The sequence below is a fragment of the Scyliorhinus canicula genome, chromosome 20 (assembly GCF_902713615.1).
Source record: "Scyliorhinus canicula chromosome 20, sScyCan1.1, whole genome shotgun sequence".
Classification (NCBI taxonomy): Eukaryota; Metazoa; Chordata; class Chondrichthyes; order Carcharhiniformes; family Scyliorhinidae; genus Scyliorhinus; species Scyliorhinus canicula.
The window spans coordinates 67,553,666-67,697,844 of record NC_052165.1 but is presented as its reverse complement, the minus strand read 5'-3'; the positions used below and the strand labels follow the sequence as shown (position 1 = coordinate 67,697,844).

At 46.6% G+C, this 144,179-nt stretch overlaps 1 protein-coding gene across 1 annotated transcript; it reads right to left on the bottom strand.

Annotated features, from left to right (window-relative positions):
* Positions 1–35,249: 35,249 nt before the first annotated feature.
* On the bottom strand, positions 35,250–139,021 carry LOC119954759 (cadherin-related family member 3-like). Its single transcript, XM_038780302.1, has 19 exons — positions 138,931–139,021; positions 105,277–105,476; positions 99,479–99,644; positions 90,966–91,060; positions 87,884–87,981; positions 87,685–87,789; positions 85,835–85,983; positions 84,555–84,744; positions 77,495–77,660; positions 76,294–76,396; positions 66,142–66,240; positions 64,407–64,645; positions 58,616–58,787; positions 55,487–55,734; positions 53,712–53,887; positions 52,767–52,780; positions 52,634–52,668; positions 50,028–50,076; positions 35,250–36,293 (listed from the first exon to the last, which is right to left on the bottom strand). Exons 1-19 carry the CDS (start codon positions 139,019–139,021, stop codon positions 35,989–35,991), a joined length of 2,700 nt encoding a protein of 899 aa, XP_038636230.1. The 3' UTR covers positions 35,250–35,988.
* Positions 139,022–144,179: the final 5,158 nt, after the last annotated feature.

The window sequence follows — 144,179 nt, the reverse complement described above, 5'->3', positions numbered from 1 at the left end:
CTGAGATGGTTCATTCCCATGAAAGGGAGGGTGAAGGAGGGGTTATGAATGGTGGGCGGAAATGAGGGGTACAAAGGCGGGTTCTGAAATGTGGAGGTCCTCAGCAACTCCATAGCGGGGTCTGCTCGCTTGGCCGGGGGGGGGTTTGTGGGGGTGATGACCTGATGCCGGCAAGGATGGATGGGTGGGGGGGGGGTAGGTTAACCCTCATATCTAGGGATTTGGGGGGGCTCACGCTAACAAGCCCCCAAATAATGACTAAAGACGCGATTTACTGACCGCGTCCCACCGGAATTGGCATGAGACGCAGCCGGTTGATCCTGGAAGAGTCTTCTTCTGGGATTCCCAATGGTCGAAACGCCTCGCGAGATCTAACGCTGCCTGTAACTGCCGCATCACCGCAGTTTAAACATGCTGGAATTCAAAAATATTCAACTGCACCTTGAGCGGCAGTGGACCATGTGGATGCCAGGATTTGATTCCGGTGAGATTGGACCGTGTGGGAGGCGGCTCCTGGATGGAGAATGGCACTGACTTGTGAAACAAGTAACACATTGATGGACAAATCATTTCTACGACAAAGTTCTGGACATGATAACACGTTCTCAGGCTTATCCTCCGTTTCTGCTGAGGAACCTGCGAGGGGTCGTACCCTGTGTTTTTTTTTGTAAAAACCAGCTGCTATAGCTTTGTGTTGGGACTAATATGGAACGGTGACATTTCCTTGTTGTTTAATGGTTCATGTAATATGTGGAATGTTACATAGTTGTTTTTCAAATCTTTGTTACTGTTGACCGTTTAATAAACAAAATATTTTCAATTCTCAAGTGCCTCCTCCTTGCTGCACGTGTCATGTCTCAGAGGATGATTAGTGCATCGCATGTCAGGCAAACTACGATGCCTGCACACTGCCTGAACTCTAGGAGCGTCAGCACTGTAGAGGCAGCTGCCAACAATCAAACACTAAAGAGCTGGGCTTCACCACTATGGATCTCTCACGTCAAAGAGTAAGTGTGTGGATGTGTGGAGGGCTCCCTAATGTTCCCGCCAGAGGTTTGGGGTCTAGGGGCTCCTGATGTGGCTGGGGGTGAGTGTACAGAGTAATGTTTGCCAGCACAACAGGCTCGCTGGATGGCACTCTGAGAGAATCATAGAATTTACAGTGCAGATGGAGGCCATTCGGCCCATCGAGTCTGCACCAGCTCTTGGAAAGAGCACGCTACCCAAGCCCACAACTCCACCCTTTCACATAACACAGTAACCCCACCCAACACTAAGGACAATTTTGGACACTGGGGCCAATTTAGCATGGCCAATCTACCTAACCTGCACATCTTTTGACTGTGGGAGGAAACCGGAGCACCCGGAGGAAACCCATCCAGACACGGGGAGAACGTGCAGACTCTGCACAGTGACCCAGCGGGGAATCGAACCTGAGACCCTGGAGCTGTGAAGCAATTGTGCTAACCACTATGCTACCGTGCTGCTACCGAGAGTATCCTGGAGAGTGATGGTAAGGGCAGGGGAGAGCTTGTGAGATTTGAAATAAATGAAAATCGCTTATTGTCACGAGTAGGCTTCAATGAAGTTACTGTGAAAAGCCCCTAGTCGCCACATTCCAGCGCCTGTTCGGGGAGGCTGCTACGGGAATCGAACCGTGCTGCTGGTCTGCCTTGGTCTGCTTTCAAAGCCAGCGATTTAGCTGGGTACCGGATTTAGGGTACCGGGGAGGAAGCCCTCACGGATTGTTGGTCTCTGCCCTTCTCCAATTCCTTCCAAATTAAAAAATGTTTGCCGGTGTTGCTGGTGGCAGCCGAGGCAGGCTGACGCTGGAGAAAGCAGCAGCAGAGACAACCCAGGCTGGAGGAGACAGCCCTTGTGCAGTGGGCCGCCGCATGCCCTGAAGATCCAGCCACCCATCAGGAGGATTCCAGAGGGGGAGACCAGCGGTGGCCCACGGTGTACAGGCGTCATTGGTCTTTCGATGAGCTGATGAGCATTGGATTGGATTTTGTTTATTGTCATGTATACCAAGGTACAGTGAAAAGTACTTTTCTACGAGCAGCTCAAACACATCATTTAGTGTATGAAACGAAAAGAAAATACATAATAGGGCAACACAGGGAACACAATGTAAATACATAGACACCGGCATCGAGTGAAGCATACATGAGTGTAGTGTTAATCAGCTCAGTCCATAAAAGTGTCATTTAGGAGTCTGGTAACAACGGGGAAGAAGCTGTTTTTGAATCTGTTTGTGTTTGTTCTAAGACTTTTGTATCTCCTGCCCAGTGGAAGAAGTTGGAAGAGTGAGTAAGCCGGGTGGGAGGGGTCTTTGATTGTGCTGCCTGCCTGCTTTCTCCAGGCAGCAGGAGGTGTAGATGGAGTCTATGAATGGAAGGCAGGTTAGTGTGATGGACTGGGCGGTGTTCACGACTCTCTGAGGTTTCTTGTGATCTTGGGCCGAGCAGTTTCCATACCAAGCTGTGATGCACATAGGATGTTTTCTATGGTGCATCTGTAAAAGTTGGTAAGAGTCAGTGTGGACATGCCAAATGTCCTTAGTTTCCTGAGGAAGTATAAGTGTTGTTGTGCTTTCTTGGTGGTAGTGTCGACGTGGGTGGACCAGGACAGATTGTTGGTGTGCAGCATATGCCCCATGAGACTCCGTCTCAGCAGAGAGACAGTGCCCACCTGGCACCTTGTGGAGGAGGAGGAGGAGGAGGACACCCGCTCCCAGTGGCCGTGAGGGGGTCACCGCAGCCCTGAACTTTTATCCAACCAGCTCAGTCCAGGGCTTGAGCAGGGACCATTAACAGGAAGGGATTCCACGCCCTGAATGTTCAGATTATTTGCGACCACCACCTCCGTATCATGCACATGTGTGCCCATTATGTAGGGAGCATGCATGACAGTTACATCCTGGGTCACTTGGAGATCCCTGACGTATTTGGGTCGACATCGCCAAAGCGAAGAGCAGATCTGCGCGCTGCCATGCTTTTGTGTGGACTGAGAGTGGTGACGGAACATTTAAAAGCAGCTTCCTCTTATTAGTGGCGAGACATTGACGCGCGAATCTGTGAATCAGACGACGAGATAGCCAGTAATGGTAAGAATCTCACGGGGACTCATTTTTGGCAATAAGTGCCTTGAATACGGGCCACGATTTCGCCAACGTGGCCATCGAGGAACATCCCACCAAACGCTCCAAAATGACTGTTCAAAAAGTTTCCGTTGAATCATGCTTAGTTATTTCTTTGGATGAACTGCCCCCATAGTGTCCCAACTCTATGGTGGTGAATGGTATATATATCAAACATCTACATATGAAGTGTTTGGTAATGAAATGGTACATTGGACAATGAGTTGTCGATTTAACTGGAGCAAAAAGCAAAAATAACACATTATTTCCCAATAACATCTGGCAGCTCTACTGTATTTTGCTTTTTAGCATTTCAACTACCTTTCTGGTTGAAGTAGATATAAAAATTTGAGTATTTTCCCAATTGTAAAAACGTGTTTGCTCTTCACAGATCACTTCAACATTTTCTTATCAATCATCTTTGCGCATCCAGGACATACTTCCACAGGCAAATTGTCTTGCAAGGTGATTTGCCAAGTATCAAAACAGATGGTACACACAATGTGACAGGTGATGGAAGACACCAGTACATAACTGGTTGTGGTTGCAGCAAAATCAGTATCATAACATCATATCATATTCAGGTTCAATTCCGGCCTTGGGTGACTGTCTGTGCGGAATCTGCACTTTCTTCCCGTGTCTGCGTGGGTTTCCTCCGGGTGCTCCGGTTTCCTCCCACAGTCCAAAGATGTGCGGGTTAGGTGGATTGACCACGCTAAATTGGCTTTAGTGTCCAAAAGGTTAGGTCAGGTTACTGGGTTTTGGGGAGGGGGTGGAGGCATCGGGTGCTTTTCCAAGGGCCGGTGCAGATCGATGGGCCAAATGGCCTCCTACTACACTGTAGGAAGTCTATGATTCTATATGAGGACACGGAAACTGTTGTGCATGTGTTATAGCGTATATACCATCTTTTTTTGATTTCAACATTTCCTCTGTGGTGAATGTGATTATATTGCAAGGTTTGTGGAGCAGACTTTGCCAGGATCAGAATTTCCCCAGCAACGCACAAGTGAGGTGATGGCCCCTTATAAATAGGTCAAAATGTAATATATGAAAACGAATGAATCAAAGGCTCTTTAAATGGCGCAGTGCACTTAGTTTGAGAGTTTAACACCTCAGTCAACAGAATATATAGCGACAGACTTTTTTCCAGGATTTTCAGGAGTAAAACTCCACGGTTTTGACGCCGGCATGGGGGCATAGTCCCAATAATGGAGAATCCAGCCCCCTGTACCCCCGAGCATTGGAAACTCCAAACAGAGAAAACCGACCACTTTCCATCATTAATGACAGAAAGATTAAAATGTACATTATCACACATAAATCTAGGTACCCATGTAATGGAATAAATACTTTCTCTAAATGAGCTGCAAGGGATGGATAGTGGTGCAGTGATTAGCACTGCTGCCTCACGGCGCCAAGGACCCAGGTTTGATCCCGGCCCCACGTCACTGCCCGTGTGGAGTTTGCACATTCTTCCCATGTTTTCGTGGATCTCTCTCCAGAACCCGAAGATGTGCAGTGTAGGTGGATTGGCCATGCTAAATTGCCCCTTAATTGGAAAAAAATAATTGGGTACTTTAAATATAAAAAGAAATGAGATGCAAAATCAAAATGTTGGCATCCTGATCGTGAAGCAATGCCTATTAGAATAATGGGCGTGATTCTCCGCACCCCACGCTGGGGGGGAGAATCGCGGGAGGGCCGTGAGAATCACGTCACGCCGCCCTGGCACCCCCTGCGATTCTCCCGCCCCCCCCCCCCCAAAACGGCGTGTCGCGTTTCTCACGGCGACCGGCGAAATGAAATGAATGAAAATGAAAATCGCTTATTGTCACGAGTAGGCTTCAATGAAGTTACTGTGAAAAGCCCCTAGTCGCCACATTCCGGCGCCTGTCCGGGGAGGCTGGTATGGGAATTGAACCGTGCTGCTGGCCTGCCTCGGTCTGCTTTAAAAGCCAGCGATTTAGCTGAGTGAGCTAAACCAGCAATTCTCCGGCCCGGATGGGCCGAGCGGCCTGCCGAACCCGACCGGTTCACCCCGGCGCCAACCACACCTGGTCGCTGCCGGCGTGAACAGCGCATGACCGGTGAGTGTGGGGCCTGTGGGGGGGCAGAGGGAGGATGTGGGAGTGGTTGTAAAATATTTAACAGGGGATTGCTTTTGTGATATTTCTTTCTCGTTCACCACTCAGCATATTGTGTGCTTGTAGGAAGCTCATTAGCAAATACAAATAGTTTGACATAGCGGAATATTAACTCCTGCCACGGAAACTAAAGTCCACTAAAGTCAACTTTGGTTGGAGGCTTGTGTAGCACTGCCAAGTCAATAAAAAATATATTCTGGACTTAACATAAGCAGATAGTTATACCCAAGAGCTCTGACCTTCTTAAGTACATACTACCTTTGTAAACAGCGGTGTATTTCAAACTGGACTATGTGAGGGAATGTTTTTGAATTATTGAGATATTCACCTCATTTGTTAGTTAGGAAAGGTAGTAACAGTTACTTAAAGGGAAAACTGGGCCGCCATTTGCAGAATACATTTACAAGCACTCGTTTAGTGTTTAAAACAACTAAATACAGACCTATGACCTATGGATAGAACTCTGAACCTGTGGCTCTGCAGAATCTACGTAAGGACCCTGGAGGCCCAGTTTTTGCTTTAACTTTTCCAATTTTTTAAAAGCCTATTTCCTTACTTTATGTGAAAGTGGGTCACCTTTACTGTTAAATAGCTTTGATTCATTATCCCTTTTATAAACTTTTAAATGTCCTCTATTTCAGAGATATAAGCATGTATATTGTGGGCACTTCCAATACATGGACTGGAGGAAGAACGAGACCATAACTATCCTCCCCCACCCCAAAAAAACATAAAAACAAAACATGTTCTTTACATATTCCTCCCCCTTTAGTGGTATTGTCTACAATCTATTCCACAAACCCATGGATCATGAGGGATAATCTGCTGTTTTTTTCCTCCTGTTCCCCTCTTTTTAATAAATGCCTGCATCAACCTTCCTCAACCTCACCTTCCTCAACCTTCCTTTCCTCTTTCCTATGCCTTAGAACATATGACCTCTCAACTCCATGCCCATGTTTCTTTAACGCCATATTTGAATCTCCACAGCATGGCAATGGTTCTAACCTAAGTAATAACCTAAGCTCACTACCATCTTATCAAGGGCAATTAAGGATGGGCAATAAATGCTGGCCCAGCCAGCGAAGCCCACATGCATGAATAAAGGAAATCTCATTGTCCTCTGTTATATCCTCACAACAGCTGCAACATCCTTCTTCGTACTGTGGTGACTAGAACTGTACACTGTTCCTAAGAATGGTCACATCAATAATTTATATCATAGTAGGTTTACCTCACTACTTTGATCTTTTAATACATCCCAGCAATAGATTTGTTTCACTCATTGCCACTGTGGATACAATAGTTTATTGTCAGTTTGGCTGTCTGACCTTTCATTTTCACACTGAATCATAAGGAGAACTAATGTGCGATTGTTTGCCCTCTGATAGTACATGGCCTGATTTCCAAATCCTTCAGTGCTTTCAAACACAAAATATGAGCAGAAGGACAAACCTCTTGCGTGCTGTCACAAATCCAGAGTTTGAAGCCAAGCATTCCAGCTGAGTGTCATTGTGTTATATTTCTGCATCGACACATTAAGCAGAGCCAAATCCACTGGGAGCTGTGAGGAGAGCAGGAGAGGAACTTCTGGAATGTGCTGAGGCAGGATGCTTGAGACTCTAGCAAATCTGCTTGCATGCGTTTTGAGGTTAAACGTAACTGGGAGTCAATGGGTTGAAGAATATAAAAGCAGCTGGGCTATCACCTTGGATCCTATTAGGGATAGAGCCAGACTATTGATTGAAATGTTTTCAGATTGAAGCGTCATTTAAACAAGTAGAAGGCAGTGGCTGCAGTTACTTTAATATTTCAAGCTAAATAGTAACGGCAACAAAAACAATTTTCTTTCTACTTTCATCATTTGATTTGTATCCCATTTTATTGGTTGTAGTTTGATTTAGTATTTATCTATACTGTACAACAATAAGTTCAACATTAAAGTGCCCTTAAACTCCTTTTTATTTTGTTCTGTGCCATTTATCACTGATAGCTTGCATGCATCAGTTCCAAGTTATTTAAAATGACAACATAATATTTTCAAAGCAAAGCCAACATTTTTGTAAATAACTCTAAAATGCTGTTTTTGAAAATTAAGACGCTGAATCTTTTATATTTGATTCTGCTCTCCGTTGCTTTCGATCATTCAAATGGTTCTTCCATTGTGCAGTTTACTATCTGTACTGGTGATTGTGACAAAAAGATTTTTCTTTAAGAAATCATATTCAGGGCGGCACAGTGGCTTTGTGGTTAGCACTTCTGCCTTACGGTGCCAAGGACCCCGGTTCAACGCTGGCCCCGGGTGACTGTCCATGTGGAGTTTGCACATTCTCCCCATGTCTGCGTGGGTCTCACCCCCACAACCCAAAACGGTGTGCAGGGTCGCTGAATTGACCACGCCAAATTGCCCCTTCATTGGATAAAAGAATTGGATACTCTAAATTTATTCGAAAAAAATAAATCACATTCAGTTGTAACCATCCGGTTACTGCGCGTGGAAATCCCTGGAAAATTACTATCTCACAGCAGGCAGTGGAATTTCAACTCAATTAATTAATAAATTCAATTGATCAGATCTGGAATTGAAAGCTGGTCTCAGTAACGGTGCCGTGAAACAATCATCGATTGTCATAAAAACCCATCTGGCTCACTGATGTCTTTTGGGGGAAGGAATCCGCCACACTTATAATGTGGTTGACTTTTAGCCGCCCGCTGAAAGGGTCTAACAAGCCATTCAGTTGTATGAAACCTCAACAGAACAGTAAAAAAGGAATAATACTAACTGAACCACCTGGCATGAATGTTGTTTTTATTCATTCATGGGATGTGGGTGTTGCTGGCTGGGTCAGTATTTATTACCCATTCCTAGTTGCCCTTCAGAAGGTGGTGGTGAGCTTCTTTCTTGAACCGCTGCAGTCGCTGAGGTGTAGGTACACCCACAATGCTGTTAGGGAGGGAGTTCCAGGATGTTTCCCCTGCGACGGTGAAGAAACGGCGATATATTTCCAAGTCAGGGTGGTTAGTGACTTGGAGGGTAGCCTCCAAGTGGTGGGGTTCCCAGGTATCTGCCGCTTTTGTCCTTCTAGATGGTAGTAGTTGTGGGTTTGGAAGGTGCTGTCTAAGGAACCTTAGTGAGTTCCTGCAGTACATTTTGTGGATGACACATGGCTGCCGCTGTTCATCGGTGGTGGAGGGAGTGAATGTTTGTGGAAGGGGGAGCTATCAAGTGGACTGCTTTGTCCTGGATGGTGTTGAGCTTCTTGAGTGTTGTTGGAGCTGCACTCATCTGGGCAAGTGGAGAGCGTTCCATTACACGCCTGACACTGGAAAGGACAATGGCAAACTCAGCCCTGTTAATCCTCCTTACTAACATCTGTGTCAAAATTGGAAGAGCTGTGCCACAGGTGAGTTGAGCAACAGCCTGTCATGTTCACAGTCATAGCATACCACCAATGCTCAGGCATCATCCCTGGGAATGCCCTGTCCTATTGACATGACTGACCCAACACAGTAGCATACAACCAGGAAAGCGTTACCCTGAGAGTCCTCAACATCATTTCCAGATTCCATGATGTCGCATGGCAAAATGTCAAACATGAGCCAGATAACCTCCTGCTAATTTTCACCTGTTATACCCCCCACGAGGACCATGGGGAAACAATCACTGATCTCCCTGTGGGACTCATGAACTACGCGCTCCCTGGTAGGAGGTGGAGGCCAACCATCTGGAGCTCATTATGAGAAAGTCATAAAAGCAGGCCCAACTAGGATTGCACTGGGAGTGAGGTGCTGCATTATGCAGACTATTGTAAATAAATACATCTTCATTAAAGCTTCCTTATGAGTCAGTATATTGGCGACGAGAATTTACGGAAACTCCGGACCAGTCCGTCAATTCCCCTGACCGCCGGAAGTTTGTATTGACTGCAGTTCAAAAAGGAGTGCAGGAGCCAACACCACTTGACATCATCCAGGACAAAGCAGTCTGCTTGCTTGGCACCCCCCCCCCCCATCTACCATCTTGTACTTAATTCCCTCCACCGCCAATGCACAGTGGCAGGAGTGCGTACCATCTACAAGATGCACTGCAGCAACTCACCAAGGCTCCCTAGGCAGCACTTTCCAAAGTTCCGACTACCACCCACCTCGAAGGACAAGGGTAGCAGATACATGGGGAGTCACCACCTGCAAGTTCCCCTTCAAGTCACTCGTCATCCTGACTTGAAACTGCCGTTCCTTCACTGTTGCTGAGTGATGTACCATCAATTGAACGCGAGACGAGTTGCTGAACAAAAGTATGGCTTTAATATACTAGATGTTAAGCCCTGCGGTCGATTACAGTAGAAGGAGGCGGGGTTAACTCAGCCTCTCGACCAATCGGGGAGCCGTCACATGACTGGTCTCAACCAACCGGTCGAGAGGCACATGACCGACCAGGGCCAATGGTAAGCCGGTGTTCTGCACCAATGGCAGGCAGCTATGCTAATCATATCACCACACTGAGTCAAAAGTCTGGAATTCCTAACAGAGCTTTGGGAGTACCTACACCACATGGACTGCAGCGGTTTAAGAAGGGGGCTCACCATTACCGTCTCAAGGACAGTTAGTGATGAGCAATAAATGCTGCATTTGCCAGTGGCATTCACCCCCTCTGCCCCCCCTCTCCACCCCCCCCCCACCCCCACCCTGCATTAACAAACATATTTTTAAGAATGTATCTAATTTTGACAACTTGGAGATTTCTTTAATGTTTTTTTGCTCACTAGCTGTTGGTGTGAATTCCTCATCATTGCTGCAATCACTATCTGTAATTGGCTGGCAACAGTCAATCAACTAGTAATTATTAGCCTCCATAACCGAAAGGAGCATTTACCTTTAAGTACCTAAAATGAACCAAGAATTGGCTGAGCTTGTTTGTTTGAGGTAACTGGACAAATGCCAAGAAATTATGGATGGATTAATTATGTTTGAGAGGAAGTGCCCTATCACTTACATTAATGGGCTCTTGGAGCAACATCTAATTAACATTGGATGATTTCATTGATGTTTTGCCAGTCAATTTAAATTTTTCTTCTTGATGATAATATTTCTTCCATCTAGAGAAGTTTATTTGAATAGTTTACTCATAAGTGGAACTTTGGGCGATATTTAACCAAAATGTTTCTCAGTATGGAGTGAGTGGGAACTAATGTGAGCTTCCCGACACTAGGACCGGCGAGGCCATTTCAACTATAAAATGTTAATTGGTCCATTTAACGAGGCCCCACGGGCTTAACGCCGCAAATAATGTTCCCGCCGGCTGATTCGCCGGGATCCTGCTTGCCAGCCCCCTGCTAACAAGGGAGAGCAGCATTTAAACCGCTTCTGCACAGCCAATCCCACTCAGCTAACAGCCCTGCCACCTAGGAGATCAGCCCACGATTCGGGGATGCCGACCTGGGCAGATTGTTGGATCTGGGGGTCAGACGGGATTACCTGTTCCCCCGAGGATCTCGGAGGGTCAACCACAGGGCAGCCAGTGCCGTATGGGAGGAAGTGGCAGCGACAGTCAGCTCGGGGAGCATCACCAGGGGGCCCAACAGCTAGTGCCATGAGAAGATCAACGACCTCCACCAGGCCGCGAGGGTGGGTTAATACCTCGTCCACTGAGAATGCGCCTGGCAGCACCCCCGCCCAGCACCATTCTGTGCCCCAGCCACCATGTTCAGCAGGGCTGCCCATGCTGCCCCACCCTCATACCTTGGCCCCACATCGCCCATACTCCCCCTCCCGTATATGCCCCATCTTCTTCTGCCTACCCTTCCTCCCCCCACCCCACAACACCGCAATGAATGAAGCATGTGGCCCACGGTGCACCCTCGGTGTCCCCGCAAGCAAAGTTGACCCACAACAGATGGGAGAGGGCCCAGATGGGGTGCGAGGTGCCAGATATCAGAGCCCTCACCCCCTACTAGGAACGGGTGCTGGAGGACGTGGGGGTGGCTGAGGACAGATCTATCACTGACGTAGAGGTTGGCATGCGGCACAGAGGTAAGGATCCACCAGCCCAGATGACCCGTCACATATGACTTGTTAATGCCATGCAGACCACTGACCACGTGCCAATTCTCCCGCAGGATTCTCATCCGACGGTGCCGGTCAGTCTGGCATCGTTCCCCCCCCCCCTGCTTCCCATGAGAACACCTCGGAGGGGAGCCCCCAGGACACCAACACCTTCAGCTGCTTCATCAATGACCTGACTTGGAAATATATCGTCATTTCTTCACTGTTGCTGGAACAAAATCCTGGAACTCCTTCCTAACAGCACTGTGGTTGTGCCTACACCACATTGACTGCAGTGGTTCAAGAAAGCAGCTCACCACCACCTTCTTCTGGGCAACTGAGATGGGCAATGAATTTTGGCCTAGCCAGCGAAGCTCACATCTCGTGACTGAATAAAAAGTATTTTGATCCCAGATTGTGGCTGATAATAAGTACAATACAAATCACTTGTAACAGGACATAGACTAGGAGAATAGGCAGACAAGTAGCAGATGGTTTTTAATACAGAGAAGTGTCAGATGATGTATTTTGGTAGGAGGGAGAGGCAATATAAACCTAATGGCATAGTTCTAAGGTGAATGGGCAGGGACATAGAGTTGGGGTTCATGTGCGTAGATCTTTGAAGATGACAGGACTTATTGACGATGTAATTAGCAAAGTATCTGGGATCGTGGGCATCATAAATAAAGGTATTGAGGCTTTGGTTCATGTACATTTTGTATATTGGGCTCGTTCTGACCAATGATCTTTAGAGAATTTGCCAGACTGGTTCCTGGGATGAAAGATTTTAGCTACAAAGTTGAATCGGAGATGCTGGGGCTGATTTCCTTGCAGCAAAGTAGATCGGGAGGAGACTTGATAGAGGTGAACATGATTGTGCTAGATTTAGATCAGGTAGACCAAGAAATGCTGATCCCATTCGCTGATCCTACCAGGAATAGAGGACACACATTTGGATTTGGAGCAAAATATGCAGTCGGTATGTGAGGAAGAACATTTTGATGCAGCAACTGGCAATTGTCTTCGTGGATGGTGAAAGTGGAGATGGTCAAAAATTCCCAAGAAGTAATTGGATAGGCACTTGAGGGAAATAAACTTAAAAGGCTCTGGAGATAGAACGAGAGAATGGGACAGCACTGCAGTGAGCTGATGCTGATATTTATGCAATCACTGCTCCTTTAGTTACAAGAGCAAGGCAATTTGACGTAAAACTCCCATTGTGCAAACAAATTGCAAGAAGTCCATAGAGATAACACCTTAAACCATGCATGCGATGGGCTGTGGTCCCAAATGCATTGTGATGGGAGGAGCCTTGCAATTGGTGACCAGTATTTGCTGTTTTGTTAGAAGTAAAGCTATGAAATGAAAAAAAGAAAGGTGTTAATGGCATGACATTTCTCTAGCCATTCAATTAATCGGATCAAAATACAAAGAGCAACTGGAACAGGCTCGGAAGTTGGCGAGTGAGCCTATGAATTAGCTGCCCTCTGGGTTATCAATATTACCAGACAGATGGACACTCAGCGAATTACATTTTTGCCATTTTAGCTTACACTGAGGTGTCAGATTTATTTACATTTCTGAAATGCACAGCTCTGCTTTAACTGCAAACAGCAACTCTTTATTAGCTGCTGGCTCCAAGGTTAGAGCAGGAAAGCATGCTCAGTTTGGGATCTGGAACATTTTACTAGTAGAAATGAATGAGTGTCGACACTGAAAAAATGATGCCTTCTATGGATCAACAGTTTTTATATGAGTGGGGCTCCCATTAAGGACCTGCACTTGGGAAATGGTGTATAGTTGTTTCATTATATTGTTATTTTCCTCCTCTCGCACCTTTTTTTATAGAACAGTACAGCACAGAACAGGCCCTTCGGCCCTCGATGTTGTGCCGAGCAATGATCACCCTACTTAAACCCATGTAACCCGTATACCCGTAACCCAACAATCCCCCCCATTAACCTTACACTACGGGCAATTTAGCATGGCCAATCCATCTCTTAAAGTTAAAGCAGGGTGGCACAGTGGCGTAGTGGTTAGCACTGCTGCCTCATGGCACCGAGAACTCGGGTTCGATCCCAGCCCCACATCACCGTCTGTGTGGAGTTTGCACATTCACCCCATGTCTGCGTGAGTCTCACCCCTACAACCCAAAGATGTGCAGAGTAGGTAGATTAGCCACGCTAAATTGCCCCTTAATTGGAAGAAAAAGTGGGGATACACTGTGGCTGCAGCAGGTCCTGTGAGTCATTTGGCAACTAAAGAAGATTGAAAGAAAGGAGAATAGCTGACCACTGAAAGAAAGCAGGATTTGGATCATTTGGATGCTGCACTGGAGGAGGAAAGATGTTCTGTATCTTTGTGGGGAGCGGGGGAGGGATGGGAGTTCAGGAGATCTCCCGGCACATGAGAGGACAGTAGATGTCAAGGCCAGGGTGCAATCCCAAGGACCCAGATACAGTGTCACAAGAAGCGGTGGTATCCTGCTGCCTCATCCCCCGACTCGCATCCGATTTCTTCCTCACCCCCAACTTTCTGACTTACAAGCTGCAGATGGTGTAGCTGTGCACTTCTTAATTTCTGCTCACCCCTCATCACAATCTGGCCCTTGTCTCTTTTTCACTTCAGACTTTGATAGACCAAGCAACTGAAAAAAGGCTAACGGGTGTAAACATCAAAATATTTTGTGCTTTGGGAGGACTGCCAAAAAGCCTACATTCAATGCCAATGAGCATGGAGCAGTCAAGAACAAACTTCGATACAGAGAACTTTGTTTCGTGCTAAGTCCTGCACCCATTACCTCACTGACTTACATTGTCTCCCTGCCCCCAAAGATTGGATTTAAACCCTCACTCTCGTCTTCAAATCCATGACCCTATTGCTGCAACCATCATCAAAGTTACACACTCCCCCATGCTATTTTGCCCTCCACTGTTTCATATTGTCTGCTGAATTCGCTGAATCTTTGGAGAGGGAAAACCTTTAACCGAGTCATTGGTCAAGCCTATTCTCTGAAACAGCCTCCCTAAATCCATCAACCTCAACATTTCTATCGCCACCTTTCAAATCTTCAAATTGATCAGGGTTTTCTTCTCTGAGGCCCAAGAGGAAAGTTTGGGTATCTTGTTACCCAAAACCCCATCGACCTTGCCATCAAATCATAGGAACCTTGCCGCACCTTCCATCCTGGACTTTCCAGCAGCTTGTCCCACATTGCTAGCCGTTCTTCTGTCCAATCTCCAATCCCTTTCACCGCTCACCCGCCATTTCTCCCCTTCCCCCCCTCCGCCCCCACTACCCCTCACTCCCAGCCAGCTGCCAATTTCCACTAGAAAAGGCTAAATGGATGAATGGCAAATTTAAAATGAGAGTCAACATTTAATATGCCATGCTTCTGAAGAAGAACGTCTCCCCTTCCCGCTACCACCCCCATGACCCATTGACCATTAATGTCCAAACTCCACATCAACCCTTTTCCACCACTGCCCTACCCAATGTGTTGAATTGGTGTTTTAGCTTGATTACAGTGGCCCCTTTCTTTGATCTGTGTAGCACTGAGGACTGTGAGTTATACTGTGCGGATGCCCGGAATCAACCTGCCAGACTGTTCAGGGGTCTGCCTGGTTCAACTCCATCATTTTGAGAAACTTTAAGCACTTACACCGAATACCTTTTTACTGCAGATTGATCACTCCAGGACAACTCTGACCTGAACTTGAAAGTAATTTCAAGACCAAGGGTTAGTCAGATCAGTTTTGGGCGTAGTTGGGGATTCAAGGGGTGAGTCTGGGGGTGTCAGTGTGAGTGATAAATGGCAGGGGGGGGGGGGTATCAATATGAGTGACTGGCAGGTCAATCCTGTAGTTACCCAGGTTTTAGACTATTTTTTAATCTGTCTAACATATCCTGGGTAACTATTTAAGTCGGAATTGTCTGTGTGTCCGACAAACTCAGAGTTCCGGGGGGCAGGGAAATTGCTCAACAGATGTTCCAGTTTCGCAGGCAATTCTTTTTCTTTATTCGCTGGCATGGCCATCATTTGTTGCCCATCTCTAGCTGCCCTGAACTGAGTTAGATCTTCTCAGAGGGCAGTTAAGAGTTATTATATGGGCAGCACGGTGGCACAGTGGTTAGCATTGCTGCCTACGGCGCTGATGACCCGGGTTCGAATCCCGGCCCTGGGTCACTGTCCGTGTGGAGTTTGCACATTCTCCCCGTGTCTGCGTGGGTTTCGCCCCCACAACCCAAAGATGTGCAGGTTAGGTGAATTGGCCACGCTAAATTGCCCCTTAATTGGAAAAAATAATTGGGTAATCTAAATTTATAAAAAAAAGAAAAAAAAAAAGTTATTATATTGCTGTGGGTCTGAAATCACATGAAGGCCAGACGGGGTAAGGGCGGCAGATTTGCTTCGCTAAAGAGCAATAGTGAACCAGATGGGATTTTGCCACAATCAATGATCAGTTTTGCGGCCACCATTACTGAGGCCAGCTTTCAATTCCAGATTTATTAATTTAATTTAAATTGAATTAACTCCCGCAGTGGGATTCAAACCCACTGTTCTCCTCTCCAGAGCATCAGCCTGGGCCACTGGTCCAGGGACAGTACCACTGTGCCCCCCCCCCATTTTAGTCTGGTGCATTCCTGGCATTTGGACTTCTGAGGAGTCCCATGGATCATATCTTGGGGGGGGGTGTTACATCTGGTCCCCGGCATTCCAGAGACTAGAAGATCTGGGCCCTAGAGAACAGATTCGCTCCCTGGCACCGCATACTTTCAACCCACATGCGTGATCACAGAATCTTCACAGTGCAGAAGGAGGCTATCCGGCCCATAGTGTCCGCACCAGCTCTCTGACTGAGCATTCTACCAAGTCCCACTCCCCTGCCTTATCCCCCATAACCTTTCACATTCTCTCATTTCAGATAGCAACCCAATTTTTCTTGAATATTCCGGAACAGCAACAGTGCAAGAAACTCTGCGGAAATTTAGGAGCAAACAGTTTAAAAATGAACTTTTAATAAAAATGTTTTTATTGGCATTTTCAGTTTTACAGAGTGAAATGTTTGTCTCCGATCTGTACAATTTATACAGTTTCTCATGTAGATACATCGTTCTTAATATATCTTCTCCTACTCCCCCCCCCCCCCCTCCTGGTCCCCATCTTGGTATCCCCCTCTTCCGCCCAGGGTGTCTTATCGCTGAGTTCTTGTTCTCTCTTTTTTTCTCCCTCCTTCAATTTTTACCCTTCTTCTGTGTTTTTTGTTGCAGACCTTGTGCTTTGGGGGGGGGGGGGGGGATCTTCCTGCCCTCTCCCCCCTCCTTCATGCTTCTCTCTGTGTCTCCTCTGTGATTCCTCCTCATTTCTTCGCCCTCCCCCCTCCTTTTGTACCGCCTAGTGTTGTGTGTTCTTGTCTGCTCTTCCCCGTCTCCCTCTTTCCTGAGTCGCTGTTGGCCTCGAACATGTGTTGGAACAGGCCAACAGATTGCCCCCACGCTTTGTAGAAGCCCTCTTCCGACTCTCGGATGGTGTACTGAACGTGTGTTTTTAAAGTCTTGGGTTATGAAATTGTTCGACACCAGCCGTGTGAAATGAATTCAGTAGCGAATGGACAGCCTGCCCTCTCCCTCAATTTCCATTAATCAGATGTAAAATGGGCTGCCAACTCTCTGAACCCATCTGTGCTGAAGTAAATCAATTCCTCCCTGGATCTGGATGATTATGCAATATAGAGAAGCCAATTTCATAAATTAAATCCATTTACGTAATGCAATCCTCCTCTATATTGAAACAGCAAGAGTGGTGACGAGATGTACGTATCCTGCGCATGTCAATATCAGGGTTGGCAACTGCGATTAAATGTCTTCCTGGCGGTTTCATCGCATAACTTGCCCCCACCCCCTCGCCATTAGTTGGCCAACGCATCCACCCTTGTGATGCACGGCCTTCCTACACAATTGGGAAATAAAAAGACTCATTATCCGATTGGATGATGCTTGACTGTTAGTCGAGCAGCCTTTTATTCACAATTTTAATGTTTTTATATCTGGTGAAGAGTATTTTTTAAAAAGCATTTTCCTGGAGATTCCTGGAGACTCCAGGCCAAACCTGGAGGGTTGGCAACGTTGTCTCTGCTACCGCTTCACTGTGTATTTGTAACAATAATGGTGACAAGCTCTTTCTGCATGTGGCTGATTAAATAATTGATACTCCTGCACCCTCTAGTGGTTCCTATTAGAATGACTGCAAATAGGGCAAATGTGAGATTTAAAATATGTTCCAGAAGTGGGTGGAACTCCTGAGCGGCTTTACACCCCGGGGACGATGGGGAGCTGCAGTATTTATGATGGGTGTTTAATGTACTCTTTCTGTTTTACATACGTTTGTGTGTCGATCAAATTTCTCTTAAATTCAGAACACTTAATATTCAGCTGCATAAAGGAGGCAATGAAGTAAATCCATGGAACAATTTGAAATGTACCGTAGTTTTAAGGCATTTGTACGAACGGTAAAAAAAAAACCCAGCACAAGAGCAAGAACAAACAAGAAGCTCATCTTAAATAAGAATATAAGAACTAGGAGCAGGAGTAGGCCATCTGGCCCCTCGCGCCTGCTCCGCCATTCAATGAGATCATGGCTGATCTTTTGTGGACTCAGCTCCACTTTCCGGCCTGAACACCATAACCCTTAATCCCTAAAACAATATCTATCTTTATCTTAAAAACATTTGATGCCACGTTAGCACAGGCCTCAATCTCGCTGATACCTAAGAAAGACAAAGACCCAACGGAATGTGGGTCATACAGACCCATATCTCTGCTGAATGCAGATGCCAAAATACTGGCCAAAATCCTAGCCAAGAGGCTAGAAGACTGTGTACCTGAGGTGGTCACAGAGGACCAGACGGGCTTTGTCAAAGGTAGACAGCTTACCGCGAACATCAGGCGCCTGCTTAACGTGATAATGACCCCCTCCGGGGAGAGAACACAAGAAGTGATCGTCTCCCTGGACGCAGAAAAGGCCTTCGACAGAGTCGAGTGGAAATACCTCATAGAGGTACTGGAGCGGTTCGGGCTGGGAACAGGGTTCACCGCTTGGGTAAAGCTCCTGTACAACGCTCCCATGGCGAGTGTACAGACCAACAATACCAACTCCCAATACTTCCAGCTGCACAGGGGCACCAGACAAGGATGCCCACTGTCCCCGCTGCTGTTCGCACTAGCAATTGAACCGCTAGCAATCGCGCTCAGGGCAGCAAAAAATTGGAGGGGGATCCGAAGGGGAGGTAGAGAGCACAGAGTCTCACTCTATGCGGATGATCTGCTCCTCTATATCTCGGACCCACAAAGCAGCATGGACGGAATCATCGCGCTCCTGAAAGAGTTTGGAGCCTTCTCGGGCTACAAACTCAACATGAGCAAAAGTGAGATCTTCCCAGTACACCCGCAAGGGGGGGCAGCACTAAAGGGGCTGCCGTTCAATCAAGCCCGACATAAATTCCGCTACCTGGGGATCCAAATAGCCCATGACTGGAAAGGGATCCACAAATGGAACCTCACCAGCCTGACGGAGGAAGTTAAAAAGGACCTGCAAAGATGGAACACACTCCCGCTCTCCCTCGCGGGGAGAGTCCAGACGATCAAAATGAACGTACTGCCCAGGTTCCTCTTCCTGTTTAGATCCATTCCGATCTACATCCCCAAGGCCTTTTTCAAAGCGCTGGACAAACTCATCATGGCGTTCGTATGGGGGGGTAAAAATGCTAGGATCCCAAAGAAGGTCTTACAAAAAACAAAAACCAGGGGAGGGCTAGCCCTCCCGAATCTACAATTCTACCACTGGGCAGCAACAGCCGAGCGAGTAAGGGGATGGATCCAGGAGCCAGAAGCTGAGTGAGTGCGTGCGGAGGAGGCCTCCTGCATGGGAACCTCCCTCCGGGCCCTCGCCACGGCAGCACTCCCATCCCCACCCAAAAAACACTCCAGCAGCCCAGTGGTGACAGCCACCCTCCAATCCTGGAACCAACTGCGGCAGCAACTTGGCCTGACCAAAATGTCGAACAGGGCTCCCATCTGCAACAACCATAGGTTCACACCAGCACTGACTGACGCCACCTTCAAAAGGTGGAGGCAGGACGGGGGGACACTGACAGTCAGGGACCTATACACGGACGACAGGATCGCAACACTGGACGAACTGACAGAGAAATTTCAGCTAGCTGGGGGGAACGAGCTACGGTACCTGCAGCTCAAAAACTTCCTACGAAAGGAGACAAGGACGTACCCACAACCGCCACGACAGACACTACTGGAAGACCTACTGGACGCAAGTATCCTAGAGAAAGGGAACTGTAGTGACATGTATGACCGACTGGTAGATAGGGACGACACCGTACTGGACGCAACAAGAAGGAAATGGGAGGACGACCTGGGGATGGAGATAGGGTGGGGACTCTGGAGCGAAGCACTGCATAGGGTCAACTCCACCTCCACGTGCGCAAGGCTCAGCCTGACGCAACTAAAAGTGGTACATAGAGCCCACTTAACAAGAACCCGTATGAGTAGGTTCTTCCCGGAGGTGAAAGACAGATGTGAACGGTGCCAAAGAGGCCCGGCCAACCACGCCCACATGTTCTGGTCTTGCCCCAGACTCGTGGAGTACTGGACAGCCTTCTTCAAGGTTATGTCCAAAGTGGTGGGAGTGAGGGTGGAGCCATGCCCGATAGTGGCGGTCTTCGGGGTTTCAGAACAGCCAGATCTATTCCTGGGGAGGAGGGCGGACGCCCTTGCCTTTGCCTCCCTGATCGCCCGCCGTAGAATCCTGTTTGGCTGGCGGTCAGCAGCACCGCCCAGAGCTGCGGACTGGCTGTCCGACCTCTCGGAATCTCTCCAAATGGAGAAAATCAAATTTGCCATCCGAGGGTCGGACGACGGCTTCCACAGAACGTGGGAGCCATTCATGCAACTGTTCCGGGACCTATTTGTGGCCAATGTACAAGAGGAAGAATAGTCGGGGGAAGGTAGCGGGAGGGGGGGGGGGCTACAGGTTCGGTACGGGGGTTCGATGGCTAGCTAAGGCCCAAAACCAAACTAAATAAACATGTTGAGGGGGGGGGGGGGGGGGGGGGGCACAGTTACTACTACGAAGATGCTTACCTGTAAATATGTATGTTAATTTTTGCGTGTTTGTTTTTTTTTTCTCTCCTAACAATTTGTAATTGGTTCAATATAAAATATGAAAACTGAATAAAAACATTTATAAAAAAAAAAAACATTTGATGAAGGAGCCTCAACTGCTTCACCCTTTGGGTGAAGAAGTTCCTCCTAAACTCAGTCCTAAATCTACTTCCCCTTATTTTGAGGCTATGCCCCCTAGTTCTGCTTTCACCCGCCAGTGGAAACAACCTGCCCGCATCTATCCGATCTATTCCATTCATCATTTTCTATGTTTCTATAAGATCCCCCCTCATCCTTCTAAATTCCAATGAGTACAGTCTCAGTCTACTCAACCTCTCCTCGTAATCCAACCCCTTCAGCTCTGGTATTAACCTAGTGAATCTCCTCTGCACACCCTCCAGTGCCAGTACTTCCTTTCTCAGGTAAGGAGACCAAAACTGAACACAATACTCCAGGTGTGGCCTCACTAACACCTTATACAATTGCAGAATAACCTCCCTAGTCTTAAACTCCATCCCTCTAGCAATGAAGGACAAAACTCCATTTGCCTTCTTAATCACCTGTTGCACCTGTAAACCAACTTTTGTGACTCATGCACTAGCACACCCAGGTCTCTCTGCACAGCAGCATGTTTTAATATTTTATCATTTAAATAATACTCCCTTTTGCTGTCATTCCTACCAAAATGGATAACCTCACATTTGTCAACATTGTATTCCATCTGCCACCCTAGCCCATTCACTTAACCTATCCAAATCCCTCTGCAGACTTCCGGTATCCTCTGCACTTTTTGCTTTATCACTCATCTTAGCATCGTCTACAAACTTGGACACATTGCCCTTGGTCTCCAACTCCAAATCATCTATGTAAATTGTGAACAATTGTGAGCCCAACACTGATGCCTGAGGGACACCACTAACTACTGATTGCCAACCAGAGAAACACCCATTAATCCCCACTCTTTACTTTCTATGAATTAATCAATCCTCTATCATGCTACTACTTTACCCTTAATGCCATGCATCTTTATCTTATGCAGCAACCTTTTGTGTTGGCACCTTGTCAAAAACTTTCTGGAAATCCAGATATACCCCATCCATTGGTTCCCCGTTATCTACTGCACTGATGATATATTCCAGCATCTTCCCGACTACCGAAGTTAAGCTAACTGACCTATAATTTCCTGCTTTCTGCCTACCTTCTTTTTTAAACAGTGGTGTCACGTTGGCTAATTTCCAATCCACTGGGACCACCCCAGAGTGAATTTTGGTAAATTATAGCGAGTGCATTTGCAATTTCCCTAGCCATCTCTTTTAGTACTCTGGGATGCATTCCATCAGGGACAGGAGATCTGTCTACCTTTAGCCCCATTAGCTTGCCCATCACTACCTCCTTAGTGATAACAATCATCTCAAGGTCCTCACCTGTCATAGCCTCATTTCTATCAGTCGCTGGCATGTTATTTGTGTCTTCCACTGTGAAGACCGACCCAAAAAACCTGTTCAGTTCCTCAGCCATTTCCTCATCTCCCATTATTAAAACTCCCTTCTCATCCTCTAAAGGATCAATATTTACCTTAGCCACTCTTTTTTGTTTTATATATTTGTAGAAACTTTTACTATCTGTTTTTATATTCTGAGCAAGTTTACTCTCATAATCCATCTTGCTCTTCTTCATAGCTTTTTTAGTAGCTTTCTGTTGCCCCCTAAATATTTCCCAGTCCTCTAGTCTCCCACTAATTGTTGCCACTTTGTATGCTTTTTCCTTCAATTTGATACTCTCCCTTATTTCCTCAGATATCCACAGTCGATCTTCCCTCTTTCTACCGTCCTTCCTTTTTGTTGGTATAAACCTTTGCTGAGCACTGTGAAAAATCGCTTGGAAGGTTCTCCACTGTTCCTCAACTGTTTCAGCATAAAGTCTTTGCTCCCAGTACACCTTATCTAGCTCTTTCATTCTATAAACTCCTCCTCAAGGCTGCCTTGACCAACCTGGTTAAACCAATCGACATGTAGATTAAAATCCCCCATGATAACTGCTGTACCATTTCTACATGCATCTGATATTTCTTTGTTTATTGCCTGCCCTACCATAATGTTACTATTTGGTGGCCTATAGACTACTCCTATCAGTGATTTTTTCGCTCCACCCAAATAGATTCAACCTTATCCTCCATAGCACCGATGTCATCCCTTACTATTGTCCGGATGTCATCCTTAAATAACAGAGCTACACCACCTGCTTTACCATCCACTGTCCTGCCAAATAGTTTGATACCCTCGGATATTTAACTCCCAGTCATGACCATCCTTTAACCATGTTTCAGTCATGGCCACTAAATCATAGTAATTCACGCTAATTTGCGCCATCAACTCATTTACCTTATTCCGGTAAAGCATTCAGTAAAGTACACCTATGTTGGCTTTTATACCTCTGCTTTGAATCTTAACACCTTGATCAGTAACCTCTCCTAAGCTACTTTTCCTCTTAACGTTTCTCCTAATTTTCCTTGTCGTTGAACCCATATCTTTGCTTTCCATTTCTGTTTTTACTTTCCGTTTTATTCTTTTTAGTATTACTGGGCCTATTCACTGAGCTCCCCTCAGTCACTGTACCTTGTACTGTCGCCCTTTTTGATTTTTGACTATGGCTTCTCTGCCTTACACTTTCCCCCTTACTGCCTTTTGTTTCTGTCCCTGTTTTACTACCTTCCAACTTCCTGCCACATTAATTTAAACACTCCCCAACCGCTCTAGCAAATAGGACATCAGTTCCAGTCCTGCCCAGGTGTAACCCGTCCAGTTTGTACAGGTCCCACCTGCCCCAGAACCGGTCCCAATGCCCGAGGAATCTGAGACCTTCCCCCTGACGCCATCCCTTCAGCCACTTATTCATCCTATATATCCTGTCATTTCTACTCTGACTAGCACATGGCACCGGTAGTAATCTTGAGATCACTACCTTCGAGGTTTCTTAACTTCTTAATTTCTTAACTTCCTTCCTAGCTCCCTGTATTCTGCTTTTAGTCACTCCTAAATAACTAACCAACACCCCAACTCCCTGTCATTCCCCTCCTCCCGCCCTGTCTTCTCCATTTTAACCCCGCCCCCTCTGCTGATGCCTCAATTCTCCTTGAAGAAATTGATGAACGGCTTACACCTCTGGGCAAACCCATCAACCGACCCTCTTAAGCTGAACGATTTTCTCCAGCTATAGGAACTCTGCCAGGTCGTTCACCACCCCACTCGTCTCCCCACCCCCCTCCCCTCCCCTCCCCTCTCCCCTCTGGTTTTGGTGGCTCCGAGACTTCCACTCCAGCAAAATCCGTCTCCAGGCTACCAGGGAGAGTAAAGGCAAGAACATCGGCCTCTCGCGTCCCCTGGACTCCTGGGTCTTCCGCCGCACCAAATATTGTCACTTCTGGACTCGGGACCTCCTTCACCCCCAACACCTCAGACATTACGTCCTCAAATCCCTGCCAGAACCCTTTCAGTTTCAGACATGCCCAAAACATGTGAACATGGGTCGCAGGCCTCACCTGTCCTTAACCCCTCAAAAAACCTACTCATCCTGGCCATCGTCATGTGCACCCTATGAACTACCTTAAACTGGATATGGCTGAGCCTCGCACACAGCGAGGATGCATTCACCCTCCTCAGACCCTCCTCCCACAACCCAGCCACCATTCCCCCAATGCAGTTCCTCCCATTTCCGTTTGACTTCCCTGATTAGGGCTCCCTCCAAGTCCATTAGCTCCTTGTAGATCTCGGAAAGCTTGCCCTACTTCTTCCCTCAATAACACCTTATCCTGCAGTCCCGAGGGTGGCAAATCAGGAAAGGACGGCACCTGCTTCCTCACAAAGTCCCAGACCTGTACGTTTTGAACCCGTTTCCACTGGGCAACTCATACTCCTCCTCCAAGCCCTCTAAACACACAAAGCTGCCCCCACAGACCGGTCCCAAAACCTCTCAGTCCCTGCCTATCGCTACCCCTGAAACCTCACATCCAACCAACTCCCAGTGCAAACCTGTGACTGCCGCAAGTCTGTGACTTCCCGTACCAGCCTCCCCGAACAGGCGCCGGAATGTGGCGACTAGGGGCTTTTCACAGTAACTTCAATGAAGCCTACTCGTGACAATAAGCGATTTTCATTTTTCATTTCATTCAAGTTGATGCCCACACCAAGGCATCTTCCAACTTTAGATGTTGCCGCGATAGATTCTAGTTTTATTCATAGTGTTATTCATATAGGGGCTTGTTGAATGTATATAGCTAATAAGCAAAATATTGAAGGCGTCTTGACTGTGGGAATCCAGTCATTTTCTCATGTATTGAATTAATCCCCATGTTTAGCTTATATCCGGACAACCGGCCAAACTCCTCCAAAATTCCCCCGATGCCTCCCAGTTGGTACGAGATATAACGAAACAGATTGTCCGCATATAGCGAGACACTATGCCTCCCTTTTACAAACCCCATCTGATCTTCCCTTATCACACAGTCCGAAATTCACGAGGCCAGGATCTTTTCCAGCAGTTGTTGTCCACATTTATTAACGATGTCAGTCGATAGGACACACACTGCTCCAGATCTTTATCCTTTTTTAGTTTTAGGGATATGGACACTTGCGATAATGTAGGGGGGAGCTCCTCCTTTTCCCTTGCATCATTATATGCCCTCACCAGCAGGGGACCCAAGTCACCCCCAAACATCTTATACAATTCTACAGGAAACCCACCCGGCCTGGGGCCTTCCCTGCCTGTATTGCCCCCCATACCCTCCACCATGACCTCCACCAGTCCAATGGGGGCCCGAGCCCCTCCACCAGGTCGTCCTCCACTCTGGGGAACTCAAACCCATCCAGGATATGCCACATTCCCTCCTCCCCCAACCGGGGGCTCCAATTCGTAGAGTCTCCTGTGAACCTCCTCCAACACCCCATTCACCCCCACCAGGTCCAGTGCCACTCTTCCCCTCCCGTCCTTCATACTTCCAATCTCCTTGTCCGCCTCCTGCTTCCTGTGTTGTGTCATAATATCCACTCATGTATATAATGAGATGCAGACAAGCTGTAATTGACACATAGGATGACCAGTAAGCATAAACACAGTACAGCCAATCACCAGACAGGACATTACCACTGTAAAGCCAGAGGGCACTAGGTTTCCCGTTCTCTCAGGACCCAGCTACTGAGACAGTCAGAGTCCACGAGCTAGCCAGTGCAAACACCATGCGGTAGCTAGTAAGTCTGGTCAGGCTACTACAAGGTCACCAGTCAGATCAGTATAGTGTCGACCCACAGCTGAATATGTATAGCAGTTCTATAGTTGAATAAAACAGTGTTGGAATTTTTCCAGTGTTAGACGTCTGTTTCTAACTTCCCTGTATTGAGTGCAGTCCACATCGAACCAACCTGCCTAACACATCAAGTTGTTGGGCCAGCATCCTACTAGCCTTCTTCCCATACTCATACACTGCCCCTCTGGCCCTCCTCAACTGCCCTACTTGCCAGCCCAAACTCCATCTGCCTCGCCTTCAACAATCCCGCCTCCGGGGCCTCAGAGTACCTCCTATCCACCCGCAGAATCCCATCTATCAACCTCGTCAACTCTGCTCGTTCCACCTTTTTCCTATGCGCCTGGATTGATATGAACTCCCCCCTAACCACAGCCCTGAGCACCTTCCATGGCATGGTGGCCGAGATCTCACCCGTATCGTTCAGTTCCACATACCCCTGAATGACGGCCCTTACCCGCCCACACACCTCCTCATCCACTAATAACCCTACATCCAGTCTCCACTGTGTGCGCTGACCACCCCCTCCTCCGTCCACTTGCAAGTCCACCCAGTGCGGCGCATGTTCTGAAACCACGATCGCCGAGTACCCTGATTCGACGACCCTCACCAGCAGCGCCTTGTCCTCCATGAAAAAAATCAGTCCGAGAGTACACCCTGTGGGGAGAACTCCTTCACCCTCGGCCTACCAAACCTCTACGGACCCACCCTGCACCACACCCCACCCCATGCGCTCCATGAGCCCCTTCAGCTCCTTCGCCACCCTCCCCAATCTCGGGTTTGACCGGTCCAAACCTGGTTCAATGGCCATGTTAAAGTCCCCTCCCATGATTAATCAGTTCGAATCCAGGTCTGGGATCTTCTCCAGCGCCCGCCTCATGAACTCCACATCGTCCCAGTTTGGGGCTTAGACATTTACCAAAACCACTGACATTCCCTCCAACCTCCCACTCACCATCACGAACTTCCCTCCCGAATCTGCCACAATATTCCCCACCTCAAAAGCCACCTGTTTGTTATCAGCATCGCCACCCCCGCGTCTTTATATCTAGTCCCGAATGAAAGACTTGCCCTATCCACCCTTTAGATGTACTGTAGTTTCTTTTGAACTATAATCATGAGCTTATTTTATATTGTTACAACCAGGTTAACAGCAGTGAACTATTTGGCTTACTTCTGAGTTGGTTATAAGGAAGTTTGAATTTCAAAGGGAGATGACATTGACAATTTCATATTTATACAAATATTTAACTGTGTACAGCTCGGTGAAAGGAATAAGCCTGCCATGTTCCTTAAATTAGCAAGTAAAGAATGAGTTTAATTGCTTAAACACGCATGCAGAATGATGCAGAAATTATAACAAAAGGGTTAAAATACAAATATACGTAACTAAACACTAATGCAAAACAATGGCACACACACAAAGAATTGGGTACTCCAAATAATAAAAAAATGTTTATTTAAAAAAAATACAGTAATCTGCCCCGGTCTACAAATCCCTGGCCAAACCCGAACTGCTCCATCATATTAAACAAGTACTGTATACCCACTCCACACGGACAAACACCTTCTCTACATCCATAGACACCACGGGCGAGATTCTCCGCACTCCCGACGGTGCGGAGAATAGCGTGGCTCGTAAAATTTTACGGCCACGCTGTTCCGACGCCCTCCCGCTATTCTCCCCCCCCACACGCCCAACTCCTGACACGAATCGCTGCCGCCGTTTTTTTACGGCCGGCAGCGATTCACAGCTGATAGATGGGCCGAGTTCCCAGCCCTTTACGGCTGTTTTTACGAACGGCAAACACACCTGGTCTGGCCGTTCGTAAAAACGGCCGTAAACACTCGCATTTTATAACCATGGCACCGATTGGCACGGCAGTACCACGGCCGTGCCAAGGGTGCCATGGGCCCGCGATCGGTGGGCACCGATCGCGGGCAGCGAGCCCGATGCCCGTGCACTATTTGTCCTTCCGCCGCCCCGCAGTATCCATTCGCGGGGCGGCTGAGGGGCATCCCGGCCCGCGCATGCGCGGGTTTCGCGCAAATACGCGATGACGTCATCCGCGCATGCGCGGGTTGGAGTCTTCCAATCCGCGCATGCGCGGCTGACGTCATATGACGCGTCAGCCGGCGCTAACTCGGGCAAGCGGGCTTAACGAAATTCGTTACGCCCGTGATGCCGGAGCTTACGGCGTCGGGCTGCTAGCCCCGACCAGGGACCAGAATCGGTTCCCGGTCGGGAAGGGGGGGGCTGGCGTCAAACCCGCCCGGATTTGACGCCAGCCTTACGATTTCTCCCCATATGGGAGAATCTCGCCCAATCACTTCAACCACACTCCCCCTGCAGGCATCATGATCACATCCAATAAGCTCCGTACATTCGCCGACAACTGTCTGCCCTTTACACACGTCGTCTAATCTTCACCAAATATCTTTGGCACGCATCGCCAGCATCTTCGGCAAAGGTTTTGCCTCAGCATTCAGTAACCATAAGACCATAAGACATAGGAGTGGAAGTAAGGCCATTCGGCCCATCGAGTCCACTCCACCATTCAATCATGGTTGATTTCAGCTCCATTTACCCGCTCTCTCCCCATAGCCCTTAATTCCTCGAGAAATCAAGAATTTATCAATTTCTGTCTTAAAGACACTCAATGTCCCGGCCTCCACCGCCCTCTGTGGCAATGAATTCCAAAGACCTACCACTCTCTGGCTGAAGAAATTTCTCCTCATCTCTGTTCTAAAGTGACTCCCTTTTATTCTAAGGCTGTGCCCCCGCGTCCTAGTCTCCCCTGCTAATGGAAACAACTTCCCTACGTCCATCCTATCCAAGCCATTCATTATCTTGTACGTTTCTATTAGATCTCCCCTCAACCTCCTAAACTCCAATGAATATAATCCCACGATCCTCAGACGTTCATCGTATGTTAGGCCTACCATTCCTGGGATCATCCGTAACAATATCGGCCTATATATAACCCACACTTCTCAGGGTGGTTATCCTTCTTTAGGATGTGAGATAAATGCCTGCGATAATGTTAGTGGAGGGGGCGAACGAGCTCCCCGATCTCCAGGGCCTTGTTATACCCCCACCATCAGGGGACCAAGCTCCAATCTAAACCGCTTACAGAACACGGCTGGGTATCTGTCTGGGCCTGGGGCCTTCCCGGACTGCATTGACTCCACATTCCCCCCACCCACCTCCCCTGCCCCCGGCCCCCACAAGATATCCACTGCCACTGCTCCTCGCAAATCTGCACCACACCAGCTCCCTCCACGCCAGCCCCCCCTCCCATTCCTCCCCCACCCAAGCCAAAGAAAAAACAGAACTGCAACCAACACCACACCCCCATTTTATCCCCACATCGATGCCATTAATTAGCCTGTCTGCTAGAATGGTGGCCCCCAACCAAGGTCCTCGCATTTCCCTGCCCCACCTCAAGACCCTCGTACCTGAAACGTCATATCCCCACCTCCCCTCCCCCACATGCCCCCCCATGCAAACCTAAACGCCGAACAGACATCTCCCAACATTAGAAAGGTAGAGAACAAAGTAAGATAGGAAAAAGGAGTAAGCAACATCAACCATATTGGCATCAACCCAGCCCAAAATATTTACAAGTCACCAATCGCGCGGTCCTGTAAAAACTTGCTCACCTCTTCTGTTGTGTCCGTATAGAACTCTTGGTTTTGGTAAGTTGCCCAGAGCCGAGTTAGGACAATATCCCAAATTTCACACCTTCCTGTGCACACCCGAGCCGTTGATTGACTAGTTCCGCTCCCAAATCCGTGTAAATTGAGACCACGTTACCTTCCCAGATGAATTCCTTTTGCTTCGCCCATCGCAGTATTTTCTCTTTATCCAGAAACTTGTGTAGACGCACCATCATCGCTCTTGGCTGCTCACCCGCCTTCGGCTTCCTCCTCAGCGCTCTGTGCACTCGGTCCACCTCGAGGGGTCGATCAAAGACCCTCTCTCCCATCAGCTTTTGCAACATTTGTGCCACACATTCTGTGGCCTGCGAATCCTCGATCCCTACCAGCAGCCCTACTATTCGGAGATTCTGCCTCCTCTCCCGATTTTCTAAATCAACCACTATCTCTCGCAGCCATTTTTTAATTCTTTGTTCTTTAGTGACTTTTAAGGGACTCTTGTCAAATAGATGAATAGGATGGGAATAGAGGGATGTGATCCCTGGAAGGATATAGGGTTTTAGTTCAGACGGGCAGCATGGTCAGTGCAGGCTTGGAGGGCCGAAGGGCCTGTTCCTGTGCAGTAATTTTTATTGTTCTTCAGCCTCTTCTGGCTCTCAGCTACCAGGGTAATCTTCTCCTCCAACAGGCCAGCCAGTCCTCGTGGTCAGCCACTGACTCTTCCATCTTTTGCAGCGATGCTCCATGGGCCTCGAACCTCTGTTCAATCCTCTCAACAGCTGCCCAAATGGGGTCAGCCACCTTGGCCAGATCCTCCAAGGTTTCACGCCGCTGCTGCTGGAATTTCAACATCAAAAAGTCGACAAATTGTTCTGTCGACCACCGCACTGGTTGTGCCTCCTCTGAGCCTGCTGCCATCTTAACTCCACTTAGAGAATACTCCTGGACCATTTGGTGCCCCCTTATCAATGCGCTTCTTGTCCAGTAAGGTTTAAACATGCCCCGTTATTGAAGACTTCTTGTCCCTCACTCTTCCACTCCCTTTCCATTTTATATTCACCTGTGTCTGGAGGTATTCAGGTACGATTAATTCCACCTCACATGGGAGCCACTGAGTGCGTGGCCACTTACACCATGGCCGCCACCGGGATGGGTTAATAGTTATGGTAATGAGATGGTGATGTGTATCATGATGTAACAGTGACATCAGCAGCCATGTGCAGGAGACAGAGAAGAGGGAATTGTACAAGAGAGAGATGTACTTGCCTCAAAGCATAGAATGTACTATGGTGTAAATAAAGGAGATTTTGAAGAAACGATAAAGACCCTGGGGGCCGGAGAAGGTGAGTTAGCTCGGAGTTTTACTTTGGTTAAAGGAAACCAGCATATAACATGACAGGTCCCATTCGGGACCAACGAGAGCGCCGGTCCCAGTCTGGGCCGGCTTTTCAAGTGTAAGGTAAATGAGCCCCAGAAGGGCGGGCCTCCGCCTACTAGTGGGGAAGCTGTCCATGTGATAAGCCATGGTGTTCAATCCTTGCTTGAACATTATAAGGGTTTTGTGAAGAATACCAAGTTTTTGGAACATTAGAGACCATAGACAAATCACAACCGAATTCTACCGAACAGGAAGATCGATCAGTGCACCCCCATGGGCCTTGTAGGGTTTAGTAGAGCAACCTACTGGTATTAGACCATAGTCACTCAGAACAAGGAGGGAGCAAACTTCCCAAACCAGAAAAGGCCTCAAGTTACCTGAAGAGAGATCCAAATAGGGATACTGTTGAAGATGGATTTTATTTTCTCAAGTAATAAGGGCAAGTATGCTGTGACATCCTTCGTTTAAAAATCCCCATGGGGTTGCAACTTATTCAAAAAAGCTGCTTCAAATACAATCTGCAATGAAGAACTCAAAGCATTTATAGCTTCTATTGAAGATTATTTATCATACATAAAGCTGAGCTTACCTCCTCCTCCAGCAGTTGTAAAATTGTGTATCGTTTCAAAGGATGAACCTTTCTGTGTGCATTTGCACTCGAGAAAGATGTTTACATAGTTTACATAGAATTTACAGTGCAGAAGGAGGCCATTCGGCCCATCAAGTCTGCACTGGCTCTACACTGCACTACCCAAGGTCAACACCTCCACCTTATCCCCATAACTCAGTAACCCCACCCAACACTAAGGGCAATTTTGGACACTAAGGGCAATTTATCATGGCCAATCCACCTAACCCGCACATCTTTGGACTGTGGGAGGAAACCGGAGCACCCGGAGGAAACCCACGCACAAACGGGGAAGATGTGCAGACTCCGCACAGACAGTGACCCAAACGGAATCGAACCTGGGACCCTGGAGCTGTGAAGCGATCGTGCTATCCACAATGCTACCGTGCTGACATACTGTGGGGTACGTCTTTGTTTGAGGTGAAGCACCTCAGACTCATCAATGCAATTGCTTGAAAATCAAATCTGAGATTATTGAGTTTCTCATAACTTGAATTTGCACCTGTGAAAGATGCTAACTGGCTAGCTTTTTAATTTGTGATTTGTCTATGGTCTCTAATGTTTCAACAACTTGGTGTTCTTCACAAAATCCTTATAATATCCAAGCAAGGATTGAACACCATGACTGATCACATGGACAGCTACTTCTGAGAGCACAATAAATCTGGATATTTAAAAATAAATCGAGCTATAATGCAACTTGTTTAATTTTACAAACAAACAGTGCAGATATACACCAGATACAGAAATCTGTGTGAGGTTAAGCATTAGGAAGCACCAAAAAGGAGATCAGGGTCTATGCACAAACTTTGGTGCACATGCATATTTAATAATAGCTTGGATTTGGTGGCCAGTAGTTAAAGGGATGACATTGATTTCTGACCTCAAAGAATGCCGCCCATAGCGATCTAATGATTTCTATGGTGTGGTTTCACTTTTCTTCACGTTAATTTAATTCCATTGTCAGCTGATGGGGATCTCTGGCACCCAGAAGCAGAGATGGCAACATACGGGTTAAGCAGCCAATCAGATTGAAGAATTCTCACAGACCTCAAAGCTGGAAGTAAAAATCATTGATTCTCCTTCACTCTTCAGTCACTGTTACACAGAGTTAGATAAAGATTGGGACACACACCCGGGTTTAAAATAGAAACTGAACTATCATGAATTTGTAAAGTTTTTAAAATTTTAAGAATGGAATAATTTTTATTTTAATGGCGAAATTTGACACTTTTCTCAGAGCCTAAGAGATTGTTCAGCAATAATCATGAACGTAGTATTCCATTACAAAGTACCTGATATCTCATTCAATGAGTTTCCCCAAAGCTTTTTACAGTGAGACTAATAACATAAAAAGCGGCAACTTACATCCATTCAATTTGCGGGGACTCCAACAATATATCCCGGAGATTGGGATATCACTGACAGCAGGTTCTGGGTCTATCTGTGCACATGTAAATAAACTTGTAATGACCATGAAGGCTGTTATTTCAACTGCAATCTGGGCCTATTTTTTTCCCAATAATGATGAAAATGTGCTTTTCTATTGTTTGATCATTGATATTTAATTTCCCCTTCATTGGTTTGCCATGTCCATTGTCTGTGTAGAGTCAGCCAGGAGCAAGAGCAGACTTCAAATTTCCTTGACCGCTTCCCTATGGGCTGTTTTGGCACAGAGTTTCTGGGAAAGGAAACATTTTTCCTGAATCACACGTCAAAATGTATTATGGCACCACAGCTATGTTTAGCAAAATTTATTTTGCAAGAATAAAAAAGTCTTCATTTCCAAGAAACCTGATTAACTTTAGGGTGCTGTGGTAAAATGGCCAATGGCCTGAATTTTAGGCTCGACATACAATTGCACACTTTAACTTAAGAATTGGACACTTTAAATTAAAACCACAGACAGGCCTGAGGGGAACTTGAACAGCCAAGCTCGAATAGACTGGACAGCCAGCCAGGGCAAGTCTGGACCTGCCCTGTAAACAAAACATCAGAAGATAATCGGTCCCATTCAAAGGGATCAATTGTTGTGGATTGCCCAGATGAAGCCAGACTTTCTGACACATAGATTTCCCACCTTTACCATATATAAAATAAAGTTCCGTGCAGACAATGCACCTGAAGATGGATCCCTGGGTGGGAGGGGGGGGTTCCTAATCTCCTGCAGAGTTGCAATTGGCAACTCCACTGGGTGCTGCAACCCCTGCCCCCAGACCTCATTGTCTGAGGGCCAGATAAACTTTTAGAAGGGCTCAAAGAGGGAGATAAGAATCGGACACCCTCCCCGGCCAGGACTTGATGCAGAGGCAGCGGAGAAGTGTCAACGGCGGACCAAAGACAGACGGAAGCAGTGTGCGAGTCTCACTTCGAAAATGAGGCCCGAGACGGAAAGATTCAGAGGATTGTACCCGCAGCTCGATCCAATTCATCGGCATGGGCAGTGTTAAGAAACTTAGGCATATTACAGTAATAATTTTGAGGGGAGGGGTAACTGTTTTATGGTGTTTGAAAATAAACTTGGATTGAATTGTCAACTTGTGTCTGTCTTTTGTTCATCTCGTAAATACGTTGCTCCTGGTTAAAACGTCTGAATCATAAACTGGTCAAAGTGTCAGAATTTTACACACAACAGTGGTGCTTTAAAAAGCAAATGAGGGACTTTTGGCAGAGCACCAATGGTGAATGATAAAACAGCAGCTGTAAATAATGTCAGAAAATGAAACAATTAAACTGGGCGTTCCCACAGAAAGCCACAATGTCAATACTTCGAGTGAATATGATTCGTGAGTCATTAAACTTGAGAGTTTCTCAATTTTATTCATGCTAAATTGTTGCAGATAATATTCTGCTCAATTTCTGAAGAGCATCCGGACACATCAAAGTATAATCAGTAATGTTTTGTTGAAATGTTTTAAACTCTGACCATCAGCCTGGAGTTAATGTGAAATTGAGTTTCACTTCCAACCACTTGCACTTCCTAAGTGAAGCAGGTCTCCCTTATCACTGGTCTGTTGTTGATACAAAATGGATGCCAACATTGTTCACTTACCAGCCAATAATTAGCCCTTGAGCTGTCTTTTATTGTCCCGGCTCCAGATGGATCATTAGTCCTTTCATTTATCATAAAATGCAGGCTTTGCCTCAAAGTCTAAGTCAACATTTGAAAGGATAAATAGGAGTGTTCGGGCCATCCTATGGTGGATATATTACATGACAGTCCAAAAATGCTTAAATTTAAGTTACCAGAGGAAACAATACAGCAGTAATTGTTTGAAAGTTAAATCTGAGATGAAAAATTGCTCAGGATCTTTTTTATTTAAAAAAAATACAACTGCAACTTCAGGGGAGATTGCAAAGTTAAAATTTGTATTATCGCTTATCTGATTACTGATCACACTCACTACTTTCTATTGGGTGTGGAAGTTACAATTCACCCACAGATACATGACTAACCTTAACAAGCACAAAAGAAATGAGTAGTGTGTCAATTTATTGATACTGAGAATATAAGGAATTAATACAAAAATGAGAGTCGCCCTATTAGACTAGGTTGATGCAGATGGAGGATATTGAGCTATCGATGTGACATTCAGATTTTTATCTGCTAACCATTGACATCTTAATCTGTGGCTGTTCATTGAACTAAGATTTCATGAAAGCTTCTCAGAAAAGCCAGACGACATTCACCAGCCACAGGAACATGGAGCAACACACAAAAAAACACCCGGATAGTAGTTATGACACAGGTTCAGTTTGTCTTCAATAATTTACTGCTAAAAGAAGTGGATAATCAGTGAGGGTACTTTTGTGATAATAAACAGAATGCATTGACGCCGCTGACGAGGCACCGGAGTATTGCGATTTGACGTGAACAAGCCACGATTTTGGCATCAACACTGATTCTCCGCCCAATCGTGTCTTGCGACTCCTGCGCCAGCCGATGGAGAATCCAGCACGCTATATAAATGCGAGTTGTTGTTGTTTGCTATTCATTTTTTTTAAAATTAGAGCGCCTAATTCTTTATTTCCAAATTAAGGAGCAATTTAGTGTGGCCAATCCACCTACCCTGCGCATCTTTGGGTTGTGGCGTGAGACCCACGCAGACAAGGGAAAAATGTGAAAACTCCACATGGAGAGTGACCCGGGGCCGGGATCGAGCCTGGGTCCTCAGCGTCGTGAGACAGCAATGCTAACCACCGCACCACCTACCTTTGCTAATACCTGTTACTATATACTTCAATTTAAGAGAAGGAACGGTGACCCTTAGTTTGAATGTCCTTTCAATTTCTAACTTCTGACCTATTTCGAACTCTGTTTCTGCAAAATCCAAACCAAGCTTGCTAAAACATTGGCAATGCCTGACGACAGACTGCGCAGGCTTTCAGACCGTTTTATCACTATACTCGATAACCTGTTCAAAGCTGCGAGCCATTCAAGTCTCATTTGAAGTTTCCACAGGAAATGCTCTGCAACGCAACAATTCTAATTCATTATCTGACGTTCACGTTACCCTCCCCTCATGCACTAGTGAAAGTATTTAGAGTTTGTGGTGCTTCTGGAAGTTGCGGTGCAACTTTCTTCTGCTTTGCCAGCTTTGGAAGGGGTTTTGAAGAAGGTTGGTCATTGTTTGCCTTCTGCATTCTGTTCTGGTCTGGATGAACATCCTGGGTGCTGCTGTTTTGTGTAAAATTTGTCTTGTTGATATCTGATGGGAAGTTAGGAACTGTAGCTGGAGAATTTCCATAATCATTCAAAGGTAACTTAATATCCTTCCAACGTCTAGCTCCAGAATTTGTGTTATATTGATACACATTGCCTGTGACTGAAACATTAAGTAGTCATTCAACATGAGCATGTTTCCTTAAGTACAGAAATGTTACTGAGAGAATACATTATTTCTTGTGGGCTGTGCATCAAAGCCAAATAACTGCTTAAACTTTCATCTGATTCAAATTTACCTGTTTTGAGAGTAAATATTATGTCAATTTTATTTGATCTATTCTTGACATGGCCGTCACTGGAATTTATTCCCCCATCCCAGTTGCCGGGGAGATGGTAGTGAGCTGCCTTCATGAAGCTTAATTATGGTAAAGTGGTTTGCAAAACCCATTCAGAGGAACTTAGGAGGGGTAGTAGGCCATTCAGCCCATTGGACCTGCTCTGCAGACCATCATGGCTGATCATCCACTTTACTGCCTTTTCCTCACACTAGGTTATTAGCATTGTTGAAGTCTGTCATTCTCTGGTTTAAACACACTCAGTGACTGAACTTCCACTCTGGGATGGAGACTTCCAAAGATTCACAACCCTCGGAATTCTCCTCATCTCGATCCTGAGTGGTTTTCCCCTTATTTTGAAAGTGTTTCCCCTGGTTCTAGCCTCCCTAATCAGGGAAACATCTTAACTGCATCTACCCTGTCTATCCCTTTACATATTTTGTAGGTTTCAACATGGTCACCTCTCATTCTTTGAAACGCAAGAGGAATAATGATAATCACTTATTGCCACGAGTAGGCTGCAATGAAGTTACTGTGAAAAGCCCCTAGTCGCCACATTCCGGCGCCTGCGCGGGGAGGCTGTTACGGGAATTGAACCGGCGCTGCTGGCCTTGTTCTGCATTGCAAGCCAGCTGTTAAGCCCACTGTGCTAAATGCAAGGAACTCGAGACCACTGAGTCTAAAATCAGCAGTAATAAGTACCTCTCCTGATGTCCAACCCCCCCCCCCCCCCATGCCAACCCCCACCCCATGGACTCCCTGGCCTGTCAATTTCAATCAGACCTTTAAACCTACCTGCTTTACAGCAGCTAGCGCTGTCAAAAAGAGTAGGGGGGTGGGGGGGGGGGGGGGGGGGGTTTATCCTCCTTCACTCCGACTCTCTCAGACTTTGATTCCGGGCTTCAGAGACAGCGGTGATGCTTGAGTTTCCCCCCGGCTTGAGACAGAAGATTGAGAAAGACGGGCACGGATGACATTTGGCACAGGTAGGTGGGCACGGAGTGGCAATCCGACGTTGATAGCTGCTTCAAGGAAGTTACCCTTCATCCAATATAATCGATTCCCGCATTTTCCCAATGTAAGGCTAACAGGTCTGCAGTTCCCCATTTTATCTCTCACTCCCTTCTTAAATAGTGGAGTGCAGTTAGCAGTCAACCAGGTTGATATGGGACTTGTTCCAGCAACAAAAACAATTCTCCCCTGAACTGAGCATTCAGGCACACAAGTTGGGGTTAAATCCTTTTTAGGAAAGGTGGTAAAATTGGTCTCCAGCTTTCACACAGTAATATCAAAACACAAACTGCCTGCTGAAATTAGCCTGGAATTTGTACTTTTCTGGGTATTGATTCTTCCTGGACAATAAGAGTATCAATTTAATAGGTTACATTTTCAAATTGTAATGTAATTTCAATGTATTTAAACCTGGAATAAGGAACATGGCTCGCAGAAAGGTTAAATATAATGATCATAAGACCACAACAAGGAATATGAGCAGGAGTGGGCCATTCAACCCTTCAGACCTGCTCCACCATTCAAAGAGATCATGACTGATCTGACATGATAATCCTCAACTCCACTTTCCTGCCTTGACCTCCATTACCCTCGATTCCCTTAATATTTAAAAATCTGTCTATCTCAGCCTTGAACATACTTAAGGACCCAACCGCTATAGCGTTCTGTGGTAAAGAATTCCACAGATTCACTACCCTCTGAGAGAAGAAATTCCACCTCATCTCTGTCTTAAATGGGCGAACCCATTACTCTGGGATTATGCCCTCTGGTCCTAGGCTCTCCCACAGGGGCAAACAACTTCTCAGTATCTACCCTGTCAAGCCCCCCGTGAATCCTATATGTCTCAATCAGGTCACCACTCATTCTTCTAAACTCTAATGAGTACAGGCCCAACCTACTCAACTCTCCTCATAAGGAAATCGCTCCATACTCAGGATCAAGCTAATGAACATTCTCTGGACTATTTCCACCTCCTGGATATCGTTCCTTGAATAAGGAGACCAAAACTGTTCACATTATTCCAGGTGTATTCTAACTAATGTCTTGAATAGTTTTAGCAAGACTTCCATATTTTTATACTCTTATCCAATTGAAATGTAGGCTAACATTCCTATTACCTGCTGAACTTGCATGCTCTCATTTTGTGATTCATGCATGAGTATCCCCAAGTCCCTCTGTGCTGAAGCTTTCTTCAGCCTTTCTCAGTCAATAATCAGCTTGTTTATTCTTCCTTCCAAAGTGCATAACTGGGCATTTTCCGATATTATATACCACCTGCCAAGTTTTTGCCCATTCACTTAACCTGTCTATATCCCTCTGTAGATCTTTGTGTCATACTCACCACTTGCCTTCCCAACTATTTAAGATGTGGAAGCTGAATTTGGATGAAGTTAATTTTACAGTCTAAAATTGATCTTCATGGCAAAATATGTCAAGTTACTTCATTCTGTGATAAATGATTGTTCAATGTTATTATTTTATTCACGGTGCATCTTTTCAAGTCAAATTTTTGGAAGGGAAATATCAGGTTGAATTCTTCCACCCCGCCCGCCGCAAGAACGCCACGGTGGAGAGACGGACAATGAAGACGTCCATTGACCTTGTGCGGGATTATGCTGTCATTGGGCGGACGCTGCCGGACAATCCCGCTCATCGTTTTTCAGGTTTGTGTTATAATCCATAAGTACCTTACGGGGTGGCCCATGTAGAATTTGAGTTCCCCCGTCTAAACAATGTCTAGTTTATATGGTATATAAAGCCAGTCAGTTTGGCACTGGCAAGGCAGGCCCAGTTGGGATCTACCATGTGATGTATATAATAGTTACTGTAAATAAACTACGTTTCTTTGAACTACTCAATGTGGACTCCTTCGTGGCCTTATAAAAGTGCCTTTAGTTGCCTGAAAAGTATGATTTTGGATAGAAGTTAATGTTACCTTCAATGTCAAATAAACAGTCCTGCAACTAAAATAGAAATAGAATACTGCAGATGTTGGAAATCTGAAATAAACACAGCACTGGAAAACTCCGCAGCTTTGACAATGTCTGTGCAGAGAGAGAGTTAACATTTTGATTCCAATGTGACGTTTCTTCAGAAATTAAGAGAGATTGAAATGAGATGGGTTTTCTACTGTGGAAAAAAGGCAGTTAGAGCAAGAGGGAAGGTCAGCAATAGGTTCGAGAGCGGGAGAGACAAAGATATCATGGAGCAAAAGGCAAAGGGTGTGGTTTGGTTGCAGAAAGTAAGAAAGCATTAGTTCAGAGCAGGGTTTCCCAAACTTTTCAAACTATGGGACTCCTAGTTGACCCTCCAAGATCATCAGGGAACATCAAGCATCCTCATGATCCCCCCCCCCCCCCACCAATTTTTGCTGTGAAATCAAATATAAACAAGTATTTTCTAACTGTACCTAATATATATTAGGAATTAGGAAGAGGCTCACAGTCACAAGTACATTCACCAGCTATATGGCGCCCCTCACATTAACCCCTGGCCAAACCACCCTCCCCCAGCCCCTTAACGTTAACCCCTGGAAGTAGTGGCTAATCTGGTATTCAGTAAAAGGTTCTCTAGGTCAAAAAATAATTGTGTTACATTTCATAATTTTTAATAGGAGTAATGATGCTGATAACTGATTCTCATTTCGGACACTCACCTCGCTCCCTCGCACACACACACACAGATCATGGCTCTCTCATTCACACACACACACACACACACATTCATGGCTCTCGCATTCACATACACACAGTGTGGTGAATGTGTAACTGGTAATTCACACTGTACCTTACTATTGTCCCTGTGGGCCCCATCTGTGAGCCACTGTGCAGCCCAGCCCACAGGGGGAGATGAGAAGCATGTACAGGGCTCCACCCTAGGCGCCACCCCTGTTAGGGAGTATAAGTGCTGCGGTCCTGCGAGACCCCCCTCAGTATTGTGCAGTCGCAGGCAGGCTCAGTTGTAAGCCAATTAAAGCCACAGTTTACTCCAACTCGTGTCTCAGAGTGAATTGATGGTCACATCAATTTAATCGACTAAAAGAACTACTATGGAATCAGCCCTCAAACCTGACCGACTGGAACTCGATCCACAGGCTGCAGAGGCAAAGTAATTTTTTTTGCATTGGCTTCGGTGCTTCAAGGCCTACCTGGCTGCGTCGACGACTTCCTCCGTTATAGATTAACAGAAACTAAGTCTTCTCCACGCACGGGTGATCCATCGTATTTCTACTCAACTTGATGAAGCTGACTCTTACACTGAGGCCCACGCGATACTCGACCGCCTGTACGTGTGGCCCGTGAATGAAGTCTATGCGTGACACATCTTCACAACTCATCGCCAGCGCCCTGGGGAGTCGCTAGATGACTATCTACGTGACCTCAAAGCCCTAGCTCGTGACTGTAACTACCAGGCCGTGACAGCCACTCAGCACATGGAACTCGCCGTCCGAGACGTGTACGTTGCGGGGGTCTGATCAAATTATGTGCGGCAGCATCTCCTTGAGAAAGGGGCCCAGGACCTGGAGGACACAGTAAAACTGGCGACCTCGCAGGAGGTCACTTTCCAAAGCCTAACTGCGTTCCTGGCCAATCACGCGACCCCATCGTGGACCCCCGACCAAAGGCTGCCCTAGGCCTGCGCCGCGCGGCCACCCGCCCACCACGGAGGACTATTGTGCAATTTTTGCGGCCAGCCCCAACACCCCCGGCAGCAATGCCTGGCCCGCAACGGAAGCTGCAGCAGCTGCAGGCGAAAGGGACACTTCGCTAAGGTCTGCCTGGCCAAGTCAAAAACTCAAACTCTAACTCGAACACTCGCTTCCCCGACTCTCAGGCCCGCAGATCCCGCAATGTGGCAGAGTGTCTACCGACTCCACCTCCACACAACATGTGGGACTCACGGGGGCCGCCACTACTGCGACTCTGACCATACAGGGCGCCGATTACACTAATTTCCAACTGCATGTGCTCCCAGACCTCTGCGCCCCTCTCCTCCTGAGACTGGATTTCCAGTGCAACCTCAGGAGCCTAACACTCAGTTTTGGCGGACCCCTGCCCCCACTCACTATATGCAGCCTAGCAACTCTGAAAATAGACCCCCCTCCACTCTTCGCTAATCTCACTGCCAACTACAAACCAGTGGCCACTCGCAGCAGGAGGTATAGTTTACAGGGCAGGGTGTTTATCAGATCCGAAGTCCGGTGTCTCTTGCATGAAGGAGTCATAGAGGCCAGTAATAGCCCCTGGAGAGCTCAGGTGGTGGTCATCAAAACCGGGGAAAAGCTCCGGATGGTGATTGATTACAGCCAGGCCATTAACCGGTTCACGCACCTCGATGCGTACCCCCTCCCCCGGATTGCAGACATGGTAAATCAGATCGCACAGTACCGCGTGTTCTCCACGGTGGATCTGAAGTCTGCATATCACCAGCTCCCAATCCGCCCGGAGGACCGCCACTACACGGCATTCGAGGCCGATGGCCGCCTCTTCCATTTCCTCCGGGTTCCCTTTGGTGTCACGAATGGGGTTTCGGTGTTCCAACGAGCAATGGACCGAATGGTGAACCAGTACGGGCTGCGGGCCACGTTTCCGTACTTGGATAACGTCACCATCTGCGGCCATGACCAGCAGGACCATGACGCCAACCTCCACCGATTTCTCCAGACTGCTCAAAAACTCAATCTCACCTACAATAAGGAGAAATGCGTTTTCCGCACTGCCAGGCTAGTCATCCTCGGCTACGTAGTGGCAAACGGGGCCCTAGGACCCGACCCTGACCATATGCACCTCCTCTTACAACTCCTTCTCCCTCACTGTCCCAAGGCCCTCAAGAGGTGCCTCGGATTTCTTTCATACTATGCCCAGTGGGTCCCCAGTATGCGGACAAAGCCCGCCAACTATTTAAGCCACCCTCTTCCCACTGTCAGCAGAGGATCGCCAGGCCTTGAACTGCATTAAGGCGGACATCGCCAAAGCCGCCATGCATGCGGTAGACGAGTCCGTCCCATTCCAGATGGAGATCGATACATCAGAGGTCGCTCTCGCTGCCACCCTTAACCAAGCAGGCAGGCCGGTCGCGTTCTTTTCCCGAACCCTCTCCGTTTCGGAACTTCGACACTCCTCAGTCGAAAAGGAAGCCCAAGCCATTGTGGAAGCCGTGCGGCACTGGAGGCACTACCTCGCGGGTAGGAGGTTTACCCTCATCACCGACCAAAGATCGGTTGCCTTCATGTTTGACATCTCGCAGCGGGGCAAAATCAAGAATGACAAAATCTTGCGGTGGAGGATTGAACGCTCCACCTATAATTACAATATAGTATATCGTCCTGGGAAGCTCAATGAGCCCCCAGATGCCCTGTCCCGCGGCACATGTGCCAGCGCGCAAGATGACCGACTACAGGCTATCCACAATTACCTCTGCCACCCGGGGGTCACCCGGCTCGCCCACTACATCAAGGCCCGCAACCTGCCCTTCTCCACTGAGGAGGTTAAAGCCGTAAAACTAGAATTGCCCGATCTGCACGTAGTGTAAACCGCACTTCTATAGCCCAGACAAGGCCCACCTGGTGAAGGCATCCCAGCCCTTTGAACGCCTGAGTATTGATTTCAAAGAGCCCCTCCCTTCGAACAACTGTAACACCTACTTTCTCAACATTATAGATGAGTTCTCCCATTTCCCGTTTGCCATCCCATGCCCCGATATAACCAGCCCCAAGGTTATCAGAGCCGTGCACAGCGTCTTCACCCTGTTCGGTTTCCCCAACTATGTCCACAGTGACAGGGGTTCATCCTTCATGAGCGACGGGCTGCGTCAGTACCTGCTCAGCAAGGGCATCGCCTCGAACAGGACTACCAGCTATAACTTCAGGGGAAACGGGCAGGTGGAGAGGGAGAACGCGACCGTCTGGAACACCGTCCTACTGACCCTACGGTCCAGGAATCTCCCGATCTCCCACTGGCAGGAGGTCCTCCCCGACGTGCTCCATGCAATTAGGTCCCTCCTTTGTACGGCCACAAATCAGACTCCACATGACCGCTTATTTGTCTTCCCTCGGGGAACTACCACAGGGGCCTCGCTTCCATCCTGGTTGAGGACACCGGGCCCTGTCCTCCTTTGGAAACACGTTCGGACACATAAGACCAACCCACTGGTAGAGAGGGTCCAGCTCCTGAACTCGAACCCCCACTCCGTGTATGTCAAACACCCGATGGCCAGCACGACACCGTCTCCCTCCGGGACCTGGCACCCGCAGGCTCTACCACCACTACCGCCGATATACCCCCCCACACTACACCCCACCCGACCTCCCACGCCCCGCGTCCCAGCGCCTATTTGCTTCCCGCGCTCCCTTCCACCCGGCACACCAGTCTGCAGGAACAAAGCTGAGGAAGAACCATCCTGGAGTCCACCCCAGGACGCGCACCGAACATCCTTCCACAGCCCTCCGAAACGGCTGCAACACCAGTGCTTCGTCGGTCGCAACGCACGATCCGGGCACCGGACCAACTGAACTTGTAGACCCGTCACCCCTGCCGGACTTGATTTTTTAACAGGGGGTGAATGTGGTGAATGTATAACTGGTAATTCACACTGTTCCTTACTGTTGTCCCTGTGGGCCCCATCTGTGAGCCACTGTGCAGCCCAGCCCACAGGGGGAGATGAGGTGCATGTACAGGGCTCCGCCCTAGGCTCCACCTCCTTTAGGGAATATAAGTGCTGCGGTCCTGCGAGACCCCCCTCTGTATCGTGCAGTCGCAGGCAGGCTCAGTTGTAAGCCAATTAAAGCCACAATTTACTCCAACTTGTGTCTCAGAGTGAATCGATGGTCGCATCACACAGATTCACATCTCTCACATATACACACACACAGATTCATGGCTCACATTCACACACATACACACACAGATTCATGGCTCTCACATTCACACACACACACACAGATTCATGGCTCTCACATTCACACACACACACACAGATTCATGGCTCTCACATTCACACACACACACACACACAGATTCATGGCTCTCACATTCACACACACACACACAGATTCATGGCTCTCACATTCACACACACACACACAGATTCATGGCTCTCACATTCACACACACACACACACACACAGATTCATGGCTCTCACATTCACACACACACACACAGATTCATGGCTCTCACATTCACACACACACACACACAACAGATTCATGGCTCTCACATTCACACACACAGATTCATGGCTCTCACATTCACACACACACACAACAGATTCATGGCTCTCACATTCACATACACAGATTCATGGCTCTCACATACTTACACACAGATTCATGGCTCTCACATTCACACACACACAGATTCATGGCTCTCACATTCACACACACAGATTCATGGCTCTCACATTCACACACACACACACAACAGATTCATGGCTCTCACATTCATACACACAGATTCATGGCTCTCACATTCACACAGATTCATGGTTCTCACATTCACACAGATTCATGGCTCTCACATTCATACACACAGATTCATGGCTCTCACATTCACACAGATTCATGGTTCTCACATTCATACACACAGATTCATGGCTCTCACATTCACACAGATTCATGGTTCTCACATTCACACAGATTCATGGCTCTCACATTTACACACACAGATTCATGGCTCTCACATTTACACACACAGATTCATGGCTCTCACATTCACACACACACACCACATACATTCACCTTCCTCTCTCTCACAGACACACACATGCATGCACACTCAACCCCCTCTCACATACACACATGCCCCTCACGCACACACTCACCCCATCATACACACACACATATATGGGCTGCATGGTAGCACAGTGGGTAGCACTGCTGCTTCATAGCTCCAGGGTCCCAGGTTCGATTCCCAGCTTGGGTCACTGTCTGTGCAGAGTCAACACGTTCTCCCCGTATCTGTGTGGGTTTCCTCCAGGTGCTCCGGTTTCCTCCAACAAGTCCCGAAAGAGGTACTGTTAGGTAATTTGGACATTCTGAATTCTCCCTCTGTGTACCTGACCAGGTGCTGGAGTGTGGTGACTAGGGGATTTTCACAGTAACTTCATTGCAGTGTTAATGTAAGCCTACCTGTGATAATAAAGATGATTATTATTATCCACGCACGCACACACACACACACTCATCCCTCTCACACACACACACACTCACCCCCTCTCACACACACACACCCTTCCACACACAGACATACTCACCCCCTCTCACACACACACACAGCCCCTTCCACTCACGCGCACTCACCCCCTCTCACACACACTCAGACCCCCGCTCTCACAAATACACTTCTCTGAGGCCTGAACCCCCTCCTGCTTTCTCACACATGTCTCTCGCTCTCTCACATTTACACACACATACCACATACATTCACCTCCCTCTCTCACACACAAACCTCTCTCACAGACACTCATCCCACACTCTAACAAACACTCACCCCCCCACGCACTCAACCGCTCACAAACACACTCACCCCCTCTCTCACACACTCAACTGCTCACTCACACACTCAGCCCCCCACACACTCAACCGCTCACAAACCTACTCATCCCCTCTCTCACACTCAACCACTCACACACACTCTCCCCCTTCACACACTCAACTGCTCACACACACATTCATCCCACTCTCTCATGCACATTTTCCCCCTCTCTCACATGAACAAAATCACCATCTCTTACATACACACACTCGCCCTCCTCTCTGACACTCACTCTCATCTCTCACCCACACTCACCCCCCATGTACACTCCCCTGTTCACACACACTCACTCCTCTTACACACACTCATCCCTTTCTCGTACACACTCACATTCTGTCTCACACAAATACACTCATCCCCTCTTCCACACACATTCACCCCTCTCTTTCACACTCACTCACCTTTCTTTCATACACACACATCCTCTCTCATACAAACACACTGATCCCCTCTTCCTCACACACACTCACCCTTCACGCATACATCCCGCTCACACACACTCATCCCTCTCACACATACCCTCACTCTTCACACACACACACCTCACCCTTCACACACACACACACACACTCACCCTTCACACATACACTCACCCCCCTAGCAAAGATACACTCACCCTCTCCCACACACATTCATCCCCACCACTCTCTCACAAATGCACCTCTCCAAGACCTGAACACACCTCCCCCCCACCCGTTCTCTCACACACTTCTCCGGGGCCTGTTGCTGCTTCCCGCTGCCTCTTTCTGTCACTGGCTCTATTCTCAGGATCAATCTTCACTTTTGGCCATTGGTTTTTCTGCCCAGCAACAGCCAGAATCAATTGGGCCAATCACAGAAAAGCATCACGGATCACTGTCTGCCGATAGACTGACTATCATAGAAATATCTAAAATAGAAGCAGGTGGAGGCCATTCGGCCCTGCGAGCCTGCTCCGACATTCATTATGATGTTGATCATCTGATCCTGCATTCCCCCCCCCCGCCCCCCCCCCCCCCCTCCCCCTGCCCCACTCGCATATCCTTTGATCAACTTTAACCCAAGTGATATATCCAACTGCTTCTTGAAAACAAATAGTGTTTTGGTCTCAGCTGCTTCCTGTGGTAGCGAATTCCACAGGCCGACCACTGTCTGGGTGAAAAGATTTCTCCTCACCTCAGTCCTAAATGGCCTATCCTGTATACTCAGACTGTGACCCTTGTTCTGGACACCCCCACCATCGGGAACATCCTTCTTGTATCTACCCTGTCCAGGTTTTTAATGAGCTCCCCCCCTCATTCTTCTGAACTCCAGCAAATACAATCCTAACCAACTCAATCTCTCCTCATATTTCAGTCCTGTCATCCTGGGAATCAGTCTGATAAACCTGCTCTCTACTCCCGATAGAGCAAGAACTTCCTTTCTCAGATAAGGAGACCAAAACTGCATACTATATTCCAGATGTGCCCTCACCAAAACCCTGTCCAGTTGCAGCACAACATCCCTGCTCCTGTACTCAAATCCTCTCACGATGAAGGCCAATATACTATTTGCCTTCTTTACCGCCTGCTGCCCCTGCATACTTAGTGTCAGCGACTGGTGTGCAAGGACACCCAGGTCTCATTGCAAATTCCCCTTTCAGATAATAATCTGTCTTCCCATCTTTGCTATCAAAGTAGCTAATCTCACATTTCATAGTTATTTTCTATATTGGTCCTTTTCAACCAGCGATTGCCAGTCATGTGGCAGTCAAGGACCACCTGGAGACACTTCATGGACTGTGAACCCCCTGGTCCAGTGTAAGAACAAAGGACAGTTCTGTCTGTAAGCAATATATGAAAACAAGATACAGACTGGTTAGAAATAAAGAATGAAAATAGAGGGCAGAGGTCATGGCACTGCTCCCTTGTGACACCCTGGTCACAAGGTGGGTGGGGTTACTGGGTTATCGGGATAGGGTGGAGATGTTGACCTTGGGTGGGGTGCTCTTTCCAAGAGCCGGTGCAGACTCGATGGGCTGAATGGCCTTCTTCTGCACTGTAAATTATATGAAAAAAACTCCTTTATTACCCCAACACCTCATCCCTTTCTCACAGCACCTTCTCATGCAATCACAGGTGATATAATACCAGCCCTTTTACCTCCTCTGTCCTTACGATCTAAGGCTCCAAACACTCCTTCCAGGTGGAGCAATAGTTTACTTGTGCTTCTTTCAATTTAGTGTTTTGTATTGCTACTCAAAATGTCACCTCCTGTACATTGGGAAGACCAAACATGGGCCGGTTGACCACTTTGCGAAATGCCTCCATTCAGTTCACAAGCATGGCCCCAATTTTCCTGTTGCTTACCATTTTAATTCACAATATTTCTCTCATGCTCGCATTTCTGTCCTCAACCTCGCTACAATGCTGGCCAGCACCATTACGAGTACAGATATCTCCTGGCCCTTGAAATGTTCATGAAATTTCACGAATGTCGTGGTCCCCAGCCTCACAAAGGTGTCGTAAACCATAGGCTGCGCGAGGGAACTTTTTGAAAGTTAAAAAGGTCTTACCCATGCTCTCCGTGCCAACCTGTGTCTTGCTGCGCACCCCTAAAGCTCAGTCATACCCACCATGTCCAGCTATGGCACTTCAATGTCAACTTAACCAGTATAGAATCATTGACATGCGTGGTATAGCTTTAAAACAACCAACCATTCATTCTGTAACTTTCTTACAAAAAAAACTCCTTTTCCTCCAACCCTATAGGAGCGTCAATCAACCAGCCCTTTAAAGTATCAGCAGCAGAACCTGCCCACTGGATTCCTCTTTATCTTGTGCAATAAACATTGAGCAATTGATAGAATGTGCTGGAGAGCCAGAGTTATCAATCAAGATATTTGGGGCTCGCAGCCAAAAATACACACTGAGGCTTGGCTGAGAGCCAAACATCCATTAGTCTGTTGAAACAGCTGTGCCCAAGGGAACACATTGCCTAATTGACAGGTTTTTTTGCAGATCTATTTCCCAATTACCAAATGTTTATTTGCACAGGAAAAAGGTGTTAAGTGCTTGTAGTTTCTGCCACAGACACATTATATGGGGCTGTTGTAAAAGGCGTCTTGTGTAAGAAATTTAAGGATGAACAACTTTGTTTTAGAGCTTTTTCACAAAAGACATTGTTATCGTAAGATGTATTGATTCAATGCAGAGTGTATACTGGGTAAAGGAATATTGAAGCGGCATAGGTTGGTATGGAGGATATGAGTGACCATTCTGGGAATGAGTTGCTATGAGGTGTGGGTGTGGGAGGGGGGAGGTGTGGACTAGATGGCTTTCCACTTTATTGTTTGTATTGCAATCCCAAAGGACTGAGGCAGGTCTATTAAACAGCCCGCCTCCAGGCTCGGTGGCCCCTATGACTGCCTCCGAACTGTCTCCTAGTGGGGGCAGAAGACATGACTCCAGTTAGCAGCCCCCACCAGCACCCAATCACCAGAACAAAAGTCGTGCTCTCGCAGGCACTTTCACCCAAGGTGGGCGTGCCAAGCCTGGAAGTTTCCCAACTTGGAGCTCAAAGATAGTAACCATGTTTCTCTTCCTGTTTTTAGTCCGGCAACGAAACTGAGGGAAGAAGGCTTTGCCTATACCATTGAAAGCCATGGATTAGGTCAAGGTGTCATGACTCAGCCATTTCACTGATAAAGAAATGTTCTGTGGGTGGAAGGAGCGCAGTTTGAAGGAAATCGAATGTTGATTCACTTTCATGTTCAGCTTTTATTTCATGTTTGCAGAGAAATAGGCTTACGGAGAATAGAGGAAAGAGACCTGATTAGAGCGACAGGTTCTCTGAGGGCAAGAATGTTTAATTGAAATGAAGGCAGAACAGTCATAACTGTAGCATTTTGCAATGTGAGACTAGAGGGACAGTGGGAGAAATAAACATGCCCCCCTCCCCCCCGGGGTGATCAGGGAAGGAAGAGTATGGAAGAAACCAGCTGATGGCTCATTTGTTTCATGTCAAAATTGCCATACATATTAAAAATGGGAATTTACCTGGATCCACAGCTTCTCCATTAAAGATTGTATCACGCGTGACCATTTCCTGAAATGCACAGAACATTCAGCAGGATAACATTTCATGTGTTATTCTCTTAGAATCATAGAATCCCGACAGTGGAGAAGGAGGCAATTCAGCCAATTCATTCCTCCCACCCCATCCCCATAACCCTACCGAACCGGGGCAACTTTGGCCACGAAGGGGCAATTTCTAACGTGGTCATCTTTACTGTGGGGGAAACCGGAAAACCCGGAGGAAACCCACACAGACGCGGGAAGAACATGCAAACTCCATGCAGGCAGTCCCCTGAGGTTGAATTGATCCCAGGTCCCTGGCGCTGTGAGGCAATAGGGCTAACCACTGTGCCACCGTGCTGCACTAAAGCTTTATCTTGTGGCCGATTGAGCACGTTAATTGGTTGTGGTGATATGATTTGCATAGCTGTCTGCCATTGGGGCAGAACACCGGCTTACCATTGGCTCTGGTCGGTCATGTGCCTCTCGACCGATTGGTCTAGAGGCTGAGTCAACCACGCCTCCTTGCCGAGGTGTAAATAGTCAAACGCCCGGCGGTCGTCCATTTTATTGTAGACAACCGCAGGACTAAGTTCTAGTTTATTAAAGCCTGACTTTTGTAAAGCAACTCATCTCTCGTGCAATTGATGGCTCATCATTGGTTAAGTGGGGAGGCTATGAAAATGTACCTCTCTGCTTGCCGCTATTTATATTTGAAATATGGGAAGTCATAGCCTCGACAGGATGACCTGAAACAAGAGTTTCTACATAGCGTTTATACCATGGAACATAAGGGGCAGATGTAAAGTTGACATTTATGTTCTTACTAGTGTACATATTTCTGGTAACACGTCTCAGTTTATATAGGGTAGGATTGTCCAGTCCCATCCGCCAACGGGATCAGCCGATCCTACTGAAAGTCAATGGAATTGTGGCTGGGGGGGGGGTCTAGCCATATCAGGGGTGGAAAAGTCCAGCCATAGATGCGACAAATCATAGTGTTTTTATTAATTTGTCAACAACAGCACTTAAAATTCTGCAAAATGTGAAAAGGACGTACAGTGCAATAACAGATATGCACATGAATGGGAGTGAATCTTGCTTGGACTTCCACAGCTCCACTGCCAGGATTCAGGGATTACAGATCATTGTGGAACCGCAGGTTGAAGCGTTCTTGTCTCAGACTGCACTCTCTTAGAACAAAAAAAAAGACTTCACAATAACGTATTTTGTTATTTTGTTTAAAGGATGCTGAGCTGTGACTCGGTGTGGTGGCATCCCAAAGTCATAAGCTGTGGGTTCATGTTCCATTCCATAGAACCAGAGATAAGACACAGCACAGAGGAGGCCATTCAGTCCATCTTGTCCATGCCAGCCAGTCATTCCTGTGACTTGAGTACTAAATCAAGGTTTGAGGGTGCGCTGCACTGTCAGCAATGCTATCTTGAGAATGTTACGTTAAACCAAATTCCTAATTGCTCTCTCCAGTGGATGTAGAAGAGCAGGGATAACTATTTGCTGGCATGGGGGAAGGGGGAGGGTGGAGAAACAGGTTTATTTCATGAGGAAAGGTTGGACATGCGGGCCTGAATCCATTGGAGTTTAATAGACTGAGAGGTCTTTTGAAACATATAAGATCCTGAGGGGACCTGACAGGGTGGATGCTGAAAGGATGTTTCTCCTTGTGGGAAAGACACAGGTTAAAATGAAGGGGTTTCCCATTTAAGAGGGCGATGAGAAGAGGGTCGTGGACCTTTGGAACACTTCTCTCCGAAGCGCGGTGGAGGCAGCGTCAATGAATATTTTTAAGACAGAGGTAGACAGATTCTTGATGAACAAGGGAGTCAATGGTTATTGTGGGGTAGGCGGAATGTGGAGCTGAGGCCACACAGATCTGCCATTGAGTGCCAGGGCAGGCTCGAGGGGCTGAAAGGCCTATTCCGCTGCTCCTAATTCATTGGCAATATTTCCCATTCAACCAATGACTTTAAAGGCGATGATCTGGTCTTTACCCTTTGTGGGAACTTCCTGTATACAGATTGGCTCCTATCTTTCTTATATTGTAACGATGGCTCAAAACCAGCTTTGTGAGGAAATTGGGGGTGGGCAATAAATACTGCTCTTGGCAGCGCTGACGACATCCCATGAATGAATTTTTTTTAAACTCTGAAAGCAAGTCCTTTATCCTTTTTGTCTACTATGTACATACCGTGTACGTACGTTACCTCGGCTGCAGAAAAATACTTTCCACTGTGCTTCGGTACATGTGACAATAAATCAAATCAAGTCAAATCAATCAATTTTAGCTGCAGGAACGTGTTCTGCACAAAGACTATTCCATATATTGACAGCCACCACGGTGTTTCCTTTTCTAAAGGACTTTGCAAATGAAATGCAGAGGATACCAGTCTTCCAGAGTGGGCTGGCTCCCACTATTAAATCAAATGATCATTTGGAGACCCAGATTCCTGGAGAAGATTGTTACACCAAGCTTTCTAAAACAGCTGTTTAAAAAAAAACTTTTGAGACCCGCCCACAAAAAGTTTTATTTTAACGAGTCGGTCCTCTGCTGGTGGCTGGAAACTTACCAAAATCACATTGTGTTGCTTCTTTGGCTTGGGTTCTGTATTTAACAAAAGACAAGTTCACTTAGTCCATTGCATTGAAAAGAAATATAGCTGAATTCACATTGAAAAGCACCAGGAAAGTTGAAGCACCCACCTTGTTCGTTCATCCTGAAACATAAAAGGAAAGTTGTTTGAATTAACCACTGTCACTTTAAAAGATTTTATCAATAGAACTTCACAGCTCAGGGTGCCTGTTCTGTTTAATTTGGGCGTGAGATCGAGTCCAATCACCTCGGGATACACTTATGGCGCATTCTCTAAAAAGATTTAGAAATGTGGTCTCTGGCAGGAAACGTGGTGCAATCCAGATTACAATCCTCCCGCACAGGATTTTTTTTGGCAGGGGTGGGTTCACAGAGAACGTGACGCCAGTGTTAAAGGGCACCCCGATCTCAAAGTGACAGTTGGCCTCCGCAACATTGTCGACATCAGGGCTTCAGCCCCCCCCCCCCTCCAGGCCTCACTGCTATCCTCGCCCACATCAAGGGCAGCGCAGTAGCACAGTTCCAGGGTCCCAGGTTCGATTCCAGCTTGGGTCACTGTCGGTGTGGAGTGTGCACGTTCTTCCCATGTCTGCGTGGGTTTCCTCCGGGTGCTCCGGTTTCCTCCCACAATCCAAAGATGTGCAAGTTAGGTGGATTGGCCATGCTAAATTGCCCTCAGTGTCCAAAAAAGTTTGGTGGTGTTACTGGGTTTCTAAGGGCTGGTGCAGCCTGGATGGGCTGAATGACCTCCTTCTGTACTTTAAATTCTACTAAATTCAGTGCCCCACCCCCACCACATCCTTGCCCACATCGGGCTCAGTGACCTCCCCCTCACCATTCTCTCCCCCCCAACACCTCCCACACCTGGCATTATGACATCGGGGCCCTCGCAGTGGTCCCCCTTTCAGGCTCCGTCCCTTGATACTGTACTACCAACCTGGCACTACCCCATGGCGCCCCTTGATAGTGCCAAGCTGGCACTACCCCATGGGTAATGGATACGGTCTGACAGGAATGAAGTGGTTTGTTGAACAGTGATGATGGTTGTAACTCACATTGGCTTTTTCTCAACTTTTGCCTTCGGTATGGAGCGGATGTATTCAGCCAAGAGGGATGACAGGTATCCCAGCATTCCGAGCAACAACAAGCAGCCTAAGGTGATGATGAATGGTATGTACCAGGCATCTGTTTGATAGGTGTTTTGTGATAGCCTGATATAGGTTATATTGGGCTGTTGGAAGGGGGGGGGGGGGGGAGAAATAACAAAGAAACTGTCAGCAGGAAACCACCAATGACTTGAAATAAATGACTTGTTTATTCCCTCCATTGTTTTTGCACCCTTCACAGACAGCATGAGATTATAACCATGGTGATTAGAATGGTCACGCAAATCAATTTTGTTTTAACTCCTGGTTTGTGAATTGTGAATATACATTCTAAAATTCTTTGTGAAAACACAACGGCCCGTTCCACCCAGCAAGGTATTGCGCTCCTGCCAAAGTTAACGGAAATTTAATTGGCACCGTCGCATCAGCTGGGGGGGGGGGGGGGGGGGGGGGGGGGCAAGCTGTGGCATGGCCATCAGATCATGGCCAACATTTCTAAGCTTTTTACAAGTTCAGCTCAGCTTGTAGTATGTACACCTGTAGAAAAGTGTTATTAAGTCTCCCTTCCCCCCCCAACTTCAAACTAAGTTAGCATACAGTACGATACTCAAAGTCAGAGCAAACCTGGAATTATATCGTCGTTCTGCACTGTCACTGGGTCACAATCCTGCAACTCCCTCCCAAACAGCACTGTTGGTTATGCAGCTCCCTACCACCTTCTCAAGGGCAATTGAGGATGGAATATAAATGCTGGTCTAGCCATGATGCCCACATCCCACGTGTGATAAACTCCTCGAGGACCATGGGGGATCACTAATTGATCTCGCCGTGTGGTTGGTGGAGTACGAGTTCCCCTGTGAGCAGGCAGAGGCCCGCCAACTGGGACTCTAACTGAGCCCTTTAAATGCCAGCCCCTACCTGGACTGACATTGCTGGTAGCCCCGACTTGGTAGCAGATTCACTTTTGTGTTATAAATAATCAACATTAACCTTCCTGCTCGTGTCTCCTGAATTATTGACCGTGAATGAATTTATTAAAAATTAAAGGGAATATGCCAAAAAATAGAGCAATCTGGGACGGGGGGAAGGGGTGGGGTGGGCAGGGCTACCCATCTCACATGGTCAATTTTGCAGTCAGCCTCCAGGTTCCTGCAGGTGAATGTTCAGCTGTCTGACCGGCAGGCTGATGTACATGATTGTGGGGAGGGCTGACGATGTGCCAGGCAGGCCTGGAGGCCCTCCCTCCCCTGCCTTATAGCTCCACAGCAGCCACAGGCCTACCTTTGGAGGAGTTAAATCCCCAACTCCAAATCACTCCACAACAGTGGTGGCCTTCAGGCTGAAAAAGAGATTTACAAAAAAAAAAAATCAACCTCAAAATAAGTTGGCGAGAAACAATTTTGCCATCATGGCTCCTGCTTCTTTCAAGCTGGGGGACTAACTGGATGCTTTCCGACTTTGAGAGGATCGATGGAAAGCTCGCATTCCGGCTGTGAGTTAACCGCTTTGTAGAGGATCACAATGAGTGTTTCCCACAAATTTCGGCCTTCTGACCCTATTTGACCCGGAGGGAACATTCTGCCCCATTTCTGCAATTTCACTACATTGTGAACCCATTTCTTAGTCAGTTGCAAGGAAATGTGAGTTTTGAGTCAGAGTATTCGTCTTAAGAAGCTTTCGTTCTGACTTCTCGGTAGCACAGCTCTCCGCTCTGATGTACTTACAGTTGTGGTTGTTTCTTGAGTACTGGGCGTAGGGGTAATAATTCTGATGTTGATCTTTACTGTCCCTGTTTGTACGACTTTCATCTGGCTGCTTCCAGCCAGTAGGTTATCATCAGTTATTTGAACAAGGAGGTTATAATTTGTGACTTTGTCAACACCATGCGTATAGTCAAAAGGAAGTGCGAGTATCAACTTCGTAATGTTAGATCCAGCACTAGGAGAGAATCTAAAGTGGTTGTTGATATTACCTGGTACAGAAAGTAACCTGGTTAAAGTCATTTAAATGGTAAATAACTTACAACATTTCCGCCGGCTTTAAAGGTAACTTATCCTATGCTTTTTAAGTTGCACAAATGTGATAGGGTAATCATAGGTGTTATGTTGCAACTAGGCCCAAAGACTTGCAGCCCTGAGCTCAAACTTCCGGCCAGTCCTGCCTCCTTGACTCTCCAGTCCAAGTGGGCGAGGGCGGGCCTTCGGCATCCTTCTTATATGTCCCCGCGCTGCCCCCTGGTGGTACTTGCATTTCCCATCAGCCCCTTCTGTACACACTCAGGCGAGGATCACTACAATAGGTACTCCTAAATCAAAATGATTGAAAAAAAACCCACTGAAAATAATCCATATTGCTGATACCAGCTGAGGGTTAAAACAGAAAAACCAAGAGGGAGATTCGCCCACTGCTGAATAAATTCAAAACCCAAAGCTTTTGAGAACCAAAATTATGAAAATGTCAATTAATGCTACTGTGGTTCAGAATAGATTTCAGTGGCTCTGGGTTAAGAAATTTCTCCTCATCTCAGTCCTAAAAGGTTTACACTTTATCCTCAAACTATGACCCTAGTTCTGGACTCCCCCACCATTGGGAACATTGGAGTAGGGACACATGCGTGTTTGATTTCAATAGAGGACCAAACAAAGAGCTAAAATGTAGAGACTGTGGTACTGGAAAACAATACATTGAGAATCCTACTTGTGCTTAATCTGCTGTCACATGTACATAGAAACATACATAGAAAATAGAAACAGGAGGAGGCCATTCGGCCCTTCAAGCCTGCTCCACCATTCATTATGAATATGGCTGATCATCATGTTCAATACCCTGATCCCACCTTCCCCTCATATTGATCCCATTAGCCCCAAGAGCTCTAATTCCTTCTTGAAATTACACGACATTTTAGCCTCAACTACTTTCTGTGGTAGTGAATTCCACACATTCACCACTCTCTGGGTGAAGAAATTTCTCCTCACCCCAGTCCTAAAAGGTTTACCTCATCCTCAAATTATGACTCCTAGTTCTGGAAACATTCTTTCTGAATCCACCTTGTCAAATCCTGTGAGAATTTTATAAGTTTCTATGAGATTCCCTCTCACTCTTCTAAACTTTAATGAATATAATTCCCAACCAAAATATTCTCTCCTCATATGACAGTCCTGCCATCCCAGGAATCAGTCTGGTAAACCTTCACTGCACTCCCTCCACAGCAAGAATATCCTTCCTCAGATAAGGACACCATAACTGCACACACTACTCCATGTGTGGCCTCACCAATGCCCTATACAATTGCAGTAAAACATCCCTATTCCTATACTCAAATCCTCTCGCTATTAAGGCCAACATACCATTTGTCTTCTTTACTGCCTGCTATACCTGCACGCTTACTTTCAATGACTGAGGAACGAAGACACCAAGATTTCGCCGAGTATCCAACTCTCTTAATTTGCACCCATAAGTAATAACCTGCCTTCCTATTTTCTAGATTCCTTTGTCATTCAGTAACCACCTTAAAGGAAGAGTACCAGCAATGTATGGGGCAATTCTTCTGTGCCAAGTTTGCAGATGCTGTCTGACTTCATTTTTTAATGCTCCTTCTTGACTGTATAAATCTCAGTAAAACTGGAACCAGAATCTGCATGTTAGATCACCAAAGATAATTGGTTGATTACTGTTGGGTTCCAGCCTCCAGCTTGGTTGGTTCTGCAATGTTGCAGATTACCGAAAGCATGACATCCATCCAGATACCATGGAACCAAATATCATCAAGGCCACCACGCTATCTCTCTCCTCAATAGATCAGCTACAGACTTAACGATTCATAGAATCATAGAATTTACAATGAAGGAGGTCATTTGCCCACTGACCTCGCTACTGATATAATCCCAGCACTAGTGGAACTGGCATTAACTGACTCAATGCCAATCTCTTAACCCTGCTACACCGTGAGACGGCATTACACAAAATTCAACCTTTTCTGTGTATTTCCCCAAACATTTTGGGTGGGATTCTCTCATCCCGCGGCAGAGTGTCCACCCCATCGTAAACGGCGTCGCGTTTTACGACGGCATGAACGGGCCGCTCTTAGGACTTATTCTGGCCCATACAGGGGGCAAGCACGGCACTGCAGCGGTTCACGCCGCTCCAGCTGACGATCCAGGCACGGACTGGGCACCGCGGGATCCGCACATGCGCGGTGGCGCCGGCGCCAACGCGCACATGCACAGTGGCTTCCTTCAATGTTCCAGCCCCGGCGCAACATGGCGCAGGACTACAGGGGCGTAGGAAATAAGTCCCCCAGCCAGAGAGGCCGGCCCGCCGATCGGTGGGCCCCGATCGCGGGCCAGGCCGCATCGGAGGCCCCCTCGGGGTCGGAGCCCCCCCCCCCCCCCCCCCCCCCCCCCCCCCCCCCCCCTCACAGGCCACCACCCGACCCTTCCACGCTGAGTTCCTGCCGGCTGACAGAAGGTGTGGACGGCGGGTGGGACACAGCATTTCCATGATGGCCGCTCGGCCCATCCTGGCCCGAGAATCGGCGGGCCAGCGGACTGCGACCGGCGCCGCCCCGACCAGGCCGGCGCCAATGGTGCCGAATCTGCGGAGAATCGCGTGCCGGCATCGGAGCGGCATGGCCCAGTCACGGGGATACTCCAGCCCAGCCCAGGGCTGAGAGAATCCCGCCCTTTCTTTCTGTCTTTCTGCAATATAATAAATGGAGAAGTGAGGGAACAATAAAAACAGAGGGACACAAACAGGTTAAAAAACAAAAAAATTGCCAGGCACACCCTGAGGGGATGTGTCCGAATCAATCTATAAAAACCAGAATGGTTCACTCTGCAAATTCTTTAACATACCTGAAGTTATGGAGTAACGAAAAGACTGAGGGGAGGAATCCTCATCTGTACAGGACAACCGAAACCCCTGAATATTAGTACCTACAGCTGTGTCATCGAGAATTATCAGTGAATAAAACTTTGGCTGACAGTCAGGTGGTTCATCATTGGTTGGAAGAACATGAACTGTGACCTGGAACACAACAGCGTCTATTAACAAAAAAGTACATGGTTTCCTGAATTACCTCAGACCTCAGTCCACCAGTGCCAATCAAAAACCTATCAGCAGCCTCCTGCCGTTCGATCCAGCCACCCACCAACATGGCTGTTGAACTTTGAATTTAAACCGTTAAAATCCCTTTGAGAGGGCTTTAATGCAAATCCTGATCTTTGTCCTCTCCCATTGTCTATTGCTTAAAGAATCGTTGACTTGCAATCAGAAACGGAAACCCTCACTGAAGATTTTTTTAAGCCCTTTTGTGATGAATGGTATCGGTAACTGCTGTAACTGTACCTTGCCTTTAATAAATTGGCCCTTTAAGACCGGGCTTGGAACCCTGGGGGACTCCGCCTCTGGCTCCGCCCCCAGGAAACGGTATATAAGGTGATGCTCACTGGGCAGCATGCTGTGACCACACTTCCCGGCAGCTGTCCGGTTCTCTGGTAATTAAAGCCTTTAAATTACCAATCTTCTCTCCTGTGTCGTAATTGAGAATATCTCAAATTAATTACCAGACACATCAAGATGGACAGCGCTCTAAAGCCGGAGAAACTCAACCTAGACGCTCCGTCGCCGGAGGCTCCAGAAATGTTTAAATATTGGCTCCGGTGTTTTGAGGCCTATCTAGACTACTCAGAGACTGAAGTCGACGGCGCTCGCAAGCTGAGCTTACTACATGCCTGGGTGGGCCACCGTCCTCCATGATCGAGAACGCTACGACATACGAAACTGCGGCCGATATACTAAAGAAACGCTTCGTAAAGCCGATTAACGATGTACACGCCAGACATTTACTCTCGACCTGCAGCCAGCGCTCCGGGGAAACTCTAGATGAATACGTGGAGAGACTCACTGCTCTCGCGAGGAACTGCAATCATAAAGTGACGGCAGAAGTCCACATGAACTTACATATTCGTGATGCATTCGTGTCCGGTATCAGGTCCTCGTACATCCGGCAGCGGCTCCTAGAAGCCAGGGCAAAGGATCTCCAAGGCACGGTAACGCTCGCCTCTTCTATAGAAACGGCCCACCGTAACCTCCGTACGTACTCCGCGGACCTTGCGAACCCCTCTCGATCCCCTCCAGACTTGGCCACGCTACAGGCCTGCGCCGTGCGGCGATCCGCTCACTCCGGGGGTTCCCCATGCTATTTCTGTGGGCAAGGCCAGCACCCACGTCAGCGTTGCCCGACCCGCTCCGCGACCTGCAACGACTGCGGGAAGAAGGGGCACTTCGGTAAAGTCTGCCTGGCTGGGTCCAAAGGCCGCAAACAAAAGCCTCACCAGACCCAGAAATCAAGCTCCCGGCCTCACAGGCCCCGCAACGCGGCTGTGTGGCGGCCGGACACGCCTACTTCCGACGCGTCATCGACCTCGTGCGAGTCATGGGGCGGCCATCATGGCGGCGGCCATCTTCGAATCCCGACATGTGTGATCGACGGCGGCGGCCATTTTGTGACTCCAGACGGCCATTTTGTGAGTCTGACTTAACCGAGAACTCTGACTACCCGCAACTAGGAGCGATCACGCTCAATCAATCGCGGCCAAAGCATCTGCGGAACTCAATAATCGGGTACAAATCATGGACAGCAGGACCACGACGCAAACCTGGGGAAGTTCCTCCAGACTGCCCGGGCCCTCAACCTCACATATAACAAAGAGAAATGCGTGTTCCACACAACCTGGCTAGCCATTCACGGCTACGTCGTGGAAAACGGGGTCCTAGGCCCAGACCCCAACCGCATGCGTCCCCTTAAGGAATTCCCCCTCCCCCGTAGCCTCAAGGCACTCAAACGGTGCTTGGGTCTTTTCTCCAGTGGGTCCCCAGATATGCGGACAAAGCCCGACCACTCATTAAGAGGCCGACATCATCAAGGCCGCCATGCACGAGGTGGACGAAGCCATTCCCTTCCAGGTAGAAAGCGATGCATCAGACGTCGCCCTGGATGCTACCCTCAACCAGGCAGGCAGACCAGTAGCATTCTTCTCCCGAACCCTCACCGCCTCGGAAATTCGGCACTCTGCAGTCGAGAAGGAGGCACAAGCCATAGTGGAGGCCGTGCGGCACTGGAGGCACTACCTAACCGGTAGGAGGTTCACCCTCGTCACCGACTAACGGTCGGCTGCCTTTATGTTCGATAACGCACAACAGGGCAAAATAAAGAATGACAAAATTCTGAGGTGGAGGATAGAGCTCTCCCTATACGTACGATATTAAATATCGCCCGGGGAAGCTCAACGAGCCCCCGGATGCCCTGTCCCGCGACACGTGCGCCAACGCGCAAAAAGACCGCCTGAGAGCCATCCACGATGACCTCTGCCACCGGGGGTCACCCAGCTTTCCCATTTCATCAAGTCCCGCAACCTACCTTACTCCACAGAGGAGGTCAAGACCATGACTAAGGCATGCCAGATCTGTGCGGAGTGCAAACCGCACTTCTATCGACCAGACAGGGCTCGCCTGATAAAGGCCTCTGGGCCCTTTGAGCGACTAAGTGTGGACTTCAATGGGCCCCTCCCATCCACCAACCGCAACATCTATTTCCTCACCGTTATCGATGAGTTCTCCCGCTTCCCTTTTGCGGTCTCCTGCCCCGATATGACTCGGCCTCCGTGATCAAGCCACTGCACAGCATCTTCACACTGTTTGGTTTCCCCGCTTATATCCACAGTGACCCGGGTACATCGTTCATGAGAGATGAGCTGCGTCGATATCTGCTCAGCAAGGGCATCGCCTCGAGCAGAACGACGAGCTATAACCCGCGGGGAAACGAGCAAGTGGAGAGGGAGAACGCAACAGTTTGGAAGGCTGTCCTTCTACCCCTACGGTCAAGGAGTCTCCCAATCGCCCGCTGGCAGGAGGTCCTACCCGATGCCCTACATTCCATTAGGTCGCTCCTCTGTACGGCCACGAACGAGACCCCTCACAATCGTTTGTTTGTCTTCCCCAGGAAGTCCACCTCTGGGGTCTTGCTTCCACGCTGGCTGATGACTCCGGGACCAGTCCTACTCCGGAGACACGTGAGGAGCCATAAAACAGTTCTGATAGTCGAGAGGGTCCAATTGCTATACGCAAACCCTCAATACGCCTACGTCGAGCACCCCGAAGGCAGGCAGGACACCGTCTCCCTGCGAGACCTGGCACCCGCCGGCTTCCCCACCGACCCCCCCCTCCTACCGACGCTTCCCTCCCCGCACCAACTGCCGACCCCGACAGCGTCCCCCATAACGCCCCCTGCCCCCCAGCCGGCGCCGGCACCAATCACCCTAGTCACCCCAGATACCCCCCCGCTCCAAAGCGGGCAAAAGCTCAGTCAACCGTGCTCCCGAATATACCATCACCGAAACCGACCGTATCCACGGCACCACCACCGGAGTGGAGAAGGTCAGCACGGACAGTCAGACCACCCACAAGACTGAACTCATAACTCCACTTTCACCCCCGACGGACTATGTGTTTTTTTTAAACAGGGGGTGGATGTGATGAATGGTATCGGTAACTGCTGTAACTGTACCTTGCTTTTAATAAATTGGCCCTTTAAGACCAGGCTTGGAACCCTGGGGGACTCTGCCTCTGGCTCCGCCCCCAGGAAACGGTATATAAGGTGATGCTCACTGGGCAGCGTGCTGTGACCACACTTCCTGGCAGCTGTCCGGTTCTCTGGTAATGAAAGCCTTTGAATTACCAATCTTCTCTCCTGTGTCGTAATTGAGGGTATCTCACCTTTCCTGCCCCAGGGCATTTGATCAATATATATACTACTGCCCTGGTCAAGAGCAACCAATTTAACAAAAGGCAGGATCAAACCTGGGCCATTCCTGAATTACCCAGTGAGCCACTGCAGAAGCTATTACTTCTTCCATTAATGAAATTATCAGATGGAACTTAAAAAAAATTGTTCATAGTATTTGGGCATTGCTGGCTAGGCCAGTATTTATTGACCATTCCTAATTGCCCTTGAGAAGGTGGTGGTGCATTCTTGAACCCTCGAGTCCCTGTGATGTAGGTACTCCCACAATGCTGTTGGGAGTTCCAGACCTCTAGCCCAGAGACACTGAAGGGACGGCGCTATAGTTTCAAGTCAGTTGGAGGGAGAGAAAGTTGAAGGTGGTGGAAGGGGTGCCTCCTCTACAAAAGAGTGAAGTGAAAAGCTTAGTTCAAAAACTTGGGTTCGTGGGCTCGATTCCTGGCTTAGGTCACTGTCTGTGCAGAGTCTGCACGTTCACCCCCTGCCTGTGTGGGTCCACGGAGTGCAGGTTAGGTGAATTGATTGTGCTAAATTGCCCCTTAGTGTCCAAAATGGTTAGGTGGGGTTACTGGGTTACAGGGATAGGGTGGAGGTGTAGGCTCTAGTAGGGTGCTCTTTCCAAGGGCCAGTGCAGACTCGATGGGCCGAATAGTCTCCTTCTGCACTGTAAATTCTAAGATTCTAAAAAGTTCAGCAAACGTGGGTGTGCAGTTGTAGGGTTTCTTTTATTTACACTGTTTTTCTAAAGTTACCACAACAAGAGGATCCAATTCAATTGGATGTTCAATTGTTTTCGGACAGCGCAGTGGTGCAATGGTTAGCACTGCTGCCCCACAGCGCTGAAGATCCGGGTTCGATCCCGGCTCTGGGTCACTGCCCGTGTGGAGTTTGCACATTCTCCCTGTGTCTGCGTGGGTTTCGCCCCCACAACCCAAAAGATGTGCAGGGTAGGTGGATTGGCCACGCTAAATTGCCCCTTAATTGGAAAAAATGAATTGGGCACTCTAATTTTTTTTTTAAATGCAAGGGAGATTTCATCATGCAACGGTTGAGACTTACAACAGGTCTTAAAGCCTGTTGCTTTTACAAAACATTGACTGTCTGGAATTTACTCGTTTCTTATGCCCTGGTTGCAGGGCTGTAAGAAGTTCAAGATACTCAGTTGAATATTAAGTGTAATTTTATTCAGACAAGTTCGTAAAGAAAACTTGCATTTATGTAGCGCCGGCCACTACCTCAGGATGCTCCAAACGCTTTGTAGCCAATGCAGTCACCGTTGTAAATGCAGCAACCAATTTGTGTACAGAAAGCTCTAATTAACAGCAATGAGTGGCCCATTTTGAGTGAAAGAGTAGAAAACCTTACAAAGAATGCAAGGCACAGGGTGAGGGATTTACGGGAAATCACTCATCGGTGTCATTCCTTTACAGTTCTGTTTATGGGGAATGATTTAGTTAATGATCCTCCTCCAGTTGGGTAGCATTCTGACTCCATTAACTTACAAACTGGCCAAAATTCAAGAATGTGCATTGCAAATGTGCCAAGCAAACTCCTGAGTTGTATTAAACGAAACTTCCTTAATGAATACCTCGACAATGTCAGCCAATGTCAACAAGTGATTGCTGAGCCAATTAATTTTCAAACTCTCGGGTACCAGTTTGTGGTCCTGATACTGAGAGAGGCGGTTAAAAAAGACCACGCACATGTTGAATATTTGAGGATTTGATTAGTTTTCTTGTTAAATCAAAACAATGATCCCCTACCCACCCAGCTTGATATCTGTTTGATATTTATGGCAATGAGTTGGGCAAGTGGACTAACCTGTAGCATTAGAAACCACTTACAGTAGTTGTAGCAGGCCTTGCGTCACTGGAATCTTTACCAACAGCCTGTACTGTCAGGAAATATTGGACAGTCGCCTCGTAATCGGGTTGGGCCACAAGGTGTATTTCCCCCGAGGTTGGGTTTATCCAAAATAATTGACTGTATCCCAGTGTGCTTCCCCCTCCGACAAGTGAGTAAATGAGTTCCAGATCTGGGAAATCTTTGACTTCTGCAATCACCTGTCCAACTTTTGTTCCTACTGGGAATCAAAGGACAGAAAAAACTGTTACCAGGCAACGTTGTTAGTATCAGTGAGGTGTTGGCACTGTTACTAATTTCACTTCATTAATCTGTGTACCTCGAACTTCTTCCAGCCCTGCAACCAAGACACAAGAAACAGGAGGAGGAGTAGATCTTATGGCCTATCAAACCTGCTCCTTTGTTGTGCCTTTCTAGTGTCTAGGCACCAATCTCGGGAAGTATCTCCTTCAAACTCTTGTCTCTCCACCCCTTTTTCCTTAATACGCTCTTCAAAACCTATTTCCGTGACCAAGCTTTTGATCACCTGTTGTAATTGGAATATTTACCTAACTGGTGAACAGGTTGTCCCCATATTGTTGTGCAGATTCAATGGGCCGAATGGACTCCTTCTGCACTGTGGGTATTCTATGGTTCTGTCTGCCGAGAGGGTCACATGACCCGGATAATCAATCAGGGGCCAGGTGGGGGAAGCACATTATAAAGGGGACAAACACCCGGTAATGTCTCATTATTTGACTTGCTGTCAATGTTTGTAGAGGTTTGATCCTGTGAAGTGCCCTCAGACAATTTAATACACTAAAGGTGCTATATAAATGCAGGCAGTAGTTGGCTGTTTTGAAATGTGCATCTGCAGGGCTTGTCAGAATGGTTAATGATGTCCCTGGAAAAAGTGGAATGTTTCAATGGGAAAGGCTTGCAATTTCCACCTTTTACACTTATGTAGGAGATTTTCCCAACTCTTTGTGCTACATTCTTGAAGAGTGGTCATTATTAATCATACTGCTGTGATTCATTGAGTGTACCCGGGGTAGGAAGGTTGGAAGGATTCTCTGCTCCCAATGTTTCCATTTTCACAAGTGACTGCTCAGTGCAACATCACAAAAGCAAAATACTGCATTTGGTGGAGGACTGGAACAAATGCTGGGTCTAATCAGGTCCAGCAGCATCTGTGGTCAGAGAAACAGAGGGCGGAATTCTTTCATTTTTTGCCGAAGGAGGGAAAAGCAGAATTCAGTTTGCTGGCCTTCTCCACCATATTTTAAACACCGCAGGATTACTCAGTGCCAAATTCTTCCTTCTCATTGGCAGATGTGGTGGAGCGAACTTGGGCGAGAGAATCGGGCCCTTATTTTAACACTGCATCCCCAAGTTCTAGTCTCTCCCACAAGGGAATACACCCTTTCAGCATCCACCCTAAGTCCCCCTAGGATCTTAGATGTTTCAATAAATTCACCTCTCAACCTTCTGAACTCCAATAAATCAGGACGGCCTGATAGTGCCAAACTTTAATTTTCTTTCCACCAATAAGATAAATAGGGATCTAAATCAGGAAGGTGGCTTTTACCCTGCTCCTTCCTCAGGCCCTGATTAGTTTACACCTATTTTCCACTTGTTATCTACCAAATTGTATCATCGAACTGTTGGAAATATTTCTCATGCACCTTAACCAGAAATAAAGAGATGTGTACGCAGTGTCATTGGCTGTTCACTTACTTTGGCTGAATTCAGATACGTTGAAAGTATACGACATCTGGGTGAAAGATGGGCGAAATTCATTTACTGGCGTGACTGTGACATATACGTTCACTGTATCTAGGTGTGATAAATCAGATATTTATGAAATAACTATTAGATTAGGCATTTCCGATGCGACATTTCATGTTTTCAAATGTTTCAGTGTGAAATTAGAAACTGCTGTTTTTCAATTTTATTACTGTGATATTTGCTTTTAAGAGTAATAAACCTAGAAAACTAAAATCTAGGCGGCTAACTGATAGCCAAACCTAAAAGGGCATCTTAATGTGTTATTAATCCTTGCTCATTGGCTGCCTACTTCGTGCTGTCTCCCTGTTCTAATGATTTTAATATCTAATCCATGCAGACCAAATCAGCCCGCTAGATTGGCATCTCATCCATCGCCTTAAATATTCATTCCCACCACCGAATCACAATGACATCAATGCGTACCATCCACAACAAGTCACAAAGGCTCCTTAAACAGCACCTTCCAAAGCCACAACCTCTACCAACTAGAAGGACAAGGACAGCAACTACATGGGAATACCACCACCCGGAGGTTCTCCTCCAAGTCAATCACCATCCTGACGCGGAAATATATCGCTGTTCCTCCAGTGTCGCTGGGTCAAATCCAGGAACTCCCTCCTTTACAGCACTATGGTTGTACCTGCACCACATGGATCAAGAAAGCAGCTCATCACCTTCTGAAGGCTATTACTGATGTCCACATCCAACTTTCGAATAAAAGGAAATCTTGCTCCATCTGCTTCTCTCTGGCAAGAGGTTTGTATTCTGACCTGTTGGATTAGCTCTCACTCAATTCCTTCAGGCAACAGTTGATGGCAAAATGGGAAATATTTCACCTGCTGCAGCCTGGACGAATTCAATGCAGAACAGGTTGTCATTTTTAGGCCGGTATGAATTTCTCAAAGGATTGTCCTCTGGTGTCTGTGTGGCAAACCAGGAAACCTGCTGGATGCCAGGATTAAATTTATTTGTATCCCACGAATGGGATGCCGATGTGGGTCTTACTGGAATCTTTTCCTCATGCCTGATTCTCCATGTGTCCAAAACACATCTGGAACAATTTGGAGTGCACAACTTGGTACTTACCTAAACAATGCTTGGGGCTGCCTCCGGATTCGGGATGGAGGCCGCCAGTAATCAGGAACACCACAGCAGTGTGTAGGGGACCAGCTACGGGCAAGGGGATAGGGGGGGAATCTTCCAGATTTAGTGTCACCAAGGAGGTTCATTTCCCAGTCTCAGAGTGTTCCCGGAGAGCCATCTTCTTTCTTCAGGATCAGCTTTTTTCTTCACAAGGACCATCTTTTTTCTTCAAGAGTGGGTCAGTGATGTCGGGCGCATTTTCAATATGGCCCCAGGTATGACAGTGGGACATAAACAATCAAACCCGCCCCACCACAGAATACAGCTCTGAACCCCCAGATGCATAGTTAATGAGGTCGGGGTTGGAAGATTTGGTGTGGTTTCCTACTGGTGTCCGCAGTAGGAAACATTCCCTGTACCCATCCCATCCACAGGACTTAGTCCCAGGTGGGGGAATTCTGCCCATCCTTACTGAATGGGAAATGTTTGATACACTGTTCCTCACTGAGGTTCAGGGTTGGGCATTTCTCTCTGTGGATGAATATGGCCCCCTGCTGAGGCCCCTTCTCCCCCTCATCCTTCTCATTCTTTTAGCATCTTGTCTTTCTCTAGGTTGCCATAGTGCCCTGCCTCAGGGTAGGTAGTCTGCTCATTTTCCACACCTCACAGTTCAACGCTTCCATTTCCAACTGCAATGAGCAATATGACTAGGGAGAAAAGTACATAAGGAGATTTTCTGTTCCATTCCTTACCTCTGTTTAAGAAACCACAAGTCCTGCTCTTAAAAGGTCCCCTGTCTGTAAACATCCGTTGTCCTTCAAGGTTCTAGTTCTTATGCCATCACCACTTCAGGTGATGTCCCGGAGGACTGAGAATAGCCAATGTTGTTCCTTTGTTGAAGAAGGGTAGCAAGGATAATCCAGGGAACTACAGGCCGGTGAGCCTTACGTCAGTGGTAGGGAAATTACTGGAGAAAATTCTCTGAGACAGGATCTACTCCCATTTGGAAGCAAATAGATGTATTAGTGAGAGGCAGCACGGTTTTGTGAAGGGGAGGTTGTGTCTCACTAATTTGATAGAGTTTTTTGAAGAGGTCACAAAGTTGATTAATTCAGGTAGGGCAGTGGATGTTGTCTATATGGACTTCAGTAAGGCCTTTGACAAGGTCTCTCATGGTAGACTGGTATAAAAGGCGAAGTCACATGAGATCAGGGGTGAGCTGGCAAGGTGGATACAGAACTGGCTAGATCATAGAAGGCAGAGAGTAGCAATGGAAGGATGCTTTTCTAATTGGAGGGCTGTGACTAGTGGTGTTCCGCAGGGATCAGTGCTGGGACCTTTGCTGTTCGTAGCATATAAAAATGATTTGGAGGAAAATCTAACTGGTCTGATTAGTAACTTTGCAGACGACACAAAGATTGGTGGAATTGCGGATAGCGATGAGGACTGTCAGAGGATACAGCAGGATTTAGATAGTTTGGACACTTGGGCGTAGAGATTGTAGATGGAGTTTAATCCGGACAAATGTGAGGTAATGCATTTTGGATGGTCGAATGCAGGTAGGGAATATACAGTGAATGGTAGAACTCTAAAGAGTATTGAAAGTCAGGGAGAGATCTAGGTGTACAGGTCCACAGGCCAGTGAAAGGGGCAACACAGGTGGAGAAGGTAGTCAAGAAGGCATACGGCATGCTTGCCTTCATTGGCCGGGGCATTGAGTATACGAATTGGCAAGTCATGTGGCAGCTGTATAGAACCTTAGTTAGGCCACACTTGGAGTATAGTGTTCAATTCTGGTCTCCACACTACCAGAAGGATGTGGAGGATTTAGAGAGGGTGCAGAAGAGATTTACCAGGATGTTGCCTGGTATGGAGGGCATTAGCTATGAGGAGCGTTTGAATAAACTCGGTTTGTTCTCACTGGAACAACGGAGGTTGAGGGGCGACCTGATAGAGGTCTACAAAATTAAGAGGGGCATAGATAGAGTGGATCGTCAGAGGCTTTTCCCCAGGGTTGAGGTGTCAATTACTAGGGGGCATAGGTTTAAGGTGCGAGGGGTAAGGTTTAAAGTAGATGTACTCGGTAAGTTTTTTACACAGAGGGTAGTGGGTGCCTGGAACTCGCTGCCGGAGGAGGTGGTGGAAGCAGGGACGATAGTGTCATTTAAGGGGCATCTTGATAAATACATGAATAGGATTGGAATAGAGGAATACGGACCCAGGAAGTGTAGAAGATTTTAGTTTAGACGGGCAGCATGGTCGGCACGGGCTTGGAGGGCTTTGTTCTTTGAATATTTGGTGGTTTCGCCACTGGCCATGTCTAATAAACTTGAGCATGGGACATTATACCTCGGTCTGGGGTGACTTGCAAAAGGCCAGAGCCGACCATCCCCTGAGGTCTCAAATGACCCCACTACCTTGTTCTCTGTTCATTCTCCCTGTCAGCCATTATTGCAAAGATATGTCTATCACTGCACCCCGGGAGCAAGTGATTTGTCATCAGGACCAAGTCCTTTTTCAGCTGCCACACCGCTGCCTGTGAACTTTAGCAAATTTTTTTTTTAAACTCAGGAAGCCACAAATCACTTCTACAATTACAGCAGCAGCCAGTAAAAATCAATTGGTGACTAACCTGCAAGTGGTTGCTGATTCCTTTTAATAGCCCTGGTAAGGGGCTGGAGGGATTGTGGGGAGGGTGAGATTGTGGGGTAGGGTGGCTCCTTTCTGCTGTTTAATGAATGTTCCCTTCTGCGTGGTTTTCAGATAATATGGCAGCACAGTAGCACAAGTGGCTAGCACTGTTGCTTCACGGTGCCAGGGTCCCAGGTTCGATTCCCCGCTGGGTCACTGTCTATGCGGAGTCTACACGTTCTCCCTGTGTCTGTGTGGGTTTCCTCCGGGTGCTCTGGTTTCTTCCCACAGTCCAAAGATGTGCAGGTTAGGTGGATTGGCCATGATAATTTTCCCTTAGTGACCAAAAAGGTAAGGGTTTCGGAGATAGGGTGGAAGTGAGGGTTTAAGTGGGTCGGTGCAGACTCAATGGGCCGAATGGCCTCCTTCTGCACTGTATGTTGTATGTTCTATGTTTAATACCAACATTAAGCTCCAAAATGGCAGCTCACATTAAACTCTGAGACCATGACCTGCCTGCTCTGCACATCCAGCAGATGTTCACTGTGTGTGCTGACACCTTTACCAAATTAACATTAGGTGTCTCTCACACTAGATATGTACTTGGCTGCCGTGGACGCCATTTTGGAGTCAGTCAGACATTCATAGCACCAGAAAACTGAGCCAGAGTTTCCATCCTCAAAAGTGTACAATTCTTTTCTTTGCCAATAATGTTGAATGATGAACTTAATTGCCCTATCTGATTAGTTCCAAGCCAAAGGATAGTTGCCAGATAAATTCCTTACTTAGAAATAAATTGGAAGTATGCCATCCAGAGTATTTTTTTTTAATACATATTTTATTGAGGTATTTGTGGTATTATAACAACACAATAAACAATGTGCATGAAACTATAAACAGTGCAAAAGCCGTCTCCCTCCCTTTCAGGTCCCACCTTTATTAACCCCCTACTCTAAGCTAAACTAACCCCCCCGCCTTCTGCTGACGATTAATTTTCCGCAAAGAAGTCGACGAACGGTTGCCACCTCCGGGTGAATCCTAACAGTGACCCTCTCAAGGCAAACTTGATTTTCTCCAAACAGAGAAAGCTAGCCATGTCCGATAGCCAGGTCTCCGACTTCGGGGGCTTTGAGTCACTCCAAGCTAATAATATCCGTCTCCGGGCTACCAGGGAGGCAAAGGCCAGAACGTCTGCCTCTTTCTAATCCTGGATTCCTGGGTCTTCCGATACCCCGAAAATCACCACCTCTGGGCTCAGCGCCACCCTTGTTTTTAACATCGTGGACATCTGCAAACCCCTGCCAAAACCTCCTAAGCTTTGGACATGCCCAGAACATGTGGACATGGTTTGCTGGTCCTCCCGCACACTTTGCATACCTGTCTTCCACCCCAAGGAATCTGCTCATCCGGGCCACTGTCATGTGAACCCGGTGAACAACCTTAAATTGTATCAGGCTGAGCCTGTCACATGTTGCGGACGCGTTGACTCTACTCAACGAGCCCGTCCATAGACCATCCTCTATCTCCTCCCAGCTCCTCCTCCCACTTGCGCTTCAGCTCCTCGGTCCGCGTCTCCTCTGACCCATAAGTTCCTTGTAAATGTCAGAGACGCTCCCTTCTCCTCCCCACCCTCTGGACACTACCCTGTCCTGAATACCCCTTAGCGGTAGGAGCGGGAATGTTGACCCCTGTTTACGTAGGAAGTCCCGCACCTGCAGGTACCTGAATTCATTTCCCCTCGCCAACCCAAACTTCTCCTCCAGCACCCTCATACTCGGAAAGCTCCCCTCTATAAACATATCCCCCATCCTCTCGATCCCTGTTCTCCGCCATATCCGGTACCCACCATCCATACTTCCCGGGGCAAACCGGTGATTATTACAGATTGGGGACCAGACCGATGCTCCCTCTGCTCCCACATGTCTCCTCCATTGCCCCCAGACTCTCAGGGCCGCCACCACCACAAGGCTGGTGGAGTACCGTGCCGCTGGGCATGGCAGAGGCGCAGTTACCAATGCCCCTAGACTGGAGCCCTTGCATGAAGCTGCCTCCATACGCTCCCATGCCGACCCCTCCCCCACCATCCACTTCCTGATCAAGGCTATATTCGCAGCCCAGTAATAGTTACTAAAATTTGGCAGCGCCAGCCCACCCTCTCACCGACTCCGCTCAAGTATTACCTTCCTTACCCGCGGGATCTTGCCCACCCAAACACAGCCAGAGATCACTTTGTTGATCCGTTTAAAAAGGACTGCGGAATAAAGATGGGGAGACTCTGAAACACAAACAGGAATCTCAGGAGGACCGTCATCTTCACCGTCTGCACCCTCCCAGCTAATGACAATGGGAGCGCGTCCCGCCTCCGAAAATCGTCCTTCATTTGGTCTACTAGCCGGGCTAGATTTAATTTATGCCGCCGGTCCCATTCCCGCGCCACTTGAGTGTCTAGGTAACTAAAGCTTCCCCCTACTAATATAAACGGCAGCTCCCCCAATCGCCTCTGCTGTCTCCTCGCCTGGATTGCAAACATCTCACTTTTCCCCATATTTAGATTATACCCCGAAAACCGTCCAAATTCCCCTAGAATCCTCATGGTTTCTTCCATCCACTCCAATGGGTCAGATACATACAGAAGCAAGTCGGCTGCATAGAGCGAGACTCTGTGCTCCACACCCCTCCCCACCCCCCCCCCCCACCCTGCCCGAGACCAGCCCCTTCCAGCCTCTTGAGGCTCTCAGAGCAATTGCCAATAGCTCTATAGCTAGCGTGAACAACAGTGGAGAGAGGGGGCATCCCTGTCTCGTCCCCCAGTGCAGTCTAAAATAGTCCGATGTTGTCCTATTTGTCTGTACACTTGCCACAGGAGCCTGATACAGCATCCTGACCCAGTCAATAAAGCCCCGCCCAAATCTGAACCGTCCCAGTACATCCCACATATAATTCAATTCTACCCGATCAAAAGCCTTTTCTGCATCGATTGCGATCACCACCTCCACCTCCCTACCTTCCGGGGGCATCATGATCACATTTAACAGCCTTCTTACATTGGCCACCAACTGCCTACCCTTCACAAACCCCGTCTGGTCCTCCCCAATAACGTCTGGAACACAATCCTCAATCCTGGAGGACAAAATTTTGGCCAGCAGTTTGGCGTCCACATTCAACAGGGATATCGGCCCGTATGATCCACACAGCTCTGGGTTCTTATCCCACTTCAGAATCAGCGAAATTGTGGCCTGTGACATTGTCGGGGGCAGCACCCCTCTTTCCCTTGCCTCATTGAACATCCTCATCAACACTGGCCCCAATATCCTAGAGAACGTTTTATAAAACTCCACTGGGTACCCACCCGGCCCCGGAGCTTTACCCGCCTGCATGGCCTTCAGACCCTCCACTATCTCGATCAGGGCCCCCAGCCCTTCTACCAGTTCCCCGTCCACCTTTGGGAAATTCAGCCCCCCCAAGAAGTGCCTCATCCCCTCCGGCCCCGTAGCGGGTTCCGATCTATACAGCCTACTGTAGAAACCCCTAAATGCCTTATTCACCCCTGCTAAATCTCCAACCAGATTCCCATTTCCATCATTTACTTTCCCAACTCCCTGGCTGCCTCCCTCTTTCTAAGCTGTTGTGCAAGCATTCTGCTGGCCTTCTCTCCATGCTCATAGATCGCCCCACCCCCCTCGCCTTTCTCAGCTGCTCCACCGCCCTCCCTGTGGTTAACAAGCCGAACTCCGCCTGTAGCCTCCACCGTTCCCTTAAAAGCCCTGCCTCTGGGGTCTCCGCATACCCCCTATCGATCTGTAGTATCTCCTTAACCAGTCGGTCCGTCTCTGCCCTGTCTACCTGCTCCCTGGGGGCCCGTAACAAAATCAGCTCCCCTCTAACTTCCTCCCCTCCCTTCAGTGCTTCCCAGGCCACACTGCTGAAATTTCCCCCATGTTATTGACCTGCAGGTAGTTCTGAATACATTTCCTCAGCCGCTCGCACATCCTGTCGTCAGCCAAAAGTCCCACATCCAACCTCCAGTGCGGGAGCCGGTTACTGTCTTTACTAACCTGCATGTCAACCCAGTGCGGAGCATGGTCTCAGATTGTGATCGGCAAGAATCCTGTGTCCACCACCCCTGCCAGTAAGGCCCTGCTCAAAATGAAGAAATCGATCCGGGAGTACACTTTATGCACGTGTGAGTAGAAGGAGAACTCATTCACCCTCGGCTGCCCAAATCTCCATGGATCCATGCTCCCCCCCATCAGCTCCATTAACCCTTTTAGTTCCTTTACCATTGCTGACACCCTGCCCATTTGTGAGCTTGACCGGTCCAAGCCAGGGTCAATAACTGTGCTGAGGTCCCGTCCCATGACCAACCTGTGCGAGTCCAGGTCCGGTATCTTCCCCAGCATCCTCTTTATAAACTCCACATAATCCCAATTTGGCGCATACACATTTACTAATACCACCTGCACCCCCTCCAGTTTCCCACCGACCTCCCTCATCCAAAACTATTCTACCTGCATCAAACGCCACCCACTTATTGATCAGGATCACGACCCCTCTAGTCTTTGAACCTAGTCCTGAGTGAAAGACCTGACTGACCCAGTCTTTCCTCAATCTAATCTGGTCAGTTACTCTGAGGTGCGTCTCCTGCACGTCCCCCCCCCCTTCGCCGATCAGCCATCTCCTCTTTTGGGCCCACCTCCAGCCCATGCTCTGCGCCTCCACCGGCCCGCCCCCAGGCAGCCTCCGCCCCCAACCTCCTCTGTGTCCCTTGGCCCAAGTCCCTCCCTCGTCAGCAGAACATTTTCCCCCCTCCCCCCAGTAATAACATTCTATAACCCAACCCCTTTGATAAACCGAACATATGCACCCCCCCCCCCCCCCCCCCCCCCACCCACTGCGCTTCCGTGAGCTAGCCCGCCCAGCTAGCTTGGTGGCCCCCATTCCTGGTGCCGGATGGTCTCCCACCTATTGATCACTCCCCGCCCTCTCCCTCCCGCTCATACAAACATACTCCAACATCAAACAATCCCCACACAATTGCCCGACAGAGAAAAAAAACAAAATCTAAACAAGCACACCTCCATACCCCAACAGTGCAAATGAAAACTTTAACTTACTCAGCTCTTCCACTGGTCCCAAATCAATACAGAAGGCATTACAAACAACTTCCACAAAACGAAAAATGAGAAACATTTTTTAACGAACAGAGAAACAAAAAGAAACAAAAACATGAACGCTGCAGCCAAGTTCAAATGTTCTCAGTCCAACACCCACCCTTTCCTTTTTACGAAGTCCAGCATGTCCTCAGGCAACTCGAAATAAAAGTGCTGTTTCTCGTTCGTGATCCAGAGACGGGCCGGTACAACAGTCCGAACTTCACCTTTTTCGTTAAAATGATCGACCTACTCTGGTTGAAGCCTGCTCTTCTCCTGGCCACCTCCACACTCAGGTCTTGGTAAACCCACCGGATACTATTGTCCCATTTACAGCTCCGTGTCAGCTTGGTCCCCTGTAGAATGCGCTCCTTATCCAAGTACCTGTGGAATCTCACCACCATTGCCCTCAGGGGGGGGTCTCCCATTCGCGGATTCCTCGCGAGTGTTCTGTGAGCCCTGTCCACCTCCAAGGGTCGAGAGAATGCCCCACCCCCCAGCTGCTTCTCAAACATATCTGCAATGTATGCCCCATCATCTGCTCCTTCGGACCCCTCTGGTAGCACAACGATTCTTAAGTTCTGCCGGCGGGACCTATTCTCTAGGTCCTCCACCTTCTCCAGGAGCTTCTTCTGCTGGTCTCTCAGCATCCCCAGCTCCAACTCCACCACAGTTTGATGTTCCTCCTTCTCGGCCAGCGCCTTCTCCACCTTCTGGATCGCCCAATCTTGGACGTCCAATCTATTCTCCAGCCGCTCAATCGACTCTTTTATCGGGTCCGAGCAGTCCCGTTTATGCTTAGCAAAGCCTTCCTGAACAACTTGCATCAGCTGCTCCGTTGACCGCTGGGTCGACAAACCAGAGGTCTGGTCCTCCGCCATGCTGTCTCCCATTGCAGCTTCAGCCCAAGCCTTCTCTGTCTTTCTATTTCTGCCTTTACAAGTACTTCTAATCCTTCTCTCCATGCACTGATGTGGGAATTCAGTACACAATTGCCTCTGTCTTCAGTTTTACAGTTCAAGTCCGGTAGAAGATCAGGGGAAAAGGTCCAAAAGTCCGACCCGAGCGGGAGCCACCAAATGTGCAACTTACTCCTTCATAGCCACCACCGGAAGTGATCGCCATCCAGTGTATTTGATTGTAATTATGTTCTAAAGTTTAATTACAAGGCAATTTGTTTTAACCACCTTTTCAGACAGTTCATTTCAAATCATCATGACTTATAAGGTTGACTTACCCTGGTAATATGGGGGGGCAATATCTGTGACAACTACCACCAACACATAGACATTACTATCTTCAAGATTAGTAGCAGCTTCAAAGTTCAAGTTTCCAATAACCTACCAGAACAGAATGGAGGGTATTAGTTGTAATGGAGACTTCAGCACACAGAAATATCATAGAATAGAATCATAGAATCACAGTATGCCTACAGTGCATCAGGAGGCTATGCAGCCCACTGAGTCTGCAGCAACCCTCTGAAAGAGCACCCTACCCACGCCCACTCCATCCTCATAACCCTGTCTAACCTGTACACTCCTGGATACTCAGCAACACTTTTATCACAGCCAATTCACCTAACCCGCAAATCTTTGGACTGTGGGAGGAAACCGGAGCCCCCGGAGGAAACCCCCGCAGACACGGAGATAAAGTGCAAACTCCACACAGACAGTCACCCAAGCCGGGAATCGAACCTGGGTTGCTGCTGCTGTGAGACAACCGTGCTAGCCACTGTGCCTTAGATGAGCAACGAAAAGAAAGCATCTCGGCATTTGTGTATGAAGATTGAATAGTAGTCAACATGCAACAAGATGATAGTGTACCTCACAAAGTCCCCTTACCTTCCCATCTCTCCTATTAAATTTATTAATGGAGACCAAAAATTGTGGTTAAAGCTTTTTCACTCCTCTTGTTTTTTTCTCTCTCTCTCTCTGTCAAGGTATAGTTGCACAGATGCCTAGAGCTCCAGGGCTGCCTTGCTGAGATAGCCCATGATATGTGAGGGACACTACAAAGGGAGGTGGGGTTATAATTGACAAGTTCAATCAGATCTTCACCTTATGTTCCAGCTGATTTTCACACTACTTTGTCCCACAACTTCCTCCCGCAACTGCCCCCCCCTCCCCCCCCCCCCCCCTTGCAATCCTCACACCACATGCCTTCCCAAGTCAGCGAACACTGATGCTAAATATAGCGTCCCTCCTTCATACCATAGAAAATCTCAAGGAGTGCTGGGGACCATGATGCAGTTCCATACACGGCAAGTGATTTTGTCAGTGCACCACCGGGCAAGCTTTGCCTGGTTGTCATAGGAATTCAGCTGAGATTTTTTATAAATGGAGGTTCAGTTTTTTTCCTATAAAGTCCTTACAAGTTGATAGACTGGCTGATTTGGCACGATTTATCCATATGTAGGCTGAATAGCGAGACTCTCATACCACAATAGTACTATTATTCTCCCCATTCAGAGCAAATCTTCCATTCGTCCTGAGGCCAGGCTGGAGTGAAGTGGTGAACTGGCTGTTTGCAAGATCCACATCATTATCTCGACAGGATATGGTAACAACCGTTGTACCCGCTTCAGTTTTTTCTGGTACCTGAATGCTGAGCGAAGGACAAAATGAACGGTTGTGCATTTTCAGAACTCGCAATTGGGAGTTCCTTCTGAATTCCCTTCCTTTATAGCTATGTTATTAATTTTGAAGAATAGTTTTTGAACAGTACAGGCTACATTAAAAACAAGGTGTGGCCAGACACAGGGAGACCAGGCAGGTATCTCACAAAAATGGAGCATGTTAATCAGTGGCAGCGCAAGAGGACTTGTAGGAATGGCAGGAATGGCACCGGAGTACAAGGCCCATCAGCTTTCCCACAGCATGTTACATATTCCCGTTCACAGATGAGGGTTAACTCTGTACACAGTGGAATGGAAATCCTGGGAAAGTACTGATTGAAGCAAGGTTTCACCGCCAGAAGTGAAGTTTGAAATTTCACTACTGCCCATTTTTGCTTCCACGTTTGGATTAACAGAGCTTTCATTTATAGCATATATATGAGTGTGCCTACAGTGACTACAGCAAACTTTATGGTGCCGCAGCAGTGATCTTGGAAAGATTTGATCCCCTGGCTAGCTCCCTCGAAGGGCAGTCAATAATGTGATCACATGGTGCCATTCTGTGTCCCTTTCAGTCTTTGATATTCCAATGGCACGTTTAGCTGATAGTGGGGTACAAAGAGCAAAGAAAAGTACAGCACAGGAATAGGCCTTGTGCCAACCATGCTGCCCGTCTAAGCTAAAATCTTCTACACTTCCGGGATCCGTATCCCTCTATTCCCATCCTATTCATGTATTTGTCAACATGACCCTTAAACGTCACTATCGTCCCTGCTTCCACCACCTCCTCCGGCAGCAAGTTCCAGGCACCCGCTACCCTCTGTGTAATAAACTTGCCTCGTACATCTCCTCTAAACCTTGCCCCTCACACCTTAAACCTATGCCCCCTAGTAACTGACCCCTCTACCCTGAGAAAACGTCTGACTGTCCACGCTGTCTATGCCCCTCATAATTTTATAGACCTCTCTCAGGTCGCCCCTCAACCTCCTTTGTTCCAGTGAGAACAAACCGAGTTTATTCAACCTCTCCTCACAGCTAATGCCCTCCATACCCGGCAACATCCTGGTAAATCTCTTCTGCACCCTCTCTAAATCCTCCACATCCTTCTGGTAGTGTGATGACCAGAATTGAACACTATACTCCAAGTGTGGCCTAACTAAGGTTCTATACAGCTGCAATATGACTTGCCAATTTTTATACTTGCCAGTGTTGCCCCTTTCAGTGACCTGTGGACCTGTACACCTAGATCTCTCTGACTGTCAATACACTTGAGGGTTCTCCCATTCACTGTATATTCCATACCTGTATTAGACCTTCCAAAATGCATTACCTCACATTTGTCCGGATTAAACTCCATCTGCCATCTCTCCGCCAAAGTGTCCAAACAATCTAAATCCTGCTGTATCCTCTGACAGTCTTCATCGCTATCTGCAATTCCACCAACCTGTGCGGCATCTGCAAACTTACTAATCAGACCAGTTACATTTTCTTCAAATCATTTATATATACTATGAACAGCAAAGGTCCCAGCACTGATCCCTGCGGAACACCACTGGTCACAGCCCTCCAATCAGAAAAGCACCCTTCCATTGCTACTCTCTGCCTTCTATGACCTAGCCAGTTCTGTATCCATCTTGCCAGCTCGTCTCTGATCCCGTGTGACTTCACCTTTTGTACCAGTCCGTCATGAGGGACCTTGTCAAAGGCCTTACTGAAGTCCATATAGACAACATCCACTGCCCTACCTACCTAATCATCTTTGTGACCTTGAAAAACTCGATCAAGTTATTGAGACACGACCTCCCCTTCACAAAACCGTGCTGCCTCTTGCTAATACGTCCACTTGCTTCCAAATGGGAGTCGATCCTGTCTTGAAGAATTCTCTCCAGTAATTTTCCTACCACTGACGTAAGGCTCACCGGCCTGTAGTTCCCTGGATTATCCTTGCTACACTTCTTAAACAAAGGAACAACATTGGCTATTCTCCAGTCCTCCGGGACATCACCTGAAGACAGTGAGGATCCAAAGATTTCTGTCAAGGCCTCAGCAATTTCCTCTCTTGCCTCCTTCAGTGTTCTGGGGTAGATCCCATCAGGCCCTGGGGACTTATCCACTTTAATATTTTTCAAGATGCCCAACAACTCGTCTTTTTGGATCTCAATGTGACCCAGGCTATCTACACACCCTTCTCCAGACACAACATCTACCAATTCCTTCTCTTTGGTAAATACTGATGCAAAGTATTCATTTAGTATCTCACCCATTTCCTCTGGCTCCACACATAGATTCCCTCCCCTGTTACTCAGTGGGCCAACCCTTTCCCTGGCTATCCTCTTGCTTTTTATGTATGTGTAAAAAGCCTTGAGATTTTCCGTAACCCTTTTTGTCAATGAATTTTTGTAACCCCTTTTAGCCCTCCTGACCCCTTGCTTAAGTTCCATCCTACTTTCCTTATATTCCACACAGGCTTCATCTGTTCCCAGCCTTCTAGCCCTGACAAATGCTTCCTTTTTCTTTTTGACGAGGTCTACAATATCTCTCGTTATCCAAGGTTCCCAAAATTTTCCATATTTATCCTTCTTCCTCACAGGAACATGCCGGTCCTGAATTCCTTTCAACTGACATTTGAAAGCCTCTCACATGTCAGATGTTGATTTACCCTCAAACATCTGCCCCCAATCTAGGTTCTTCAGTTCCCGCCTAATATTATAATTAACCTTCCCCCAATTTAGCACATTCACCCCAGGACCACTCTTAACCTTGTCCACCAGCACTTTAAAACTTACTGAATTGTGGCCACTGTTCCCGAAATGCTCCCCTACTGAAACTTCTACCACCTGGCCGGACTCATTCCCCAATACCAGGTCCAGTATAGCCTCTTCCCTCGTTGGACTATCTACATATTGTTTTAAGAAGCCCTCCTGGATGCTCCTTACAAACTCTGCCCCGTCCAAGCTCCTAGCACTAAGTGAGTCCCAGTCAATATTGGGGAAGTTAAAATCTCTCATCCCTGTTGCTTTTACTCCTTTCCAAAATCTGTCTGCCTACCTGTACCTCTATCTCCTGCTGGCTGTTGGGAGGCCTGTAGTAAACCCCCAACATTGTGACTGCACCCTTCTTATTCCTGATCTCTACCCATATAGCCTCACTGCCCTCTGAGGTGTCCTAACTAGTAGCGCAACTACTCCATTCCTTTTACATCCCCCTCTATCCCGCCTGAAACAACTAAATCCTGGAACATTTAGCTGCCAATCCTGTCCTTCCCTCAACTAGGTCTCTGTAATGGCAACAACATCATAGTTCCAGATACTAATCCAAGCTCTGAGTTCATCTGCCTTACCTGTTATTCTTCTTGCATTAAAACATATGCACTTCAGGCCACCAGTACCGCTGTTTTTAGCAACATCTCCCAGTCTGCTCTTCCTCAGAGCCATAGTGGTCTTATTTCCTTGTTCTCCCTCACTTTTGTCACCTTCTGACCTATTGCTCCGGTACCCACCCCCTACCATACTAGTTTAAACCCTCCCGTGCGACACTAGCAAACCTCGCGGCCAGGATATTTTTGCCTCTCCAGTTTAGATGCAACCCGTCCTTCTTATACAGGTCACATCTGACCCGGAAGAGCTCCCAGTGGTCCAGATAACGGAAACCCTCCCTCCTACACCAGCTGTTTAGCCATGTGTTTAGCTGCTCTATCTTCCTATTTCTGGCCTTACTGGCACGTGGCACAGGGAGTAATCCTGAGATTTTAACTTTCTGCCTAGCTCCCTGAACTCCTGCTGCAGGACCTCATCCCCCTTCCTGCCTATGTCGTTAGTACCAATATGTACCACGACCTCTGCCTGTTTGCCCTCCCCCTTGAGGATGCCCACAACCCCTTCTGAGACATCCTGGACACTGGCACCAGGAGGCAACTTACCACCCTCCTTCATGTCCACAGAAGTGCCTATCTGTATCCCTGACTATAGAGTCCCCTATGACTATTGCTCTTCTGCGCTTTGACCCTCCCCGCTAAACATCAGAGCGAGCCGTGGAGCCACTGCTCTGGCTGCTGCTATTTTCCCCTGCTAGGCTATTCACCCCAACAATATCCAAAGCGGTATACCTGTTCGAGAGGGGGACAACCACAGAGGATTCCTGCACTGACTACCTGCCCTTTCTGATGCTCAGCCATCTCTCTGCCTGCATCTTGGATGTGACCACATCTATATAACTGCTATCTATGACGCTTTCCGCCACCTGCATGCTCCTAACTGCATCCAACTGCTGCTCCAACTGAACCATGCGGACTGTGGGGAGCCCCAGTTGGGTGCAATTTCTGCAGATGTAGCTGTCCGGGACGCTGGAAGTCTCCAGAGTCTGCAAGTTAAGTTAAATTAGCAATGCTCCTGGTAACTATCCAATCATGCGTGGGGAATAAAGGGATGGAAAGTCCAGACTCATAAGCTGTAAAAGGGCTACGATCATATCCTAACTTACATGTCTATTTCACCCTTCATCTCTGGGTTTGCTGACCTATGTTGGCTCCTCGACTACTCAGGATTCAGTTTTAACATTCTCATAATTGTTGTAATATAACTTTAAGGAATATCAGCATGATATCGCTAGAAGGGAAATGTGTCATGTGATCCAGTCTTAGTTTCGTTTTTGCTTTGAGCAGAGCACAGACACAGCTCCCAATGTCTCCGGGGTATACAACAGTATAAGATTGCTCTCATGTGCCTCATCTTATTAAATGAACCTGCAATGTGTTTACCCAATCCCTTCTGAGTGATTGGTGCCTTGGGTTTTGTACAGTAAATGAGTCCAAGGATTATATCGTCATAGTAACATGACAATCCTTATTTTCAAATACTTCCGTGATCTCGACCACTTCTGATTTCCATAACTCCCTCCAACCCTAAAACCATCTGACAACTCCCATTTCCTTCAATTCTGCCCTCTGCTGGCTGTGAGAATTGATTGAACATATTCTTTTGTTGCCTAGAAAGAGCTGGTGACAAAAAATGCAACCCAACAGCCACAGGGCAGCCATTGAAAGAGCTATGACTGTCATTTAATATAGATTTGAGGCCTGACTCCAGGTGAGTGCAAAATTCTATAACTGCTTCCCTCCTGAATTATACACCATTCCCATGAAAATGTCTAGGTTGGATTATGTTGGGCAGTATTTATGGTGGCAATGTAAAGATACTGGGTAGAAACTAACGGCCTCCCCAGCGAGGCCTCAACAGGGTGCCATTTAGTACTGATCCAGACAAATGTGGTCCAATTGTAATGGCACCTGGAAAGGTCTCCCAGGCCATTGGAGATGCCCACGTGGTCAGACGCTGGGCAAAGCACTCCCATGGCACCCGCAACCTTGGCACTGTCAGCCTGGCACCCTGGCAATGCCAGCATGCCAGGGTACCTGGGTGGCACTTCCAAGCTGGCAGGGCACTGCTGGGGTGCCAGGTTGGCAGTGCCAAAATGTCTGGGTGCCAGGGTGGCTGTGCCAGGGGACTGGCCCAGGGTGCTGTGCCCTTAAGAGGTGGGGTAAGCGGGAGGGGTGGGGGTGGGGGGGGGGGGGGGGGGGGGGTTGGAAGATCATCTTTAAAAATGGCGGCCCGATCCGTGAGTAGCCCTCCTGCACAGGGAATGACTAAAGTGTCACCTGGAAGGGGCTACAAAAGGCCTATAAAACCCAGCAAGGTGGCATTGAATATCAGAATGTTTCTCAGGGTTGCAGCCATCGGGAAACAGCCCGCTAAACTTGTCCAAATGCAGACCTTTTTTCCCCCCGTTGAATCGCGCCCACTATTTGTTAAGTTATTGAAAAGTTACTGCATCTGCTGTCTCCACTTCCTCAAAACCAGAACAATGTTATGCCAGGTTGCCTATCAATGGAAGCTATTGAGGTTCTAGATAATTGGGGTGTTATTGACAAGCAGTTAGCCATCAGAGATTGGGTGAAACTTCAACGAGGCATTAACTGCACACTGGTCAAACCAAAAAGATAGCATATAAGCTGCTGGTATTATCCATTTTCAAAACCCAACATGACTAAACAAGCTGTCAGCTAATGCATATTTTCTAAGGATACAGAGAGATTTGAAGCATCATTCAGGTATTATGTGGTTTTAGTCTGAATAATTTCAATGGCCTTTACAAACACAGCAGGTGTTCAGCTCCTCAGCACCACAAGCCGCCGTGCAAAGTGGAACAGAACAAGCCTGAGTATGTAATAATCTGCTCAATTTGGACTTTTAACTGACTACAATACTTTTGAAATGTGAAGTGTGTGTATTTTTTCACTTTTCCAGTGTTCCTACAAGGGCGACACGGTAGCACAGTGGTTAGCACTGTTGCTTCACAGCGCCAAAGTCTCAGATTCGATTTTCGGTTTGGGTCACTGACTGTGCGGAGTCTGCAATTCCTCCCCGCGTCTGCGTGGGTTTCCTCTGGGTGCTCCAGTTTCCTCCCACAAGTCCCGAAAGACATGCTTGTTAGGTGAATTGGACATTCTTAATTCTCCCTCAGTGTACCGAAACAGGCGCCGGAATGTGGCGACGAGGGGATTTTCACAGTAACTCCATTGCGGTGTGTATGTAGCCGACTTGTGCCAATAAAGATTATTATTATGCCACACAGGTAGGGAGGTGCTTCAAATCCAGACTGACACCAGTCCTCCTCTGTATCTCGCCCTTCAATACAAGCCTACTCCATTCAGTATATTAGGTCAAAGTCATCAATTTAGCTGGAATTCCATTCCAGTCTTGCCGCACAGCACACATAACAAATCTCCCCCGATAAATGGCCAGTCCTCCATTGTACAATGGAATGTAACGTCACCTAGTTTAATCGTTTTGGTTTTACAGAAACAAAATAGTTGATTAACAAGGCACCTGTGTGTATGCGGGAAACAGAAGGGCTGGTTATCATTGATGTCTTTTATGATGACTATTACTGTCAGCGAAGCCGTATGTCCTCCAGAAGGGCTGTCTTTAGCAACAACTTCAAACTCTTGGGTTGGAACATTCCTGAAGGGTCCATTGTCTCTGTCAATTATAGCCGATACGATCAGCTCACCTGTAACTGCAGTAGAAAACCAGCAGACCGCACTTAGGTTAGGATTTGGCTTTTATAGACTTCTAAATATTTTTGCATTGTAAAAATTAGTAATAGTGACCCCTGCTGGAAACCTTTGGAGCACCAGGTCAAGGCAGGATCAAACACAACTGGGACTCCATTCCCCTCCCTCATTCCAGTGCCAGTTATCACTCAAGCGTGAGCGTGTTGGTTACGGGAGGGCTGCTGTTACATTTGAAAATGCATTCCAGCAAGGAGTCAATCCGCTCAGGAAAACTGGGATGAAAATTAACAAGGAAAGAGACGAGATAACGGAAAACACTTTGCCTTTCGGCTTGGTGAGTATAATGGAGCGAGAAGAATTGTCAAAAGTGCAAAACCGATTCACAAGGATGGTACTAGACCTGAGCGATTACAGCTATCCAAGATTGAACAGGTTGAATACTTCTTTAGAAGAAGCCCTGATAGAGTTCTTCACCCTGTCCAATTCCTTCTTAATTTTAAACGTGAAGAGAATACTTCCACTTGTTGGACCATAAATATAAGATAGTTACTAAAGAATCCAATAATAAAATTAAGAAAGATTTGTTTATTCAGAGTGGTCACAATATTGAACTTGACCAGGAAGTGGTTAAAACAAAGAGTTTAGATACTTTCAAAAGGAATTCAAATGAGTACATGAGGAAAGAAAGGATTAGAAAGATACAAGAAATTCTCGCTTAACAGTGTTCTGCATATTGTTGTATATTCCACGGATCAATTGACAGTGGGCAGAGTTCTCCTATGGATCCGCCAGTGGGTTCAATGGAGGGCGCAGGAGGGAATTCGGTCGCAGTCCAAAAATTGGTTTTACGCCCACGTGAATTTCCCATGGGATCTTCCATCTGGGCATGTTATGGCGGATAGGGAAACCAAAGAATCCATACAGATTCTTTGATGGGATTTAGAAAAGATAAACTGATTTAGGCATGAATATGTCGCCTATGATTAAGGAAGACATGCATACAAATTTTGTATTTGAATACTTGTATGCATTGCACACAAAAAAAATACCAGGCTAAATTAATCGCTAAAGGTTGACTTTTATTTCACATACCCGAGTTAATGGTGATGTATCGGTTTGCAGAGCTCATAGCATAAATCAAGCTGCTTGATGCGCCATCGTCATCAGAATCGTAGGCCGTAACCTTTCCAATGACTGAACTTGGGGGCTTTTCTTCCGCTATTTCAAATGTTGTTTTATTTCTGGAACAGATAACAAGGGCTATAACAGCAGCTGGCACGCAGAGTGCCAATTTAGTATCACAGAATTGTTACGGTGCAGAAGGAGGCCATTCAGCCCAGTGTGTCAGCACTGGCTCCTGATTTAGTGCCACTCACCTGCCTTGTCCCTGAACCCCTGCACATTGTTTCAATTCAAATAATCCTCCCGAATGCCTCAATTGAATCTGCCTCCAACACACTTTTTCAAGCAGTGTATACCAGACTCAAACCACTCGCTGTATGAAAAAGGTTTTCTCACATCACATTTGTTTATTTTCCAAATCACTTTAAACTTGTGCCCCCTTGTTCTTGATTCTTTTATAAACTGGAATGGTTTTATCCTAACCACTTTGTCCAAAATAGTAATAGTAGCAGCAATACCAGTGAATCTAATTGCCTGAACTTGTAACCAAAAGGTAATCATGAAACCATACATTTTCTGAAGTAATTTTTCATAATCAAAGGAGAAGTTGTAAATGAGGTACGATGCAGTGGTGATGATACTGCAGGACAAATAATTCAGAGCACATGAACATAAATCCCATTAAGGAGGCTGAAGAATTTTATTTCAGCATAATTTTAGAAATTTGGAAATCAAAAGCGGACATTAATAAAAGTGACCGTGAAGCTCTCGGATTGTTGGAAAAAGCCAAGTGATTGATCAGCATCTGTTCGAGATGGAAACGCCTTGTCCTTCCCAATTTCACACCAATATGGTTTACTCTTAACTGCCCTCTGAAGTGATCTAGTAAGCCATCCAGTTGCAGCAAAACCTGTCACCAGCAGTTCAGGAAAAAGAGCATCACCACTCCCAGGGTAATTAGGGATGAGCAACAAATGCCAGACTTCCCAGCAATGCCAATGTCCCAAGAATGATTTTTTTTTAACTGAAAGAAATCTGAACTACAAATAACTATTAATGGAAATATGCAGCTCACCAATTTAAAGGGAAAGAAAGTTTAATGTTCTAAAGTTTCTCTCTTCTCAGAACTTATTGGTTAGGACTAGTTAGCATCCCCTTTTCATCATCACTAATTGACCTGTGACCATAAGACCTGGGAACAGAAGTAGGCCATTCAGCCCATCGAGTTTGCTCTACCATTCAATGATGTGATAATTCTCAACTCTTATTTCCTGCTTTATCCCCACAACCCTTGATTCCCTTACTGATTAAAGATCTATCTCAGCCTTGAACATATTTGATGACCCAGCCACTACAGCTCTCTACGGTAAAGAATTCCATTGATTCACTACCTCTAGGAGGAAATCCCTCCTCATCTGTCTTAAATAGGCGACCCCATCACTCTGAGATTATGCCCTCTGGTCCTAGACTCCCACAGGGGGAAACAACCTCTCAGCATCTGCCCTGCCAAGCCCCCCGTGAATCCTATATGTCTCAATAAAGGTCACCTCTCATTCTTCTGAATTCCAATGAGTACAGGCCCAACTTACTCAACCTCTCCTCATAAGAAAAATCCCTCCCTACCCAGGATCAACCTAATGAACCTTCTCTGGACTGCCTCCTGTGCATATCCACCATCTTCTTGTTTTATTATGGAATAGGGTCGTAGCTGTTAACCTTTTTATTTTCATTGCCCTCTTTCTACAAATTGACAACAGGTCTTCAGTGAATCTTGGCATTCACTTGAGATCGAAGGGAAAAAAGAATATTTCTATACTTACTGCTTAAAGACAGGCTGGTTGTCATTCACGTTAATTAAGTTAACCACCACAATCCCAGAGACGCTATTGCCTGTTGCATCCTTCACTGTCACTAACACATTGAAGCTGTGACAGAATATATAAATCAGTAATGCATATAGTCAATGGCGAATGAATTAACAATGAGATCATTTTGAAAGGGAAAGGAAAATAAGTGTACCTGTGAAAATCTTTCTCATAATCAAATGTTTTTGCTGCAAGAATTGCTCCAGTTTTCCCATTGGAATTCATAGTAACCATGGAAGAGTTCACTGAAAACTGAAATAAAGCCAAGGCACTTAGTTACCTTCTGGAATGAGCCAGTGTGTCCTCTTTTCTAAAAATGTAAAGAGATGATGTTTGAAATCTCTCTTACTCTTATTTTCACTCCTTCTTGCACACATTCACACTTAGTATTATGTAGGGGGCTCTGGCCTAGCAATACCACTGAAGCAGCCCTCATGGGACCAAGTAGGAGCCACTGACTGGGTTCCAGAAGCTGAAGTATCCCAAATGTTTCATGAAACTGGGCATTGAAAAAGCCTGAAGAATGTGACGAGCTGTACAAAACGCTTTAGAAAATATTCCAAGAGATTAATCAAGGACCAGCCAAACCACAAGTCTCTGAAGGTGCACAATACCACTTCCGTTCAATGTGCATAATTTAGAATCATAGAATTCCTACAGTGCAGAAGGAGACCATTCGGCCCATCAAATCTGCACTGACCCTCCGAAGAAACAACCCACAGCATCCCCATAATCCCATCTAACCTTTCATTTTTAGACACTAAGGGGCAATTTAGCGTGGCCAATCCACCTAACCTGCACACCTTTGGACTGTGGGGGGAAAGTGGAGCACCCTGGAGGAAACCTGCAAACACGGAGAAAACTCGCAAACTCCACACAGTCACCCAAGGTCACAAATGAACCCGGGTCCCTGGCGCTGTGAGGCGGCAATGTTAACCACTGTGCTGACGTCCTTTTCTGAACTTCTTTGTATTTATTGTATGACAATTATCACTTTCTTATAGCCATTGCTATATGTCAATGTCGTTGATTGTTCCAATACTTCAGTTACTGGATTTACACATGACAAGATAGCATTTTAAATTTGAAAATAGACAAGAAAAAATGAATTTGCAACATATATCCATCTTTCATTCCAGAAAAATAGAAGGGTAATACTTTAAAAATGTTCACTTGTTATTGAATATATTTTGCATTTCATCCTTCTTTTCAGTCACAAAAACTTAATGGTAATATTATCTCAAATAATCCTTTAAAATAAAAATAGGAAGTTGCTTTGTTGACAATTGGTTCCTACAGAACATTTTCACAAAGTACCCAGTCAAGCCTATTTTGATGTGAACCTCTGCCTTTGAGATTGGCTTTATGTTTAGTGACTTGTTTTGATAAACATTCAATTATGTAACTCCGCTACCCCAGCAGGGGCAAAAGCACTTTGCAGTGCGGTCCTGGGTCTCAGAGACCAGGGAGAGAATACAGGCTTTGTGCTAAATTGGTTGATCTCAACTGGATTGACAGTGATACAATTAGTGCAGTGTTCTAGTCTGCAGAGCGGGTTCCTTCCCTTCATTATCCAGCAATAAGAGCATGCAAGGAAAGCTTGATACGGGCAAGGTCAGCTCTGAATGTGATGCTCCTTTCTCCACGCTCCACCAACAATTGCAATGTCATCTTGCAAGTAAAACGATTGTCACATAGGTGGGGTAATCTGGGATGCAAGCACTGCTCCATCAATACCCCAACATGTAACCCCACCTTTCAAAAAAAAGGAGAAAAATGCAAATTGCTACTTTTAGTTAGATTCTCATCTCTATTTGTTTGCCTCTTTGCCTCAATACAATGTATCTCAAAACTAATAGATGGATTTCAATAAGATTTTGTGTGCAGATAGGATAAGGCCCAGGGCAAAGATAGGAATCCGGATCCTGGATTTTTTTTAAAGGTTCTATTATTGGGAGATAGGGAAAATTGACTTCTTTTTTAGAATGTTGTTGATTGCTTTTGAATTTTGCGGATTAGCTCAGCTGCTGTGGTGGAATTTGTATTAGCTGTCAAAATGTGTGCAGATTCCTTAGAGCAGGTTGTTGGATGTAGATTAGCCTGAAGCCTCCTCACTGAAATGGAAGCTCGAAGTAAAATTGTTTTTTTTTCATTTTTTCTTTGTGGTCTCTTTATTTAAGAAAGAATCTAAATTTGTGAGAAGCAGTTAGAGCAGGTTCATTCGACTGACACGTGGGATTGGGGGGTTTCATCTTACAAGGCAAAGTTGGGCAACCTGGGCCTGTATCCATTGAAGTTTAGAAGAATGAGAAGTGATCTGAGTGAAACATATGAAATCCTGAGGGGGCTGGTTGCTGAAAGGATGTTTCTCCTCGTGGGAGAGACGAGAACTAGGGTACAGAATAAAGTCCATTTAAGATGGACTTGAGGAGGAGGTTTTTCTGAGGGTTGTGAATTTTTGGAACTCTCTTCCCCAGAAATCGGTGGAGGCAGGATCAATAGGTATTTTTATGGCCGAGGTAGATAGGTCCTCGAATAACTGCACAGTGGCACAGTGGTTAACACTGCTGCCTTGCAGCTCCAGGGACCGGGGTTCAATTCCGGCCTTGGGTAACTGTCTGTGCGGAGTCTGCGCGTTCTCCCCGTATCTGCGTGGGTTTCCTCCGGGTGCTCCAGTTTCCTCCCACAGTGCAAAGATGTGCAGGTTAGGTGGATTGGCCATGATAAATGGCCGTTAGTGTCCAAAAATGTGAGGCAGAGTTACTGGGTTACGGGGATCGGGTAGTGTGGGCTTAAGTAGGGTGCTCTTTCCGAGGGCCAGAACAGACTCTATGGGCTGAATGGCTTCCTTCTGCACTGTAAACTCTATGATTCTATAACAAGGGATTCAAAGGTTACTGGATGTAAGGGATGTGGATTTAAGACCACAATTGGATCAGCCATGATCCTATTGAATGGTGAAGTTGGCTTGAGGGGCTGAATAGCCTACTCCTTCTTTTGCATGACCATTAGACCATAACAAATAGGAACTGGAGTAGGCCGTATGATCCCTCGAACCTACGTCACTGTTCAATACGATCATGCTGTTAAGCTTTGTGATTAGAGAGCATTAGCTAGAGCAGAAGGAGCTCCAAAGAAGAGCTGTGTAATTATGATAACATTGAGTCAGCACAGTATTACTGAGTGCCCTCTTAAGTTGTTTCAACTTGTGTTCATCAATTTAGGAAGTCACTTACAGAGAGAATGTTGTCATCCCTATCAGGATCAGTTGCTTGAACTTCGTATATCATTGCACCAACTGCTAAATTCTCCAAAAAGTCAATATATATAGCTGTGAAGTAACACAAAATAAATGAGCATACTGATGTGATATTATGTATACAATTATTGATGGACCTATTAGAATAATGGTTCTTATAGATGAAAATACCACATTCAACAAAGTGATGCCCAAGTTGAAATTTTAGTAACATAGAACCCCTTAAGTGCAGAAGGAGGCCATTTGGCCCATCGTGTCTGCACCAACCCCCTGCAAGAGCACTCCACCCAAGCCCACTCCCCCACCGCACCCCAATAAACCCTTAACCTAACCTAAACTAAAGGGCAATTTAGCATGGCCAATCCACCTAACCTGCACATCTTTGGACTGTGGGAGGAAACCGGAGGAAACCCACGCAGACACGGGGAAAAAGTGTAAGCTCCACAAAGTCACCTGAGTGCGGAACTGAACCAGGGTCCCTGGCTCTGTGAGGCAGCAGTGCTAACTACTGTGCCACCGTTCTTCTTGATTTAGCTGTTGGGATTCTTTCAATTCCATTTGGAGTGGGCTCTTTATTTTGTTGGTGGCAGGTTCAATGGCAGAGACGGAGAGGATCTGGTGACAATGCACCATTCACCTTTCCCATAAACTGGATTGATACATTTTAAAAACCTGGAACATACCCTGATTACATATACTCGCAGCATACTGTGTTAATATACAGTGACTTTGTAAATATGGGAAACCTGCCAGGAGTTTTCAAAATACCGAAGTGCCTGAAAGTCAAACTATCAAGGGCTTGTAAATTTAGAATTGATATCAGAGGTAGATATCTTTTGATATCTGTAACTTTATTAGAATATAGAATGCATTACCATAAGTGACTATTAAGTACATCAAGACATTTAAGAGGGAATTATTTAAAGGTTTGAACAAGAAAAGAATTCAGAAGTGCCCTTGAAAAGCAAGGAAATGCTATTATAGTAAATCGTTGATGTATAGACGGACCCGTTAGCCACGGCAATAAATTCCATGATGGCCGCTAAATTTTGTGAGAAACCAAAAACGGGATTTGCGCCGGCGAGATTTCAGAACGTGATCTTCCTGGGACATCCTCGATGGCGCGATCAGGTTCATGCCCAGGAAGAACCCAGTAACAGTGAGGGGACAGTGATATATTTCCACTCACAATCCTGACTGGGAATTGAAATTGTCGGTTCTGGGCTAAAGGACGGTATTCTCTGGCCCATCGTCCACGTGTTTCTCGGCGGCAAAATTCCAAATGAAGTCATCCCATGCTGTTGGGAAACCCACTGGAGGGGATGCGTGGCCAGCAGGACCAGAGAATCCCGATGAAGTGAACGGTCAGAGAATTCCAGCCAGATTCCTGGAACTCCCTCCCTAACATCACTGCGAGTATAACTACACCACATAAACTGCAGCTGTTCAAGAAGGCAGTTCACCACCATCTTCTGAAGGGCAACCAGGGATGGGCAATAAATGCTGGCCTAGCCTGGCCTGGCCAGCGACTTAAATGATTTCCAGAAACGTTAATGTTTCCATGGGTTCAATTTCACCAAATGTCCCATAGGGAGCACGTTTAGCTGCATGTTTCCCAGCGCTCGCATGCCGAGAATCACAAGGCTATCTAACGTGACTCCGGTTAGATATGGGGTCTCAGTGGGGAACGCACAGCTAAGGCTGCACTTAGTCCCGTTTCCTGCACTGAGGTGCCCCACTCGCCGAAACTCCTCACTGCAGGGAGAGATCGGGACACCATTTCTAAATGGCGTCCCGATCTCTTCAGCCCCCGACACGACTCCCGAACCCCACCCAAAGCCCCAACTCACTGTAAGGGGGACCCCGGACCCTTCCCCCACTTCTCCCCCCTCACTCCAACACCCCCCCCCCCCTCCACACCCCCCACTGGGCATCACCCTGCCCGATCACCGGCACGCAATAGATGCCACCTGGTCACCTTGTCAGTGCCAAGGTGCCAAGCTGGCAGTACCAGGATGCCCAGGTTGCCCCAGCAGTGCCAGGGTATCACCCTGCCCAGAGGGCATGTAACCAGGGAGCCTCCAATCCCCTGGGAGACCAAGCGTGCCATTCCTTTTGGAGATAAGTACCGAATGGCGCTCATCCGAGAAGAGGATAGATCCCAAGGACTTTGTTACCTCAGGGAAATGCATATTAAAGTGTTGTGCTCTAATATGCAGATTTGCCAAAAAGTGACCCTACCCACAACGGGTGGGAACAGGCGCCGGAATGTGACAACTAGGGGCTTTTCACAGTAACTTCATTGCAGTGTTCATGTAAGCCTCCTTGTGACAATAAAGATTTTTATAAACGGGGTCAACCATACAGGCCCTCAAGCCGGTTCTACCATTCAATTCAATCATGGCTGATCTTTTGCCTTGGCTGTACTTTCCTGCCTGTTCCCCATATCGCTCAATTCTCCGAGTCTGTCTATCTCAGCCATTAATAGACTCAATGAAATCCAAATTTCGTACATCTACTAGTTCCCCTTCATTTACCTTATCAGCTACATCCTCAGGAAACCCTGATAACTTGTTTAAACACGATCTCCCTTTCATAAAATGTGGCATTTGCAGCCAATGCCAGGCAAACATAGTTGATTCTGTTACTCCCTTACATCATAATGAGCACAGAAAGAAGTCTCACAACACCAGGTTAAAGTCCCAAAGTTCACCTGATGAAGGAGCAATGCTCCGAAAGCTTGTGATTTCAAATAAACCTGTTGGACTTTAATCTAGTGTTGTGAGACATCTTATTGTGTCCACCCCAGTCCAGCGGCAGCAGCTCCACATCACGATCATAATGAGCGACAGAGTCCGCAGTGGCCAAGACTAAAAATGGCGACGGTCAAATAATCACAGCTGTGTTTTATAATAAAAATACATTTTCATAATTCTAAATTTGTTTCTGCCTGATAGTTTGTGAAATAATTGGGGTTTACTTACATTAACATGACAGTTGACCAATGTTAAACAATAAACATCAAATTAATTGATGGAAATATTTACTTAAATTACTTTACATTGTAATAATTCAAAATGGAGAATACTTGCGACTGTCTTTTTTTAAACCCACGAGCAGATAAAGACTGCATGTTCCAGAAGGCACCGATATATCACAAGCTCTGTCTATTCCCAGTAAGTATTTCATGCAATAAATATATGGTGGAATATTTTAAGTAGCTCCAAATTTGTCTGGGGTCACATCACACGATCTGTCAATGGGCTGTTACATTAGCTGGTTGCCAAAGCAGGATTCTCAAATTTATATATTGCTGGAAATTGTAATAGTATATTTAGGAGTAACTATAAAAGATTGTCTGAACTATTAAGTAAAGGCATCTCTCTTACTGAGCACAAACTGTTGGGGTTTATACATAAATATATGTACAGAGGGAGTTTGTGATCAATAATGATTTAATAACTCAGATAATCTTTCATATTTGCACCTACAATTCACACAAACCTTGCAAATTGCCTGTTCAATATATTGTTTATTGAAAGAAGAGCCTAAATGATCAGTGTAAAACTTGGGAACAGAGCATTTTCAACATTGGATTATAACAGGCGAATGCAGTCAAGGTGTTGTATTAGGATTTATTGAGCATAAAGCTCAGATATATTTTGCTCTTCACCAATAATTCTATCCTATGCATAGTGCAGTTATGGGAGACACAACATTGTCATAAATCTTTTGTAATTAAATTCATCTGTTTGTATTTCAAGCTTTTACTTGTCAATCTCCAGCCATATGTAGTCAGCACCTTCCTACAATTCTTTGATCGCCAGGGAAGTCAACCTCTCTGAAAACAATTCAAGATTTGATTTGTGACAATTATCTCAATATTCAATTGCAAATGACATTGAAGCAATAATATGGTTACGGTTGCAAAAATATAATAAATGGACACATATATTATATGGGCCAGTTTAGCTCAGTGGGCTAGACAGTTGGTTTGTAATGCAGAACAAGGCCAGCAGCAGGATTTAATTCCCATACCAGCTTACCCGAACAGGCGCCGGAATGTGTCGACTAGGGGCTTTTCACAGTACCTTCATACTTGTGACAATAAATGATTATTATATTGCAAAATAGGAACTCAGAATTACTTTGATTTGCATACTGATGTCATTTACATGAGCGGAGAGGTGTACTGTCAGCTCGGTTCAGCGAAGTATTGTCATTCACGTTCTGTGCATGCGTGGGACAGTGCACTGTGATGAATGTAGGAATTTCCTATTTACTGTATTATATGTATTTGGTGCAGTAAGGGTTAAAAGCCTAAGGTAGTATGTGACTGCTGCAATCCTGGTTTGAAATACAGCTAGGCTTTTTGGAGACAGAGGTGCAATTAAAGCATCATAAAAGTTTGGGCTAATTGACTTTTATTTATATTAAGAGGGTTCCCTGGGGAATAGATAATTAGAAACATTGTGTTCAGCTCAGTAAGATGATGTAGTTGATGTGAGGGGACAGGGGATTAAGCAGTCAGCTGTTGAGGTTCTCAGAGTTAGGGCGCGATTCTCCGCTCCCGTGCGGCATCGGGAAGGCCGTCGTGAACTCGGTTGAGTTTCACGACGGCGTCGGTGGCCGCTCCTCGCACCCAGGGGGCTAGGAGCGGCGTTGTGAGAAACTCGGCCGCCGGGCCTTGACGCTTGCGTCAAGGCAGCGCACTGAGAATGACGCGACGGCAGCGCCTAAGTGACGTCAGCCGCGCATGCGCGGTTGCCGTCTTCCCCTCCGCTGCCCCGCAAGACGTGGCGGCTTGATCTTGCGGGGTGGCGGAGGGGAAAGAGTGCACCCCTTGGAGACGCCGGCCCAATGATCGATGGGCACCGATCGCGAGCCAGTCCCCTCCCGATCACGGCCGTGGTGCTCACTCCCCTCTCCGCTCCCCACAAGCCACAAATGAAGCTTTGGCGCCATGTTCATGACGGCAGCGACCAGGTGTGGTTGCCGCTGGCATGAACAGGTCGGGAACATCAGGCCGCTCGGCCCAACCGGGCCGGAGAATCGCCGGTCACCGTGAAAAACGGTGAGCGGCGATTCTTCGAGCAGGGGGGGTGGGAGAATCGCGGGGGGTGCCAGGGCGGCGTGTCGTGATTTGCCCGGCCCTCCCACGATTCACCCACCCGGCGTGGGGAGCAGAGAATCGCGCCCTTAGTTTTTGGCTGGGAGCTGAGAATGTTGCTGAAGAACAGCCAGAGATTCTGCATTATTCTGACAGGATGTCAGCTTTCTTTCTTTCAAGCAGTCTCAAAAGATCTCTCTTTCTCAGAGTGGATTATCTAAGATATCTCTTTACAGCAAGTATTTCTGCCAATTGTATTTGCAATGGATTGTGACCTGGGATGGTTTTGTTGGTTGAGTGTGAGTAAAGATAGCAGTTAATGGTTATTGTGTCACTGTATTGATTAGCATTATTTAAGGAGTAATTGTGAGCTATTTTCTTGTGTGTTGTTAAAGATATTTTAATACTGTGCCACTAATAAAGTTTGTTCTAATTTACAATATCCCTATTTTGTGTGAAATTTGTCCTGGAGCCAGACATCCTTTCCTCACAGTCTTACAACGTTTAAATAAAATATTGGGATTTCTGTCCAGTATCCGATTAACTGTTGGGTTCTGGTGCAGGATCATAATAGTGCACATACAGACTAGATTCAGCAGCCATTTTGTGTCGGCAAGAGATACAGGGTGGAATTTGAGCAAGTGTCAGGCTTCGACTGAAAAGTGGCATGTAGATCTCCAGCTACAAAGACTGAGATTTTTCTTCTACCTTTGAGACTCTCTGAGTAAAATAAATGAATGGAAGTGGTTAACATCATAACTCTGGTGGGGTGGAGGGGCTAATAGAGCCCAAGGCCTTCTCCACATACTCAGTTTTCACATCCCACAGAGATCAGGGCTCAATCTTTAAAGGGCGCCCTGATCAGCATTGAAGAGGAACTCACCCGCTTCCCCCCACCACGGACATATCGAGGGCTCCCTCCAGTCCCCGGACAATCATCGGGGCCCTCGCCCACCACCACAAGAAGTATTGCTGATGTTCCCCCTCCTCACTACATGCTCCTCATCATCCATGCAATTAACCCCCCATCACTGTCCACTTTCCTCACACATGGCAGTTCCAACCTGTGAGAGGAGGTAATGCCAGCGGCAGCATATCCCTCTCCCTGGGAGCTATATTTATCTTGGCACCCTCAAAGGGATCTGCTGGACTGAATCTCATCTTTCAAAACCTGTTGTAAACCTCACCGACACGATGTCACGTTGGTGACATGTGAATATTCAGTGAGGAAAGATCATGTGGCGGGGGGCTGGCTCATGATATTAAAATTGATCAAAATCCATTAAAATTGGGTTCTCACCCTTTGTGAGGGTCAGCGCCATGATGTAGCATGGAAAATCGGGAAATGCAATTCTCTCCGGATTTTCTGTCCGCCTCTCTGTTCTCTCTGATGGTGAATGCATGCTGAAAATTGGCCCCGTAATGTTCATAAACCCATATTGGCTCGGTCTGACCATACTGGCAGTGCAGTGTTTTCCTGATGACTGATGTCAGGTTAAATGGTCTGCAGTTCCCAATTTTCTCTTTTCATGCTTTCTTGAATCGCAATGTCACAATTGTTAACTTCTAACGTGCTGGAACTATTCTAGAATTCAGTGCATTCACTATTTTGCAACTACTTCTTTTCGAACCTTATGCTGTAACCCATTAGATCCCAGGGCTGAAGCTTCTCCAATACCTTTTCTGTTCTGATACGAATTACCGCAAGCTCCTCATTCTTTTTAGTCCCTTTTGTAATATTCCACACGGAACTTACGGGAATGGTTGTCTTCCTCGTTGTCCTTACGGAGTATGAGATTCCCTGCTAGGGGTGGGATCTCTATTAACCTCTGTATAAAAGGTGGACCAGAGAGGAACCCGGGAGGGGGCTATGGGATAGTATACATATCGTTTGTGTAAATATAAATTTTGTTTCTTATTTTACTCAGTAGACTCCCATATCCTTATTAAACCTTTATTATCCTCTATTTCTAGCATGTAATTAGTCTTTAATTGTGAGGTAGGACACAAAATATTTGTTAAACGTCTCTGCCATTTCCTCATTTCCCCGTGATAATCTCTCTCCTCTATGTCTCTGAAGGACTAACTATTTGCTCTAGCTACCCTCTTTCTTTTTATATTCTTGGAAAAAGTCTTACAGTCTTTTTTCATATTCCTGGCTAATTTATTCTCATTCTCTTTCCCTCCCCCTTTTTGGTCAACCTTCTGACTTCTAAAACTTTCTCTGCCCTCAAGCTTCCTAATAATAATAATCGTTTTATTGTCACAAGTAGACTTACATTAACACTGCAATGAAGTTACTTTGCAAATTAGTGTTATCCTTAACTTAACAAGTAAGTAAGTAACTTAACTTAACACTGTCCTTAACTTAACAAGTAAGCCCCGAATGGATCTTTCTTGCTGAAATTTTGTTTTTAATGGAATGTATTTTGTTGAACATCATGAATTGTTTCTTTTTGTGTTCCCAACTGTTTATTTACTGCCGTGCCTTTTAGACAATTCACCCAACCAGCCTTTGTCAGATCTTCCCACATGCCTGTGCCATTCCCGTAACAGCCTCCCCGAACAGGCGCCGGAATGTGGCGACTAGGGGCTTTTCACAGTAACTTCATTTGAAGCCTACTCGTGACAATAAGCGATTTTCATTTCATTTCATTATTGGCTTTGTTTAAGTCTAAGATTTTTGTTTGGGGCTGGAGTGTGTCACCCTCAACATGGATTCAATCATATCATGATCACTTCTCCCCAGCAGATCTTTTACAATGAGATTTCTAATAAAACCTGCCTCATTACATAAGATTAGGTCTAAACTGGCTTTATCCCTGTTTGGTTCCTTAAATATTCTGCTGCAAGAAACCGTTGTGAAAGCATTCTACAAACTTACCTTTGCTAGTTTGATTCACCCAATCTATAAGAAGATTGAAGTGCACCATGATTATAACACTGCCTTTGTTACAAGCTCCAATTATTCTTGCTGAATGCTCTGTCCATGGTATATCTGCTGTTGAGTATATCTATGAACTACTCCCACCAGCACTTTCTGATCTTTGCCTTTCCAAATCTCCTATGATGCAGGCCCTATTTGCTAATCTTTTGAGCCAAGGTTCTTCTTCACTACTGCTCTTATGTCATCCTTTACTATCGGGGCTGCTACTCCTCAGTATCCATTATGTCTGTCTTTTCAAAATGTTGTGCATCTTCAAATATTTATTCCTGAACCGATATTGTTTTGTAGCCATGTTTCCATAAATAGCGAATAGATCTAAACAAAGGGTGTACTTCTAAACTGTACTTGCAAAGAGGTTGAAAATAGTTGCTTAATACCATCCATAAAACATGCTCATTCTCTTTTACAAGTGTGTGTGTATAGCTCTGCCCACCTCCATTTGCAAGATTATCCAGGAACCTTGGGGGTTCATTAACGTCACTTAATAAAACTGTAAGCATTTGAAAGTCTGCATTGCCCTTATCATCCTCAACATAGATTAAGAGGCCGTAATTGGATTGAGTTTCGTAGTCCAGCCCAGCATTTTCTGAAACAGTCACCTGAAAAACAAAGTGAGAGTTTATTCCACACCTCGTTCAGCTTCTTCAGTTCCAGACGAATGTATTGGAATCATTAAAACTAAGAAGACGAAAAGCACTTTCCCCATGTGGCTGTGTTGACACTATTTGCGCATATGTTCTTGGAAGTTAGTTGTGGTGTGCTGGTTGTAACATTACTCCATTCAATTTACAACCATAAAGGCCATGTTTAGTGGATTAAAAAACTGCTACTTATAATGACAAAGCTGTTAGGCTGACAACATCCAAACTATTTACGAATGTCTCGGCTAAATGGGACAGAGCCTCAGAAACTGTTTTAAGTTGAAACCGTGGGAATTTATAATCTCTTGTGGATATAGGGAAACCAAATAACATCGAGAAAACATTGACAATCCCTATCAATGGCCAGGATTTTCACTCAAGTTCTGAGGTGTTTGTTCCCATTTTCTGGTGAAATCCACATCTTTCTGGTGAAAACCTTGTTAATTATTTATCAATTTGGTATTAATTATATTCAGGTCTTCAGCATTAATTGGGGACTCACCTGTACCCATGAGCAGGTAGAAACTGTGGATGTTTATTTAAGGTGTATGAAATGCTATGTGTGTGTGTGTGTCTCTCTCTAAATAAAAGCAGAGTGTATAGACTCGGCAGGTGTTCTCATCTTCAACACTTGGCTACCTACCCAAGTTATAAAATTGCTCTTAGGCCCAAATGTCTGCTTATATGGAGGGGGAAATAAGTGAAAAGGTTGTAGATGCAAGTGTGCATTCCCTTCAAATAGAAATGGGACATGCCAGAAACACACATCAGACCAGGTAGCACCCAGAGTGAAAGCAACATAGTTAATGGACTGATTTCTGCAGATTCAGTGAGACTCCAGGACCTTTTAAAATGGAGGCAGGGATCCGATTCCAGGATTTGTGTCCCCATCTGGGCATGCCCAATTTTTACCAGTGTGCAATAAAGGCTTGGACTGGTGTGGGTCGCGGACCCACACCCTGCACTCCCAACCTGACCAGTTCCATTGTGAGGATAGGCATTTCATAGCCCTCTGAAATTTTCATGGAGTTGGGCCAGCTTTTTATGGACTCATGGTTCACAGCCCCTCAGAAGTATCATGAACTACAGTGCTGATGAGGGATCCTTTTTAAAGTTAAGTTCAAAAGGTCTTACCCAGGTCGATGGTCCCTCATACCCTCCATAAAAATCTATGACACTCTACAGAAACACTGAACCCTATATTAACAATAGCATGTGGGAAAAATCTCTATAAAAAGTCACTCATTCAAATAAGTTGCTTTTACCATGGCCATATGCTCTATAGTATCAGAAGAAATTGTAAGCAGTTGAAACATATTTATTTGGGGTAAATAAGCATTGTGCCAGTGACAGAATAGATAAGAGAACAAAATATGTCAATCAAGCAATATATTCCCTTTTGTTTCAACCAAATAATGGATAATGGATGTCTGGACTCTCAGCCAAGCTTCATTATACATTTTTGCTGACGTTCTTTAGGCTACTGAAACAGCTGCACCCAAGGCAAAACATTGCTTAATTGACTGCTCTAATAGACTAACAGATCTATTCTGTTAATTGCACAATGTTTATTTACATAAGATAAAGTACTGCCAAGTGCTGACAGTTTGCTATTGATGATTTAAATTGTCTGGGCGATTGATATTTCTATAGTGGCACAAGTAAAATAGTTTTCTATCAGAAAGTTATGAACAACATTAAAACTTTTTCACACATCCTCACGTTATTAGAGGGTTCATTGCTTCTGTAGGTGTGTATCATGGGTGAATGGTCATAGAGGTGGGATAGATTGACATGGAGGTTACGAAGGGCTAAGGGGGATGGATGGAGACCATATTTTGGCATAAAAGGAATGATGGGCCACGGGAGAAGTGGGGGCCATAGCTTGGCAAGAAGGGTATGAGGGGTCATGGGGAGGTGGTTAGAGGGACATGGGTTGGCACGGATGGCACTTAGGCATATGCAGAGTGAGGAGGAGTGAGGACTAGAGGCCTATTCTTTTTTTTTCTGTCTTTATTACAAATGGAACAAAGTCCCAGAGTGTGGAGGCAAGCCTTTTCACCAGCCCATCTCAGCATCCAGCAACTCCTGTGGCTGTCTTTGAAGGGGGTGGACAGGCCAGGCTGAACTGAGCCCAGAAATTCCCTGACTCCCACTACTCACCTCTCGGATGAAAATCCAGCCCAGTTTCAGGCAGATGACCTGTTGTCAGGAATGTCAATGCTGTTTCTCTCTACAAATGCTGTCTGAATCACTGAGTGTTTCCCGAATATTCTATTTTAGATTCAGGTTTCAAACGTCAGCGGTTTATGATCTGCTCCATTTCCTTTCCATTGGTGTAAAGTGTAAACCATATGGAGATGACACTTAAATTTGGTCATCCCTGAACAGCGACAATAGAGGACACAGATTGCCTCTGTATATGACCCAATCCTGGCACTATCCACCCACACCCTCTACTTGGCTTTCTCACAAGCTTCCTAGCACTGAGCCATGAGAATCGGAGCAGTTTGAATTAGATTGCATTTATTCCTTGATTTGTACTCATGCTTCTAGAGATCAAACATGTTTTAAAGGATGGATTTCCCAGCAGCAGATGGGAATAACTGAAGGACAAGGGCTGTCGGTAAAAATGGCATCCCGATCTGTGAACCGCCATTGCTGCTGGCGAGCAGGAAATCTCTCTAAGCGTGGTCTCGTGGGATAAAACTCGCAAAGGTTAAAAAAACCCATAATTTTGCAGTTGAATAGCGATTCTCAGCGCTGCACGGATGGGGAACACCACCAAACGTGCCTAAAAGCTGTCCTGAACGTTTGTCTGTTGAATGGTGACCAATAAATCTGGAATTGGAAACTAGTTGGAATTGGAATTGGAATTGGAAACAATGGGCGGAATTCTCCGCTCCCGCAATAAATCGGGAAGGCCGTCGTGAACTCGGCTGCTCCTCGCACTTTATTCATCCCCACCCGGGGGGCTAGGAGCGGCGCTCCGTAACCCTTGGCCACCGGGCCTTGACGCTTGCGTCAAGGCGGTGCGCTGAGAATGACGCGACGGCGGCGCCGTCGTGACGTCAGCCGCGCATGCGCAGGTTGGCCGGCTCCAATCCACGCATGCGCGGCTGACGTCACGACGGCTGACGGCTCCAACCCGCGCATGCGCGGTTGCCGTCTTCCCCTCCGCTGCCTCGCAAGACGTGGCGGCTTGATCTTGCGGGGCGGCGGAGGGGAAAGAGTGCATCGCTTTGAGACGCCGGCCCGATGATCGGTGGCCACCGATCGCGGGCCTGTCCCCTCCCGAGCACGGCCGTGGTGCTCACTCCCCTCTCCGACCCCCACAAGCTTCAAACGAGCATTTGGCGCCCATGTTCACGACGGCAGCGACCAGGTGTGGTTGCCGCCGTCGTGAACCGGTCAGGAATGGCAGGCCGCTCGGCCCATCCGGGCCGGAGAATTGCCGGTCGCCGTGAAAGAGCGGGGGGTGGGAGAATCGCGGGTGGCGCCAGGGGGGCGTGTCGTGAGTCGCCCGGCCCTCCCGCGATTCTCCCACCCGGCGTGGGGAGTGGAGAATCGCGCCCAATAAAGCTCCCATTGATTGTTGTAAAAGTCCATTTCATTCACTAATGTCCTTTTGGGGAAAGAAATCCTTCTGTCCTTGCGTGGTCTGGCCTACATGGGACTCCAAAGCTACAGCAATATGGATGACTCTTACCTGCCCTCTGAAATGATCTAGCAAGCCAGTCGGTTGCACCAAACTCCTACTGAAAGTCAAACTTGAGAGACTGCAGCGGTTTAAGGATTAAATGGTTTCAGGTTTCAGGCTCACTACCTTCTCAAGGGCAATTACGGATGGGCAACAAATTCTGACCTAGCCTGGGAGTCCCACGCCTCAGGAAAGAATGAAAATGTAAAGGAGTCACTTTAGAACATAACCATCTTGCAAAGTCAGAACAATAGAGACAGAGCTGTGGTACTGATGAGTAGATAAAATAATAACACAAACATTTGAGAATGCCAAGTTGGACAAGAGCATCTGATCTATCAAGTCCGTCCGGGACAGTTGTGGTCCAAGAAACGTCATGATTGGACAATCAGCACCCATCAGCAGACATGCGATTTCCAATAGACAGTTAGAGATAATTTCCAGAAAATAACTCCCTGGCACTTGTCTATAAACTAGCCCAGACGGTTGCATTGACAATCCTCACATTACATACTGTATCACCTACCTTTAATAAGACAAGACCACCGCCCCAGCCAGGAACTAGTTGAGTTCTCCTTTGAAGGTTTGCAGAGAGTAGCTGGTCACTTGTTCCAACTGTCTGCTGGGAAGAGAAAAACTACCCAAAACCTAAACTAGCCCTCGCCTTGCGTACCTCATAGACCTGACTCCCAGCCTTCCCAACCAATTAAGTTGAAATAGTCACTCAATGGGGACCCAATTTTAAGCATTTTGTATACTGCTGGAAAATCAATCAAATTTACACATCCCTAAAGTGAATAGATACAACTTTTTCAGCCTATTTGAGTAACTCATTTTTCTAAGGGAAATCATTCTTTTAGTTCCACTCTAAGTCCATTGTGAGCAAGCTATTCAAAAGCTTCTGAACGTGATTCAGCGACTGAAAACTAAGTTCGTTTTTGGCCGTGTTTGGTGGCTGCAGTGCTGAGATTCACACTGCTATTCACCGGCACTTAGCTAGTTTTCTGGGCCTCTGCGGAGTTTCTCCCATTGAGACCATGCTTTTGTCTATTTCCTGCTGGCAAGCTGAGCTAAACGGCGCCCTATTGAGGTCTTGCAGGCGCGCGAGTTGACACCTGGGCGCAGGGTGAAATAGGAGTCCAGGGGCGGCATTCTCCGGCCGCACTGCTCGCCGACCGGAAATTCCTGCCCAAGGTCAATGGACCTTTCCGTAGTCCGCTTCCTGCCCGCGGCAACTTGCAGTTGGCGGGGAAAAAATATGCTGATCTGGATCACGCCCAACTAGGGCAAGATCCAGATCGGTGGCTGAATCGTGCGCTCTATTTCACCTGAAATATGAAGGAACCGAAACTGGGCACGATATTCTAAAGGTGACCCAGTCAAGGCCTTGGACAAGAACAAGTGAGTGCCCTTTGATTTATATTGAATAGTCCTCTTAATACAAACGAATGCACAATTATCTTGGTTCTGGCTGCTCAATATTGATCATGAATTTCTAACGATTGTAACACTAAGATCACTTTACTTTTTTGAGTGATGTATTTGCTATTCCATGTAAAGTATCGGTGTCATTTGTTCGTCCTCACCAAATACATAACATTGCACTTACCTCGGTAAATACTACTTGCCAGATTTTGGCTTTGTATCTAACTCTGGCGTAATCGATGCCTTCCACAGTCCTAACATTGAACAAATTGTGGATAGTTTCCCAGCCCACAAGGAGAAATAGCAGGATGAATGATGAACAACTTTTCTATTGTGGAGAAATGCAGTATCAGGGGGGTTTAAAAAGAGTGGAATAGCTCTTCACCAGATTTCCCCTTATTCCCAAAATTAATTGAATTTCCTTTACAGTCGTAACACTCCCTATTTTGAAAAAAAAGTCCCTACCTCCAAATCTCCACTGCGTCTGACAGAGACAGTGAAAAAGCTGTTGACTGGATTGGTAGCTGCTATTTTAGGAGTTAACGTTATCTCATTAACGGTTGTTGACTCAACTGTAAAGTTAAAGATTGCAACTCCTGCAGGAGTGTCTTCTTGTATTGTGACAGTAGCTGGTAGATCTCGTATCTTGATAAATCCACTGACACCTTGTGGAAAGAGAAAAAAGTGCTTCATGTTATCTCGAAAACTGTGCCAGATACCATTTTTTTAAAAAGTAACAAAAATACAAAATGCTGGAAATACTCAGGTCCCACAGCATCTGTGGAAAGTGAAACAGGGTTAACGTTTCAAGTGTGTGACCTTGCAGATTTCCACCATTTGCAGTATTTTACTTTTGACCTTTAAGAAGTATTATTTGCATATTTTCAGACCTTGTTTGTTCTATCCACTTTCCTGTGTGCTTGAGAAGCCGAGACAATAAATATAGGTCTGCAGAAGAAAAGGGAAGGCCTTTGGAATGTGGCTGCTAAGACATATTCTTTAAACTTCATATACTGACCACAAGGCAAATGGCGAGGCACTTGAAATTGCAAGAGCAAATAGAAATAGCCGGTATTCTGGTCATTTGATCAGAGCTAAAAAAAAATCTAGATCTCCTTCTAGAGGGCAAAGTGGAGGGCAGGAGAAAAAGGAGTTGACCTAGGCTTAGCTGAGTGATAGATATCACAGAACGGTTGCAGATGAGTTACAGTGCTGGTACGATGATGGTACAAGATAGAAAGTGTGACTATTGTAGGGATTTGGACATCGTTCGGTGGCTCTTAAGTCTTTGTAGTCTTAGTTAGGTTAATTAAATGCATTTATTAAGTACACAAACTATATACATATATATATGATTCAAGCTATCTCCAAGCTTGGTCCCACGTTAATCTTATATGTACCAAACCCGTAAACTGCCAGTGACATGCCATGGCAGCAGATTTCTACCCTGTTATGTTCTGTGTTACGGCCGTAGTAAAGATCAACACAGAACATTTACTTCTTTGACTGGTAAGATGATTTAATTAACAAGATGAACACATGGAAAGATAACGAACAAACTATACTACATTTAATAAATGAATTCAGTGGATTCTCCCAAAACTACTTCAGTGCGACTGCCCTCTAGTACCACTCACTACCAACTGCCGAATCTCTCAAGTCACATGGTGGATCTCCATTAACGCCTGCTGGTCGGAGGTCATTGCTGTGCACATGCATATCACCCCACCCCAACACATTGGTCTGATGTAGAGGTATAATAGATTTTTCTGGAATTGCTGCATTTCACTGGTTCATTGGGCTTTTAAACGGTGTATTATGATGTGCATGCTTTAAATAGCCGGGCACTGCATAGCACAGAATCAGATTGGAAATCTTGTTAACTTGCAAGGGTGAGAATCAGCAGACAGGAGTTAAAGTCTGCTTTTCGGCGCTTTTCACAGGGTGTTTCTTGGCAGCTGCAGTGCCGAGAATCACCCTACTGTTCGACGGTGCTTTGTTTGGCCTTGGGGAAGTTCTCCCTGCTGAGGCCATGTTCAGAGATTTCTTGCTGGTGAGCTGATCTCGTCAGCATGAACAGCTGATTGCAGATTGGGGTGTTATTTTGATTGGCAGCCCTAATTTCCCACACCTCCGCCTTTCAGGCCAACCCCTCCTCACCTCCCCCTGCTTTACTGACCTCACATCGCAAAACTTGTAGATAGACCTGGGAATCCCCCCCCCCCCCCCCCTCCAATTGGCAAGGCCGCACATGGGCCGGTTACCTAGCACCCGGGCATCCCGATACTCCCAGCCTAACACCCTGGCACTGCTCCAGGCAGTTCCACCCAGGCTGCCAGACTGGAAGTGCCAAGGTGCCCAGATGCTAGGGGGAATGCTGGTGTACCACCCGAGGGTCTCAAATAGCCTGTGGGACCCCCAATGTGCCGTTACGCCAAGATATACCCCTTCCCTATCACCCTTGGCCCCTCATTCCTCCTCTGTCAAGTTGCGGCACTTCCATTTTCCAAACACTTTATAGAACCAATGAACTCTCCAGTGAGAATAGAATGTGTAAACAAGAAAGCTTTGAATACTCATTCAACCATAACTTTGCTTTGTTAAAAAAAAAAGGTCCTGTTACTGCAGGGAAACAAAAGTGTCAATCACCCTGACCCTTTTCATGTTTTAATAGCGGAAACTGCAAGCACTTGAAACCTCTTAAGTAAGTCTGTGTAAATAAACATTGCGAATTAACAGGAGAGATCAGAGAGCCGGAGCTGTCATTCAAGCCATGTTTCTTCTGGGGCTGAGGTTTTTTTTTAACTGTAATGGATGCCTGGTCTCAAGGCAAGAATACATAATGAGGCTAGAGAGCCTTTTTAATAAAGCTGGGGAAAAGTCCAAAAGAACCTGGCAGCCCCTGGGGCTACCTCCGAACATTTTTCTGGGTTTGCACATGCAACCTCCCTCCCCACCCCACATCACCACCATCGTGGGAATCCCATCCTTACAGGTGCTTTCTTCCAAGGTGGGAAGACCAAGCAGGGAATTTTCCCAACTCCCGCTACCTGCCACGAGCATGAGAGTCCAGGTCCATGTCTCCATTTCCTTCGGCTAAGTAAGCCAACTCCTGTTTTATGGTCTTACAGTTTTGGCTGTTAACCTCTTAATTCAACAAGGCCCCAACCTTTTAGTAAGAAGTCTTACAACACCAGGTTAAAGTCCAACAGGTTTGTTTCAAACACGAGCTTTCGGAGCACGGCTCCTTCTTCAGGTGAAGATTCACCTGAAGAAGGAGCCGTGCTCCGAAAGCTCGTGTTTGAAACAAACCTGTTGGACTTTAACCTGGTGTTGTAAGACTTCTTACTGTGCTCACCCCAGTCCAACGCCGGCATCTCCACATCATGCCAACCTTTTAGGTGTAATAAACTCCAAACTTGCATTCACATCAGGGCTGCTTTTATCGGTTTCTCAGCCAGAACCTATTTTCTACAATTTAAACTTCAGTTCCTAAAACTAAAAATTATATTCCAAAACACATGAACCATGAACCAGATCACTACAACTGTGTGAGGTCATTCTTAGGGCAAGAAGTCCAGATGGAAGATTTTCTAGCGATGTATAAAATGGTCAAACTGGCAGGAAAATAGAAATATAAAATGCAGTTAAAATAGAGATTTACGATTTTTCATTTCTGCTAGTAGGCAGCTGACAACAACGGACTGGAATTGGCTTAATAGTTTGGAGAAGATATAGTGGGAAATTATAAAATTGATGTTGAGTTAGAAAGTTTTGAGTCCAGGTCCCATCAGGAAGGGCAGCAGTCTGTGCTCCCTGGCTGTTCCTTATATTTTAGATTCTGCTGCAGGTTCCATGGAGCAGGATTTTACCATGGACTCTGGGACCATATTCCCGGATCACCACCTAACCTCATATCTTTAGATAGTAAGGAGCAACAGCATGGCCAATCCACCTAGCCTACACATCTTTGGACTGTGGGAGGAAATCAAAGCACCCGGAGTAAACACACACAGACACGGGGAGAACGTGCAAACTCCACACAGCCAGTGACCCAAGGCCAGAAATCGACATTGGCTGCTGAGACGTCTTGTGGATCACAAGATTTGATAAGGTAAGTATCAAAATAAAAATCCCAAAGCAAACCAGGCGGGCCCCTCTGGCACCACACTTAGTGGCCTTTCCTGCCCTCTCCAGCTCCATTTGCTCCAGATTACTGCAAAGAGACTTCCCCCATTAAGCTGGCAATCTCTTAATGTGGCAATGATGGGAGGGACCACTCCACTGCTGGCAAAAGCCAGAAGCTCAGGACATTCATCTTTGATAGCATTTTTAATTGTTTAAATAGTTACCTCCCTCAGTTCAGTTGGCAACTTATCTGCAGTTTGTCGTGCTGCTGGGAAAGTAACCAGCATGTGTTGGGAAACCATCCCAAACCCTGCTAGGACCCCAGCCCCTTCCCCAGCCTCTACAGTCACCACCTAGGGGCCAGACAAATCTTACCCCATAAATCTGCAACATAGAGCTGTTACAGTCAAACCCACCCCTACATCACATCGCACAGCCTCGGAGGCTTCCGTCATGAATTCCTGACATTCTGTGCTGGATTCCTCTCCTCACGAGGCTGGAAACGCGAATCACGATCGAGTGCAGAATTGGGCGTAATGTGCAAATTGGGATTTGCACCCGGCACCGATTCCGGAGCCACGTTCCGGTATCTCCCCGGCAGCCACATGCAAATCCAGCATTTGCATGAATTTAAATGTGATTAGGGGGTTGGACACTTCATTCTCTTCCCTTCTACGATGCTCCTCTCCTCCTAGGTTCAAGTCTTGCGGACGCATATTACTACAAGTATTTACAAACAGGGATTAGCACCATGTCTGCAAATCACGAACGGGAGGCTGAAAAAACACTGAAAATCCATTGAAAACTGTTGGGCTTGCTGTGGGGTGGCTGCCCGGGCTGGGGGCAGCAGCAGGAAGTGACTTTGTACCTTGTCTGTGGACTCTGGTTGTCCTCCTCAGGATCGGAGTGGCCTGGCTCAGACCACCATTCCTGCTGTCTGTGTATTAAACGCACCCCTTTGGTGCCACTGACACTGTGGGGCTGCCCACACTGCTGGGTGCGGCCTGTATCCTTTGACTGTTCAGAAGGCCTCTGGTCATCTGGGAGCCCACCCAGGCCAACCCTCTGGATACCCTCATACCCCAGCTGTATCATCAAGGGAATGGGCGTGGCCAAGCTCAATTAGGGGCCCAAGTGGTGTTGGCACATCTTAGAAGTGCTGTCCCATTGCAGAGGAAACAGATGATCAGCAGAGCTCACCCTGCACCATAGCCTTTGAGCCCCCCCCTGGTTCTCTGTCCCTCCAGGACAGAGGCCTCACCAGTGCTCCCCCCCCCCCCCCCCCCCCACCCCTCCTGATCACCAGCTATGTCCTCCTGGTGAGGCTAGCATCACTGACTACCTCTGCCACCATCTCCCAGGTTGAATGTGTGGCCCACACTGAGGAAGAGGGTATTCCTTCACTCCTCATTGGCATGGAGCTGTACGCCCTTGCGTCATCCATCCTTGTGTAGCAGTGAGTGTGCGGTAAGTGGAGCGCTTAAAAACAGCTCCAGCTGCCAGACCCTTTAGCGCTATTTATGGCCCCAAAGTTTACAACACCCACTGGACCAGGATTTGCTCTGAATCCATGGCAGCAGAGTGTGGCCCATTTGCATGTCGTGCCTCGCCTACTGAATAGCACTACTAACACGAATCGCACGCTATTCAGTCCCAGCGGTAACACTTCGGACATGATTCAGCAGCTATGTCATGCCTGACTTGTTGCGGGTCGAGGCCATTGAATCTCGTGAGAGACCTTTCTCGAGATTCGCAATACTCGACATAGCTTGTGAGGTTCAACAAAATCGCGTGAGGCATCGTGATCTGGATCTCGCTCTCACTGGCCCACATATTTAAATGAGCCTTTCAGCTAATTTAAATATGCATTTGTCAGATTCACCTCGACTCAACGCCTGGGAGATCTCACAAGGGTGCCATTTAATAGTAGTCCACACAAAGGTGGGCCAGGCCTAATGGCAGCTATGGGTGGTTGTCCCCCCCCCATTGCAGATCCCCGGATGGTTAGATACAGGGCAGGGTGGCACTCTGGCACTCCCCAGGCATCCTGGCACTTTGGGACTTCCAGCTTGGAACACAGATAGTGTCACCCAGGCACCCTGGCAGTGCCACTCTTGTGCCGGGGCAATGCCAAACTGGCAGTGCCAATATGCCCAGGTGTCAGGTTGGCACTGCCAGGGGTTGGGGGCCTTGCTAAGTAGAGGGGAGGAAGGGGTGATTCCCAGGTTCCTCCCCAAGGTTGTGGTTTTGAGAAGGGGTTACAAAAATGGGGCTGATAGATGGTGGGGGTCCTAGTTGCCCCTTGAGAAAATGTTGGTGAGCTGCCTTGTTGAACTGCTGAAGTCTGTGTGGTGAAGTTACTCCCACACTTTTGGTACGTTGGAGATTCAAGATCTTGACCCTTAAGATCTTCCAATGAAGGAACGTCCATCTCTGGATACCGTGTGGCTTGGAGGGAAACTTAAGAGGTAATGGCATTCCCATCTATGACCTTTATCTTTGTTCGTGGCTTTCTAGGACACAGTATTGAAAGTATCGAATTCCAAATACTTAAGGTGGCATGTTCATGTGGAATATCTAGCCCCGATGCACAGAATTCCAATTTGCGATGACCAGACATTCCATTTACAGACTTGGCAATGGTACATTCCTTTCTAAGTGTGTCAGGAGGACAAATCAATAAGTTGGGGAAGTGACGGTCGGTGAGTTTGCTTAATGAATCCATGGTTACAGGTGACATGGTCCTGGAGTTTGATCGCTTAATTTTTTTGTAAGAAATTTCCCAGAGATTTTCTGAAAATGCTGTTTCTTAGTGTTTATTTGCTCCCTTCGCCAGGAGTTAGCACAACGACTGATAGGTAAAGCATTAGAGATTGCACTGTCGAGTGGGCCGAATGAGCACGGTCTTTGTAAGAGGGTCGCCTAGTGTTGAGACTGATTTACTGTTATCTCATCTTCATTGTGTGACCGTACATTTTGCCGGATTATAACAAATTGTTCTTTACTTTTCTTCGGTGCAGCATTAGGCAGAGTTGGCTCTGTAAAATTATCCTGGAATCTATGAATAAGATATTTATTGCCTTCGGCAATCGATGCAATTTGGAGGTCAGACTGGACCTGGAATTGGATGCAATGTGAACTTTGAAGCAAGCTTTATGTGCGACAATTTATGTGTTCTGAATCCATGCCAGTATGAATATTTTGCTCCAGAGGTTTGTTTATGTACCAATTGACATGGCTAGTATATATTACTGTAAACTACAGTAAAGATAAAAAGACTCCCCCCCCCCCCCCCCCCCCCCCCCCCCCTTAAACCAACCAAATCAGTTCTACACAACCGAGAGCTTGCCCTGGCAACTGTTGATAATTGTTACTCCTTTGAAAGTTTCTCAAATTATCAGCTGTTTACTATATGAAGTATCTAGTGTGTGTCCATATTGGAAGGAGGAAAGTTCTATCTGCTTTGAATTTTCCTGATGAATTCCAAACACTGAGTTCAGCATGACAAAACTTATTTATATTATACCTTTGACATCGTGAAAATGCCTCAAAGTCCTCAACAAGAGTATAATCATACAAAATCTGGTGCTGAGGTACATGGCTTTGAAAGCAAACCAAGTGAGGCCAGCAGCACGGTTCAATTCCCGTACCAGCCTCCCCGGACAGGCGCCGGAATGTGGCGACTAGGGGCTTTTCACAGTAACTTCATTGAAGCCTACCCGTGACAATAAGCGATTTTCATTTCATTTCATAAAGAGATACCTGTTAGACAAATCTTGTTCAAAGTGGGAGGTTTTAAGGAGTGACATAAAGGAAGAGCGAGAGTTACAGACAGAGAATTTTAGGGAAGTAATTCCAGAGCTCAGATCCTTGGCAGCGGAAGGAATGGTGACCAAAGGACGAACAATAGAAATCAAGGATGTGCAAGGAGCCAGAATTAGAGGAATGCAAAGATCTTAGTGGGGGCAGGGGGTCGGGCAGAGGGGCAGGAAATTGTAAGAGGTTCACTGAGATAGAGAGGGGTGACGCTATGGAGGGATTTGAATACTAAATGAGAATACTCATAAGAATTTTTAAATCCAGGGCTTTGCTGTATCAGGGAGCCAACATGGGTCAGTGAGCACAGGCGTAATGCGTGAACTGGACTTGGTGTTAGTGAGGATATAAGTAGCAGAACTTGGAAGAGCTCAGGTTTAAAGAGGATGGAAGGTGGAAGGTTGACCAAGAGGTTCGAGTCCAGACATAACAGAGTATAAACAGCACATAACGAAATCACATGAAAATAAACATTACACCTGACATTACACCTGAAGAAATTAACACCTTGAAACTCGACTATTTGGATCACACTTTAATTATTTTTATAAATGAGACAATTAAAATCTCACCTTTATATCATTTCATATTATTAACACTTTTTAACTAAGCAATCATTTCCTAACTTAGTAAAAAGAAAACATATTTAATATAGTTTGCAAAATTACATCCCTGGAAAGCAAGACACCATAATGATCCAAAGATGTAATATAACAAAGCATTATGTTACACTATTAAATATATAATTATTTAAAAAGTGACAGTGCATGATCAAATAAACGGAATTTGTTTTTGGTTGAGTGGAAGCCTTAAACATTTAAGAGAAAAGAAAATGACAGCTTTAGTTAAAAGAAGCAGCCGCAACGCTTGTAAAAGAACTTACCAGGTACTCCTCCTCCTCCGAAGAAACAGACGATAAGGAGTAATTTAAAGATATTACCAATTGTGTCCATGGTTATTATCCTTCCAGTCCCTGGTGTTCTACCTTGTGCCTGTGCTGGAGCTGGTTGTTCTGAAGCTCTGAACATGAGCAAACCAAATCATTTGTGGTTTGTGCAGATTACTGGCCAGTTTATTTGATCTGAAATGTGTAATGGGCAAAGCCAGTGAACCACATCACAGCATCATTGGGGAGTCGGCTCACCAAGGCCCTAGCAACTTTTCAATTTCATTGTGTTTCCTTTTCATTGTCAATCACATCTTGTTTCATTCAACCATTGTTAATGCACCTGTTGTGAAAAATAAATGTGTGTTCTCTGAGAGATTATTTCACTTTTGATCCACAATGTACACAACTGTAAGGTGTGGATTGTTGCTACGAAGCCAGCCTTCCTCTCCATACCTTATATCACTTTATTTTACATTGTGGATTTAATTGCTGACATGTTTCGTGGTTGAAACTCAGCGCATTGAATCATTGAGGGTGCGTGCTCGCTTGGCTCCTCACACTGAATTTCCCTCTCTCGGATGTGCCATGATAAATATGTGCTTATAAACGAAGGATGTTGTGGTGCGGGGCACAGCTTTACAATGGGGGGAGGGGGGCGGGGGAAGGCCTGGGTTGGTGAGCAGTGTTCAAAAAGCTGACCATTTTGTCAATAGTGGAAAAATACCCCCTCCCCCGTCCCCCACCCCATGAAGGCCACCGTTCAGCAATGTTCAGCTGTTGTAATGCGTGCCATTATTTGTGTGTAGCGTTGCCATGGCAATAATGGAGGTGGGAGGGGCAACATGTGCTGTAATAGGTCTCTCAGCGTTAATTAAGGTCTAATACCAGTACACCCATTCATATTTGGGCAAATATTTCTGGCTGCTGCAAGAACTGATGGTGGAAGATTGATGCAAGCATACTTTGGAGCATTTACTTACTAATTTCAGATACTTTATGGTAGTTAAGACACGTAATGCCTTGAAGACTGTTAATAGTTCAGTGTCCTCCATGCATGTACTCATTTTCTTCTCTGTCTGACCTCTTGCATTCAACCAATAATTAGGCTTTTTAACCCTCTATTCATTTTTTGGAACTGCCAGCTGACATAAATCTGTTTGTCAAATTGGGTAGAAGAGAGCTATCCTCTGAAGGACATTTTGTGAGGTTCTTTGATGTCTTGGGATTCTTCACATGCAGTGGACAAGGATTGAGCAATCATGAGCAATCTGCCTACTATTATAGGATTCCTTGACTCCTGCATGTGAGAATCCAACACTAGTGCACAGTGTAGCACGACGGCCTCAAAGAGGCGGGCTCAACGAACCACGTGACTGACTCACAGCCAATTGCTTGGGAGCAGGCGAACCGCGGCCAATAGAGAGTTAGCGGGCCCCTGGGAGCAGGACCCTGGGCAATGTGGACCCCCGAGCTGAAGTGATCCAGGGGGCAGCACGGTGGCACCGTGGTTAGCACTGCTGCCCCACCGCGCCAGGGACCAGGGTTCAATTCCGGCCTTGGGAAACTGCCTGTGTGGAGTTTGCATTTTCTTTCCGTGTCTGTGTGGGTTTCCTCCGGGTGCTCTGGCTTCCTCCCACAGTCTAAAGATACGCAGGGTAGGTGGACTGACCAGGGTAGGTAGGCCTAGGTGGAGAGTCAGTGTAGACTCGGGGGCTGAATGGCCTCCTTCTGCATTGTAGGAATTCTATTCTATGGTTATATTGTGTTCTGTGCCTGTTACTTATCTGAGTTTATTGTTCAATAAACTACTGTTAACTACCATGTTAACTACTGGAAACCTCCAGTGTATGCATCAAGCCATCACATATGGTATTGTAAAATGTAGCCTGGCGCCTCATGGAAAATATCCCTGACTCCATTGGGAGGGTTTTCTGCTCACACATTCGGGGAGAGTGTGTGGAGAATTGAGCAAGAGTCCCAAAAAGGCTTTTGCACTGGTGGGATTTCCTCAAACGATTGTCCACCCTCCCTCCTGCCAATGATGTAACGGGAATCCTAACTCTAAAAAAGTCAGGATTCCAATTTGCATCAATTTAAAAATCATTATCCGGATCTTCTGCCTGATAGCTCCCTCACGTTAAATTGTCCTGTCACGTCAACTCGAGGGTGTGCCAATATGAGTCACGACAGGTCCCCCACGACATAAACCTGGTAAGCAGAACCCACCAGAGGCACACAGGTGCGTACAGCCTCCAGACACTGTCCAGGCTCTGCCGGGGGCACTGCCCCGGTAGTACCAGGGGACGGTGCTGGGGGCAGTCCCAAGGGGGGATGTTGTGTGGGGGGGGGAGGGATTCCTTGGTGGGGCCGAGAGTTCTGTGAGGGAAGTGCTTTGGGGGAGTTGTATGCAGGTGAGGGGGTTGCAGGCGGGGCTGGGGGGGGGGGGGGGGGTGTTTACATTTTTATTCATTTCCATTTGAGTGTTATTTTGCTGGTGGGGTGGGCTCAATGAGAGCCTGCCCCGCCAGCATGGCGTCATGAGATCTGCCACTTTAATTTTTTTGGCAAAGTGTTCAAAAACATGGGACAACCTGACAGCTTAGTCGGCGGGCTACCTTCTCCACTTTCCCGCACGAGATGATACTTTGCTAAAAATTATTTTTGCTTTGTACTGCCAAGAGCGCTAAACTGGTATGAGCTTGAACAATTGAAAGTCAAGATTCCACAATTTAATTCATGTGGCCTCACAAGTTGGGTGAGTGTTTGCATTTATAACCAAATTTCAGCTTCTTTGGGGATTTAAAAAATGGATAGAATTATTCAAATGGGATTCAGTTCCATGCTGTGTAATGTACTCTTGATACGCCGGAGATGGATCACGATTCAGTCGTCTTAACAAAGAACATCAGACTTAGACTTAAACAAAAACTATTTATTGCTAACTACTACTATTAAAGGGTTATTACAAAGTCTAAGATAGAAATAATGGGAATAAATGGTCTACCGCTCACTAACACTAAGGAACGACAGAGATACTCTCAACGCGACTGCTATACTCTCCACACGAACATCTACTGCCTGACCACATAGTGCGTCCGGGTCATGTGACGGCATACTCGTGCCACCTTCTGGTCGGATGCTAAAACTACAACAGTGAAACATATAACTTGTAATACGCATACAGATTATGTAGATCTATTCATATTATATACAGATGAATCATATTATCAGATGATAGCCTACCTATCATCACATGCTGGACAGCATTTTGCGAACCATTTCCTAAAATAGCCTTGATTCAGAATTTGACCCTTTAGACAGGAAAGTTGCACAGTCACCCTATTATTTCAGAAGGATAAGAATGAGAAACTAAGATATTAAAAGCTAATTAGTACAAAATCAATTCCTGGGAAGTTACTAAAACCTACTATTAGGGACAGATCGACTGAGCACATGAATGGAGAGCCAGTGTGAATTTTAAAGGTAAATAACGAACCCAGTTGAATACATTGATGTTGGCAGCACGGCGGCGCAGTGGTTAGCATTGCTGCCTCACAGCACCAAGGTCCCAGATTCGATCCTGGCTCTGGGTCACTGTCCATGTGGAGTTTGCACATTCTCCCCGCGTTTGTGTAGGTTTCGCCCCCACAACCCAAAGATGTGCAGTGTAGGTGGATTGGCCATGCTAAAATTGCCCCTCAATTGGAAAAATTTATTTTAAAAAAGAATACATTGATGGGATATGTGTCCATGGATTTTACTGGACTTTTGATAAGGAGCCACATAAAAGAATATTTACAAAAATGTGATAATAATGGAATTGGAGGCATTCAAATGATTTGCATAGGAAGTACAGTTCGGATGTAGGAGACAGAGAGTAGGAATAATGGGCTGGTACTGAAATGTTATTGATGGTGTCCCTCAGTGATTTGTACAGAGGTCACAGCTTTTCACTATATTTATAAATAACACAGATGAAGGAATAGAGGGCTATATATCTAATTTTGTCATAACATGAGTTCTCTGCCAAAGTAAATAGTGTAGGTGGAAGCAAAAAGTTGCAAAAGGACATTGACAGATTAAATGAGTAGGCAAAACTGTGGCAAACAGAGCTCTGCGTGGGGAACTGAAGATTGACAAGTGATTCTGGGGCTAAAGAGTTACATTGAGAATAGATTGCATGGATTAAACATGTATCTTCTTTAATGTAGATGATTAAAGAGTAATCTAATTGAAGTCTTTAAGATAATTACGTGATTTGGTAGGCTGCAAGGAAGCTATTTCCTTTCGCAAGAGTGTCCAGAGCAATGGGGCATAACCTTAAAATTAGGGTTAGGTCATTCAGGAATGATAGGCAGAGTTTTATTTTTTTCACTGAGTGCGATGGCAGACGGGTTCCATGACACATTTCCTGCTGGTTGAAATGACGAGAAATCGCGCTTGATTTCACCCTTGGATGATCATTAATTATGCACAGGTGAGTATCTCTGAATCACTTGGCAGGTAAGGTCTGATTCGTCCAGCCCATTGTTACCTCGCGGGGGTCGAAGGTTGAAGCACCATATCTAAACATTACCCGAGCGCGCACTTTTCACTCTCTCCCGCTTAGCTGTCTCCAGGAGATGTTTAGAGATCTCCGGCAACCAGAGAAAGAAGACTTCTGCCCCAACACCCTCAAAGCTTTGATCAGAGGAGTATGGCAGGATAGGGATGTGCTTTATCCCAGGGATGGCTTGGGAGGCCGTAGCAGAAGAGATCAGGGCAGCTCGTCACCCCACCCGCTATGCCATCTGGTACAGGATGAGTATGAATGATCCCGCTCCCTGCCAATGTAAGTCATCCTTCAACTCCCTATCAAACTTTCATCATGACATCATGTACTCAGAGGGTTACTCTCTTCAGGAGTCTTGCACAGCCATTAGTGGGGTGACATATCACACAGATTGTCTCACGGATTGTTTTACATTACCACCATTTCATCTCTCATCCTGTTCACATTCCATCTTCCGCCTCTTCTGGGAAGGGCTCAGTACACACACACACTAGGGTTCCATCCCTTCTCATCACATTCTTTTCTTTGTCTTCATCCAGGCAAGCTGGCCTACAACAGATGAGGAGGATCCCAGACCTGGGAGGGACAGCCGACATCTTCCTCTTATCCAATTCGAGGAGAATGCTGGGGAGGACAGGGAACTCCACTGTCAGGAAGGGGAGATCAGCTTCTCCCATGAACCTAGTGCAGATGACATTTCCATGAGTTCACCACCTCCATACATTCACAGTGAGTTACATGCAATCTGCTCAACCAAAACTCCCTTCCCTGTCTTATAGGCATCAGCAGATCTAGGCAGATGAGGAGGGCAAAGATAAGCTTTGTACTGTTCTTGTCAGATGGCCTGTTTTATACTACAAGAACACTTGTAGCTAAAGCTATATACGATGTATTAACATTAACTGGGTCAAATATATACAAACAACATTTGAATAATAGTATGAACATGCGCAAGCAACCTCTCTCCCAGTTTCCTGGTCAGTCTGAGGTCACCTGACTCTAACATTCACTTATATACTAATGAGACTCCTATTGGTCAGTCGGTGAATTACAACAAAACCATGATATCACTAGAAGCCCAAGCCCCAACCCGCAGACTACTAGAAGGAGGAGGCTGAGGAAGCCACCGAGGAAGAACCTTCACTTCATTCACCCACTCCCTCCACCAACGCAGAGACACACACCTCAGGGATCATAGTCCTAGATTAGGCTTGGGATTATCTTCTGGAGAACACCTCACTGACACCTCCCGACAGCAGTCAGAGGCAGGGACAGCCCAGGTCTTCGGCACTCAAAAGGCTGCTGGAGACCAGTCACCCGCTGAGTCTGTCAGATGGTGAATCTTTGCAAACAGCCATAAACATAATCCTGGAGATTCAACAACTGGTGGCAGGACGTCAGACAGAGATCCCGCAGTCACTCAGCAGACTAGAGTGATAGATGGAGCAGTCCATCTGTCTCCTGTCTGAGGTTGTGACACCAACATGCCAGGGTCTCGAGGTTACAATGGGAAGGTTGATGACCACCGTTGAGATTGGTCCAGCAGGTTTGTCTGGATTTGCACTCAGTCCTGGAATTAAGGAGCACACACACTGGTGGGTACTATCAGAATCTAGGTTACATGGGGTCAAAGCACCTTGAACATAGAACAGTACAGCACAGAACAGGCCCTTCGGCCCTCGATGTTGTGCCGAGCAATGATCACCCTACTCAAACCCACGTATCCACCCTATACCCGTAACCGAAACATGATAATGACAGATACATTATTTCAAAATCATCTTTTGCTACTTCTACTTTTGGTTCATGGTGTGAATTCCGTGCACTCATTTATTTACTCTGTGTCTAAGGGTTTTGTTGTTTAGATACTAGTCCAGCAACGAACCACAGACCTGCCCCTGCTTGTTTTGATTGTGAAATCACTGGGCCAGATAAAGTTGTAACGAGAGTCAGCGACCTGGGTACATTTCTTATGGACGTGTCAGAAAGATTGATTTTGATGGTTTACTCCTTGAACTTGTATGGTGCCAATATTTGATGATTCTATTCAGGCGATTCAATGACATATACAACAAGTAGCAAAGAATTGAATATGCACAAAGTTAAAACAAATGGATTTGTTTGTTATATTTAATTCCAACCCAAAACATCCTGCAAGAAACAGTTATGACCCAGATATGCATTTGAAGTTTATTTTGCAAAAGTTATAATAAATAATCTATTAGTGTCACAAGTAGGCTTACACTGCAATGAAGTTACTGTGAAAATCCCCTCGTCGCCACATTCCAGCACCTGTTTGGGAAATGGGTTGAGTGACAAGGGACGGTGAGTACGGATAATTGGCAGAATGTGACTGGTGATGTTGGGTTCTCAACTTTTCACCATATTAATTTTCAGTTCAGGTGATGGGATAGGAAGCTGCATATCAAAATATGCTGCCGATACAAAAACAGGCAACATTGTGAGTAGTGTAGATGGAAGCATAAAATTACAAAGATATAAACATGGTTATCTTTCGGGCAGCACAGTAGCACAAGTGGATAGCACTGTGGCTTCACAGCGCCAGGGTCCCAGGTTCAATTCCCCGCTGGGTCACTGTCTGTGTGGAGTCTGCACGTCCTCCCCGTGTCTGCGTTGGTTTCCTCCGGGTGCTCCGGTTTCCTCCCACAGTCCAAAGGTGTGCAGGTTAGGTTGTTTGGCCATGATAAATTGCCCTTAGTGACCAAAAAGGGTAGGAGGGGTTATTGGGTTACGGGGATAGGGTGGGTGTGAGGTCTTAAGTGGGTCTGTGCAGACTCGATGGGCCAAATGGCCTCCTTCTGCACTGTATGTTCTATGTTCTATATTTAACTGAACAGCAAAAATGTGACAAGCGGATTTCCACGTAGGAAAAAGTCATCCACTTCGAAACAAAAAAGAGAGAACAGGATATTTTTTTTAAAATGGTGAATAGCTAGAAACAGTGAGGCACAAAGAGACTTGAACAGTCAGATACATAGATCATTAAAATCTAATAAACGAGTATTATTTTCTTTAATGGCTAATAAAATACCGAGAGGGCCAGAAAATAAAGAACTAAGAAATGTACAGAACAGGAACAGGCCCTTCGGCCCGCCAAGCCTGTGCCGATCATGAAGCCCTAACTAAAAAAAACCTTCTGCCCTTACTCGGTCCGTATCCCTCTATTTCCTCCCAATTCATATATCCATCCAGATGCCTCTTAAATGCTGCTTATGTGCCTGCTTCTACCACATCCACTGGCAGCACATTCCAGGCACCCACCCCTCTCTGCGTGAAAAACCTACCCCGCACATCTCCTTTAAACTTTGACAAAGAGTCATCGGACTCGAAACATTAGCTCTTTTCTCTCCCTACAGATGCTGCCAGACTTGCTGAGATTTTCCAGCATTTTCCCTTTCGTCCCTTAAACTTTCCCCCTCTCACCTTGAACCTGTGCCCCCTTGCAATTAACACACCCAAGGGGGTAGAAGTCATGCTTCAGCTATGAAAAGCCCTGGTTCGACCACACCTGGAATGCTGTGGGCAGTTCTGGGCTCCACACTTTAGGTAGGATATATTGGCCTTCAAGGGAATACAGCATAGATATAACTGAAACCTACTGGACTGCAACAGTTTAATTACACAGAGAGATTGCATAAAATTGGGTTATATTCTCTGATATTTAGATAATTTAGGGGATGATTTCATCAAAGTTTTCAAGATGATAAGAGGAGCATATATGCTGGATAGAGAATAAGCACTCGCTGGTTCGAGATTCCAGGATAAGGATGCATAAGTTTAAAACTTAAAGACAGCTTTTTGATGGGTGAAATGAGGAAATATTTGTTCCCACATTTCATCCCAGACTTGTGCTGCATGGAAACTTGCCTTACTTCCAGTAACATTTCAGATTTGCTGCTGCTCTCAATAACAAACGCTTGCCAAGTTAACCGTAATATCCCAGCAAGTACAAAACTTTGATGCAGCTGAACACTGCGCGAAAGCAACTTCGAGGCATTCAGCTCTCTGTCTAATACTGTGACAATACTTTCCTGTGGCGTAGAATTCAATTTCCACAATTTGTTGTTTGCTTAACATATTAATGGCAATTTAACATGATAACAAAGCTGGAAATATGTTTACAACTGGGACTAGTCCAAATGGCTGGATATTCGAACAGCGGTTTCTCATAATTACAACCTGTTTGACTTCAAATATCAAAAATTGAACAGTTATTGGGGACATTAACTGAAAAGGAGCAATTTATTGATTTAGTTTCAATTATGCCACTAAATACAAACTAATTTGAGTTAATTCACTTCTTACGATATAATATTCATGTTAATCACACCAGTGAAACTTGTATTTAGACGAACAATTAGCATATGAAGTGCTGATTACAGATTAATAACGACTTGGATTTAAATAGTGCCTTAAACATAATATCATGTCCCAGGATGCTCCGTGGAAGCATTAGCAAACAAAAATTAGACACTGAACTAAGAAGGAGATATTAGGGCTGATAATCACATGCTTGGCCCAAGAGGTCTGTTTTAAGGAGCGTTTTAAAGAAGGAAAGAGACAGAGAGAGAGGTGAAAAGGTTTAGGGAGGAATTCCAGAGCTTAGTGCCTTCGCAAAGGAAGACATAGAAACATAAAATCTAGGAGCAGGAGTAGGCCATTCGAACCTGCTCCACCATCCATTAATATCATGGCTGATCATCCAGCTCAGTATCTTGTTCGCGCTTTCCCCCCACATTGTTTGATCCTTGTGGTGTCTTGAGACATACACTGGAGGCTTCCAGTCATTATCAAAGGTGATTATTGATAAAAGGCAAAGGCAGTTAAGTAACAGGCACAGACCTCAATATAACACCTTGGCTTGCTGGTCCACACTGCCCGGGGTCCTTCTCCCAGACCTCGCCGAAACCCCCATTGGCTGTGATTCACGCATTTCACTATGATTGGCCTCAAGCTCATACATGGTCTGTGAAGCCTGCCTCCTTAAAGGGACACATCCCTCTTCTCTTAAGTCGCTAATTACAGCTACCCTAAAAACTAAAGAGCAGTTCATGTTCAAATGTAGCAAGACCTGGACAATATCCAGGCTTGGACTGACAAGTGGCAAGTAATAATCGCACCACACAAGTACCAGGCAATGACTATCAATGGCAAGAGAAGATCCAACCATCACCCCTTGAAATTGAATGGCATTGCCATCGCAGAATCCCCACAATCAACATCCCGGGAGTTTCTATTGATCAGAAATTGAACTGGACTAGCCATATTAATACTGGGGCTACCAGAGCAGGTCAAAGACTAGGAATCCTACGGCGTGTAACCCTCCTTCTGACCCCCAAAAGCTTATCCAAGGCACAAGCCAGAACTTTAATAGAGTACGCTCCACTTGCCTGGATGAGTGCAGCTCCAACAACACACAAGAAGCTTGGCACCATCCAGGACTAAGCAACCCGCTTGATTGCTCCATCTTCCACAAACATTCTAACTCTTCACCACCGGCTCACAGTGGCAGCCATGTGTACCATCTACAAGATGCACCGCAGCAACTCTCCAAGGTTCCTCAGGCAGCACCTCACAAACCCACGACCACTACCATCTTGAAGGGAAAGAGCAGTAGATACCTGGGAACCCCACCACCTGGAAGTTCCCCTCCAGGTCGCTTACCACCCTGAGTTGGAAATATATCACCGTTCCTTCACTGCCCCTGGGACAATACCCTGGAACTCCCTTCCTAACAGCACAGTGTGTGTACCTACACCTCAGGGACTGCAGAGGTTCAAGAAAACTACCACCTTCTGAAGGGCGACTAGGGATGGGCAATAAATGCTGGCCTAACCAGCGAGGCCCACAGCCCGTAAAATGAATTTTAAAACTACATACAGAAGTTGCAAATGTTAACAGAGACACAAAGCAAATAGGGTCCATCGAAAAATGAAATCCGGGTCCTCCCGGACCTCTGTAGCCCCGCCACCTCAGCAGGCACCCCTCAGTGTCAGGTGAACTTGCCTAACCGGCCCTGATAGGTGCAGCTGGTTGAGCAGAAACAGGAGTCCCTGGCTCCCATTGGCTGGACAGTGTTATAGGAGTGTTCATGATGTTAGCTGGACTGTCGGCTCCAGGTTGGGGGTCGCCACCCCTCTACTCCTCAAGTGGTCTACGTGCTTTCTAACGGTCTTCCCATTAATATTGACCACATAAGGCACTGGGCCACAACCTGCCCTTCTAACCAAGGTGGGCCTGAAGCCAAGTTACAGACCAAAATTTGGTCTCCCACCTGGAGGACATGTCATCTTTTGCTCTGACCGCTGACTTTTCTGGTAGGCTTGACGTGCCTCACCCTCCCCACTAAATTTGGAAACACACGATCCAATGAGAATGAGGGGTTGAGTTGATACAACAACAAAAAATTTGCCAACCACTGGTGAAGTGGTTTATCAGATTGTTTTTTTCCATGGCATTCTTGAAAGTTTAAACAGGCCTCTCAGCCAGACCATTCGACGCTGGGGCTGTCCTCGTGTGCCGTATGCCAGTGACTCGGACAAAAATCTTGGAAATCATCGCTGGTGAAGGGGTGCCACTGTCCAAAACAATTGGCTCGGGAAGCACATGATTGGCAAACATTTGGTGCAAGGCATCTATCTACTATGACCACCGAGATAGTTTTCCCCCATCTCTTGATCCGATAGCCACTCAAAGTAGGCATCCACTGTTAGATTCTGGCTGCTGTTGAGTAAAGAGTTCTGCTCCTTTTCACAAACACCTTTATTTTCCTCTGTGCAAAACTCCATTCACCACATCACATGCCACAAGAGCCACCTGTAACCTCTTTACATATCAGTGTCAATTATTAGATACTTAACATCAATGAGACATCTAATTGGAATGTCTCTTGGAGAAAAAACAATAATTTGGTAAATATTAGTTTCCCCTGAAAAAACAAAATTATAAGAAATTCAAAAACACACGCAATTCCCCCCCCCCCTTTTTTGAAAAGTCACAGAAACAGGTGCCCATCATTAATAATATCCAAAAGTTTCTGTGAACTAGCCCCTCTTTTCATAAAACAATCGGACAATTGATAGCTACTGTCGACCCATTTAGTTTTTGCTATCTCCCCTCTGTCCAACACTGCTTCAACTTGCGATGTCTATCCTTAACCTTTTCTCATTCACACTTTTCATAGAGTGCACATTTTCCCACAGGGATGTATTGTCAATGTGACACTCAATGGGTATGTTCCCCAAATCCCCTAATTCCAAAATGTCTGTCAATATTTGGGATATATAAAAGGCCATGTCCACCGCCTCGACAAGGCTTAACGTCTCAGCGGCCAAAGTGCTTTTGAACACTCTCCTTATTTTCTTTGTTTCCCACACAAGAGGGCAACATTTACCATTGTTCCACAAAAGGAAAATTATAAAACCTCCTGCGCTTAAAACACCATTATATCAATTTGCATAGGACGCATCATGAGAAACTATGATTTTCAAGTGCCTAAGATCACCTAAAACTGGGAACCTCAAAACACACTCCTGCATTTTTAGTTTGACCAATGCGTTATTTACTCTCATGGTCCTCCACTTTAGAATCATTCATTTTTGTACTCAACTCAAGACATCAAAACTAATGTCTGGTCTAGTTTGTCTACCTAACCAATTCAGTTGCCCAATTAAACTACGCAGTTGCTCTTTTTCCACCTTTGAAACCACTGCGACTTTTTGTGAAACCCAACCACGACTAATTGCTATTGGGCTGACGCTCTCCAAATAAGATTGATGACGTAAAGTTGCCCCTAACTTAGTCTCTCCGATTTCAGTCCAATATATTTAAATGCACCGGAAGCCTGACTTCCAACCCTGAATTCTTTCCTCAACCCAGAGATTACAATAGCTTCGAAATCACTAGTCCTACCCCACAAAAACATCATCGACGTGCATCATAAAGATGCCAGAAAGATTTCCTTTATAGTGCCAGTAAAACATTGCCAGATCCGCTTTCAACTGGCAACAGCCTAACTTTAACAAAACTGACCTTACAGAAAAATACCAGACTCTAGACGCATCATTTAATCCATATACACATTTGTTCAACTTCCAAAGTACCCCATCTGTGTTAGCTGCCTCTTTAGGAGGATGGAGAAAAATGTCTCTCTGATGCTGATGTCCCTGCAAAAAGGCAGCTTTTATATCTATAGATTTGCATTCTCATGCCTTTGTGGCTAATAGAGCCAAGAAGATCTTTAAAATAATCTTTCCTGCCGTAGGTGAATCTACCCGTAAATCCTGATCTAAGTTTTCTTCCCCTTGCCACAAGCCTGGCCTTTGCCTTATAAGTTCCATCCGGAAGAACCTTTTCCGTGCAAATCCAACCGTGGGATAGAGCTCTTTGTCTCCTATCTGGTACTTCTGTGTATACCCCAAATTAACTCCAACTATGCAGTTCTTGCTGTTTGGCATATTTAATAACTTTTAAATCTAATTTATTGGAAGCCACCAAAATCTCTCATGCATGTGGGCTTCTACTCCTATTAGTATTCGTAGTCTTACTCATGTTCCGAGACCTTGACAAACTATGTCCCCTATCCCGCCTGGTATCTTGTTCTGTACTGCTTGGTCGTTCCCTTCTGCTATGGGATGTCCTTTCAATAGTTCTCGACCGTTTCCTGTGAAGCTGTTTACTATCCGATGTACTATCTGAACTGGCACTGCGTTTCTGTGCCCTCCATTTTTGAAGTTCATGTTCCCAAGCCATTGTCTTGACACCCTCCCTTGAATGCTGCACAGTCAACCAGTGTTTATACTTTCCAGTGGCCTTCCCTACTCTACTAATAACAGTTGCATCCTTCCTATGACTATACCCTTCAGGCAAGAATGTCACTTTTGGCCCAACTTTTGCAGTTGTACTTTTTTAAAAATGGTCTGTTCTAATTTATCAGAAGTATTGTGTTCCTCTACAGAAACCCTATCTATATCAGTTAACTGATCCTCATAGTTCTGTAACACCTGCGTACCAGATGACCCTGGTTCCTCATCATGTCTGTCTGCTCTGTCTAAATTTGAAAATTTGTAATCTGTACCCATTATCCCTGATGAATGTACCCTAATAGTCTAATTGTCATGTTGCAAAACAATTGTTTTGCCATCTATGCTTATGATCTTCCCTGGGCCTTTCCATTCATTTCCATTCAGGGTAGTGGGTACCTGCAACGTGCCGCCGGAGGAGGTGGTGGAAGCTGGGACGATAGTAACATTTAAGGGGCATCTTGACAAATACATGAATAGAATGGGAATAGAGGGATACGGACCCCGGAGGTGTGGAGGTTTTAGTTTATCATAGACATTATCCAGAAATTTACAGTGCAGAAGGAGGCCATTTGGCCCATCGAGTCTGCACCGGCTCTTGGAAAGAGCACCTACCTAAGGTCAACACCCTATCCCCATAACCCAGTAACCCCACCCAACACTAAGGGCAATTTTGGACACTAAGGGCAATTTATCATGGCCAATCCACTTAACCTGCACATCTTTGGACTGTGGGAGCAAACCAGAGCACCCGGAGGAAACCCACGCACACACGGGGAGGATGTGCAGACTCCGCACAGACAGTGACCCAAGCCGGAATCAAACCTAGGACACTGGAGCTGTGAAGCAATTATGCTATGCACAATGCTGCGTGCAGCATGGTCGGCGAAGGCTTGGAGGGCTGAAGGGCCTGTTCCTGTGCTGTAATTTTCTTTGTTCTTTGTTCTGTTACAATTGTCTCTCTTATTGTATACTATGTTGCCTTGCTGAAAAATGGTATTCAATCGCCATACATTATGCCTTAAAGCTCTGTGAATTTCAATGACTTCTGCTTCCAAAAAAGCTTTTCTACTGCTATGTAATGCATTTTAATGCTCAGCAAAAGCAAAGCTATAGTCCCTTCCCAAGCTAGAGGCTGGTCATCCAAAATGGACGGAAGTTTAGGATTTCTACCAAACACTAATTGATAAGGACTATAGCCCCCAACCATCTGCAATGAATTCTTTGCATGTACTACCCATGCTAAGGCTGAATTTAACTTGCAATTTGGTCTATCTGCCAAAACCTTCCAGATAGATGTAATCCATTACAGCATGGTTTCTTTAACACACACCATTACTAAATGGGCTTTCCGCAGTCGTATTCATGACTGTGATATTCACGGTTTCACACATATCCCTAAACTCATCATTAGCAAATTCTCCCCCATTCTGAGGAATTTTGCCGGTGGGCCCATTCCTGTCCCTATCCATTTTTCCACAACTGTTCCAGAATTATTCTCTTTTCTTAACTTCATACAATGGTTGATTGACTAAATCTGGTATTTAAATCTACAAAATTCAAAATAAATATATTGTTAGCTTTATCCCAGATCTTAAGATCCATAGCCACAACATCGTTAAAATCCCTGGCCAAAGGTAAGGTTACTATCGGTCGTGATGGTGTCCTGTACTTCCTACAAACCTCACAGCGATCACTAACCCGTTTTATCAGCTTAGTATAGTCTTCATCCCTTACCCCTGCATCCTTTAATAAATTTTTCAGCGTCCGTGGAGATGGATGCGCAAATTGCCTATGCAGTTTTAATACAACAAGCTTTTTATCAGCTAAAGTCCCATTTCCAGCTGCCAATAACACATCCTTAACAACTGCACCTGAAATATTATTCGGCAGTAATGGAATAAAATAGTGTCCCGACTGTGTAAATTGTATGTCCACCGTCTTTCCGAAAACTGTTGCCTTATCCTGTTCCATATCCAGTTTTGTGTGTGCTTTCTTCATCGACGGTCTGCTCAGAAGCAAAGGTATCTCACTTGATACATCTGTGCTAATGAAATGATTCACTCCGGCAATATTGCAAGGGATCACCACTCTTTTCAGCAACTTCAGAGTATTATTATCCCCAAACCTGAAACTTGTGGATCTTTCAAATTCCTTGGGCACGATTCTCCGCTCCCCACGCCAGGTGGGAGAATCGCGGGAGGGCCGGGGGAATCATGACACGCCGCCCTGGCACCCCCCGCGATTCTCCCACCCCCCCAAAAATGGTGTGTCGCGCTTTTCGACAGGCCGCGCGGAGAATTGCCGCTCGCCGTTTTTCATGGCGACCGGTGATTCTCCGGCCCGGATGGGCCGAGCGGCCTGCCGAACCTGACCGATTCTCGCCGGCGCCAACCACACCTGGTCGCTGCCGGCATGAACAAAGTGCGACAGGTGAGTGTGGGGCCTGTGGGGGCGGAGGGAGGATCGAGCACCACGGACGTGCTCAGCAGATGTCTGGCCTGCGATCGGTGCCCACCGATCGTCGGGCTGGCGTAGGTAAATGACGCACTCTTTTCCCTCCACCGCCCCGCAAGATCAAACCGCCATGTCTTGCGGTGGGAAGTGGAGGGGAAGACAGCAACCGCGCATGCGCGGGTTGGAGCCGGCCAACCTGCGCATGTGTGGCTGACGTTACTTCGGCGCCGCCGGCCGCGTTATTCCCGGCGAGCCGCTGGGGGGTGGAGAATAGGGTGCGAGGAACGGCCTCCGACGTCGGAGTGAAACACTCAGTCTCCCGTTGGGAGAATCGCGCCCCTTAACTTTGTTACGATTTTCAGCATTCAAAGAGTCCAGGTAACATTTTAACCAGTCAATTCCACACACAGTAGATGTGCAGCCACTGTACATTATAGCACAATTGAAGGATTCTGCAACCGATACTCTCATTTTTGGAGTAAAACTGCTTATTAATAGGACAATGCCTTCTTTCTGGTCACTATCTTTTCCCTCTTCCTACTCTTCCATGTCATGTGTAGCTTCAAACACGCTATTATAACGGGTTGGTCAGTTGAAAGCATAATGGTATTGAGAGTCACACTGAAAACATTGATTTATCATTCCCTGGGCATTTCTGGGGTTCATTTCCGATTACCATTCTCCATGTCCCTCCTCCTGTTATAGGTTTTAAATGGGTTTTTGTCCTCATAATTTCCAGATTCCGATCTCCTTCCATACTCTCATAACCTGTTTGTAGCCGTACGGTTATGCCATCCTGTCAGTCGTGTATCTTCCATTGTCTACTTTATTGCTGACTGACCCATTTTTGTCATAAGACCCATAGGAATTGAATGTTTGCCCAGAAACATCTTTAAGGCTTCTATCAGCTGATCGAATAAGGTATCATTTTCTGCAAACTTAACTCTTGTCAAAACTAGGAGCCTATCTATTTGGACACTAACACACTCCACTAACTTAAATGCCAACACGAACTGTGGAAATTCCAGGCGGTGTTTGTGCAGCCTTTTGTATAGTCTGCTAAATTCCATTATACAGTCCTCAATAGAGACATCCTCTGTTTTCCGGAATCTATCAAATTCTGACCAGGCTTCATACGCACTTAACAAATCATCCTTTTGATAAATCTTATCCATAAAACGCAATAGAATCTCCAGACCTTCTTCTGAGTCTAACTCTAACAATTCCAGTTCAGAAAACACTTTCCTTCGGATTTCACCCTAATAAGGCAGAGAAAGTGCCAATGCCATATCTTGTTTCCTCTTTCCCAAGGCAGTTACCTTAGTCCACATAACAACAGTACTTCTCCATTTGTCGTATGATCCCCTTTCAGAAAATAATGGCAGTCATATCTGGACATCTTTATTCTAGGCTCAGCCATATATATATTTTTTTTTTCCTTCTCACTCACTCCTTGGTTGATGCAGACTTTTGTTTTCTTCTCCAACAGTTGTATCTTTCACAGCAACCATCCTCTGCTACCATTGTTAGCTTCCGGCTGCTGTTGAGTAGAGTCAAGAAGTCTGCTCCTTTTCACAAACACCTTTATTTTTCTTCAACACAAAACTCTATCACCACATCACATGCCACAAGAGCCACCTCTTTACATAATCAGTGTCAATTATTGGAGATTTAACATCAATGAGACATCTAATTGGAATGCCTCTTAACCCATTCCTTAACATCTACCAGCACCACAAACATCTTGCCCATGATAGAGCCCACAAAATCCACGTGGACCCTGGTCCATGGGCAACCTGGCCAGTCTCAAAGGCGAAGGATGGCGGAAGGTGGCCACGATTTCTGCATTTGGCAAGGATGGCACTGTTGTACTAGTTCTTCTTATCTATGTCTGGCCACCAGACGTAGCTGCACACCAGCATCTTCATCTTTGTCTGCCCTTGGTGGGCGCTTTGTAACTCTTCGGGGAGGGTGCCCCCTGGCCTGAGGCTGGATGACCACTGTGATCCCCACAGAATCACACTGTCTTCACATGTCAACTTGTCCTGACGAGTGAAGTAGGGCCTCAGGTGATCAGAATTCTCATAACACCAGCCAGTCTCTATATTCGTTTAACCTTTGAAAGAATAGTGTCTCTTTGAGTCCAATTGCAGGTGTGCCCAGCAGACACTGGTAGAGTGTCTAGGGCAGGGGTAGGCAAACTACGGCCCGCGGGCTGCATGCGGCCCGCCAAAGGTCTTTATGCGGCCCACCAAGTCATTAAAAAATTTGTTTTTAATTTTTAATTTTTTTTTTAAGGTTAATGGGGGGGGGGGGGGCTGTTGGGTTACTTACTGGTATAGGGTGGATACGTTGACTTGAGTAGGGTGATCATTGCTCGGCACAACGTCGAGGGCAGAAGTGCCTGTTCTGTGCTGTACTGTTCTATGTTCTATATGAGGCGCCCAGAATCATAACCGGGTGAAGTAATTATTTTACTTAATATACTATGCGGCCCTTTAAAATTGTGAATTTCTGAATGTGGCCCTTGCACGGAAAAGTTTGCCCACCCCTGGTCTAGGGAGTTTAAAGCCAGAACGATCCCCTAGGTTACAGGAGGTGACGGAATGCTCTTGAGTAGGGGACTTAACGCATCCACATTAGCAGTTGTAGGATGCGAACAGCAGGGCCCATGCTGTACCCTCACCAAGGCAATGGACGATATGGGGTTCCCTTAAAAGGCTCAGTAATGGCTTGTGGTCAGTCACTATGTCGAACCATTAACCGTACACATACTGGTGGAATTTCCTCACAGTATATAACTGCTCTGTTCTCCTTCTCAATCTGGGCTTCTAAAAGGATCCTTGAGACAAATGCAATTGGACATTCTCAACCATCTCCCATTTTGTGGGATAAAACGTTCCTGATACTGGAAGAGACACATTACATGGCAGTACAATTGGTTTCCCTGGCTCAAAATGCACCAAGAGGTTTGGAGACTAATTCTTGCTTCACCAGTCGGAAGGCTTCCTCTTGGGGCTCTCTCCATTGCCACCGCTGATTCTTCCCGAATAGTTGGCGTCGTGGTGCCAATGTGACTAAATCCGAAATTAACCTGCCATAATAATTGGTCCTACCGAAGAAGGCTTTAAATTCGTTTTTGGGTACAAGGATGTCTCGTGTGGCTTTGCCCTTTTCTTCCACATGTTGCATCAATGCAAAACCCTAGGGATGTCACTTCAGAGGCCTGAAAACTACATTTCTATGGCCCAATTCTTTTTTCTCCAAATGCAGACTCGAGAGAATGTGCGAACTCCACACGGATGGTGACCCGGGATTGAACTCAGGTCCTCGGAGCCATGAGGCAGCAGTGCTAGCCACTGCGCCACCGTGCCGCCCTCCGCTAATAATATTAAAATGAATTTAAATGGCGTTCCCATCATTGCATGGCGGGAGCCTTGTTGAGGCACTGCTGGGGGCGGTGGGGGGGCAATCCAGTGAGAAACTCCCGCTGACGTGAAATCCGTTTTGGGACACCCGCTGCATGTTCCGCCCCGACCGCCATTCTGGCCCGCTGAACACTTACTTTAAATACAAAACACCAATTGGAATTTGGGGAGACACACCCCCTTGTCTTTATCTGTCTGCTCCTCCCTTTTCGGTCTCTGCCTCTTTGTCTCTTCTTTTTAAAAGTAAATTTAGCCGACCCAATTATTTTTTTCCAATGAATGGGCAATTTAGCGTGGCCAATTCACCAATTCAACTTTGGATTGTGGGGGTGAGACCCATGCAAACACGGGGAGAATGTGCAAACTTCACACGGACAGTGACCCGGGGATGGAATTGAATCCAGGTCCTCAGCACCGTAGGCAGAAGAGGTAACCACTGTGCCACTGTGCTGTGCCAAGAAAGCAAATTTCTAACTTTTTTTAAAATTTGAAAGCATTACTGAATGACACTGGCCATTTATTAACTATTAAAAGTCACACAATTCCAGTTCAGATAGACAGATAGGAAAGGTTTAGAGGGATATGGGCCAAATGCAGAAAAATGGGTTCAGCTTAGATGGGCTTTTTGGTTGGCATGGACCACTTTGGGCAAAGGACCTGTCTTCGTGCCACAGATTCTATGATTCTTGATTCCCGCAGGAAACGTTTTGACCATTCCTTGGCTGTTAGAGAATACAGTGGCACCTACAGGCCAAAGCAGGTAATTACTGTTTAACTGGTGAGAGCCTGCAAGCAAAACTGAGTGGAAAATGTGGGTTTAGGACTTTATGATTGGGAAAGTTGACACAAAGGTGTGGCTAAAATTTGTGACAATAGCATTTACGATTTTTGTACTTTTAGTGCAAATATGTATATTTTCAATACATTGCTAAAGAATATCTTCCAGTGGTGCAAAATGCATATAATAGAACAAGCATTTAGTTGTCAAGCTCTTGGAAAAAAACAACAATGTCAATGCTAAAATTTATAACCTTGTAAATAATTGTACACAGAAAGCAACAAGATAATAAATTTCCACATTCACACTGACCTAGATTTTTTTAAGAAGTGGCAAACATAAGGAAAGGTTCCCACAAAGATCTAGGAATCATTGTGGCAAGATTACCACTACCCCCTTTCAACCTGGTGGCAAGTCAAAAGGATATCTCCTGGTGTCCAGCAGCATTGATGTCAGCAAGTAGGCTAAACAACCAACCACACTGAAGTATTCTCACCAACAAGCCAGGAACCTAAAAGCACTGAATGTCTTTGCTTTTAAGTTAAATAATCAGATAGTGAAGATGTGATTATTATTATGAATCAAGATAGAAGTCAAAAATGTGTAAACTTTAATAAATATTTTATAAATGTGATTTTTTTTTGTATCATTCTTTTTAAAAAATATAAATTTAGAGTACCCAATTCATTTTTTCCAATTAAGGGGCAATTTAGTGTGGCCAATCCACCTACCCTGCACATCTTTGGGCTGTGTGGGCGAAACCCACACGGTCACGGAGAGAATGTTCAAACTCCACATGGACAGTGACCCAGAGCCGGGATCGAACCTGGGACCTCGGCTCCATGAAGCAGCCGTGCTAACCACTGTGCCACCATGCTGCCCTTTTTTTATATCATAATGGAGAAATTTGAAATTCCACAAAAATAAAATTAGCTCTTCAAGGCTAACAGTGGTGTTTAGCAGTAAGTATGAAGTAAGTATGCTGTTAGAGATCCAGGCCCTGTTTATTCCCATTTCTTTTATTTTTATTATTTTTGGTCCATGTGCCCATACTCGGAATGTGCCTTTAAGCAGAAGAGTATTTGCCAGGATAGTGTGTTCCTGGGTTTTATATTTTGCAGAGAAGAATCCAGACTCGTTGGTGTCAAGTGAATCTTAGCAACTGATTCAATTGCCGACCTGGCAACCAGTAGGCTGGCCAGGAACATGGCTTTGTCCTGTCGCTTTTGGATCCGGCCTGTGCCAACCCAACTGTAGCAGGAACAGCCAGCCACGTTCAAGACCAACGATCGCTACCTGACGGATGAGCCCAGCAGAGACGGAGCCACTTTCTTCGAACCAGCCAAGTGAAATCCAGATAAAGGCCTTATCCATTTGCACAGTGCCGGTCACCCTGAAGTTAAGTATAGGTTATTGTAGCTGATAGGTGTAGTTTAACTTGTAGTAGATATAGAGTTTGCATGGCGAGGTAACTCTTGTGCATGTATATAAACCATCTTTTGAACTAACTAACTGGGTGTGTGGTCATTTGATCGATATAATGGAAGGCTTGTGGTTCACCAACATTATCACTAATATTAGCAACAGTATTGGCAACGCTGTTGGGATCCAAACGAGCAACATTATTGGGGAACTCTGACGGGACCCAATTAGAAGTGATCTTGTCACTCCGAGAGAACTCACAAACTTTGAATCCAATTGCGAGAAAGAGAAAGAACCACAAGTGCAAGTCCCATATCGACCAAATAACCGAATTTCGGAAGTGTGTACTAAACCGCATGCGTACCTAAGAGGAAAAGTAAGGTAAACTCGTTAGAATTGTGTACAACTATCGAGGGATTGTGAGCCGGAAAATAGCTTAAGCCATATCTACTGTTCAAATCGTCGCCTTATTCCCCTGTCCCAAATTAAAAGTAGAGGAAGAGATACTAAAAGTAGAGCAAGCGATAAGAGAAGTAATGGTCACTAAAGCAATAGAAAGATTGATGAATCCACAGGAACCCAAGGTCGCAGCGACCAACAGAGCAGAGCAATGCCCCATATGGGAGGAAGAGTTGAGGAAATACTTAAAGGGGAAAAGATGGCCCTTTTGGTCGAATTTTTGTGCTAATGATGAATCAGGTCCAGGAAAGATAGGACAGACTTGGTGAGAGAACCTAAGTGAGGTCCACAAGAAAAATATACGGAAAGTCAGAAAGCCGATGGCAATAGTGTCCTGTTTGGCACAGTTGCGAGGCACAGAGGAAGTCGTGCAGACGCTCTGTAGGCAGTTAATTGAGAAGGAAGAAAGGAACGAGGGAAATAGTAACGAAAGCAAGAAGATAATTGAGCAACTCCGGGAACAGTTAGCAGCTAAGGATAAGGAAATGGCCGATGTAAAACGTGCACATCAATCTTGTCTAGTTCACCTTAGTAGCTTCCAGACCCAGTACGATAAAGCCTACCAAGGTACACAGAGCGCAGTCCTGGTAAGAGAAGAAACAGAACAACAGGTCGCCCAGCTAATTAGCAAATGCGCAGATCTAAAAGCAGCTTTGAGAGCGCTCCACAGCTCCACTAAGGAACAGAGGCAGAGTACCGTTGACCATGCTAAATGCTGACAGAAGATAGAAAAGTTACAGTCGCTACTCTCAGTACAGAATGGTTTCAGGTACACTTTCGGGCAGGATTTAGATGAGGAAGATGTTCCCGATTGGCAAGAATTAAACTAAAGCACCCAAAGATATGTAGAGGACACGGGAAATCAAAATCAAGCTCCCCACGCCCCAAAAAGAAAAGCACCTGCAGCACCGACTGCACAGGCAGCACACACCTCCACTCACAACTCTACCCCCATGAATCTGGTTACACAACGAAAGTCATCGGGTCAGGATGAGCCTAATATCGTTTACACCACTCCACTATCCACAACCCAATTAAGAGAAGCTTGCACGAAAATTAATCCATTCCAGCCCACCGCAGACCCGCACAGCTTCTTTGAGGAGGTGCGCCAACAAAAAGTTATGTATGGCTTAGACGAGAGAGAGGAAGTAAAGCTAATAGTTGTGAGCCTTAGCCAGTCAGTAAGATCTGTGGCGTGGGCGTTATACACCTACTTGTATTGGGCCCAAGACTGTTGCATCCTCTGCAGGACCGGAAAATTGTCAAGGTCCGGGATGTGGATAGCCGGCACCGTCGTCTGAAGTGTGGGGTTCATTAGCAGCTGTGCTGGGGACAGGCCAGCGGACAAAGGAGTCGCCCTGTGGGCTAGCAGCGCCAGGTTAAAATCTGAACCCAAATCAGCAGCTTTGCACAACCGATTTTTAACGATGTGGACCCCTTTTTCAGCCTTCCCATTCGACTGGGGGTAGTGGGGGCTTGACGTGACGTGCCTAAAATTGTACAGCCTGCAAAATCCATCCACTCCTGGCTGAAGAAGCAAGGGCCATTATCAGTCATAACTGTAACTGGAATGCCATGATGGGCAAAAGTATCCTTGCATGCCTTGATTACTGTTGCTGATTTGAGGTCAGTCAGTCTGACCACCTCGGGGTAGTTGGAAAAGTAGTCCACGAGGAGGACATAGTCTCGGCCCTTTGTATGAAAGAGGTCAATACCAACTTTGGACCATGCGGAGGACACCAGTTCATGCGACTGTAGAGTCTCTTTAGGCTAAGCCGGCTGGAACCTTTGACACGTTGGGCAATTGAGGACCGTATTGGCGTTATCCTGACTGTTGCCTGGCCAATATACTGCTTCTCAGGCTCCACGGTGACACTTTTCGACCCCCAGGTGACCCTCGTGGATTTGGCCGAGGACCAGCTCTCGCATGCTCTGTGGCATTACTATCCTGTCCAGCTTCATTAGTATGCCGTCCACTACCGCTAGATCGTCCTTTACATTATAAAACTGGGGGCACTGCCCCTTTTGCCAACCATCCGTGAGATGTCGCATGACCCGCTGGAGTAACGGATCCCTGGCCATCTCCTGACGAATTTGCACGACCCTTTCATCAGTGGCCGGAAAGTTGGACGCACAAAACTTCACCTGAGCGTCTATCTGACAGACAAAGTCTGACTGCTCACATGGCGTGGTGATGGAGCGAGAGAGAGTGCGTCGGCCACAATAAGCTCTTTGCCCGGGGTGGAGACCAGGTCAAAATCGTAGCGGCGGAGTTTGAAGAGGATACGTTGTAGCCGTGACATCATATCATTGAGGTCCTTTTGGATGATGTGAACCAATGGCCTGTGGTCCATATCGACCGTGAATTTGGGGAGTCCATACACATAATCATGGAATTTGTTAATCCCTGTGAGTAGGCCCAGGCATTCTGTTTCAATCTGAGCGTATTGTTGTTCAGTGGGTGTCATGGCTCTAGAGGCATATGCGACTGGGGCCCAGGAGGAGGATTCGTCCAGCTATAGGAGCACTGCCCCAATGTCAGCCTGGCTCGCATCGGTGGAGGTTGTTGTCTCCTTGGCGCGGTCGAAAAACGCCAGCACCGGGGCCTTGGTGAGTTTCGCCCTGAGCTCACGCCACTCTTGCTCATGAGCGGGGAGCTACTGGAAGTCCGTCATTTTTTTAACAAGATTGCGGAGAGCTGTGGTGTGTGATGCAAGGTTGGAGATAAACTTCCCAAGGAAGTTGACCATCCCAAGGAAGCCGAGGACCACCTTCTTGTCCTCCGGGGTCTTCATGGCGTTGATCGCCGACACCTTGTCTGCATCTGGCTGCACACCGAACTGTGAAATATGGTCGCCAAGGAACTTTATTTCTGCTTGACCGAAGGAGCATTTGGCTCTATTGAGTTGGAGGCCATGCTCATGGATCCTGTGGAACACTCGCCTGAAGCGATCAATGTGATCCTGAGGAGTTGTGGACCAGATAATGATATCATCGAAGTACACTCGCACCCCCTCGATGCCCTCCATCATTTGCTCCATTATGCGGTGGAACACCTCCGAGGCAGAGATGATGCCATTTCGCTGGTGAGTTCTTCTCGTTTAGGTATAGGGTAGTGTTCCCTCATAATGTTACGGTTCAAATCTTTGGGGTCGATACAAATGCGAAGTTCCCCTGACGGTTTTTTGACACAAACCATGGAGCTAACTGTGGGTTCCGTGACCTTAGAAATGACGCCCTGGTGCTGGAGGTCTTGCAGCTGCTGCTTGAGGCGGTCCTTAAGGGCGGCACCCGACGTGGTGCATGAACCACAGGTGTGGCATTCGGCTTCAGCAATATCTTGTATCGGTAAGGGAGTGTGCCCATACCTTCGAAGACACTGTGGTATTTTGCTATGATGTCATCTAGTTGGCCTTGGAAGTTGACATCTTTCGAGGCCGTTGCCTCTGCGGACGACATGGTGTGAACCCGCTGCACAAGATTCAGGATTTTACAGGCCTGAGCACCGAGCAGGGAAGCTCTGTTGGTTCCTACAATTTCAAAACGCAGGGTTGCTTTTGAAGAACGATGGGATACTGCAAGCTGGCATGAGCCACTGGCAGCAATGGCATTGCCATTGTAGACGAGGAGCTGGCAGGCCGGTGGAATAATGCTTGGCTTGACGCGGATGGTGTCAAGGTCAGACTTTGAAATGAGGTTAGCTGAAGCGCCGGTTTGCAGCCTGAAGCGTATGCGAGCCTTGCTGACCGTAAGGGTGGCACACCACTGGTCGTCGGGATCAATGCTCATTATTGGGAGTTGTTTCACCTTCTTTGCTGAAAGCAGCGTATGCTCGGTGATGATGTGAGGGATGTCAGGCCCTCGGTGTCGGGATCTGGAAGCATATCAGAGTCGGAGTCTGCAACGGGTTGCTGTACTGACCGGACGTTCCTGCGCTGCGGCTGGGATCGCTGTGTGTTGGGCAGATGAGCAGATCTGCAAAGGGCTGCGTAGTGGCCAAGCTTGCCACACTGGAGACAGTATCGAGATTTTGCGGGACATTGCAGCTTTAAATGGGCGGAGCCACAGTTGTTGCATGTCATGGCGCCGACATCAGGACGCTCCATGCGCCACCGCCATGCGCGGTGCGGTCGAACGATGTGTGCACCTGCGCAGTTCAGTCGTCGGCCTCGCCGTCTCCTTGGTCGTGGCGTGCATGCGCAGGAGCCTGGGAAAAGCGCGCAAAATGGGCGCCCTCATCGAGACTCAGGCCCTGGAACTGTTTTACGGCCCGCACCCGCTCCGCAGCATGGGGGCCTTGCCACGCCGTCTCTGCCACCTTGATATGGGAGTACCGGTTGTTAGCGTGTTCGTGTAGGACGCAGGTTTCGATGGCGATGGTAAGGGTGAGCTGCTTAACTTTAAGGAGCTGCTGGCGAAGGGGATCGGAGTGGACCCCGAAATCGATCTGGTCGCAGATCATGGAATCGGAAGTGGAGCCGTAGTTGCAGGACTGCGCGAGGATGCGGAGATGGGTTAAGAAGGATTGACAAGGTTCATCCTTACCCTGAAGCCTCTGCTGGAACACATAACGTTCAAAGCTCTCATTGACTTCAATGTCACAGTGGCTGTCGAACTTCAGCAGGACTGTTTTAAACTTTGTCTTGTCCTCGCCTTCAGCAAAGCTGAGGGAGTTAAAGATGTGGATAGCGTGGCCCCCGGCTGTAGAGAGGAAGGGTGCGATCTTCCTGGCATTCGATGCGGCTTGAGGTCGGTGGCTTCAAGATATAGCTGGGATTTCTGCTTGAAAATCTTCCAGTTGGCACCGAGGTTGCCGGCGATGCGGAGCCAGGACCCAGAATTGCCTTATCTGTGCACAGAACAATCCCGAACATTACTCAAAGAAAGGACAATTACGTCACACCTGATCCGTTAATGGCCCTTGGACAAACTTGCAACTCGATTACATTGGCCCCCTTCCCCCTTGCAGAAATTGTTTCAAGTACGTGCTGTTTGTAAGCGACATCTTTACTAAATGGGTAGAAGCATTTCCCTCACGGACAAACACAGCAAAGGCCACCGCTATGATTTTGACCCAACAGATATTTACACGCTGGGGTCTCCCCCGCAGCATTGAGTCAGACCAAGGTTCCCACTTCCCCGGCAGAGTCATGCAAAATGCTTTAACAATTTTTGGAATCAGGCAGAAATTCCATATAGCACATCACCCCCAATCCAGAGGCATTGTCGAGAGAATGAATCGAACTTTAAAAGCGACCATTAGGAAGATGGTCCAACAAGGCAATACCACGTGGGACACGGTCCTCCCATTTGCTCTCATGTTTATTCGGAACACCGTTTCCAGTTCAACAGATTTCACCCCCCACACGCATGACCGGATGGCCCATGAAGGGTATTGAATATTTATTAGGCCTCCATTTGGCAAGCCCCACAGTAACTGCCCTCACCCACGAAAAAGCAGTCCAACAGGTTACAGATAACATTAAAGTGGCACAACTCACTGCAGCTGTCCGATTAGGCGCTAGAAGGAAGCAGAGTAAAGCCTGCTTTGACAAAATCATCCACCCCGTAGAGTACACAGTCGGTCAGCAAGCAATGGTTTCAATTTACAACCCCAGTTCTTTTATCTCCCCCAAATTTGCAGGACCCTACTCCATTTCCGACAAAGTGAGCCCCTCCGTGTACAAGATAACGTACCCCAACGGTAAAACTGGTTGGTTCCACATCAACCAACTCAAAGTCTACGGATCCCAATGTAGCCACTCCCACCACATCTCTCTGGCAATAGGAGACGATTCCGCCCCGCCCATCGACAACCCAGTCCGACCCCTACGCCAACCCTCCCCCAGCCATGCCGGCATTTATCCCCTGTCTACGCCCACAGACCCGAACTTGTCTCTGCCCACAGGGATGGTCTTTCACCTTGAACTTGACTCCGACGACAGCGAGAGCCTCCCAGATTTGATTACTATCCCTGAACACTGGCACGATCTCTCTGCCCCCAGTCACCCCAGCCCCCAGAACCATGACTTAGATATCTTTGACCCCCTATATGCCCTCCCCCAGCCACCGCCCGACTACAGTAACTTGGCCTCCATTCCTACCACCCCTGCGCCTCACGACAAACAAGCCCGTCTTTGGCATCACGACAACTCTTGCAGATTAGTAAGGCACGACAATTCGGATGATCCAATGGCCCACGCTGCCAAGACACAGAAACAGCAGACACGGTCTGGGAACCGGGTGGTGATGATTCAGAGACTGACTCTCGTTTCGGTAATGCTTTTACAACACTGTTTGGTACAGAACCCTGAGGTGTCCCGATGATGAGAAAGAGACACCGCCTAAGTATTAAGGTGTCCAGGTTCTGATGGAGCCTGCCCACCTTTTTCCTTCTTCTTTTTTCTACTACATGGTTTTAATTCATGTCGCCCGACACAAAATTACTCTTCTGATTCCAGGGTACGATGCCCTATGACAGTTGAAGCACAAGTTTGTCGGAAAACAGATCACAGTTCTTCCAGTCTTTATGACAAGTTTCCACACGACTACAAACTCTTACCGACCACTTCAGGTCACCCAGGTAGGGAGTAACGGCACTGATCCCCGCCCTACCTGAGGACCCTAAATGCATCCGGTCAGTTAAGCTCGGGTAGTGGAGTAACGGCGCTAACCCCCACCCTACCTGGGGATTCCACCCATTCGTATCCTGCAGCAGCCCACACGCACCTCATGTTCCCATCACTTCATATGCTCTGGAATGGCTCTCTACACTCTGCACTGTCTTTGGCCGGCCTTAGTTTCACCTTCTCTGCTCTCCCTTTGGTTCTGGTTTAAAGAATGCATTTTGCCACGTTCTGTACGCTCACCCCTTCTTTCCTTTACCTTCCACGACCCCCTGGTCACTCTCCAGCTGCCATTTACACATATGACATGATTGGTTGCTGTACACGCTGCTACATGCGAACTACCTCTGAACCCTGGGGCGAAACTCTATAAAAGTGGCCGCCCTGAAATTCGGCTGGTTAAGATAAGCTTGCTTGATCTTGGTTTTGGGTAATGCTCGGCACAACATCGAGGGCAGAAGGGCCTGTTCTGTGCTGTACTGTTCTATGTTCTACCTTCAACCACCACTGGTTGCGAGTAAAGAAAAGACTGGTCGGAGAAACTGTCCGCCCACTCCCCGCATCGACCGCAAGCAGTGAGAGTCTCTGTACTTAAAAAATTTGTATTTCTTGTCTCTCCAAAATGGTATTTCAAAAAAAAATGAGGGAGTCACACACGGTGACAATCATAACGAGTAATTGGAGTAAGGGGAGAAAGACTAATAAAACGAGATATTAACTGTGGTGATATGAGTGGGAGCACTGCCATTGGTGCAGAGCATTGGTTTCCCATTGGCTCTGGCTGGTCATGTGCCTCTCGTCTGATTGGCTGGGACTAGTCATGTGACTGCTCACCAATTGGTCGAGAGGCAAGTAGACCCCGCCTCCGAGGTGGGGTATAAGTACCCAGGTTTCCCGGCGGTCGGCCTTTCTCTGTAGTCGACCACCGGGCTAACAACTAGCTTATTAAAGCCACAGTTTGGATCTTCATCGTGTCTCGCGCCCAATTGATGGTTCATCATTAACTGAAGATAATAACAGTACTATGCTTGCACCCCCAGGATTACACGGAAAACAGAAAACACAAGATGAAGCAAGGACTGCTGACATATGTTTGGATCATCACTGGACTTCTGCAACTGCGCGCACAACACACGTTCATTACGAACTCCACACCAGCCCCGAACACTACCACACAAGAGGCCACCCCAGCCCGGACACTACATCACACATAAAGACAGACATCGAGATTCCCATTTGGTGCGAAAACATTGCCAAATGGGACCCCCTTTCATACATAGTCGAGGCCCTTCTAGTAATTGCAATAATCTGCAGTGTCATTCAGACACTCTGACTCCGTAAATGGCGAGCAAAAGATTCCCGCTCCCCGATATATACAGACTGAGCCCCCTTCTCTGGAATTCAACAAAATTAAATTCATGTACTAATCACTGCTAAGAATAAACCATGTACCTCTTTAACTTTATTAGGATTAAGTAGAAATGTGATGCTGCTGTTTTAAATTTTGTACTGTATATAAGTTCTTTGATATTCACCAGCAGCATGAGAGTAGTTTAGATAGCGTCAGCTAGAGATCAACTGTGCGGATAAATTAAATGTTTTATAGTGACCTAAATTATAGTGTCCGTTAGAGATTAATTAATTTATGAATGTATTAACAAAGTATTAGGTGAATGTCCCAAACCATAGGATAGAGCAGAGTAGAACCTTGCCTTGACCAAGGGTGACCGGTCCACCAAGGATGAACAGGGATCAGTAGTGTGATCCACCACGCTTTGCATTCAGGATCAAGAGGAAGGGACGTAGCCATCTAAGATGGCCACCTGCAAAGGACCATGGGAATTATGGCCAACCCAGGACCCAGACAGATCTGAAACGCAGGTAACCAAGCCTGATCGAAACCCCCGCTCGTTTACATTTCAATGGCCCATTTTACCAGGGCAATAGAACTCCAATCAAGCAACCGATACAGCCACAGACTGATCGGCGCC

Coding starts and splice junctions, on each gene's coding strand:
- LOC119954759 (XM_038780302.1), bottom strand. CDS start 139,021: ATGTCGTCCGCAGAGGCAACGGCCTCGAAAGATGTCAACTTCCAAGGC. Junction 55,735..58,615: donor TCGTTACTCCATAACTTCAG/GTATGTTAAAGA, acceptor TTTCTGTACCAG/GTAATATCAACAACCACTTT. Junction 50,077..52,633: donor AGCAACACAATGTGATTTTG/GTAAGTTTCCAG, acceptor TGTGCATTTCAG/GAAATGGTCACGCGTGATAC.